The sequence below is a fragment of the Hemibagrus wyckioides genome, linkage group LG07 (assembly GCF_019097595.1).
Source record: "Hemibagrus wyckioides isolate EC202008001 linkage group LG07, SWU_Hwy_1.0, whole genome shotgun sequence".
Taxonomy (NCBI): Eukaryota; Metazoa; Chordata; class Actinopteri; order Siluriformes; family Bagridae; genus Hemibagrus; species Hemibagrus wyckioides.
Window position 1 is genome coordinate 33,992,550 of NC_080716.1, and position 127,925 is coordinate 34,120,474.

Here is a 127,925-nt window from a genome sequence, read left to right on the forward strand (position 1 = left end):
ATACACACCTATACACACACTCACACACCATGTGACTAACATACACACCTATACACACACTCACACACCACGTGACTAACATACACACCTATACACACACTCACACACCACGTTACTAACATACACACCTATACACACACTCACACACCACGTGACTAACATACACACCTATACACACACTCACACACCATGTGACTAACATACACACCTATACACACACTCACACACCACGTTACTAACATACACACCTATACACACACACTCACACACCACGTGACTAACATACACACCTATACACACTCACACACCACGTGACTAACATACACACCTATACACACTCACACACCACGTGACTAACATACACACCTATACACACTCACACACCACGTGACTAACATACACACCTATACACACACTCACACACCATGTGACTAACATACACACCTATACACACACTCACACACCATGTGACTAACATACACACCTATACACACACTCACACACCACGTTACTAACATACACACCTATACACACACACACCATGTGACTAACATACACACCTATACACACTCACACACCACGTGACTAACATACACACCTATACACACACTCACACACCACGTGACTAACATACACACCTATACACACACTCACACACCACGTGACTAACATACACACCTATACACACACTCACACACCACGTGACTAACATACACACCTATGCACACACTCACACACCACGTGACTAACATACACACCTATACACACTCACACACCACGTGACTAACATACACACCTATACACACACTCACACACCACGTGACTAACATACACACCTATACACACACTCACACACCACGTGACTAACATACACACCTATACACACTCACACACCATGTGACTAACATACACACCTATACACACTCACACACCATGTGACTAACATACACACCTATACACACTCACACACCACGTGACTAACATACACACCTATACACACACTCACACACCACGTGACTAACATACACACCTATACACACACTCACACACCACGTGACTAACATACACACCTATACACACACTCACACACCACGTGACTAACATACACACCTATACACACACACACCATGTGACTAACATACACACCTATACACACTCACACACCACGTGACTAACATACACACCTATACACACACTCACACACCACGTGACTAACATACACACCTATACACACACTCACACACCACGTGACTAACATACACACCTATACACACACTCACACACCACGTGACTAACATACACACCTATACACACACACACCACGTGACTAACATACACACCTCTATACACTCACACACCACGTGACTAACATACACACCTATACACACACTCACACACCACGTGACTAACATACACACCTATACACACACTCACACACCACGTGACTAACATACACACCTATACACACTCACACACCACGTGACTAACATACACACCTATACACACTCACACACCACGTGACTAACATACACACCTATACACACACTCACACACCATGTGACTAACATACACACCTATACACACACTCACACACCATGTGACTAACATACACACCTATACACACTCACACACCACGTGACTAACATACACACCTATACACACACTCACACACCACGTGACTAACATACACACCTATACACACACTCACACACCACGTGACTAACATACACACCTATACACACACTCACACACCACGTGACTAACATACACACCTATACACACACTCACACACCACGTGACTAACATACACACCTATACACACACTCACACACCACGTGACTAACATACACACCTATACACACACTCACACACCACGTGACTAACATACACACCTATACACACACTCACACACCACGTGACTAACATACACACCTATACACACACTCACACACCATGTGACTAACATACACACCTATACACACTCACACACCACGTGACTAACATACACACCTATACACACTCGCACACCATGTAACTAACATACACACCTATACACACACTCACACACCACGTGACTAACATACACACCTATACACACACACTCACACAACACGTGACTAACATACACACCTATACACACTCACACACCAAGTGACTAACATACACACCTATACACACACACTCACACACCATGTAACTAACATACACACCTATACACACTCACACACCATGTAACTAACATACACACCTATACACACACTCACACACCACGTGACTAACATACACACCTATACACACACACTCACACACCATGTAACTAACATACACACCTATACACACACTCACACACCACGTGACTAACATACACACCTATACACACACTCACACACCATGTAACTAACATACACACCTATACACACACTCACACACCACGTGACTAACATACACACCTATACACACTCACACACCACGTGACTAACATACACACCTATACACACTCACACACCACGTGACTAACATACACACCTATACACACACTCACACACCACGTGACTAACATACACACCTATACACACACTCACACACCATGTGACTAACATACACACCTATACACACTCACACACCATGTAACTAACATACACACCTATACACACACTCACACACCATGTAACTAACATACACACCTATACACACACTCACACACCATGTGACTAACATACACACCTATACACACTCACACACCATGTGACTAACATACACACCTATACACACACTCACACACCACGTGACTAACATACACACCTATACACACACTCACACACCATGTAACTAACATACACACCTATACACACACTCACACACCAAGTGACTAACCTACACACCTATACACACACACTCACACACCACGTGACTAACATACACACCTATACACACTCACACACCAAGTGACTAACATACACACCTATACACACACTCACACACCATGTGACTAACATACACACCTATACACACACTCACACACCACGTGACTAACATACACACCTATACACACACTCACACACCACGTGACTAACATACACACCTATACACACACTCACACACCATGTGACTAACATACACACCTATACACACACTCACACACCACGTGACTAACATACACACCTATACACACACTCACACACCACGTGACTAACATACACACCTATACACACACTCACACACCACGTGACTAACATACACACCTATACACACACTCACACACCACGTGACTAACATACACACCTATACACACACTCACACACCACGTGACTAACATACACACCTATACACACACTCACACACCACGTGACTAACATACACACCTATACACACTCACACACCACGTGACTAACATACACACCTATACACACTCACACACCACGTGACTAACATACACACCTATACACACACTCACACACCACGTGACTAACATACACACCTATACACACACACTCACACACCACGTGACTAACATACACACCTATACACACACTCACACACCACGTGACTAACATACACACCTATACACACACTCACACACCACGTGACTAACATACACACCTATACACACACTCACACACCACGTGACTAACATACACACCTATACACACACACTCACACACCACGTGACTAACATACACACCTATACACACACTCACACACCACGTGACTAACATACACACCTATACACACACACTCACACACCATGTGACTAACATACACACCTATACACACACTCACACACCACGTGACTAACATACACACCTATACACACACTCACACACCACGTGACTAACATACACACCTATACACACACTCACACACCACGTGACTAACATACACACCTATACACACACTCACACACCACGTGACTAACATACACACCTATACACACACTCACACACCATGTGACTAACATACACACCTATACACACACTCACACACCACGTGACTAACATACACACCTATACACACACTCACACACCACGTGACTAACATACACACCTATACACACACTCACACACCACGTGACTAACATACACACCTATACACACACTCACACACCATGTGACTAACATACACACCTATACACACTCACACACCACGTGACTAACATACACACCTATACACACACTCACACACCACGTGACTAACATACACACCTATACACACTCACACACCACATGACTAACATACACACCTATACACACACACCACGTGACTAACATACACACCTATACACACTCACACACCATGTGACTAACATATACACCTATACACACACACTCACACACCACGTGACTAATACACACCTATACACACTCACACACCATGTGACTAACATACACACCTATACACACTCACACACCACGTGACTAACATACACACCTATACACACACTCACACACCACGTGACTAACATACACACCTATACACACACACTCACACACCACGTGACTAACATACACACCTATACACACACTCACACACCACGTGACTAACATACACACCTATACACACACTCACACACACGTAACTAACATACACACCTATACACACTCACACACCACGTGACTAACATACACACCTATACACACTCACACACCACGTGACTAACATACACACCTATACACACACTCACACACCACGTGACTAACATACACACCTATACACACACTCACACACCACGTGACTAACATACACACCTATACACACACTCACACACCATGTGACTAACATACACACCTATACACACTCACACACCATGTGACTAACATACACACCTATACACACTCACACACCATGTGACTAACATACACACCTATACACACACTCACACACCACGTGACTAACATACACACCTATACACACACTCACACACCACGTGACTAACATACACACCTATACACACTCACACACCATGTAACTAACATACACACCTATACACACACTCACACACCACGTGACTAACATACACACCTATACACACACTCACACACCACGTGACTAACATACACACCTATACACACACTCACACACCACGTGACTAACATACACACCTATACACACACTCACACACCACGTGACTAACATACACACCTATACACACACTCACACACCACGTGACTAACATACACACCTATACACACACTCACACACCACGTGACTAACATACACACCTATACACACGCACACACCATGTAACTAACATACACACCTATACACACACTCACAGACCACGTGACTAACATACACACCTATACACACTCACACACCACGTGACTAACATACACACCTATACACACTCACACACCACGTGACTAACATACACACCTATACACACACACTCACACACCACGTGACTAACATACACACCTATACACACACTCACACACCACGTGACTAACATACACACCTATACACACACTCACACACCACGTGACTAACATACACACCTATACACACACTCACACACCACGTGACTAACATACACACCTATACACACTCACACACCACGTGACTAACATACACACCTATACACACTCACACACCACGTGACTAACATACACACCTATACACACACTCACACACCATGTAACTAACATACACACCTATACACACACACTCACACACCATGTAACTAACATACACACCTATACACACTCACACACCACGTGACTAACATACACACCTATACACACACTCACACACCACGTGACTAACATACACACCTATACACACACTCACACACCACGTGACTAACATACACACCTATACACACTCACACACCATGTGACTAACATACACACCTATACACACTCACACACCACGTGACTAACATACACACCTATACACACACTCACACACCACGTGACTAACATACACACCTATACACACACACTCACACACCACGTGACTAACATACACACCTATACACACACTCACACACCATGTGACTAACATACACACCTATACACACTCACACACCATGTGACTAACATACACACCTATACACACACACTCACACACCACGTGACTAACATACACACCTATACACACACACTCACACACCACGTGACTAACATACACACCTATACACACACTCACACACCACGTGACTAACATACACACCTATACACACACTCACACACCACGTGACTAACATACACACCTATACACACTCACACACCATGTGACTAACATACACACCTATACACACACTCACACACCACGTGACTAACATACACACCTATACACACACACTCACACACCACGTGACTAACATACACACCTATACACACACACTCACACACCACGTGACTAACATACACACCTATACACACACTCACACACCACGTGACTAACATACACACCTATACACACACTCACACACCACGTGACTAACATACACACCTATACACACACTCACACACCACGTGACTAACATACACACCTATACACACACACTCACACACCATGTGACTAACATACACACCTATACACACACTCACACACCACGTGACTAACATACACACCTATACACACACTCACACACCACGTGACTAACATACACACCTATACACACACTCACACACCAAGTGACTAACATACACACCTATACACACACTCACACACCACGTGACTAACATACACACCTATACACACACTCACACACCATGTAACTAACATACACACCTATACACACACTCACACACCACGTGACTAACATACACACCTATACACACTCACACACCATGTAACTAACATACACACCTATACACACACTCACACACCACGTGACTAACATACACACCTATACACACACTCACACACCATGTGACTAACATACACACCTATACACACACTCACACACCATGTGACTAACATACACACCTATACACACTCACACACCACGTGACTAACACACACACCTATACACACACACACACCACGTGACTAACATACACACCTATACACACACTCACACACCATGTAACTAACATACACACCTATACACACACTCACACACCACGTGACTAACATACACACCTATACACACACTCACACACCACGTGACTAACATACACACCTATACACACACTCACACACCATGTGACTAACATACACACCTATACACACACTCACACACCACGTGACTAACATACACACCTATACACACACTCACACACCATGTGACTAACATACACACCTATACACACACTCACACACCACGTGACTAACATACACACCTATACACACACTCACACACCACGTGACTAACATACACACCTATACACACTCACACACCATGTAACTAACATACACACCTATACACACACTCACACACCACGTGACTAACATACACACCTATACACACACTCACACACCACGTGACTAACATACACACCTATACACACTCACACACCACGTGACTAACATACACACCTATACACACACTCACACACCATGTGACTAACATACACACCTATACACACACTCACACACCATGTGACTAACATACACACCTATACACACACTCACACACCACGTGACTAACATACACACCTATACACACACTCACACACCATGTGACTAACATACACACCTATACACACACTCACACACCACGTGACTAACATACACACCTATACACACACTCACACACCACGTGACTAACATACACACCTATACACACACTCACACACCACGTGACTAACATACACACCTATACACACTCACACACCATGTTACTAACATACACACCTATACACACACACTCACACACCACGTGACTAACATACACACCTATACACACTCACACACCATGTGACTAACATACACACCTATACACACACTCACACACCACGTGACTAACATACACACCTATACACACACTCACACACCACGTGACTAACATACACACCTATACACACTCACACACCATGTGACTAACATACACACCTATACACACACACTCACACACCATGTGACTAACATACACACCTATACACACACACTCACACACCATGTGACTAACATACACACCTATACACACACACTCACACACCATGTGACTAACATACACACCTATACACACACACTCACACACCATGTGACTAACATACACACCTATACACACACTCACACACCATGTGACTAACATACACACCTATACACACACACTCACACACCATGTGACTAACATACACACCTATACACACACTCACACACCACGTGACTAACATACACACCTATACACACACACTCACACACCACGTGACTAACATACACACCTATACACACTCACACACCATGTGACTAACATACACACCTATACACACACACTCACACACCACGTGACTAACATACACACCTATACACACACTCACACACCACGTGACTAACATACACACCTATACACACACACTCACACACCACGTGACTAACATACACACCTATACACACACTCACACACCATGTGACTAACATACACACCTATACACACACACTCACACACCATGTGACTAACATACACACCTATACACACACACTCACACACCATGTGACTAACATACACACCTATACACACTCACACACCATGTGACTAACATACACACCTATACACACTCACACACCACGTGACTAACATACACACCTATACACACTCACACACCACGTGACTAACATACACACCTATACACACACTCACACACCATGTGACTAACATACACACCTATACACACACTCACACACCATGTGACTAACATACACACCTATACACACACTCACACACCACGTGACTAACATACACACCTATACACACTCACACACCATGTGACTAACATACACACCTATACACACACACTCACACACCATGTGACTAACATACACACCTATACACACACTCACACACCATGTAACTAACATACACACCTATACACACACTCACACACCACGTGACTAACATACACACCTATACACACACTCACACACCATGTGACTAACATACACACCTATACACACTCACACACCACGTGACTAACATACACACCTATACACACTCACACACCATGTGACTAAAACACGTTACAGCCCTTGAGCACAACAGCAACAAAACAAAATCTGTCAGAAAACACAACAATCTTATTATTCAGATAAAATTCTAACTTTTAATTTTTAATGTTAACACAGTTGATAAAAGTCGGCTAATAAATGTATTTTGTGTTATAAAGGAGGTCCACTGTCTCTGATTCTGAAAACCCCTGACATATAGGACCCTTTAGAATATTATTCCATACCCAATATGTAGAAAAACCTTAAATTAAATCATCCTAAAGATAGATCTAAATAAAATCTAAACTGTTAAAGCACTAAGACATTACAGTCTGAACATCATGACTTTCTATTATTCAACTAATGCAGTATTTAAGTTAAAATACAGACATGACTTAGGGGAACAATGGACCAGAACAGACTCCATCATTCAGCTGTTCTGTCTATTAATAAAGGAATTCTCAGCACTAGAAATACTAGTATGATAACTGACCGTTTTACTCAAGTCCAGTCTCGGAGATACTCTCTGATGATTCCACCCTCAAAGAACTAGGATAGAAAAGTCACCAAGAACATGAAGTAGACAAGATACAAGCAGCAGGAGAGATGAGAGAATGAGAGATGAGAGAACAATAAGAGAAGAGAAGAGAAGAGAAGAGAAGAGAAGAGAAGAGAAGAGAAGAGAAGAGAAGAGAAGAGAAGAGAAGAGAAGAGAAGAGAAGAGAAGAGAAGAGAAGAGAAGAGAAGAGAAGAGAAGAGAGGCTGTAAAAAATAAATAAACAAACAAAGAATAATCCATACAGTAGTGCAGCATAAATGAGGAATGAAATGAGGTGCAGTATAATATAGATTATTGTAAAATAATAATAATAATAAAGGATCTGCATGACACTGCTCCACACACAAGCTGTAACAGAGATAATATTGCATGGTATACCTGTGAGAGAGAAAATGTAATGAATTTAATGAACTCCATTTTTAGTAGAAAGACTCTGAAATGATGGGAGGAGTCAGAAAAAAGATTGAATGAAATTTTCTAAAGTTGCATACTGTTTGTGTTCATTATTAAACAATATTACATAAAAATACTCTTACAAAACGTGTTATTCTTGCTTAGCCCCTCTCCCTAATTAGCCCCTGATGTTTCAGGCTCCGCCCCTGATGTTTTCAAATCCTAGAAACGCCCCTGGGTCCAGCTGTAGCAGTCCAATCAGTAGTCCAACACCTTATCCACTAATGACCACATCCCACATGAAGTGACCACATTAAGAATCATACTTACAAAATGTAAAATAATATGAATAAATAAATAAATAAATAAATAAATAATGTAAAGTTTTAATGGCAAAATTAATTAATTAATGACAAAAACAAAAAGAACACATAGCTAATACCTGGTTAATCTCCTCCACCAGGTTACAAAGAATCAAGGGATTCCTCTTCTGCATTAATTTCAAAGATGAAAAGTATTTACATAATTCCTTTGAAAAACATAGAAGTTTATTTCATTTTCAGAAATCTGTTCTGCACAACGCACCGTACAACCTCTTTCTGCATTAATGTCTCCCTCGTTTTGTTAAACCGTATTTGTATATATGTGTATTTGTTTGTTTCTATGTGTTATTGTTCTAGTCCCCGTACACCACGTTTTTCTTTTTACACTGTGTTACGTGTTTCAACTACAGCACACACACACACACACACACACACACATCAACCAATGTTTTTAAGCCCTTGTTTTCCTTATTCGCTACATTCCTCCTGCTTCTCTCCTTCTTTCCCACTATTCCCTTGGCTTCAGTACATGTATAAAACTCATAAATTTGTGTACAGTTTATGGAGAATCGCAGAATTTTTCGGCAGTCTGAGTAGAAATGTTAAAGCCCCCCTAAAAATGGCCTAGTGATGCCCATGCATCTGTAATCATCTGTTCTGAAAGCATCATCTGTGAGTGTTTGGAACCTCATGCTATATGTTGTGGTATAATTTCAGTAGCCATGTCTCTGGAAAATGGTAAATCAGGCATCAATGTCCAAATCGGTATTCGACCAGACTTTAGGAGCGAATTAAGGTCGAAAACCGAGGTACCACTGTATTATCATTAATGCATCAATTAATAACACAGTGCTTACACCTGTTAACATATATGGCCCAAACAATGAACATCCATCTGTTATTCATAACCTATTTTCTCTATTATGTGACTCAACAAACATCATCAATGCTCGTGACTTCAACACTGTTATAAACCCCAAAATCGACCACTCAGGTTCCTCTGATAACACAAGAAATTGGCACTCTTCTGAAATAATAAAACAATATATGTATCACCATGGACTCAATGACAGTTGGAGAATAAATAACCCCACGTCTAGAGAATACACTTACTGTTCCCCACTCCATCAGACTTTTTCCCAAATTGATCTTTTCCTCATTAGCAACTCATTCACCCAACATGTAACTGAAACCATAATTCATCATTAATCATAATCAGTGACCATGCCCCTATATCCCTCACACTAAACATCCACACTCATATTAAACCCTGCACAATAAATAAACTTTTATAAAATGCAATTTGAGAGTATTATACACAGAAAAACCCAAATGATCATTCAACAACTTAAATATGAACAGTTCCAGTATAGCAACAGAACAGGTAAATACACTATATTGCCAAAAGTATTCGCTCACCCATCCAAATAATCAGAATCAGGTGTTCCAATCACTTCCATGGCCACAGGTGTATAAAATCAAGCACCTAGGCATGCAGACTGTTTTTACAAACATTTGTGAAAGAATGGGTCGCTCTCAGGAGCTCAGTGAATTCCAGCGTGGAACTGTGATAGGATGCCACCTGTGCAACAAATCCAGTCGTGAAATTTCCTCGCTCCTAAATATTCCACAGTCAACTGTCAGCTGTATTATAAGAACGTGGAAGTGTTTGGGAACAACAGCAACTCAGCCACGAAGTGGTAGGCCACGTAAACTGACAGAGCGGGGTCAGCAGATGCTGAGGCGCATAGTGCGAAGAGGTCGCCAACTTTCTGCAGAGTCAATCGCTACAGACCTCCAAACTTCATGTGGCCTTCAGATTAGCTCAAGAACAGTGCGCAGAGAGCTTCATGGAATGGGTTTCCATGGCCGAGCAGCTGCATCCAAGCCATACATCACCAAGTCCAATACAAAGCGTCGGATGCAGTGGTGTAAAGCACGCCGCCACTGGACTCTAGAGCAGTGGAGACGCGTTCTCTGGAGTGACGAATCGCGCTTCTCCATCTGGCAATCTGATGGACGAGTCTGGGTTTGGCGGTTGCCAGGAGAACGGTACTTGTCTGACTGCATTGTGCCAAGTGTAAAGTTTGGTGGAGGGGGGATTATGGTGTGGGGTTGTTTTTCAGGAGCTGGGCTTGGCCCCTTAGTTCCAGTGAAAGGAACTCTGAATGCTTCAGCATACCAAGACATTTTGGACAATTCCATGCTCCCAACTTTGTGGGAACAGTTTGGAGCTGGCCCCTTCCTCTTCCAACATGACTGTGCACCAGTGACCAAAGCAAGGTCCATAAAGACATGGATGACAGAGTCTGGTGTGGAGGAACTTGACTGGCCTGCACAGAGTCCTGACCTCAACCCGATAGAACACCTTTGGGATGAATTAGAGCGGAGACTGAGAGCCAGGCCTTCTCGTCCAACATCAGTGTGTGACCTCACAAATGCGCTTCTGGAAGAATGGTCAAAAATTCCCATAAACACACTCCTAAACCTTGTGGACAGCCTTCCCAGAAGAGTTGAAGCTGTTATAGCTGCAAAGGGTGGACCAACGTCATATTGAACCCTATGGATTAAGAATGGGATGTCACTTAAGTTCATATGCGAGTCAAGGCAGGTGAGCGAATACTTTTGGCAATATAGTGTATATAGCAAATCAACTACAACATAAAAAATAAAGCAATTATTCCATCCATAATAAACTCTACATGTGAAATGTTCCACAATTCACAGGATATTAATGCTGTATTTCAAAACTTCTACAGTGACCTTTACTCCTCTGATCACAGTGTTATTCAGTCAGATATAGACCTCTTTCTAAACAACCTTAAACTGCCAACACTATCCCAAGAACATGAACTCCATAAAGCACTAAATAAAATGCCCAATAACAAATCACCTGGACCCGGTGGTTAATCCACCCAGACCAAACAGGATTCATCAAAAACTGGAACCCCTCAGACAATGTCTGCAGACTAGGGGGCAAGGATCGGGTGGGGCAAGCACACGTGCAAACACAACATAAAGAAAAACACATGGAACATAAAGAAACCCTGTCAGACCGCCCTCTGGTGTTCAGGCAGGGAACTGTCCAGCAGTCCATGACATGCACTTCACCAAGGGTCACAATAATCACAAATGGGGTCACCTCACAGAGTTTCACACTTCATCTGGGAACCAGACAAGGATGCCCATTCTCCCCATCCTTATTTGTCATCTTTATAGAACCACTAGCAGCAGCCATACAGCAAAACATCAAAATTAAAGGAATTCAGGATACAAATTAACAACATAAAATAAATCTTCATGCATACTTTTACAGGACCCCTACAATTCACTAAAGGAAACATTTAACATTATTAACTCATTTTCCAAAATATCAAACTACACTATAAACTGGATTAAATCAACTACACTCCCACTATCTGAGCAGGTTTGGGATTCTGCAGCTCAGGAATCCCCCCTCCCATTTCATATAGGCAACATTAAAATATTTAGGTATTAATATTTCCCAAAGGCTGTCAGAGCTTTTTAATCTCAACTACACTCCTCTGTTAAAAAAGACAGAAGAGGATCTCAGACGTTGGACCAACCTTCCACTTTCACTCATTGGATGAGTCGCCACAGTTAAAATGAAGATTTCAGCACAAATAAACTACCTGTTTTCAATGATTCCCACAACTCCCACGAAAAATTGGTTTAAACCACCTGACTCACTAACATCTCTTTTTTACTGGAAAAACAAGAAACCTAAAATTTCTCCATCTACATTACAACAGAAAAAATCACAAGGTGGCCTTGAAGCACCAAATTTTCAACACTACTTTCTAGCAACACAACTACAATACTTAGTCAGATGGATTCAAAAGGATAATTTCAACAACTCATGGATAGACCTAGAACAAAATCAATGTAAATGTATTTCAGTCGCTGATCTCACTTTCATGCTGTAATAAATAAAAACAATTAACTATGAATATTTCATCAACTCTGACAGCATGGTGGAAAGCTCACAAGATTACCAAATTAACAGTAACACTATGTAGAGACACCCCCGTCTGGCACAATCCTGACTTTCAACTACACAATACCCCAGTCTACTTTCCAACATGGCACCATAAAGGAATCACCCACCTTCACCACCTATCTGAGAATAACCAATTTCTATCATTTAAGACACTAATGGAGAAGTATGGAGTTGGGGGAGAACAGTTCCTCCAATACCAACAACTCAAATCCATAATTAAATAGAAAATTAATATAACTAATATCCCACTACAGCCTTCCAAATTAACTGATGAGATTATGAACATCACAAGCTCATAGAAACTACTATCTAAACTCTATAAAATAACATCCAATAAAGGCACTATGACAACAATCCCAATGGCAAAATGGGAAAAAGATCTTACTTTCTCCCCCAACTCCGACTTTTGGACAGAAATCTCTAACAATATATTCTCTATGACCAGCAACACAAATTAACAACTCATACAATACAAGACTATCCACAGAATCCATGTCACCCAAAGTAAAATGTTTAAAATGGGTTTAACCGACACAGACACCTGTTCACAGTGCACCTCAGGTACCATAGACAATTACTTCCACTCCACTTGGGCATGTAAACCAGTTCACTCCCTCTGGGTAGAGGTAACAGAGAAACTCTCCACCATCCTGAGCTGCAGAATCCCCACATCCCCATCTCTCTGTTTGCTCGGAAACATCTCAGAAGGTGACTATCTCCCAGTTAAATACAGAAACCCACTAAAGAAAATCATTCTTCTTAACTGGAAAACTAAAAACTTATTACATATCAGTCACTAGATTAATCTTCTTACAGAACACTTAACTATAGAAAAAATAACTGCTACATACCATACAAAAGCCACATACATCCCCACACACATCCCTGCAAATTCCTAAAAACAAACTAATATATTTATTTATTAATTTATTTATTTATTTGTACTTATCTACCATTAGTATCACCTGTCACTATCATCTAAACAAAAGGGTTTTTTGTTCGTTTGTTTATTTAATTTATTATTGGAACAGGAGGGGTTTCAGTGTTGGCCACAACTGCATTTCTCGACAGTGTTGCCAAATAAACAAGCTCCCTCCTTAGGGTTGGGGAGTGGTTTAGGAGGGTAACAAGTGATGGGCCAGCCCTCACCTGTAGGGGTTGAGAGCGACTCAGAGTGGGAGAATGTTGGTCAGGCTCAACCAAAGAAATGAAAAAAGGTAACCTATACCTAGCTGGACCACCCTGGAGCCCCCTTGAATAAACACCAAGAAAAAAAAAATTATAAGGTGAGGGCAGGCTAAATTTGAGTTATATATTTACGTCCTTTATTTATTTATTTATTTAATTTTTTTTCTTTTTTTCCCCCTTCTTCCTGTATTCTTTTGTCCCTCTTGCTCTCCTTCCTTTTATTATTATTATTATTATTATTATTATTATTATTATTATTATTATTATTGTTTTTTTCTCTTTCTGTGTCCTCCCTCTTTGCTACCTCCTTTCTCTTTTCCAGAAACAACCCCTCCACTCATTACCACGGTGTGCTTATGCAAACAAACACACACACTGTACACTGGTAACTCAAGTCCTGTCTTCTCATCATTTGTTCTTCTATTTGTTGTTTTGTTTGTCTGCAATGTACTGTATTTTGTTGTGAAATTAAAAAAATCTAAAGAAATCTAAGAAAAAAAAACAAAAAACAACAACCCAAAAAAAATTTAAAAGAAGAATAATTACACTGATTGCTATGTCATCTTTTACAATAATGCCAACAATCACTTTTTTTTTTGCAAAAGCATAGAGATTTCTAACTTTAGGAAATAACCAGTAATGTGAATCTTTTCAAAGTGTACAGGCAAATCTATATCAGAATAAATGTTTCAAAAAGGATATATACATAGGCCTAATTATGGTATTGTGAAAATTTGAGCTAGTGAGATCATGTTCATTCACCAGAAGCTCTGGAATATGAGGAGGAACATTACTATGATGTAAATTGTATGGCATTTGAACTAGATTGTGGGATTGTTTTCATAACACTGTCATACAGATCCCATTAATTAAATTGTGAACAAAAAGATTTATAAGATATTTCCAGTTTTATCTAAAAGGTGCATTTACTTTGGTAAAATAAATATTTGCTCTTATATAACACATATCTACAATTCCATAATTGGGTGTTATGGGGACAGAAAATACTGATATTATCCATGTGTGTTTATTCTTCCACATCCCTGATCTAGTGTTTGTTTTTGCTTTGTTTTTGTGTCACATTTTTTATAGTTTATTTTTCTCTGTGAATAAATGAACTGAAAAAAAAAAAAAAACATGAAATTGTACAAAACCTGCCCTATGCTGTAATCATAATTATAATTTTTCATTTCAGCTGGAAACTCTTGGAAATTTAATTAAAAAATAAATATTTTATTTTCTGTCCAAATAAATTTTCATTTCATACCAACAGCAAAACCCAAACTGACTGTGAGAGTGAATCCTCAGAGCTCCGTCTACACTGGAGACACCGTCACTCTGAGCTGTGAGCTGCAGCAGGGGACTGGATGGGAGTTTCACTGGTACAAAAATAATCAGTTACAGAATCTGAACAGAGAACAAGCAAACACACTTAAAGTGACAGTGGATAATGCAGGAGAAACAGAGTACCGGTGTCGGGCAAACAGGATAAACAACAACTACTACTACTTCACAGAGTTCAGTGATCCTGTCAAGATTACAGTGAGAGGTATGTCATGATTTTCCTCTACTTTGATTACATTGTAATCATAATTTTAATTTTTTATTTCAGCTGGAAACTCCTGGAAATTTGTACAAATTATTTTGATAGATGTTTATTTTCTGTACAAATAATTTTTCATTTGGGATCAACAGCAAAACCCAAACTGACTGTGAGAGTGAATCCTCAGAGCTCCGTCTACACTGGAGACACCGTCACTCTGAGCTGTGAGCTGCAGCAGGAGACTGGATGGGAGTTTCACTGGTACAGAAATAATCAGTTACAGAATCTGAACAGTGAACAAGAGAACACACTTAAAGTGACAGTGGATAATGCAGGAGAAACAGAGTACCGGTGTCGGGCAAACAGGATAAACAACAACAGCTTCTACTTCACAGAGTTCAGTGATCCTGTCAAGATTACAGTGAGAGGTATGTCATGACTTTTTCCTCTCCTTTGATTACGTTTGTTAGAGGTGTTATAATATTGCTTAATTATATTGTAATACTTGTAAATATTGCTTTACAATATATAGTTATTTCCTGTTTTTGTTATGTTCACAATAATCATAAAACACATATATTTCAAAGTATTTATCTTTTGTGGCTGGTGACATCCACTGCAACATTTTAAAAACATTTTATTTAATAAACAAAAACAAACAAACAACAAATATATTGATGATGAAAAATAGGTTGTTGATGATATGACTGTTTAAAGCTGCTATAATGTAAATGAGAACAAGAACTGCTTTGGCAGACATTCCTCAACAATAACCAAGGTTAAGTTGTGATCACATAACCCAGTGATCAAATTATAACTCTTGATTATCCTTTCAGGTTTGTTTGTGAATATTAGGTCTATCTGTGTCCTAGAGGTTTTAGCAATTCTTGTGGGTCCTTTAATTATCTGATTTAAAAAATGCTTCTCTACAATAGTTTTCAGTTTTTTCCTCTTTAGTTTATCCTCCCAGTTAAAATTAAAATCACCCATAAGGATTATTTCTTTGTTATGGATACATTCCTTTAAAATATCTGCAAGTTGTTTATAAAATATATAATTTGCAGCGGGAGGTCTATACACACCTATGATATTAAATGACATTTGAGGAGATAAAATTATTTTTAGCTCTACGAGCTCCAAGTCATTGACGGAGTTAAACACAAGACGTTCACAATTATTATCACTTGTATTACACTTGTATCAGCCTCCAGCCCCATAATGTGACAAGAACAGGAACTAACTTGTTTTGCAGGCATTTCACAACAGTAACTGTTAATATAAATGGTTGAAAATTACACTGTGTCATTCAATAAATAATTAAACTGTAATCATTGGCACATGCTGTTAAAAATAATCGGGAAACAGTAAGTCTATAACAGTGTTAGACAGAGTGTTTTATTACTTAAACTATGTTAAAAGAAGAAAAAAATACACAATATACAGTACATCAAAAACCAGAAGTGAATGTGTGAGACATGTAAGAAAATATTTTCACAAATTGTTATAAAGTGTTAAGGATTAAATACAACTCTACTGTAATGAAAAAAAACCTGCCCTATGCTGTAATTATAATTAGAAACTTTTCATTTCAGCTGGAAACTCTTGGAAATTTGTACAGTTTTTTTGATAGATGTTTATTTTCTGTCCAAATAATTTTTCATTTCATACCAACAGGAAAACCCAAACTGACTGTGAGAGTGAATCCTCAGAGCTCCGTCTACACTGGAGACACCGTCACTCTGAGCTGTGAGCTGCAGCAGGAGACTGGATGGGAGTTTCACTGGTACAAAAATAATCAGTTACAGAATCTGAACAGTGAACAAGAGAACACACTTAAAGTGACAGTGGATAATGCAGGAGAAACAGAGTACCGGTGTCGGGCAAACAGGATAAACAACAACTACTACTACTTCACAGAGTTCAGTGATCCTGTCAAGATTACAGTGAGAGGTATGTCATGACTTTTTCCTCTACTCTGATTACATTGTAATCATAATAATAATTTTTAAATTCAGCTGGAAACTCCTGGAAATTTGTACAAATTATTTTGATAGGTGTTTATTTTCTGTACAAATAATTTTTCATTTGGGATCAACAGCAAAACCCAAACTGACTGTGAGAGTGAATCCTCAGAGCTCCGTCTACACTGGAGACACCGTCACTCTGAGCTGTGAGCTGCAGCAGGAGACTGGATGGGAGTTTCACTGGTACAAAAATAATCAGCTGTTACAGAATCTTAGCAGAAAACAAGCAAACACACTTAAAGTGACAGTCGATAATGCAGGAGAAACAGAGTACCGGTGTCGGGCAAACAGGATAAACAACAACTACTACTACTTCACAGAGTTCAGTGATCCTGTCAAGATTACAGTGAGAGGTATGTTCAGATTTGATTACATTGTAATCATAATTATAATTTTTAATTTCAGCTGGAAACTCCTGGAAATTTGCACAAATTATTTTGATAGGTGTTTATTTTCTGTACAAATAATTTTTCATTTGGGATCAACAGCAAAACCCAAACCGACTGTGAGAGTGAATCCTCAGAGCTCCGTCTACACTGGAGACACCGTCACTCTGAGCTGTGAGCTGCAGCAGGAGACTGGATGGGAGATTCGCTGGTACAAAAATAATCAGCTGTTACAGAATCTGAGCAGTGAACAAGAGAACACACTTAAAGTGACAGAAGATAATGCAGGAGAAACAGAGTACCGGTGTCGGGCAAACAAGATAAACAACAACTACTACTACTTCACAGAGTTCAGTGATCCTGTCAAGATTACAGTGAGAGGTATGTCATGACTTTTTTCTCTCCTTTGATTACGTTTGTTAGAGGTGTTATAATATTGCTTAATTATATTGTAATAATTGTAAATATTGCTTTACAATATATAGTTATTTCCTGTTTTTGTTATGTTCACATTAATCGTAAAACACATATATTTCAAAGTATTTATCTTTTGTGGCTGGTGACATCCACTGCAACATTTTAAAAACATTTTATTTAATAAACAAAAACAAACAAACAACAAATATATTTATGCATTAAAGGAGTGAGAAAAATAGGTTGTTGATGATATGACTGTTTATAGCTGCTATAATGTAAGTGAGAACAAGAACTGATTTTGCAGACATTCCTCAACAATAAATGTAACAATAAATGGATAGAAAGTACAGTAACTCAGCATAATTAGTATTTGTAATTATTACTGAGTTCTTAGTTAGTCTTTGGTAGTGATACAGAACTGTGTAAAATTGTAAAATGTTTCTGTAAGATATCATGACTGCTGACAGATGATAGTTACACTGACTGTATCAGGTGAGTGTGTGAGGATTTCTGGAGACACATGAAAATTAGAGTCAGTTAGACATTAATGAAAAGCTTTATATTGTGAATTAAATAATTCTAGAAAATAAATATTTTGTATTTTCTGTGTAACAGAGAGACCACCGGCAGTACTGAATGTATCTCTACAGAGCTGGCTGACTGAAGGAGACTCAGTGACTCTAAGCTGTGAGGTTACAGACTCCTCTACAGACTGGACATTCAGCTGGTACACAGTTGTTCCCTACAGAGACGGCTTAACTGGAATAAATAATAATGGTGGCTATAGCGTGTATGTGGAGCTCCTCTCAGACAGCAGCAGAGGATCTGGAGGCAACTACACTCTCAGTCCTGCTGCTCTTAATCACACAGGAGTTTATATGTGCAGAGGAGAGAGAGGAGAACCAGCCCTTCACTCACAGTACAGCAATCCACAGCCACTATGGATCACTGGTGAGGAAAATTAACTGTTGTGTTGAAGTGTAGAATAGAAAAGTGTGACTGTAACATAATATTAATGCAGCATTTATTTATCAATGTGTATAAGGGTTGATAAAGAGTCCTTAGTGCTGGTAGAGGATTATTGTCATGATTTTCCTTGTGATCCCCTGTAATTTTGTGATGTCTCCACTCCTTGTCATTGGGTAAGTATCCTGGATAACACAAAGGACTCAGGAGATAGTTGAGGATCTTTGTATAGAGGGATTTTATTTTATAAGTCAGAGCAGGTAAACATTGTGGATGTAACCATGTACATGGAGTGTCTCCAGAAAATGTTTTCTAAAGAGATATGAATAGGAGGTGCACTGTTCTGAGATTTTTTTCTTTTTCTTTTTTCTTTTTTTTTCCATGCTTGCCAACAATGCAAGAATATGGAAACTTCAGGTTTAAAATACAGATACAGCAATAGCTTATAATAACTCTGATATTTACTGTATATTTTACAGGTTTTTTTTTTAAATAAACTCTAGTACTAGAAGCAGATAATTGTAATAGATGAAATGTATTATAAAATATTTGCTCATATTTCCTGCTGACTCAAGGTTGGATCCACACACATGGAGTTTTTAAGAACAAGTCACAGGAAATGAGAACCAAAACAGTCACAAAATAATAGGCACAGGAACAAGTGTACCCCCAGTCACAGAAAAAAAACAGCGATATGTAAAAGATCTGTAACAGTCACAAAATTATGAACACGCACACAGTATTGTAACATGCACACAGACACCGCAGATAACCCAAACAGTACGCAAAAACAGTCACACATGCAAGGGTACTTCAGAAGCAATTCAGGAATATCAGAAGTAAACACAGTCAAAAATCAGAAAAATATTGTTCAATAAGCACAGCTTAGCAGAGCATATACCTCACAACGAGCAACTAACACCAAGGGGCATAAAAAGGATGAGAAACAAACACAACAGGTACACATACTGAGAAATCTGGTGACTGAGGACGTGGGAGTGCTGATGGTTGCTGGAAGTTGGAGTCTGTGGTCCATGTTTGTCATCTCTGATCAATTCAGGGCCATAATGTTACATGCTGTGACACCCTGTTAATTCTGCAAGCAAAATACCTGAACATATATTTATAGTATAAAATAAATCATAATCCAGTACAGTCTCATTTGACTGATCTAACTGACTAATCATTTACAGTACAATCCTGTAAAATACCAGAGATTTTTGCTGCAAAATAAATATCACTTTACAGTTATTTCCTTGTGTTCTGCTCATTATTTTGAATGATTCATTTTTATTAACATGGCTCTTTTCTGTGTTTAAGGTGAATCTCCTCCAGTCTCTCTGATCATCAATCCCAGCAGAACTCAACACTTTACTAATGACTCTCTCTCACTGAGCTGTGAGGACCAGAGTAACTCTACTGGATGGACAGTGAGACGATACACACACAGTGAGAGAGTGTTAGATTGTTCACACTGGGGATCAGTTACAGGATCTACATGTAACATCAGCTTCCTCTCCACATCCTACACTGGAGTTTACTGGTGTGAGTCTGAATCTGGAGAAAACAGTAATCCTGTCCACATCACAGTGCATGGTGAGTCTTCATGTAGTGTGTTTAATGTTAAAGGAAAAGGAAAATGTTCTTAGGATTGAATACATGTACAGTATCTCACAAAAATTAGTACACCCCTCACATTTTTGTAAATATTTTAGTAATCTTTTCAAGTGACAACACTGAAGAAATGACCCTCTGCTCCAATGTAAAGTAGTGAGTGTACAGCCTGTATAACAGTGTAAATTTGCTGTCCCCTCAAAATAACTCAACACACAGCCATTAATGTCTAAACCGTTGGCAACAAAAGTGACTACACCCCTAAGTGGAAATGTCCAAACTGGGTCCAAAGTATCAATATTTTGTGTGGCCACCATTATTTTCCAGCACTGCATTAACCCTCTTAGGCATGGAGTTCACCAGAGCTTCACAGGTTGCCACTGGAGTCCTCTTCCACTCCTGCATGATGACATCACACACTTGTCTTTGTACTCCTCACCTGGTTGCCGTCACACACACTTGACACCATCTGAACCAAATAAGTTTATCTTGGTCTCATCAGACCACAGGACATGGTTCCAGTAATCCGTGTCCTTAGTCTGCTTATCTTCAGCAAACTGTATGCAAGCTTTCTATGCTTTGTTGAGCATCATCTTTAGTAGAGGCTTCCTTCTGGGAGACAGCCATGCAGACCAATTTGATGCAGTGTGCGGTGTATGGTCTGAGCACTGACAGGCTGATCCCCCATCCCTTCAACCTGTGCAGCAATGCTGACAGCACTCATACATCTATTTCCCAAAGACAACCTCTGGAAATGACACTGAGCACGTGCACTCAACTTCTTTGGTGGACCATGGCGAGGCCTGTTCTGAGTGGAACCTGTCCTGTAAAACCACTGTATTGCCCACCATGCTGAAGCTCAGTTTCAGGGTCTTGGCAATCTTCTTATAGCCTAGGCCATCTTTATGTAGAGCAACAATTCTTTTTTTCAGATCCTCAGAGAGTTCTTTGCCATGAGGTGCCATGTTGAACTTCCAGTGACCAGTATGAGAGGGTGTGAGAGCGATAACACCAAATTTAACACACCTGCTCCCCATTCACACCTGAGACCTTGTAACACTAACGAGTCACATGACACCAGGGAGGGTAAATGGCTAATTGGACCCATTTTGGACGTTTCCACTTAGGGGTGTAGTCACTTTAGTTGCCAACAGTTTAGACATTAATGGCTGTGTGTTGAGTTATTTTGAGGGGACAGTAAATTTACACTGTTATACAGGCTGTACACTCACTACTTTACATTGGAGCAGAGTGTCATTTCTTCAGTGTTGTCACATGAAAAGATGTGAGGGGTGTACTCACTTTTGTGAGATACTGTATGTTAGTAGTAGACATTAGTTTTACTAGTACCAGTAAATGAGCATGGAATCTATTCAGTAGTCAATATTCATATATATCTGTACTGATGCATCCATAATTCAGCTGAATATTTTCTCATGAGGTGGCTTAGTGGTTAGCATGTTCGTCTCACACCTCCAGTGTCTGGGGTTCGAGTCTCACTCCCCCTCACTGTGTGTGTGGATTTTGCATGTTCTCCCCGTGCTTGGTGGGTTTCCTCCCACAGTCCAATGGCATGCTTCTAGGCTGATTGGAGTCTCTAAATTGCCCATAGTGTGTGTGTGTGCCCTGTGATGGGTTGGCACTCTGTCCAACAACTCTCAGTCAAATGTGAGAAACCTTTTTAATAAATAATTTTTATTCGATTTTGTTTTTAATAAGAAATATTTTATGTTTAATTGCTGAAATTCTGCTCTTTTTTCTCTTTAATCTCAGGTCCTAGTTCCAGTGGAACATTCAAGGTTGTTATATTAGTACTGGCTGGGAGTTTGGGATTTTTGTTCATCGCTTTACTGATCTTATTGATCCTGCTGTTGTCCAACAAAAGAAAAAAAGGTCAGATAACTGCTTTATGTTATGTAGTATATAATGAGTGACAGGTAGCTTTATTTTGTTTCAGACATTTCCTCTTGCATTAGGAGATTTAACAATAAATTAACTCTATACAGTAAAGTACAGAAGTGTCTTGTAGAGATTAACACACTGCACTGTGTTCAGGTGAAGCTGCAGCTGAGAACAATAAAGCCACTTACACACAGGTGAAAAAGAAAAAGAAGACAAACAGGAACAATGGTAGAGTATTTTTAATGATTCAACATTGAATATATTAATAAATAAAGTCAGCAAATAACACTTGAAGTCTTCAGCACATAATTTCTTATATGAACAAATTGCATCCACGCATCTGAGGTCATAATCTAGAGACTGATAATGACTGAAGTTGATTTATGACTGATGTATAAAAAAGCTAAAGATCATTGACTAGTTTTGTTTTTTAGCTTCTGCAGGAGCTGATGCTGATGTGACTTATGCTGAGATCCAAATAAAACCAAAGAAAAAAGCAAAGAGAATAAAAGGTAGAGCAAAATGATGTTTTGTCATGTTTTATAATGTCCCATTACAGCACATCCCAAAGTGGTTTAAAACAGCAGCTTCCTGTTTAATATTACAGCATGTACAGTATAAACAGTCATTCCCTTACCAGCCTCCTGAAGTGAATAAGACAAAATCTGATATCTGTCCTGTTACCGAGCATAAAGTCCTCTGTCTTGAAGATTGTCCCATGTCAGAAAATGTCCTGAATGTAACACAGTGCTCACACTGGAGACTCATTCTATAAATGTTAAATAAACTTCTTACACAAAAGTCCATATTACATGTTTATTGAATAATATCAACACATCCCCCTAAAGAAATTATAAGCTATTAGAACAAGTGCATTAATATAAACCTGATTTTCAGCTGCATTACTGTCAGAGCTGCTGTTATAGAAAATTAATCAACACCTTCTGACCAATCAGAATCCAGAATTAAACACTGCTCTAGTCTAAAGTATTATAATTGTGTATGATTTAATATCTAGATCATATTCTTTGTAATAATTTAAATGACTGTAATAATTCAGGAGATTAATTCATGATATCTGATTTCCACTAGAAAAAGCCAGTGTGGCTGATGATACTGTCTATTCAGCAGTGAAGCACAACATGGAGGTAAGACTCATGACATTTACAGCATAAATATTAAAAGACAAACCAAACACCAAGAAGTAAGAAAGATTTTAAAAGCTGCATTAGAGAGATATTGTCACAGAATCTGTAAGAATTTGGAAGCTGTCTAGATAACTTTCCATCATTTCAGTCTACAAGAACAAATATGACATAGTTAACTATGAACATATAAATTACTGACATGTATAGTAACAGGAAATATCAGGAGAAATGGATTTATAAATGTATTTATTGTCTCTTTCTTTCTCTCTGCAGTGAGCCATGTGTCTGTTCTGATGAAGCTACAGTTATCAAACAGATAGAAGGGAAACCTATAGATAGATAGATAGATAGATAGATAGATAGATAGATAGATAGATAGATAGATAGATAGATAGATAGATAGATAGATAGATAGATAGCGTTAAAAATCTCAATGGAAAATGCATACATTAAAGCTGCAGCAAAAGAATAGCATATGCTATATGAAATCGTCAAGAGTAATATAATAATGTAATCTGTAATATAATAAACATTAATAAAAATAAAATAAATATAACTGTATACACCAGTGTTAGTTGCAACAACTGATATGCAGCACAGTAGATATGATCATCCACAATAAGCTGCATCAGTGTAATTATATAGTGATTAGCAGCAGTGCAGTAAACAGAATCCCACCAACAGAAGCCCAATGCACTTATTTAAGGAACAGACACAATAACATCCTGGTACAGTGATGAACTATTCTCCTGTACCGGTCCTTGCTGCAGCTGTTTGACCAATATGAACATTAAAGCATCTGAGCTTCCTCAGAAAGTAGAGGCCACTCATAATAACTTTTTTACTATTTTTATACTCATTCTGTATATATACATGTGGCACATCTACATATTTTAAAGCATTTAAAAATATATAATTCATAATATAGTTTTATTAATGCACTTTTAACTGGATACATGCTATACAAATACAAGAAAAATAAGGTCAGAAACGAGAGTCTAAAATACAGATTTTAAATACAGACTCATTCCACTGAAAGTACATTAATTTATGTTTGTGGCTCATTTACATATTTTAATAAAAATGTTTATTTTTATTTTTCTCATATACTTACACTTCAGTGCTTTTGGTTGGTTTTTGGAAACGTGAGTGAAGTCTGTAAGGCCGTCACTGTTTTCTTACACAGTGTACAAAACTTCACTGATGAACGAATTAAGATGAAAGTAAAGTTGTCTGAGATGAAGAATTATTTTCTTTTTTTGTCTTTTTAAATTTTATCTTGCATTTGCAAATTTTCTCTTCATATATTTTTATTGTTCATATTTACATCTCTACAAATGACTTGATGCTTTGTAACTCATCTCACTGTGTTCATAAATGTCCTGATATGACTTTGTTTGTAGCTTAAATAATGTTTGTATAAAAGTTTTATGCATGCACAATACCTATTTTAATAAAGCATTGGAAGTTGAATAGAGATATTTTGCATTCACAAAATCTCTGAAAGTAAATCCGTGTACATGAGCTGGAAGAACATTATTCTTGTAATGCAGATGAATCCATGTGCAGAATTTAATGGAGAACAATAGCAAATAATCCAATAAGTGAGGCACAGGCAAAACCCCGAAACAGGCAGGGTTCAAATAACCAAAAAAACAGTAATAAATGTGGAAGACAAATCCAATACAGAAATCCAAAAAGTGCAAAAACAGAAAAACTAGGTCATAACCATGGAAAGCAAACAAGAATAATAAAACAAGGCTTCACAACATGGCAGAACTTCACACTTAGCATGAGCAGAGCTTAAATGGCTAAAACCCAGGAAGTGAACTGAGTGACCTGAAAGTATCAGTATCCTGGTGAGGGCTCCCTCCGGTGGTGAAGAGGAGAGGTACGACTGAAGATGATTCAATTCCATCAATAAATGGTGAAAGACACGCCCATTTCTTCAACCATATATTGGGATAACATTAATAATTACATAACCTCTCAACTTTATGGTTTGAGGCTTTAACATTTGATTTGTGCTTTAATGAGTGATTTACAGCATTGAAAGTCAACAAGATAAAGTCATCCAGCCTAGAGTCTAGCAGATCCTTTAGAACAGTGTTACATACTTGCAAACTTTCCTCATTTAATAAGGCTCACAAATGTACATGTGTACTTATCCATATTTATCCCACTCTTGTCCTCTCTGCATCAGGACAATATTTTGACTGAAATTAGTTACACTTGGGTTTTCTGTAGAATTGCTAATGAATCATAAACAAACAAGCAGCTCAAACTCTTCCAGAATAAAGAAAAAAATCTTAATAGAGGGTAATTGCAGATTTAATCCTAATCCTTTAATTGCACAGCTGCAGATTTAATCCTATTTACATTCATCTTAATGGCTTTGGAGATGTATATTTAAATAATATAATAAATCATATTTAACGATTTAAATAAATCGCTGCCTGAGAAAAGTCTGCATTAAATGTACATTTGTGCTTAAAGGCTTTTAGCAGAATAATAACCACAATAATGGTAGTAGCCAGTAAGAGAGCAGGAAAGCATGACCATGGGATTACATTAACACTAACGCTCTGACTGATTAAGACTGACTTTATAAAAGTGTCACAGTGCTGTCTCACATTTCCAGTGTCCCTGGTTCAGACCTGAGCTCAGATTACTTTCTGTGTGGATTGTCCCCTGATCACCTCATATTCATGGGATTCCTCCAGTCACATATTGCAATCATTGCAAAGACATGGTTTTACTTTCAAATGTTGTATTCTATTCTTCTTAGCATGTGGGGAAAACACACACATTTAGATTTTCTGGAAAGAGGAAGGAAGAGCAGATACAGAGTCAGCATGGACTAAAATAGGAGATAAACCACACAGCATTAAGACTTTTAACACACACCACACCTCTGCTCTGTCAGTCAGTCAGTCATTAGAGGGACAGGATGGAGCTCAGTCCACTTCCTGTGATGCTCTGTGAGTAAATGTTCTCTTTGATTGATGAGCTTATTGTGTGATTAGGACATTGTGTGTACTTCAGCATGACTGCTATGAGAAGGGTTTAGTTTGATGTGTAACTACTCTCAGTAACTATGATAGTTCAACAGATAAGAGTACAAGTAGAGCGAGTTTAAAACACAGGGTTTAAATCATCACTACTTTCATAACTTTAATGACCTGTGCAGGGAAACATCTCAGTACAGCAAGTACAATCTAATACACATTAATACCAAACTAATGCACATCGCTTTTTTTTTTTTAATAATCCCTAATCATTCTTTACTAAATATCACTAATTATTATTTCCATATTAAAGATAAGAGCAATAAATGTGCAGAAACAAACACATCTCAATAGTACTGTACATACACAGACTAGTGACCATGTTAGAGGCATGAGAACAGAGAGCAGGTCACAGTTCACTGACGCAAATTTAGCTATGAAGAAGAGGATGTGTGAAAAAGGGGAGGGGGTGATATAGCCTTGTACATGGACAAAGTCAGGACAGCGACAGTTTTAGAGAACTGAGAACAGAAACAAGTTGGCATTTGTGTTTTAGCTTCTTTTTTTTAATTCAGTGCTATGTGTTCAGCAGTGTTGATGTTGATGCCAAATTCTAAATCTACCTCCTGCATCACAATGTAAAAATCGAGATTTATTTGACCAGATGTCCAGTTTTCAAATGGTCACATCAGATGAGCCTATGTCCACTATGGGCTTGGATTCCTTTTCTTGCCTGACAGGAGTGAGCAGGCCTGAGGCCATTGTGGCAAAGAAAAAACTCCCTAAGATGATATGTCTTTATTCATTATAGATTCAACACCAACTCCATGCCAGAGCCTTCAAATGCTCAGTGATGGAGATACAGCATATGTAGTATGTTATTAAGAGTTTGTTATCCTCAAAGTCCTCATGGGGTCGGCATCTTCTCTTTGAATGTCCAAAATCTTCATGAAGCAGAACACAACTGGAGGTGGCACAATCTCTAGCTGTCTCGGAATGGGTAGCAAAAGAAAACTGCAGGGAGGAATTAGTTCAGCTGCTGTTCATAATATTAGCAAGCACTACATGTTAATGTGCATTTGATCAGATGTACTGGAGTTCAAGGTTATGGGATGTATTATATGTATGCTTGGTTAAAGAGATACAGTGCTACTTGAAAGTTTGTGAACCCCTTGAGCTGTTCAGACTTTTCTGTTGTTTTACCTTGATTTTCCAATTTTATCATCACCTGCTTTTTATGAATTAAATGTCAGATGTATGTTGATCAATTGCATATATTTGTTTAGAGGGAATAATTGCAAGTAGCCAAAAAAAAACTACCTGTTTGATGTGTGAACTACTCAACAACGCATCAAAGAGGCTCGCTGACGTGTCGATGACACCTCGCAGACAAAATCCAGATATCTGGCATGTTAAATATCTGGGACGGTCGGCCGACTCGACATCAAGTGGTGTCAATTGCAGCTATGACCTCCAGCCAATGAGAGAGCAAGTCAACAGAGTTGAGAGTTGTTGTCAAATCGTGTGGTGTGCGACCCCCTCTTGTGGATCATTTACGAAGCGTTGCGTAGTGTGAACACCACAAGGACAAAAAGACATACAGTGAAGTCATGTAGTCTGAACTGCAAAGCGATCTGCCGATGGTTAAAGTCTTGTAGTGTGAACTAGCCTTAACCAAACCACTGTAATGCCAAGGAGTCTAACAATGCCAAGAGGAAAGGAGATATCCGAGGACATCAGGAAGAAGGTGGTGACAGCCCATCAGTCTGGGGAAGGCTATAAGACCATCTCCAAGAGATTCCAACCCCAACCCTCTACTGTAAGACAAATCTTCTACAAACGGAGGGCATTCAACATGACCACATCTCTGCCTAGAAGTGGACGCCCATCAAAACTATCATCAAGAAGCACCAGAAAAATAATAAATGAGGTGAAGGCCAACCCACACATCACCTCCAGAGAGTTGCAGATCTCTCTGGCAGCATCTGGGGTAAATGTACATGCATCTACAATCAGACGAAAATTGAACAGACATGACATGAAACCTCTGCTTTCAGAAAAGAACAAAGCTGCCCATTTCAACATTGCCAGAAAGAGTTTGGACAAACCAGAAGCCTTTTGGAAGTCCATTCTTTGGACAGATAAGTCCAAAATAGATTTATTTGCTCAATGAAAGCCACCATGTTTGGAGAAAAGCCAACACTGAATTCCAGGAAAAGAACCTCTTCTCAACAGTATATTGCACATACAATAATTCAATCTTTCATTTTTTGGCTACTTGCAAAATTCCTTCTAAACAAACATATGCAATTGATCTACATACATCTGACATTTAATTTATAAAAAGCAGGTGATGATAAAATAAGAAAATCAAGGTAAAACAACAGAAAAGTCTGAACAGCTCAAGGAGTTCACAAACTTTCAAGCAGCACTGTATATCTTTAATCTACATTTAAACTGGGAGAGTGTGTCTGCACCCTGAACACTGTCAGGAAGGCTATTTCAAAGTTTAGGAGCTAAATGCAAAAGCACCTTACCACCTTTACTAGAAGTCCGGAGTTTTGTGATCGCAAAGAGCATGACAGATTGTAGTGTGTTAGAAGACTGATTAGATATGTGGGGGCTAAATCATTTCAAGCCTTGTATGTAAGTAGCAAGTTTGTAATCAATTTTAAACTCAACAGGTAGCCATTGTAGGGATGATGAAATTGGAGTTACATGATCATATTTTCTTGACCTTGTAAGAACTTTGGAGGCTGCATTTTGAACTAACTGTAGCTTTTTGATTCAAGATGCAGGACAACCACCTAGTAATGCATTACAATAGTCCAGTCTGGAGGTCATGAAGGCATGAACTAGCTTTTCTGACTCAGATACAGATAAGATGTTTCTTATCTTGGCAACCTTTCTAAGGTGGAAGAAGAAGTTTTTGTAATATGGGAGATATGATTTTCAAAATTCTAATATTACACCCAGGTTTTTCACTGTTGAGTTAAATACCTCTGCATTCTGATGCTTCAGTCTATTCATTGTGAGATCGACTAGGTGTACTGACTTCAGCTAAACTGCAAGTAAACTTGGGTGGAAGGATGAGACTTGAGACACCTCAACTGAGGCCTGGAACTGACTGGTAAACTTGAAAATGTCCTGCAATGAGTGACTCTCATGCATGAAAGTGCTGTATAACTCCCAAAATGACCCCTGCTTGACTGCCTTAGCAAAAGGGACATGAATCATGGAAATGGGCTAGCAGACAATGCTTGAGATTAAATGAGATCAATGCTAACTTGGCAACCCAGCAGAGTTCACAGGCATCAAGATTCAGTCTTGTCAGCAGATCAGTGAGCGGGTAAAACCTTTCATCCAGTGACTGAACTTCTGTAATGGAAAAATTAATCTTTTGTACTTTTTTTTTACCAATCATGAACACATATGTATTTACACTAAAGAGCTTTGCTGCTTATAAACCAGTATTAATGCTGTTTTGCTACCACAGATGTACCTAATGATACTAATCTTGTTTTGTACAGAATGTTCTAACTGTCACCTTTGTTCTGCAGCTATGCTTTGACCTTGGCCCAAGCCCCTCGACTGAGAAGGAACCAGTTGAGATTAGTTTCATTTTTGTTTTTGCCTCTGTTGCTTTGCAGGGGTGGCACAACTAAAGAAAGTGTATGAGAAACACTGTATAAAAAGAGAGCACAGAAAGGGGAAGTACCTCGCTCATTCCTGAGTGTGCATGTGATAGACGTCTCTGTCAGATGCTTATACATGATTCATGTGATTTTATCTTTTGAATTAAGATTTCCACTTTACTTCTCACACACAATCCACTTCAAAAGCATAAAGTCATAAACTATAAGATGGATATTTGGTTAAGATAGCAGAGCCAGTTGGAGACAAAATGAATATTCAGTGTGAAAAGAATTCCTAACATATTTTATGTAATAAAAATGAAACAAGCTACACCTTCATGAGCAGAATAGTAATCTGTGTATAAATCATTGTAGTTTTTTTTTTTTTGTTATTTACAGAGGTTGAAATGTATATCTTATGGTAGATTATATTTCCTGAATATTATTTATGTTCTGTTTCTGTTCCCTTTTCAGTGCTGATTTCACTTATACCAGTGGCCCAGGCCCAAGGTGATTTAAATACAGTTTATATCCTTTATATTGTCTGCATATTTGATTTGTTTTGGAGCCGAGAAGGTTGTACACAATTTGTTAGTCTGTTCCTTAGATTAGTTTTCATGAATAGTTTCACAAATACAAATTTGTGTTATACAAAGTTATACAAATAGTTGTATGCTGCTTAAAGTTTTTAACATATTAAATATCAAACAGCACAAGTTTAACAGCAGCACAAGAGAGCAACTGACATAACTAGTGCTAAATAAAATGCTCCATGATGCCCCTGATTTCTTAATATTAAGCAGGTTACACACATCAGTATCAACAAGTAACAAAAACATGTACTCATACTCACTCTAAACATGATATTAGTAGTGTAGACATTGGAATGACTTTATGTAAGGTTTATTAACAACAGAATGTTTTATAGGGAGTCCTAAAGCTGTGGTGTCCATAACGCCTGATACACATGTGTTCACTGGAGAGATTGTTGCTCTCAGATGTGACATACAGGGAGGAGGAGAGACTCAGTGGACGTACAGCTGGAAGAAAAATAATTATGAAGCCTATTCATTTGGATGGGATAGATTCTACACAGACAGAACTAAGCAGAAGTTCATAATCCGGTTTGTTAAAGACTCTGACAGTGGTACCTATAACTGCAGAGGACATGGGAGAGACTATCAGAGCTCTCAGATCAGTGATGCTGTTACACTGACTGTATTAGGTGAGTCTGTGTATGTGTTTTATTTCTTATTTAATGTTTAATACTTATATTAACACTTATAATAATACTTCATGTTATGCCGAGTTCACACTGCACGATTTTAACCCTGATTTTCAGTCGCGGAAAGGTTTTGTGAAATTGCCAACAAATGCCCAAATCAAAGGCAAAACAGAGCTCATGCATGCAAGTGACAGGCAGTGTGAATTACCAAAAACGTGATCTGAGCGAAATATTGCTGCCTGTGAAATATTTGGCATGCTAAATATCTGGACCTGACAGGCCATGGAACCTATAACAAAGTCCAAGGCAGTTCACCCCAAAATAACTACTAAGCCCAAGTTATCTGTCCATATTGCAGTGCAGAACATTACCTCAGCCAGTGTACCACATTTACAGAATTAACCAAGGAGCAAATGGTTGGTTGGATCAAAGACACTAAATGCTGCGGGAAATGTGCACAATCTCACATGGCCAAAGTCTGTGACCTAAAGAGGCCTTGCCACCTTTGCCAAGCTAAGCACCTCTCGTTGCTCCATGACATCAACCAAGGGAATGGTGAGGTCACCAATGCAAACAGTAGCTTATACAACTCCACCACAGAAACTCTCTATTTAGACCAATCTCGGTATGGTGGAAAAGTGTTCCTGAAAGTTAAGTTAATGTTAAGGTTACCATTCATTACCAGCACAAAGCTTTGGATACCTTTGCTGTACTCAATGATGGCTCAGAGTGCACCATTCTGCTCACCACAGCTGCACAGCACCTTGGTCTGAAGGGCAAGCCAGAACAACTGAATTTACATACAGTGCATCAAGACATCAGGACATCATGGTACTTGTGTGACCTTTAGCATATCCACTCCAAGTAACCCCGGGGAAAGGTTCAGCATTCAGGGAGCCTTTACCGCAGACCAATTCAGACTAGCAGAATATACCTACTTAGTGAGTTCCCTGCAGGATAGGTACAAACACCTCAGAGGGATACCCATACTATCTCTGGTCAAAGCTTGTCCCCTGCTACTTATTGAATCCATGCAATTGGGTCCACCCTGGGGTCCAGCAGCTGTCAGAACTTGCCTTGGCTGGACCTTGCAAGTCTCCTCCAAACAACTCCAGGATCAATTCCCAGTCTCACCTCCATACCATTGAATGCCAGCTTGCCAAGGACCCATCATTAGCTGACAAGTACCAAGAAGAGATGAAAAATAGAAAAAGCTGGTTATACCACTAAAATAACACTTCAAGAAGCAGCTCTGTATACAGAATTATGGTATCTGCCCCAATATATTGTAACCCACAATTGGAAACACAGTTCATAGGTGTTCAGTTGCTTGTACACCTATAAGGGGGAAAATCTAAACAAGCAGTTGTTACCTGGACCTACATTGGGCCCCTCTCTCCTTGGAGTGCCAATTCAGAAAGCATCAAGTGGCCATCAGTGGAGACTAAAGTGATGTATCACCAGGTCCATCTGCTCCCTACAAACCCCTCCTGTGGTTCTTGTGGTGGGACCTAAAGCCTGAAACCCCACCAGATGTGTAGTAGTGGCAGGTCCTTCCATTTGGCACAACCTGTAGCCCCTGTTGTGCGACATTTGCAATTCAGGGGCACATTTTCACCTATTGCCAGCAGGGTGATAAGATGTGACAGTCAGTTGAACAGTGTGTCTATGTCGACAATTGTTTACAGAGCCCATGAGTTGATCGACGGATTAAGGTCCCTACTGGCATCAGGCGGGTTTGGGAAATGGGCAAGCAACAAGGCCTCAGTGGTTAACCATCTCTCTAAGGAAGCCAGATCAGAAAACACTGAGTTATGGATTTCTCACAGTCAATCAGACCCACAAGAAATGACCCTGGGATTAAGCTGGCATTGGATGCCAGACACTTTCCATTATCACAATCATCTGAGAAATCTGAATAAATGAGAAATATTTACTGAGTCCTTGCCAGCCAGGATGACTCCTGGGCAACATAATCCCTTTCACCACTAGAGCTAAAATCCTAGTATGGCAGTTGGTAAAAGTACAAGAATGTGATGATCCACTTCTTCCTTCTGAACAGCTCAAAGCCTGGCAAAGATGGGAAGCTGAACTGGCGCATGTACCCCTGATCATCTCCATGCCTTGGTGTTATGTATCAGCTGCACCAGATGTCCCAGAGTTAAACGAGAACTCCACGTCTTCTGCAACACCTCTGAGGCAGCCTACGGGTCAGTGGCATACCTCTGTGCGGAATACCAAGGACAGGTTGAGTTGGCATTCATCCATGCCAGATCTAGAGTATCTCCAAAAAGGCAACGATCAATGCCTAGGCTTGAGAGCTGTGCTGCTCTCACTGGAGCACAGTTAGCCAAACTATTTCATAAGGAGCTCTCACTGGAGATCAAGAACACGTTCTTGTGGAGCGACTCAAACAGTAACTCACCCCGGCTGAAATCAAAATTCTGCAGACTCAAAGTTTTTGTGGGAACCAGAGTATCTGAGATACAAGAACTTACTGAATGTCACTACTGGTGCTATGTAGATTCAGAAAACAATGTTGCTGATGGACATTACACATGGCAAACCCTTGACTGAATTATCCCAACCCAGTAGATGGTGTAAAGGACGGACATCCTCGACCTACCACCTGAATCATGGCCAGAAAGCCCTGCCATTGGACTAAATGAGGACCAGGGCCATTGCTAGGGCTAATCATTAGGGCTAGGGCTCAAGCAAAGAATTATTTTAAACTAACCCTGAATGTTTTATCCCGAATTTTGCCACCAGAGTGTGGAGGAATTAAGTAAATGTTGTTTGGTCTAGTTGAACACTGTTGCCGTTTACTGTATGCGATTTTGACTGACATCTCTCTTTTATTCAGATAAAAGTCTAACTTTTAATTTTAATGTTAACACAGATGATAAAAGTCAGCTAACAAATGTGTGTTGTGTCAAAAAGGAGGCCCACTGTCTCTGATTCTGAAAACCCCTGACATATAGGACCCTTTTGAATATAATTCCATACCTAAGATGTACAAAAGCCTTTAGGTAAATAAGCCTAAATATAGGTCTAAATAAAATATAAACTGTTAAATGCTAATACTTTCTATTCTTCAACTAATGCAGTATCTAAGTTAAATTACATACATGGCTTAGGTGAACAATGGGCCAGAACAGACTGTCTATTGAAAAATAATTCTCAGCACTATAAATACTAATATGGCAACTGACCGTTTTGCTCAAGTCATTGTCTCAGAGATACTCTCTGATGATTCCACCCACAGAGAAATAGGATAGGAAAATTCACCAAGAGCATGAAGTAGACAAGATACAAGCAGCAAGACAAGTGAGAGAATAAGAGATGGGAGACCAATAAGAGAAGAAAAGAGAGCCTATAAAAAAATTAACAAAGAATAATACATACAGTAGTGCAGCATAAATGAGGAATGAAATAAGTATAATATAGATTATTGTAAAATAATAATTAAAAAAGGATCTACATGGCACTGCTTCACACACACTCTGTAAAAGAGATAATATTGCATGGCATACCTGTGTGAGAGAGAAAATAATGAATTTAATGAACTCCTTTTTTAGTAGCAGGATTCTGAAATGATGGGAGGAGGCAGAAAAAAGGACTGAATTTAAAGTTGCATACTGTTTGTGTTAATTTGTGTTTATTATTAAACAATATTACATAAAAATGCCCTTACAAAATGTGTTATTCTTGCTTACCCCTCTCTCCCTAATTAGCCCCCTAATGTTTCGGGCCTCAGCTCCTGATGTTTGCAAATTCTAGAAATGCCCCTGATGAGGACCCCACTGAACTCTGTGTTACAAAATTTATTAAGGCAAGCCCAGTTAGACAGTTTCCCCACAGAGTATTGTGCTCTCAAAACTGGTAAGCCAATCCCTTCATCCAGTCGTTTACTCACATTGTCACCACAGTTGGATGAAACGACTGCACTCATCCACATAGGAGGACGACCATGGCAAGCCACCCACTTGATTTACAAGACCATATATCCCATAGTTTTAGACTCAAAGCATCCTATTACCCTCCTTCTGGTAAAGAAGTATGATACCAAACTCTGCCACCCTGGTCCAGAAAGGGTCTTCGCAGAAATGAGAAGACACTACTGGATCCTCAGAGGAAGAGAAGCAATACACCACCATTAGCATACCTGTGTCGAATGTCAAAGATGGAGGGCTACATCAAACATTCCAAAGATGGCAGAGCCCCCCGGCAGACTCCGCTTCATTAAACCACCTTTCTATTCTACAGGTGTGGATTGCTTTGGCCCATTCCTGATAAAACAAGGAAGGAGCAATGAAAAAAGGTGGGGAAGCATTTTCAAGTGCATGACTACCTACTGTGTTCACCTAGACCTGCTGATTAACATGGACACAGATTTGTTTCTGATTATTTCTTTATGGTGCATGGTTCCAGATCTAGTGACCCCAAACTACCTATTGATGGGGCGGCCAGATGCATCACTACTGCACGTGGTCTACCCAGAATCTGAGATTCTTAGTCGGAAAAGATGGCGACACTCACAAGTATTGGCTGATCAGTTTTGGACAAGTTTTATTAAGAACTACCTGCCCACCCTGCAACCATGTCAAAAATGGATGAGTGACTCTAACAATCTCACTGGAACGGTTGTGACGATAATAGACCACCATCTTCCCCAAGGTCTGTGGCCGTTCGGCAAAGTAATAACCACATACCCTGGATCAGATGGTTGTGTTCTTTCAGCAAAGATCAAAGTAAAAAACAAACTCTAGCATCAACCAGTAGCTTGTCTCATCATACTGCCTGCCATTCCAAATGATAACCCTTCAACAGACTTAACAAGGAAGATAGAAAGTACATTTGCACAACAAATGTAGGGGTGGCTGTAGAAGAGGAAGGTCAGCTGCTTATTCATTCAAATCATACAGGATGCAGTATAGCAAGATAATATTAGACTCCCAAAGATCTCACGCAGTGATCCTGTGCCGATCATGTGAGCATACAGCCATTCTGAATGCAGAATTAATCTAGTGACCACGCTAAAGAACTGTTTAGTTTCATTTTCATTCCATTACAGCCAGATGGTTCATACTTTGCTTTCCTCCTAATTCCTACTAAATTTGTGTGCAACAGTGACGACGGACCACAAACATAGCAACATGTATATTAAAGTTGTTTAATTGGGGTTCCTGTCTCTGTGTCCTTACCTCCACTCCATTGAGATGGTCGAGTCTACCTAGCAACCAGTCTACCCTCACTACACATAAAATAACAAGACTAAAATTGACAAATACAGTGTTTCTACGCTTCAATCCAATCATGAATTTTGTTACATAAAAAAATATACTGAATACCAGCCACGTAAGAAAACACACAACTGTAAGATCTGGTATCAAATGTTAAATATAAATGTTTGTTTTAGACACAAAGCATCTGTTAGACACAGTGAATCTACTGCTTATGTTGTAAAGTGAAAAGCAGCTCCTTCATCATTTCATACCAACAGCAAAACACAAACCGACTGTGAGAGTGAATCCTCACAGCTCTGTCTACACTGGAGACACCGTCACTCTGAGCTGTGAGATACAGTCGACTGGATGGAAGTTCCAATGGCTCAAAAGTAATCAGCAGTTACAGAATCTGAACAGTGTACAAGTGAAAACACTTACCATGACAGTCGATAATGCAGGAGAAACAGAGTACCAATGTCGTGCTGGCAGGAGAAACTACTACAGCCACTATTACAATGACTATTACGACGACTACTACACAGATCTTAGTGATTCTGTCAAGATTACAGTGAGAGGTATGTTATAGTTTTGTTCATAATCACAAGTTTGTTAGACAGGATAAGAAAGAATATCATGAAAACGGTCAAACTTTTTTGTCACTCAGTTCAGAAAGTGAAACCCATATATTATATAGATTCATTACACATACAGTGAAATATTTCAAGCCTTTATTTCTTGAAATTGTGATGATTATGGCTTACAGATGAGGAAAACCCAAAATTCTGTGTCTCAGAAAATTAGAATATTACATAAGATCAATAAAAAAGGATATTTCAAACAGAAATGTCAGGCTTCTGAAAAGTATGTTCATTTCTATGCACTCAATACTTGAGTGGACCTCCTTTTGCATGAATTACTGCATCAATGCAGTGTGGCATGGAGGCAATCAGCCTGTGGCACTGCTCAGGTGTAATGGAAGCCCAGGTTGCTTTAATAGCGGCCTTCAGGTCATCTGCATTGTTGGGTCTGGTGTCTCTCATCTTCCTCTTGAAAATACCCCATAGATTCTCTATGGGGTTCAGGTCAGGCAAGTTTGCTGGCCAGTCAAGCACAGTAACACCATGGTCATTGAACCAGCTTTTGGTACCTTTGGCACAGTGGGCAGGTGCCAAGTCCTGCTGGAAAATGAAATCAGCATCTCCATAAAGCTTGTCAGCAGAAGGAAGCATGAAGTGCTCTAAAATTTCCTGGTAGATGGCTGTGTTGACTGTGGACTTCAGAAAACACAGTGGACCAACACCAGCAGATGACATGGCAGCCCAAATCATCACAAATGACTCACAAATGACTGTGGAAACTTCACACTGGACTTCAAGCAACATGGATTATGTGTCTCTTCACTCTTCCTCCAGACTCTGAGACCTTGATCTCAAAATGAAATGCAAAACTTAATTTCATCTGAAAAGAGGACTTTGGACCACTGAGCAACAGTCCAGTTCTTTTCTCCACACCCCAGGTAAGATGCTTCTGACATTGTGTATGGTTTAGGAGTGGCCTGACACGAGGAATGCAACATTTGTAGGAAATTTCTAGGATTTGTCTGAAGCTCCCCCAAATTCTTGAATGGATTTTGCCTGACAATCCTCTCAAGGCTGCGGTTATCCCTTTTGCTGGTGCACTTTTTCCTACCACACTTTTTCCTTCCACTCAACTTTCTATGAATATGCTTGGATACAGCACTCTGTGAACAACCAGCTTCTTTAGCAATGACCTTTTGTGGCTTACCCTCCTTGTGTAGGGTGTCAATGACTGTCTTCTGGACAACTGTCAAGTCAGCAGTCTTCCCCATGATTGTGTAGCCTACTGACCCAGACTGAGAGACCATTTAAAAGCTCAGGAAACCTTTGCAGGTCTTTTGAGGTAATTAGCTGATTAGGGTATGACACCATGAGTTTCCAATATTGAAAATTTTCACAATATTCAAATTTTCTGAGACACAGAATTTCAAGAAATAAAGGCTTGAAATATTTCACTGTATGTGTAATGAATCTATATAATATATGGGTTTCACTTTCTGAACCGAGAGACAAAAAATATTGACCTTTTTCATGATATTCTAATTTTTTAAGATGTACCTGTATGTTTAAAAGTATTTCTCATTTGTCCCATTGTAAGAGTTTAAAAACACAAAAGCCACATAGCTATTACTTTGTTTTCCAACATATAAAAGTCTTCAGGACAGATGAGTTTATGCTTTGCAGTTTTGCCCTAACATGACAAGATGCATTTTTTATATTTATTCTTTAAAATAGTGACAAAAAAGATTGTTGGGAAAAAATGTTAATGGTAAGTGGGAACAGGAACTTTTCAGAGTTTTTAATTTATTAAATAAAAATTGTTTTAGAAGTTTAAAAGGAATAAATGCTGTTATAGAAAAATTATTTATATTTCAGTGTGGAAACATTAATTTGGCATGTGTAATATTTGTAATTTTTACTCAGTTTTTAGTTGGTCATTCATACTGAAACAGGGCTGTGTAAAATTATATGGTGTTTCTGTAAGACATCATGACTGCTGACAGATTCTAGTTACACTGACTGTATCAGGTGAGTGTGTGAGGATTTCTGAGCACTCATGAAAATGTGCAGTTAGACATTCATGTATAATTGTTTTTTTATTTCCTGTGTAATAGAGAGATCACAAGCAGTACTGAGTGTATCTCCACAGAGCTGGCTGACTGAAGGAGACTCAGTGACTCTAAGCTGTGAGGTTACAGACTCCTCTACAGACTGGACATTCAGCTGGTACACAGTTGTTCCCTACAGAGACGGCTTAACTGGAATAAATAATAATGGTGGCTATAGCGTGTATGTGGAGCTCCTCTCAGACAGCAGCAGAGGATCTGGAGGCAACTACACTCTCAGTCCTGCTGCTCTTAAACACACAGGAGTTTATATGTGCAGAGGAGAGAGAGGAGAACCAGCCCTTCACTCACAGTACAGCAATCCACAGCCACTATGGATCACTGGTGAGGAAAATTAACTGTTGTGTTGAAGTGTAGAAAAGTGTTAATGTAAGATTAGATTAATGCAGCACTTATTTATTAATATGCATAAGGTCATTAAATTGTTGTTATTATTTTGTTTGTGATTCCCTGTAATTTTGTTATGTTCTCCACCCTTTATCATTGGGTAATTTTCCTGGTGTGAAAGAATGACACTAATACTCAGGTGACAGTGACATCTGGTGGTACAGAGACAAAATGCTCCTCATTGTGAAATTTACTGTAAATGTTAGTTATTTAAAAAAAATTACAATTACAGCTGTAGTACTAGCAGCAGATAACTGTGAAAAAATAAAATGTACTATAATAACATTCCTGTGTCACAAAGCAGACTCACAGGGGTTGGACGCAAACACAGAATGTTTTTATATAAGAAAAGTCACAGAAAAATGCAGAACTAAACAGTCACAAGAAAAAAGGAAATAGATACAGGTAAAAGTGTTGGATTACAATACACAGGCACTGTCGGAACTCAGACTCCTCTCCGAGTGGACATATCTCAGGGTGGAATTTTAGATTGTGTCTATTTCTATTATTTCCATAATCTTACCCAGTGAATTCAATAAACTATCAAATACTTAGCCAAAATAACGGAGATCTCAGTCAGCCGATGAGAAGAAGCAGGTTTCTTTATTCAGACATGCAGTCAATCACATGCTTTTCTGAAGAGAGCAGGTGGTCTAAAAAAAACCCCAAAAATTCCCCTCTTCTTATACCTCAGGCGCCCCATGGTGCCTCCTTGTCCAAATTGAAATATTTCCAGCAATTTCACATTATTTTCAATGTATGGCTAATTTAATCTCTCCTTCCTTAATTTACATACTTAATATATTTTCTTATTTGTCCTGATACTGCCCCTTAATTAAAACATCCTCCCCTTGATGACATCAATGTTCCTTCTCTCAATGTTCCCCGTAATTTCAGACTTACTTGGAAATTCTACCTAGAAGGGCATGCTTCCTTCATTTGACCGCAACCATTCGGGTACATGATGTTTACAGCGATGTGTACATACCTCGATGTTTACAACGATGTGTACATACCTTGACCTTTTCGCTGTGTCATCTTAGTTAGATGCGCTTCTATCTCTAAGATTAGATGTGCTTCCATTTCTTAGTAAACCATGCTTCTATTTCTAAGTTTAGATGTGCTTCTATATCTTCGTAAACCCTCTATGTCTGAATGTAAATGTGCTTCTATTTTACCTATTAAGCGATGCTGATAAGACGCTGTTATGTCTAGCGTATGTATGTCTTCTCTCACCTGGGTGACTATTCTGGGCCCTGAAAATCCCTTCACTTTCACACTTCTCAGCACCAAAAAATCCCCTCAATTTTATAGTTCTGAGTACCAGTTCTGCATGATTATAATAAAGGTTATACATTTGCATTAATCAAAAGCAAACTACTAATCAGTAGCTAAATATTTTTGATAGATATTTGATAGATAACCACTACTTTTAAGCAGAGTATTGCTATTTAAATTTAGGCATATAATTTTATCAGACAGCACATTGAATAATCCAAATAGCAGTCAAAAACAGGCAAAGGTCAATCAGGAGCAATTCAGGAAAACCAGAGGCAAGCAGAGTCAAAACTGGAAAAACACTACTAAATAAACATGACTTAGTAATGTCACATATCTACAGAACAGAAAGTATACATCGCAGCAAAGAACTGAAACCGAGGCACTTAAAAGGGGATAAACACATAAAATAAGGAACAGGTGCACATAAAAGTCTGTTAACTGAGAATGTGGGATTTATGGTGGTTGGTGGAAGTTGGAGTCTGTGGCAGTCAAAAACTGAAGCCATGACAATACACTCCTGTTAATTCTGTAAAAAAGCAAAATAGCTGTAAATATATTCATATTATGAAATAAATCATAATGCAGTACACCGTCTCATTTCACTGCTTTAACTGCCTAATCATTTACAGTATAATCCTGTAAAAAGAGTTTTTGCTGCAAAATAAACACCACAAGATTAGGTTATATTATAGTAATGTCCTGCTCATTATATTGCATGTTTCCTCTTTAGTTTTCTATTAACATGGCTCTTTTCTGTGTATAAGATGAATCTTCTCCAGTCTCTCTGATCATCAATCCCAGCAGAACTCAACACTTTACTAATGACTCTCTCTCACTGAGCTGTGAGGACCAGAGTAACTCTACTGGATGGACAGTGAGACGATACACACACAGTGAGAGAGTGTTAGATTGTTCACACTGGGGATCAGTTACAGGATCTACATGTAACATCGGCTTCCTCTCCACATCCTACACTGGAGTTTACTGGTGTGAGTCTGAATCTGGAGAAAACAGTAATCCTGTCAACATCACAGTGCATGGTGAGTCTTCATGGAGTGTGTTTAAAAGGGAAATGTTTCATTACAGAATATTGAGAACTCCAAGTTTACAATTGTGGAAAAACACAGCAATCTTTCTCTCAGAACATTACCTGTAATTTCTATAATGCTGAGTATGAATACACGCATGCTTGCTAGTAATAGCACTAGTTTTACTAGTACCAGTAAATGAACGTGGGATCAAATTAATATTCGCTATTCATATACATATATATCTGTACTGATGTATCCATAATTCATTTGAATGTTTTCTCATGAGCTAGTGTAGGCAGTTTTCTGCAGACTTGAATTAAACACCTGCAGACTCTACAGGCTTAGAGAGTTTTAAGTTATATACAGATAAATAAGAGAACTTTTATTTATTATCTACAGACACATCATAGTGTCTGGATTTCCTTCTTTGTGATTTTCTGTGTTCTAGATGGTGATGTGATCCTGGAGAGTCCTGTCCATCCTGTGACTGAGGGACATCCTCTGACTCTACGCTGTTTATATCACAACCCAAACCCCTCAAACCTCCGAGCTGATTTCTATAAAGATGGATCAGTTCTCCAGAACCAGACTACAGGAGAGATGATCATCCAAACTGTCTCAAAGTCAGATGAAGGTTTCTACCACTGTAAACACCCAGAGAGAGGAGAGTCACTGAAAAGCTGGCTCTTATTCAGATGTGAGAAATCATTTGATATTTGATTTTTTATTTGATTTTTCCCTTTGAATATCAGAGTTTCTGTGTTTGATTGCTGCTCCTTTTCTCTCCTCAGTCTCAGGTTCTACATCCAGTGGTTTAACAGTAGGACTGGTTGTGGGTTTGGGATTTTTGTTTATCGCTTTTCTGATCTTAATGATCCTGCTGTGGTTCTGCAAAAGAAAAAAAGGTCTGAGAACTGATTTAGCTATGCTATGTAGAATATAACCAGAAATATTAAAGAGTGTTGCATTTTGATTTTTTTTTATCCATGATGACATTAAAGTCATCTGTTGCTGCTTCTGTCGTTTCATCGCTGACCATGCCGCAACTGCGATACCTGTTCATTATACCTTTCAGTGAGCTAGTTTTAGAGTGTGCACTCTCTACATTTTCAAATGCTGAATGATAAAAGAAGCTAAAATTAAACCCAGAGTTTATAGATCTACTCTAAAAAAGCAGCTAGATGTCAGTGTAGTTTTTTCTGCAGGAGACTGATAATGACTGATGTTTATATTGATGAGTTATGACTGATGTATAAAAAAGCTAAAGATCATTGGATGGTTTTGTTCTCAGCTACTGCAGGTGCTGATGCTGATGTGACTTATGCTGAGATTGAACTAAAACCAACAAAAAAAGCAAAGAGAATAAAAGGTAGACCAATATGATCCCATGCACTCTTGTTTTATGTAATGAATAAAACACTCTGTTGTGCTGTTATAGGAAAATAATCAGTCACAGTGTGGTGTGATGAAGCAGAGTTACAGCTTCAAAGTTCTTACACTGAAGGTGACTATTTTCCCATTACAGCACATCCCAAAGTGTTTAACCACAGCAGCTTCCCTATTTAATTTTACAGCATGTACAGAATAAATATTAATTCTCTTACCAGCCTCTTGAAGTGAATGTTACAAAATCTATCTGTCCTGTTACCGAGAATAAAGTCAGCTGTCTTGATTTCCCAGTCAGAAAACGTCCTAAAATGAATACAGTGCTAATACTGGAGACTCCTTCCATAAATGTGAAATAAACTTCTTATACAAAACTTCATATTATATGTTTTTTGAATAACACATCCCCATAACCCCCCTAGAGAAATTTTAAGGGATTACAATGAGCACATTAATATAAACCTGTGATTTATAGCTGCTCTTCTGTCAGAGCTGCTGTTATAGAAAATTAATCAACACCTTCTGACCAATCAGAATTCAGAATTAAACACTGCTGTGGTCTAATGTATTTTAATTGTGCATGATTAAATATCCAGACAATTTTCTGCTTAATAATTTAGATCACATGATATCTGATTTCCACTAGAAAAGGCCAGTGTGGCTGATGATACTGTCTATTCAGCGGTGAAGCACAACATGGAGGTAAAACTCATGACATTTACAGCATCATTCTTAAAAAACCAAACACCATGAAGTAAGAAAGGTGCATTATGGAGATTTTATCATCAACCAGTTACAGTATCCATGTACACAAAACCCACCTCACAGAATCTGTAAGAGTTCATCCATGTTCATTTGGAAGCTGTCTAGATAACGTTCCATCATCCCAGTCAACATGGACCATTATGACAGAATTAACTATGGACATACAAAATAACTTGAATAACTGATTTGTTTCCTCTGTCACTGATTTAACAAGTTAACTAGTTTATAACATCAATGACAGCAATATCAGGAGAAATGTATTTATACATGTGTTTATTGTCTCTTTCTTTCTCTCTGCAGTGAGCCATGTGTCTGTTCTGATGAAGCTCCAGTTATCCAACAGATGGAAGGAAAACCTATAGATAGATAGATAGATAGATAGATAGATAGATAGATAGATAGATAGATAGATAGATAGATAGATAGATAGATAGATAGATAGATAGATAGATAGATCACTTTAATAATCTCAAGGGAAAATTCACACATTACAGCAGCATCAAAAGAATAGCATATGCAGTAAGAAATTATCAAGAGTAATAAAATAAATATGTGAAATGTATTGTCCAGGATGGACATTAGTTTGTTTAGTGTCTTCTTTCCCACAACCACATCAAAACAGTTGAGGGAGCATCCCAGTACAGAGCCAGTCTTCTTTATCAGTGTGTTGAGCTGGAAAGAAGACAGCACTCGCAACATCAGACGTAGAAGATCTTCAACATCTTACTGCAAACATTAAAGCATCTGAGCTTCCTCAGAAAGTAGTCTACTCATCCCCTACCTGTACACAGCAGTAGAGTCTACTCATCCCCTTCCTGTACACAGCAATAGAGTCTACTCATCCCCTTCCTGTACACAGCAATAGAGTCTACTCATCCCCTTCCTGTACACAGCAATAGAGTCTACTCATCCCCTTCCTGTACACAGCAATAGAGTCTACTCATCCCCTTCCTGTACACAGCAATAGAGTCTACTCATCCCCTTCCTGTACACAGCAGTAGAGTCTACTCATCCCCTTCCTGTACACAGCAGTAGAGTCTACTCATCCCCTTCCTGTACACAGCAGTAGAGTCTACTCATCCCCTTCCTGTACACAGCAGTAGAGTCTACTCATCCCCTTCCTGTACACAGCAGTAGAGTCTACTCATCCCCTTCCTGTACACAGCAGTAGAGTCTAATCTTCCCCTTCCTGTACACAGCAGTAGAGTCTACTCATCCCCTTCTTGTACACAGAAGTAGAGTCTACTCATCCCCTCCCTGAACACAGTTCTCTGAGCGATCCTCTCATGCTGTTGCTCTGAGGCTGAGTGTTTTGGTGGATTTGGGGGAGATTCTGCTCCTTCTTGTATTTCTTTATTGTACATCACTGTATATCGTAATAGTGTTTCTATGTTTTTCAGTAATGACAAACAAAAAACAGCAAGAGGGAACAAATTTATTTGATGAATTTCCTCTGGTGTTCTTAGACCTCAGTTTATCCTGATATCAACACAGAAGAGTTTGCTGTGATTAAACCAGGAATCCAACAATTTGGGAATATTTCAGTTTTAGACTGCTGGGTGGAAGAAGGGAAAAAACAGTGACTGAGGCCTCTGTGGAGTCCCAACTGTATAAGTAGTGGATGAGTGGATACTGGATAGTAATCCCAGCTGCTTTATGGACTGTATAAAGACTGAAAACATGAAATATCCTTAAACAATTACTGAACAAAACACTGTATTCATAAATACGTTGCTTTCATGCACGTGTCACTTCCGGCAGCACTGCACGAGCTCCCGGCGCCATCTAGCGGCTGTGTGCGGGACAACATTAACATCTCAGCTATTTAAATAAGTTTGATAAAATATTCCTTTTCCACCTGCTGGTCTACAGATACAGAAAACCTGAGACATGTCTTTGTAATAGAGAGATCGGTGGATGTCTGGAACTGTGTTTACAGTGTGTTACTATTGATGTTTAAAGTAAAGAAGAGAGAACATTTATTTATTATTCTAAACATCAACATAAATCAGATTTGAACATAAAGTATCATCTGATTTAAATGAAAGTTATGTGATTATTAAAGTTAAATATATCGATCAGAACTGAGTAATTTTAATGGTTGGTATTTTGTGTGGTCAAGCATGAAATATTATTTCAGGAAAGCACAGCTGTATATAGGATTTATCTCCTTCCTGATACTGACTTATGACTGATAACTGATTTAATCTCTGTGGTATTATTAGCATTAGAAACTATTTGCCCTGTTTGCTCTCAGACAAAGGAACCAATTCTACATTGAATTTATTTCTATAATCATTTATTTCCAGCACACTATAAACTCATGGCTTAGAATAAACAATACACAATAACTAGTTTAAAGAAACTTGTTAGGGTGTTCCTTATTTTTTGTCCTGATTGTTGAGAGGTTTATTATAAACACTTGTAGGGTTTGTAGCTGCACACACATTCATCATTAGTAGATCACATGGCCATAAAGTGTTCATTACAGAAATACTTGATAGCAAAGAGTAATTTTTGTTTTATTCACTTTTCCTGATAAATCTCTGAACCACTCAAAGCACACAGCTTACCCACAGCATGTCCCATTAAACCTGCTGTGAGAAACCCTGGATTTCACTCCAATATACCATCATTCAACAGATAGAGGGCGCTGTGCACATTTATGTAGGAACTTTACAGGTACATTTAACATTTTACTTATTTACACACCATTAATAAAAAGAAGTTATAATCTGCTGCAGGGACGAGACACACACTGAGAGCAGGTGAATATAACACATTTCAACACATCAATATGGTGAAGTTAAAACTCTAGCCTTATACAAACATACACATTAAAACTGTCAGAAAGCCTGTCATAGGAACTAATGTTGTTTCCATACGTTCCAGTTTCAGTGTAGTGCAGAGACAGAGACTGTTTAATAAATGGATCTCTGTAAAGAATCTCTTCTCCAGCTGCTGATTCTCTGACAGGAAGCCTGTCCATAATCGACCTCCTCTGTCAGAGGAACTGAATTTGTAGTGAGGATTCATTACAGCAAAAACAAACACCTGACTGTGTAAAACACATATTATTTCTGGGGGGTGAGGGAGGTGAAGTGTGAAGATGTACTTGTGAAAGCAGTGACTAACTTTTAACTTCTGATAATGTGGGTAAATGGGTAAACTCCACTGACATCACTGAAATCTTTTAAAGACACACGGAAAATCACCGTTTATAGTCAGAAACACAGCAGCGTCAGCTGGTCATACCCTCACTGGCCAATTTATTAGGGTTATTTATTATTATTATTATTATTATTACCTATTATCTTGTTACTGGAACACTATACTATTATCATTACTGGTTATATTATATATGGGCATTGATGATATTGTGAAGTTGTTTAATGTTTTTTGTATTCTACTGTATTTCTCCATGTGTTCTCTAAGGACTTTTATTTTGGTATTGTGTCTTCCGTGATGGAGGGTGATGTAATGGGAAGGGAAACATGGGAACAAAGAAAGGGAGAGTGGTCTCCTCCCAGTTCTAGGCCTTTTGCTCAATAAAAGTTACCAGCCGTCCATATTTTCAAGTCCATCGTCTTTATTCAGATCAATCCACAGGCAGCTAAATCCCATGCCTTACAATACTATGATACTATTATAATAGAATACACTATATGAATAATAATTCTTATTTAAAAATTCAGGTTTCGTCATTTTTGCTATTCATCATCCTCAGAAACATTTTCCTGGTCAGAAGCTGCAGTGGTCACCTATATAATGAATTTAAGTTGGGAATGCTGGTGCAGCAGGTTGTGTTATCTCTAACAAGAAAGTGTAAAAAGAATATATTGGGGTGCTCAGGTTTGCTCTGGACCACTAGTGATGTTCCTCATATGAGAAGAAGGTGCTGTGCTGTGATCAACTTCAGGAAACATTTTATACTGGTTAAGGTAACATTTTTGTTATGGTCTGTACTGTGAAGCATCTCAGTGTAATAAGTTCATTCTAATTCACACTAATGTCAAACTATTGTCTAGTCTTATTCACTTATTTGGGTCAAATTTATCAAAGAATTATGCAAAAAAAAACTCATTAGACTTGTACACTGACACACACATGGTAGTGACAGTTTTAGAGGCCTGAGGACAGAGAGAAGTTGGCAGTTGTGGTTTAGCTTCTTTTTTTTGTCTGTTCAGCAGTGAAGAAGGGGAGGAGGTATGAAGCTGGATGTGTTAAAGCAATAACTCTGACTACAGATCACAATGTCATCTGCAAACATTATTGTCCAAGGAGACTCCTGTCTGGCCTCCTCTGACAACTGGTCCATCACCATAGCAAACAGGAAGGGGCTCAGAGCCGATCCCTGATGCAGTCCCACCTCCACTTTGAACTCCACTGTCTGACCTACAGCACACCTCACCACTGTCCTGCTCCTCTCATACGGCAGACATTTTCCACTGTTCATAGGAGCCTGTGTGAGTCAGGCCTTTATGGTCAAATTGTGGCAAAGAAACCATTACTTCAGAAGAGACTTGGTTGGACCAAGAAACACAAGGAATGGACATTCCTGAATGTGTGAAGCATGGAGGAGGAGGTGTGATGGTGTTGGGGTGATTTGCTGGTAACACTGTTGGTGTCAAAATTGAGAGCACAATTAACCAGCATGGCTACCACAGCATTTTGCAGCAACATGCCATCCCATCTAGTTTGTACCTGTTGAGGCCATCATTTGTTTTCCAACAGGACAATAACCACAAACATATAAGAGTTATATGTTCAAGAAAGAGAGTGATGTAGTGCTGCATCAGATGACCTGAGTTCCACACTCACCTGATCTAAATCCCACTGAGGTGGATTGTGATGATTTGGACTGGAAAGTGAGTGAAGAGCAGCTAACAAGTACTCAACATCTCTGAGCAAAAGGTGGCTACTTTAAAGAATCAAAATTATATTCTGGGTTATTTAACATGTTTTTGTGGGCTACATAATTCCATATTTTATACTGTCAATTTCAACATCTTCAGTATTAATATACAAAGTTGAATACAAAGGAGAGCAAAAAACATTGAATAAAAAGGTGTATACAAACTTATGATTACAATGAAAACAATTGCAAAAGCATCAAACAATTTGCCAAAAAAAAACAACAACCCAGCAACACTAGAACATTATGCTATGACAGGGATCCAGACACCACAACTGACATTGACAACTTTTACACTGAACTGAACGTTCATGTGTCAGAATCTACATACAAGACGAGTCATAATCAGACATTGTGGTGGGTATCTCTCTCTCTCTATCTATCTCTTTCTATCTCTCTCTCTCTCTCTCTCCCACTCACTCACTCTGTTACAACACAGGAAGTGGTAAAGCTTTAACACACACCTCTGCTCTGTCAGTCAGTCAGTCATTAGAGGGACAGGATGGAGCTCAGTCCACTCTCTGTGATGCTCTGTGAGTAAATGTTCTCTTTGTGTCTTCATTAGAGTGAGTGGTGGGGTATAAAGTTGTTCATCTGCAGTCTGAATGTCCTGAGTGATGATCTTATTGTGTGATTAGGACATTGTGTGTACTTCAGCATGACTGTTCAGGTGGATCAGTGTCTCCATATCTGTTATGAGAAGGGTTTAGTTTGATGTGTATCTACTCTCAGTAACTATGATAGTTCAACAGGTAAGAGTACAAGTAGAGCGAGTTTAAAACACAGGGTTTAATCTAATGAGAGTAAATGAGTCTTTATTGTTGGAATTTGTATCTGATGGTCTCCTTCTGGTGGTGTTTCCTGTATAGTCTACATTTCTGTTTTTGTTTCTATTATGGACCGTACAGGGAAACATGTGCACTCTAATACACACTAATACCAAACTAATGTACTTCACATTTTTAAAATACACTTCTCACATTCATCATTCTTCAAACACTTCTTCAAACACATTCATCATTCTTCAAACACTTCTCATTAGTCCTGTACACACAGAGCAGTGACAGTGTTAGAGGCCTGAGAACAGAGAGCAGTGTGCAGATGTGGTTTCTTTTTCTATTTTCATGTAGTGGTGGAAATTTAGCTGCGAACAGTAAAAGGGGAGGGGGTGTGAAGATGGATGTGTTATAGCAACAACTAGCTTTTTCTTTTTTAACTGTTGATAATGAGGGTAAATTTAACTCCACTGACACTCATTGAACTCTTTTAAAGCCAAACAGGAGACAAAACAACTATTCAGAGTGATAAGATTTCAGAACATATCCTCACTGGCCATTTTATTAGGAACAACTGGTTTATTAGGAACAACAACCGGTTATACACTGATCAGCCTTATGATCAGTGTATAACCGATCAACATTATGACCATCTGCCTAATTATTGTGTTGCTCTCCCGTTTGCTGCCAAAACAGCCCTGACCCATTAATCACATGGTGGAACCAGAGTCTTCTGGATGTGCTAAAAGTTTTAACAAAAGCATTTTAGCATTAACAAGAACTTCTGAGAAAATACCTAATAACGTTGCCATTTTTGTTACTATTATGGTCTGTTCAGGGATACTTGTTCCCTCTAATACAGATTAATACCAAACTAATGCACAGCCTTTAAAAAGATCACAAATCATTATTTATTAATAATTACTAATTATTATTTCTATTTTAAAAATAATAGCAATGCATGTGCAAAAACAAACACTTTTCCTTAGTCCTGTACACACAGAGCAGTGACAGTGTTACAGACCTGAGAACAGAGAGCAGCTCGCTGGTAAACATTCAGGTGTGAAGAAATGAAGGTGTGAAAAAAATGTGCAGGGGTGAAAATGTGCATGTGAAAGCAATAGCTCTCTTTTATTTCAACTTTTTAATGTTTTAATGTGGATAAATTTAACTCCAATGACACTTATTGAACTATGGTAAAGCCAGGACATCTTCAAAAAGAGAAAATATTGTATAACCTACAGTAACATTTTGTTACTATTATGGTCTGTACTGTTAAGCATCTTAGTGCGATAAGTTCAGTGTAATACACACTAACACCAAACTATTGTCTAGTTATTTTTTTTACTAATTTACTAATTTGTGTCAAATCTATCAAAGAATTATGCAGAAAGAAACACTTCTTGTTAGCCTTGTACAGTGACACACAGAGTGCAGTGACAGTTTCTGAGGTGTGAGAACAGAGAAGTGTCTTCCAGTTGTGGTTTAGCTTCTTTTTTTAATTCAGGGTTGTTCAGCAGTGAAGAAGGGGAGGAGGTGTGAAGCTTGATGTGTCAAAGCAACAACTGACTTAAAACCTTTCAACTGTAAACTCTAGGTGGATAAAGGTCACCAAACTGACACTTATTGTGTTGTTTTAAAGCCAAAAGTTGATCAGACTGAAAATGTTTGCTTGTTGCTTGCATTCAGGGTTTGATTCCAAATTCTGAGCCTCACACCTGAATCATGCACAAAACAATAGAGTCAAAGTCAAAGTCAAAGAAGCTTTATTGTCACTTCAACCATATATAGCTGATGCAGTACACAGTGAAGTGAAAGAACGTTCCTCCTGGACCAGAGGTGCTACACAGAACAAAAACAAAGTACAGGTGATGCAGACAAACATAGAGCTATACTATTCCTACTAGGAGCATTCTCTAGAAACTAAACATACAACATAAGTGCACAAGACAGATGACAAGACAAAACAGTGCAGACAGACAAGACATATAATGCTGACTATTGTGCAAAAAACAATGTTAACAGTGGGTGCACAGACGGATAAAAACAGGTTAGGACAGTGAATATATCAGTAGAAGTAACAGAAGTTATTAAGTTAAAACAGATACATGTAATTAAAGTGACTAAGTGAACAGTTTAAAATATTTAAAGTATTTATAAAATATTCAAAGTGTAAACAAAATCAATGTAAGTGATGTGTGCATGTAAACAGGACAAATTTTGTGCATGTGTGTGTGTCTGTGTGTGTGTGTGTCCAGCTCAGATCAGTTCTTTGGTGAGACCAGCTCTCTGTTGTGTGTGTGTGTGTGTGTGTAAAACAACCATGTTCAGCACAGTTCAGTTCTCTGTTGAGATACCTGATTGCCTGAGGGAAGAAGCTGTTTAACAGTCTGGTTGTGCAGGTCTGAATGCCTCGGTACCTCTTTCCAGATGGCAGAAGGGTGAAGAGTGTGTGTGAGGGGTGTGTGGGATCATCCATAATGCTGTTAGCTTTACAGATGCAGTGTGTGGAGTAAATGTGCATAATAGAGGGAAGAGAGACTCCGATGATCTTTTCAGCTATCCTCACTATCCGCTGCAGGGTCTTGCAATTCCCAAACCAGGCAGTGATGCAGCTGCTCAGGATGCTCTCGATGGTCCCTCTGTAGAAGGTAGCCAGGATGGGACGTGGAAGATGAGCCTTCCTCAGCCTTCGCAGGAAGTAGAGATGCTGCTGGGCTTTCTTGGTGACGGAGCTGGTGTTGAGTGACCCGATGAGGTCCCCTGTCAGATGAACACCAAGAAATTTGGCGCTCTTGACGATTTCCACATTGGACCCGTCGATGTTCAGCGCAGAGTGGTCACTCCGTGTTCTCCTGCAGTCAGAATTAGAAGTGGAGATGCATTAGATTTGAATCAACTTTGTCATTGTGCATAGTACACATACAAAGCCAGTGAAATGCAGTTAGCATCTAACCAGAAGTGCTTATTTACAATAAATTACAAATAAATATATAAAGCTATGAGGAGGTGATGTGTACAGAGGAATGGATATCTTTTGTAAAGGAGATTTAGCAGGTATTATAAATAGTGATATATGTGGTCTAAATATGTATTTACAAATAATGGGCAGTGGTGAAGACATGTTTAGAATATTACATGCTGAAGTGGATATACTTACATATATACACCGATCAGGCATAACATTATGACCACTGAAAAGTGCCGTGAATAACACTGATTATCTCCTCATCATGGCACTTGTTACTGATATGTATCTTGGAGAGGAAAATAAAGCAATAATAAAAATGGTGTTCAAAACTACTCATGATGTCACCTCATGAGTAAATTCAAATAGGCCCGAAAAATGATCCTCAAATCAAATATGTGGAAAAGATGATCTGCTGTGGCGACTCTGAACAGGGAGCTGCCAAAAGAACAAAAACAACATTGGATATAAAATAATACAATTAATTCATTCGGTAATTTCATGTGGAGTTGAGAAGCAAGGGAGTGGAAAAACTTTTAAATGAGAAAATGGACCAGAAACTTTTACTCCAGCAAGTGTGTACAAACCTTTAATAAAATTAAACTTTATATATAAAACAGCCTGGTCTATGACCTATTAAAAAGTAAAGAATAGCAAAAGTAAAGTAAAGTAAAATAAAAATAAAATAACAAAAAATAAAAGCAAAGTATATATTTGGTTACTTTGCACAATAATTTAAATTAAACACTTTCATGAGCAGAAAAGTGACCTTTGTATAAATCATATGAATCAAGTTATTGCATATTTATTATTTAGAGAGGTTAAAATGTATTTCTTATAGATGGTAGTTTAGATTTCCTGAAGAATATTTAATCTTGTGGGTTCTGTGTGTCTAAAATGTTCTGTTTTCATTAGCAGACTGAATATTTTACATATTTATGTCATGTTCTGTTTCTGTTTCCTTTTTAGTGCTGATTTCACTTATACCAGTGGCCCAGGCTCAAGGTGATTTATATGTAGTTTATCCTTTATATTGTCTCTATATTTTGTTTTGTTTTGAAGTTGAAAAGGTTGTGCACAATTTGGTAATTTGTTCCTGATTTATTAATACAGTTTTCATGGAGTATGGCTGCAACATCAGATTTGAATAAATAGTTTTAAATCTCAAATAGTTTTATGCTGCTTAAATGTCTTAACACATTAAATATAAAACAATTTTATATTAAATTTTATTGACAGCAGCATAAAAGAGCAACTGACATAACTAGTGCTAAATGAAATGCTCCATGATGCCCCTGATTTCTTAATATTAAGCATTATGAACAAGCCTCATTATCTTCTCTTCACTTGACTGATGTTTGTTCACACGAACACTGCTGGGAAAATAATCCCTGATTCACTTCTGTTCTGTTGGCTATATTTCTAGTTATTAATGTATTCGGTCATTTAAATATTTAAAACATTTAAAACTTGTTCTGCTGTCATCTGTATAAAATGTGTAAGCTTTGCAGACATGCTGACCGCCACTATCCATTTACAGTTCTTTGAAATCCAGCTGTAGATACTCCTAATACATTTTTCTAGTTTGCCTTACATATATTCATTAATTAGCATATATATAGAATTTTAACTTACATTTTTTCAAAAAGCCAAAAGTCAGATTGAAAAATGAACTTTCAAATATTTTAAATGACGTGTGTAGTGACCCTCAACTGTGTGTCATCTGTGTCTTTAAGGTGAATGAAAACGTTCTCTCTCATGAATTTTGAAAATTTAGTTACATAGGAATTTTACTGAATACCAGCCGTGTAAGAAAACATACAGCTTTAACATCTTGTATCAAATGTTAAATATAAATGTTTGTTTTAGACACAAAGCATCTGTTAGACACAGTGAATCTACTGCTTATGTTGTAAAGGGAAAAGCAGCTCTGACTCCTTCATCATTTCATACCAACAGCAAAACCCAAACCGACTGTGAGAGTGAATCCTCAGAGCTCCGTCTACACTGGAGACACCGTCACTCTGAGCTGTGAGCTGCAGCAGGGGACTGGATGGGAGTTTCTCTGGTACAGAAATAATCAGCTGTTACAGAATCTGAACAGTGAACAAGAGAGCACACTTAAAATGACAGTCGATAATGCAGGAGAAACAGAGTACAAGTGTGGAGCACGCAGGAGAAACCACGGCTATTACTACTACACAAGGCTCAGTAATACTGTCAAGATTACAATGAGAGGTATGTCATGAGTATTTCCTCTTTTCATCACAGGTTTGTTAGAAGGGATAAGAATAATATGATTTTCATTTCTTTTTCATTCCAGAATGTCAAAATAATCTTTAAATACACATCTTTAAAAGTTTTTGTTCTTTGTTGGCTGGGGAGATCCAATGCAACTGTTTAGAAACATTTTACAAATAACAAATAAAAGAACAGAGGTAAAACTGTAACTTTATGTCTTCCAACATGTAAAAGTCTTCAGGACAAAGGAATTTATGTTTTGTAGTTTTATTGTAACATGACAAGCTGCATTTTTTAAAATACATTTATTGATTAAAAGTGTGAGTTAAAGCCCCAAGCCCCAAATGATTTTAATCTAATGTTTTATTTCGAATTTTGCCCCCGGAGTGTAGAGGAATTAAGTAAATGTTGATCGGTTTAGTTTGTGCGCTTGAATATGCTCTAGAACCGCTCTCGCAATACTTTAATGTCTTACACCTATCGGTCTGCACAGTGCCGTTTTAAGTCAAACACACCTAGTGTTTGATTACTCTGTACAAGTTCTTGTGTTACTGGAACAACTACTGCAACTTGCATTTTCCCTCCTTTTTCTTTTTCTCTCTCTTTCTGTTTTGCCCTATTGAGCTCCCCAAGTTGTGTCTTGTATAGTTGAGTCAACAGAGCTACTGAAGCTTCCTTTGTCTTTTTCATCTTTTTCCTGTGTTGATCCACATAATGTATAATGTGTGCCTGGAACTACTGGGTTCATTCCTGCTTCATCTTCATCTTCCTCTCTGTATCTCTGCGGTGCTTTAAGCATTCTCTCATCTGATTTTCCAATCCGGATACTGTTTGGTTTACTCACTCCTCTAAGTCTTGCAACTGTCATGCTAACTCCTGGGTGTTCTCCTGCCCATACGCGTATTCACTGGTACACCTTTGTCTTTTCTCTGCATCTTCTCTTGACTCGATGTAGAGTGTGCCGCTGACACGCCTTTCTAGGCTGTCATGCCTTCTCTTTTCATGCATTCGTCTCGCTGGTGGTTCTGTTGGTTCCACCACTGGTCGCACATTGCTTGTAGCACTTCTCGTTCCTGTTGTCACAGGTTCCTCATACTCACTCGATGCCTCTGATGGTGTCGACTGTGTTGCTGAGGGCTTGGCTGAATATGGTAGTGGTTGTTTTTCACTGATATCCATCGGTGTAGAGTGCATCCAACCCAGACCCATTTATGTCTGCAGATAATCATCGCACTCCCTTTTTGCATTTTGCAGCCTCTCCACCTCGCCTTCATATTCTTCTTCTTCTCTTCTCTCACCATCCCTTAATTGCTCATCACCTGTCTCTCTGCTCTTCCTTAACTTCCCCTTAATCGGATTGCTTACTGATATCTCCACTTCGTCCCAACTTGACCCATCACGTTCGTATGCCGTTAACGATGGGTAAATTCCGGTTCTTTTCCCACTTACACCTTGTTCTTCTTAGTATAGGGGTGGTTCACTTCCAGTCTTCTCTTGTTTTGTATTCACTTCTTTCTCTTCTTTTCTCCGTTCCTCTTTCTTCTTTAATGCCTGTCTCACTTCTCCTTTTATTTCACAGCAGAATCTTTTCTGCACACACACACACATGCACACACACACACTCAATTGCAGTGACAGGATACCTAGAATGTTTCTTTTCTTGGGTATTTCACGTAAACAGCTCTAAACTTTAAAGACAGGGATATAAATGGTCTCACAAATTAATTTTGTACTGATACTTGTGGATCAACTGTCAGGTCACCTGCAGTGAACCTTCTATAAAGCCTGCGATCCCGTCCCAACTGCCAGATGCTGATCCAAGCCTCAGTGTTGAGGACCTCTAGGACCTCTTTGCTATGTTAACCTTTACCTTTAAGTAAGTTTTCCCATTTCCTTATTTAATAATTCTAGGGCTGCTTCAGCAAATTCTCTCTCGAACTTGCAAGTGGTTGGCTGGAAGGGCTGTGGATTACGTAGATGTAGTCTCAACCCACGTTTCTCTGCCTTCCTTGTAATGTTAGAAATCTCCCCACTTAATTTTTCTGAAATGGTAAAATAGGCTCTGACATGGTGTCTCCCCGTGCGTGCAGATACAAGCAGCTCTACCATTCAGAGACAGTGTCGGCCAAACTCAGATTCTATTCGTATGGGCTCAGTTTCACCCCGGGCAGAAAAAGCTGACCTATCCAACTGGTTCTGCACTCAGTGTCAATTATATCTGTGATGTCAGTATGATGGTGTATGAATTCAGTAACCACCTTTCTAGTTCCCCTCAGGTGATCTGTCTGTTAGTTATTATGGATAGTTCAGCTACCAGCATGTATTTCTGGTTCAGGTTTTTGCTATCGCTGTTCCGTCGCCTCCTAACAATGACACTTCTTGCCACTACAATAGGGTCTTTTCCGAAAATATTGTTTTCTTTTACTACGGTCAATGAGCTAAGACAGAGCAGGATTTCTTCTAAGGGTGGGTGTAAATGCGAGGCGGCTTCGTGTCGAAGTTCACTATAAATTTGCTGCCATAGGCTCATGCCTGTTTTATATAGATTTATCAGCCAATTAGTTCTCTAGGTTCTAGCCTAGTACTGGTACCTATTTACCGTCTTTTACCGTCCACCTGTGAGTGATCGTTTCAACACAATATTTATCTTAATTTTAAGTTGGAACCATTTCAATAACACCTTTAGCTTTTCACAAAATGCAAAACTAGCCATGCAGTACCATCACCTAGATTCAAAACCGCACAGTAATCCTCAGGTATACCACAACAGCAACAAAGACAAACACAATTTATTTTTTTTTATTTTCTTCTGTTTTTTTGTCTTTATTTTTTCTCTCTTCACTATCACCTGGATCCAGTAATTTCTACTTAGCACTTTTTCTCTTCGTTTTTTTTCTCTTTCGTCACTATCACTTGGACCCGGGAATTTTACCCGGGCCTGGGCTTGTTTCTCTGTATTTCTCTTTATTCTCTTTATTGCTCTGTAAATTCCTTTCACTGTATCACCCGGGATCCAGGAATTTTTTACTTGATGCACCTGTTACTTAACTCTTGCTTTTCTCCCATTGACAGTGTTCTTGTTCACAGAATTTAATTTCTGCTACTGAACGCTCTGGAACAAGGTCTTTTTCACAGGACTTTCTCTCATACAACCTGGAACTCACCAGGACTTTCGATCATACTGAACCCCGCAGGGATGATTTTTAGTTCATTCACACACCTGACACCATCCAGTCTTTATCATGCATTGGTCATGCAATTTTTATCATATGATTTTATAACTTTAACTTACTAATACTCTATCAAGACGAAACAGGGCTGATCCGTCCTCGGCCTGGGCGCCTCTGCCTCCCCAGACCACACACAACTAATGCAGAATTTTGATTAAGCAGACTTCTGCCTTACCTTTGTCCCAGATGGATCCAAGTGTCTGACCCATGGGTGGCGGCCGTAACCACAGGTCCCAGGTCCGGGGCTCCACTGCGCCTTGTTCCAATCACGTATTTTCCAATCACGTCTGGGTCACCAAAACAATGTGGAAAATATTTTTGTCTGATACTATAATGCACTACTTAACTCTACTCAATTAATACTTCGCTATATATAATCTGACTCCAAACTCCACAGTGACCCGACAGCTCAGTTGAGCAAGACTCTAACTAAAGAAGACGAATCATGCAGACTAGATGAATACAGATACAAGGTTTTATTTGCAATCAGTGCTGGTTACAAGAATTGAGCTGCTCACGAATGAACATCCCAACAACCTCCAAAATAAGCATCACAAAACACAGTCTTTTTATTCTTTTTCTCTTATCGGTTCATAATATTCAAACCATGCCCTCTTTGTTGAGAAAGTCACTCCTATTTTCTTTTTGAAATATCAGGTTCTGTTTCGACACCATTATCTATTACTTTTTAACTTTTTCGAATACCATTATAATCGGACTTCCGAGGTCAGTCATAAAAAATAATAATAGGCTTGTTTGCTCTTGTCAGTGGGACTATGTTTTCATCAACCAGTTCATTCTCACCTCCGAGGACAACATGGGCACGCTTCAGGGCCACTGCTCTGTCTTAGATTGCTTAGTTTTAATTCCTTGCAAACAATGTTTTCTTTCACTTCTACACCTGCTATAGTTTTAATCACAGTTTCCTCCCAATTATTCCTCTACCCTTGGCTTCCTATGACACGCTGCACTTCTGCTCAGGACCTTGGGCACAGCTCCAACCCTGGCTATACTAAGATTGAAACTCCATCCAAGTCTCATCTACTGTCAACAAAGTCTGCCAGACGGACATTACTCCCACTGCTACTGATTCTACACAGGCCGTACAATCTCGCACCCAAACTTCGTAGTGTTAAACCCTTCATTGTTAAAACTGTAAATAGAGGTGACCAATGAATTAAGGTGGTGCCTGACAACCCAACCATGCTGTCCTCTGATTGTTTCATACAAACACAAACAAGAATGCATTCAAATACACTCTAAACACTCTAAAACACTCAAAAACACTTTAAACACTCTAAACCACTTTAAACACTCTAAACCATTCAAAAAATTACTCCCACAAGGCTCACGCTCCTCACACTCCAGTAACGTTGTTACACTGACTATATCACATGAGTCTGTGTTTTTTATTGTCTATGTTTTTATTAGTTATTTAATATGTTAACATTATTTTTTAGGGTTCAGATTTTGAGCTGTCAGTAACTGAGTCCCTGTTTCTTTAATGTTAAATTTCACTTCCCTGTCTAGTAGACACCAATTTCTTTCACAAGAATCATCATGTCTCTTTCAGTAGCATCTGGGTTTTATATTAATTTTCCAGTATAACTGTGTGTGGTGAGACAGTCTGATTAATAGAACACAGTGAACATTAACAAAGAAGAAAGTAACATCACCTAAGGGTTGAAGTCTCTCATGACATTTAAATATGAGCCTCATTATCTTCACCTGATCCTGATTCACTTCTGTTGGCTATATTTCTAGGTATTAATATGTATGGTGATTCAAATACTTTATAATATTTTAGTTTTATAATATTATATATTCTGCCATGGCTTTACTATAGGAAGTAATGTTTTGCTCATTGCAGATATGTTCAGTTGGTGGTGTACGATTTGTGCAGGATCCATAAAATAACAATCTAAAATCAGTAAATACAGTGTTTCTGGACTTCAATCCAATCATGAATTTTGTTCCATAGAAAATATACTGAATACCGGCCGTGTAAGAAAACATGACTGTATAAATTATATATGATTGTTTTAGACACAAAGTATCTGTTAGACACAGTGAATCTACTGCTTATGTTGTAAAGTGAAAAGCAGCTCTGACTCCTTCATCATTTCATACCAACAGCAAAACCCAAACCGACTGTGAGAGTGAATCTTCAGAGCTTTGTCTACACTGGAGACACCGTCACTCTGAGCTGTGAGCTGCAGCAGGGGACTGGATGGGAGTTTCACTGGTACAAAAATAATCAGTTACAGAATCTGAACAGTGAACAAGAGAAAACCCTTAACGTAACAGTCAATAATGCAGAAGAAACAGAGTATAAATGTAGAGCATACAGGAGAAACTACTACACAGAGTTCAGTGATCCTATAAAGATTACAGTAAGAGGTATGTCATGATTTTTTCCTCTTTTTATCACAGCTTTGTTAGAAGGGGTAAGAAAAAATATTGCTTAATTATTATTATTATTTGTTGTTATTCCAGAATGTTTAAAATCTTGAAATACATACGTTTAAAAATATTTCTCATTTGTGTCTGATGAGATTCAGTGTTTTATTTAACAAATAATAAAATAGAGGTTAAGCTATAATTGTGTATTTTTAGACATTTGAAAGTTTTCAGGACAAAAGAGTTATCAGGGATATTTGGGACATGTTGCCATGTGGGTTTTTGTTCAGATTTATGTCTTGTCTCTGCCCCTTTGCTGTCATTGGTTGTTCTTCTAAAATGTCTTGTTTATACTTCAGTTTTTCCTTTAATTTCTCTGTGTGTTTTAGCCCCATACTGTAATCCTAATTATAATTTATCATTTCATTTAATTTTTGAAACTTTGTACAGTTGTATTGTGTGTGTGAGTCATACTGAAATTATTTTAATAATGAAGATAGGGATTTTGTGGGAAAAGTATGGCAATGAAATTATATGTGCAATTATAATCACGTCTCTACAGCTACATCCAGCTTACAGTGTGTTGTTTTAAAACATATTTTAAGAATTAATTTCATCAGATCTCACAGTTTAAAAAGAAAAAAATGTACCTATAAATTAGCTGATAGAGTTAATAAAACCAAACTGTTGCATTTACTATTCCACTATACCTATGTCATCATTTTACACCATGATGACAAATTCATCTTGACACATTATGTATCTAGAAAAAATCTAGAAAAGAAATCATCTTATATTTCCTGTGTGACAGAGAGACCACAGGCAGTACTGAGGGTATCTCCACAGAGCTGGCTCACTGAAGGAGACTCAGTGACTCTAAGCTGTGAGGTTACAGACTCCTCTACAGACTGGACATTCAGCTGGTACACAGTTGCTCCCTACAGAGACGGCTTAACTGGAATAAATAATAATGGTGGCTATAGCGTGTATGTGGAGCTCCTCTCAGACAGCAGCAGAGGATCTGGAGGCAAATACACTCTCAGTCCTGCTGCTCTTAATCACACAGGAGTTTATATGTGCAGAGGAGAGAGAGGAGAACCAGCCCTTCACTCACAGTACAGCAATCCACAGCCACTATGGATCACTGGTGAGGAAAATTAACTGTTTTGAAGTATAAAAGTATGAATGTAAGATCAGATTAATGCAGCATTTATTTATTCATTTATATATATATATATATATATATATATATATATATATATATATATATATATATATATATATATATATATATATATATATAACAATTTAATAATTTAATATTAAGCAATTTCCCCCTGGGATTAATAAAGTAATTAATTCCCCCTGGGACTTTAGTCCTTTGAATCTTGAATCTGAATAGTCCTATGTGCTGGTAGAGGATCATTGTCATGATTTTCCTTGTATTTCTCTGTATTTTGTGATTTCTCCAACCCTTGTCATTGGCTAATTTTTCTTGGTAACATACAGGAAAATAAAAATAATAACTTCCTAGTAAAAAGTCCTTGTGTTCTGCCTCAATATTTTGCACATTTCCATCTTTAATTTTTATTTTTCATGGCTCTTTTCTGTGTTTAAGGTGAATCTCCTCCAGTTTCTCTGATCATCAATCCCAGCAGAACTCAACACTTTACTAATGACTCTCTCTCACTGAGCTGTGAGGACCAGAGTAACTCTACTGGATGGACAGTGAGACGATACACACACAGTGAGAGAGTGTTAGATTGTTCACACTGGGGATCAGTTACAGGATCTACATGTAACATCAGCTTCCTCTCCACATCCTACACTGGAGTTTACTGGTGTGAGTCTGAATCTGGAGAAAACAGTAATCCTGTCCACATCACAGTGCATGGTGAGTCTTCATGTAGTGTGTGTAATGTTAAAGGAAAAGAAAAATATTCTATGAATACATGTATACTAGTAGTAGATACTAGTTTTACTGGTACCAGTAAATGATCATGGAATTGAATCAATATTCAGTATTCATATATATCTGTACTGATGAATCCATAATTCAGTTGAATATTTTCTCATGAGCTAGTGTAGGCAGTTTTCTACAGACTTGAATTAAATACCTGCAGACTCCACAGGTTTAGAGGGGTTTTACGTTATATACAGATAAATTAGAGAACTTTTATTTATTATCTACAGACACATCATAGTGTGTGGATTTCCTTGTTTGTGATTTTCTGTGTTCTAGATGGTGATGTGATCCTGGAGAGTCCTGTCCATCCTGTGACTGAGGGACATCCTCTGACTCTACACTGTTTATATCACAACCCAAATCCCTCAAACCTCCGAGCTGATTTCTATAAAGATGGATCAGTTCTCCAGAACCAGACTACAGGAGAGATGATCATCCAAACTGTCTCAAAGTCAGATGAAGGTTTCTACCACTGTAAACACCCAGAGAGAGGAGAGTCACCCAAAAGCTGGATCTCAGTCAGATGTGAGAAACCTTTTGAGAAATTATTTTATTTGATCTTTTTATTAATACAGTTTCTTTTTTAAATGCCAAAATGCATTTTTCTCTCCCCAGTCTCAGGTCCTCGATCCAGTGGTTTAACATTAGGACTGGTTGTGGTTTTGGGATTTTTGTTCATCACTTTTCTGATCTTAATGATCCTGTTGTGGTCCTGCAAAAGGAAAAAAGGTCTGATAAGTGCTTTAGCTATGTTATGTAAAACATAATTTCTAAAGAATAAAGCACATTTTGATGTATCACATGGTCATAGAAAATAACTAAAGGTTATTTCATGAATGCATAACAAAGTGTTGATGAAAAGATCTTATTTGGAATATTTAATTATTATTATAATTAATTAAAGGAAATTATTTCAAAATTATTTTGCTAAATATCATCCTGATACAGTGCAAGAAACCGTTCAATACAGTGTATATTATTAAAGAAAAAAAAACATATTTGCATATATTAAATCTAGAAATATTAATTGTAATGTTGTAAATACTACATAGTTAGATTACACATTAATATTATTATAAACACACAACAAACTTTAATATAGTCACCAAACAACAGGCTTGGACGGGCTTGAGTCTGGAGATGTGGAACATAGGATGAATGCACAAGACCCTGCGGAGCTTCAGCCATACCGCCACAGGGTTGAGCACCTTGGAAATGGGGAATGGACCAACGAAGCGTGTTGCAAGCTTTCGGCAGATGACCTTCAGGGGCAGGTCTCTGGTCAGCAGCCAGACCCTCTGGACGACCTGGTAAGGATGTGCTGGATGGTGCTTGCAGTTGGCCCACTGAGCAAAGCTTCTGGAAGACTTGAGCAAGGCTGCATAAGCCTTTCTCCAGACGCATCAACATCGCCTGACCAGTCCCTGGGTCGAGAACAGCGGCGGTTGGTAACCGTAGGTGGCTTGGAAGGGTGAGAAGCCAGTGGCAGCCAAAGGTAGGGAATTGTGGGCATATTCAACCCACTCCAAGTTGGATGACCAAGACAAAGGTTCCTCAGCACACAGGGTGCGGAGCCCTACCTCCAGTTCTTCATTCAGCCACTCAGTCTGACCGTTGGACTGTGGGTGGAATTTGGATGACAAGCTGATGGTAATCCCCAGGTGCTCTAAGAATTCATTCCAAAAATTGGAGGCAAACTGTGGTCCCCGGTCCGAGACAATGTTGTGCGGCGGAGGTCATGAAGGTGAAAAACATGCTGGATCATGGGTTGGGCAGTCTCCTTGGCTGACGGTAGTTTGGGTAGGGCGATGAAGTGGGCCATCTTGGAAAATTGGTCGACAACAGAGAATGGCGGTGTGACCGGCGGATGGAGGGAGGCCAGTGACAAAGTCCATAGAGATCATGGGATCCATTTGAACAGGGAGAGGACAGAGGAACCATGGCACCACTGGAGGATTTGGGAATGGAGGTGATCGGTCATTAACAGCCTTCCCCGGACAGCCATCAGGACCTGGAAGTTTGGAGAAAGGTTGCACCCTCCTCTCGAGGTCAAGGTGGAGAGTTCTGAGCATGACGGAGGATGAGATGTTCCTCAACCTGTTCCTCTTTGCAGCCTAGGCAGTAGTGCAGGGTGAAGTTGAACCGCCCGAAAAAGCTCACGCTTGCCGATGCCATAGTTCTGCTAGGAGTGGCAGAAACATCGTGAAAAGAAAGTGCAGGGGTGCTTCCAATAACAAACACCCAACAAACTCCTGCACAAAAAACAGAGACAAGGCGAAGCACAAAGCAGCAAAACATCACAGAACAAGGAGAAGTCTGAACCAGTAGTTACCAGGGACAGAAACCGAGGAGAGCTAGCTAAACAGCAAAAGGTCCTTGCAAAGAAAGAGTCCAAGGCAACAAATCTGAACAGTGTAATCCAAACACAGCATGAGCAAAACTGTCCGAAATCCAGCCAAGAAGTGACAAGAAAAGAAGAACGGCAGAGGCCAAAGCAGAGTTCAAACATTCAGACATTTCCTCTTGCATTAGGAGATTTAACTATAGATTAACTCTATATAGTAAAGTACAGAAGTGTCTTGTGGAGACTAACACACTGCACTGTGTTCAGGTGAAGCTGCAGCTGAAAGCAATGAAGCCACTTGAAGAAAAATAATGCAAATATGATCAATGGTAGAGGATTTTCAATGCTGGGACATTTAATGGATTTATTTAAAAACAAAGTTAGCAGATAACACTTGAAGTCTTCAGCACATTCAGTCATTTGTTATATTAACAAAATGCATCCAGGTGTCTGAGGTCATAATCTAGAGACTGATAATGACTGATGTTATGACTGATGTATAAAAAAGCTAAAGGTCATTGGGATGGTTTTGGTGTTGTTCTCAGATACTGCAGGCGCTGATGCTGGTGTGATTTATGCTGAGATCGAACTAAAACCAGCGAAAAAAGCAAAGAGAAAAAAAGGTAGAGCAAAATGAAGTTTAATGTAATGAACAAAACATTATGTTGTGCTGTTATAGGAAAATAATCAGTGACAGTGTGGTGTGATGAAGCAGAGTTACAGCTTCAGAGTTCTTACACTGAAGGTGATTATTCTTTTATTACAGCACAAACCCGAAGTGTTTAACCACAGCAGCTTCCGCATTTAATTTTACAGCATACAGTATAAACAGTCATTCCCTTATCAGCCTCTTGAAGTGAATAAGACAAAATCTGCTATCTGTCCTGTTACCAAGCATAAAGTCCTCTGTATTGATTTCCTATGACAGAAAATGTCCTAAATTTATCACCATGGTGACACTGGAGACTCCTTTCATAAATGCTAAATAAACTTCTTACACAAAAGTCCATATTAACATGTTTTACATGTTTAAAAGTCCATATTACATGCGTTTGAATAATATCATCACAGAATGACCACATTAATATAAACCTGTGTTTTGCAGCTGCACTTCTGTCAATTAATCAACACCTTCTGACCAATCAGAATCCAGAAGTCAACACTGCTGTGGTCTAATGTATATTAATTGTGTATGATTTAATATTTAGATCATATTCTTTGTAATAATTTAGATGATCTGTAATAGTTCAGGAGATTACTTCATGTTATCTGATTTCCACTAGAAAAGGCCAGTGTGACTGATGATACTGTCTATTCAGCAGTGAAGCACAACATGGAGGTAAGACTCATGACATTTACAGCATGTATCTTAAAAGACAAACCAAACACCATTAAGTAAGAAAGATTTTAAAAGCTGCATTAAAGAGATTTAGCAGTTATAGTATCTATGTACACAAAACCCCACCTCACAGAATCTGTAAGAGTTCATCCATGTTCATTTGGAAGCTGTCTAGATAACTTTCCATTATTTCAGTCTACTTGGACAATTATGAAATAATTAACTATGAACATACATAATACTGACAAAGCAAATAACTTACATGATTTGTTGCCTCTGTCACTGATTCAACAAGTTAACTTTAACAAGTTTGTGATATCAGTGACAGCAATATCAGGAGAAATGTATTTATGAATGTATTTATTGTCTCTTTCTTTCTCTGTGCAGTGAGCCGTGTGTCTGTTCTGATGAAGCTACAGCTATCAGATAGATAGATAGATAGATAGATAGATAGATAGATAGATAGATAGATAGATAGATAGATAGATAGATAGATAACTTAAATAATATCAAAGGAAAATTCACAAATTACAGCAAAAGAATAGCATATGCAGTAAGACATAATCAAGAGTAATAAAATAAATGTAATTTCTAAAATTATAAATATTAATTAAAATAAAATAAATGTAACTGTATACACCGAGTGCAAGTATTAATAACAGATATGCCGCAAAGTAGATATGATCATCCACAATAATCTGCATCAGTGTAATTATATAGTGATTAGCAGCAGTGCAGTAAACAGAATCCCACCAACAGAAGCCCAATGCACTTATTTAAGGAACAGACACAATAACATCCTGGTACAGTGATGAACTATTCTCCTGTACCGGTCCTTGCTGCAGCTGTTTGACCAATAAGTCATGGAGGGGATGTGATGCATTGTCCAGGATGGACATTAGTTTGTTTAGTGTCTTCTTTTCCACGATCACATCGTTGAGGGGAGCATCCCAGTACAGAGCCAGTCTTCTTTATCAGTGTGTTCAGCTTCCTTGCTTCTCCGGCTCTAATGCTGCCTCCCCAGCATAATGCTGCAAAGAAGACAGCACTCACAACATCAGACTGGTAGAAGATCTCCAACATCTTACTGCAAACATTAAAGCATCTGATCTTCCTCAGAAAGTACAGTCTACTCCTCCCCTTCCTGTACACAGCAGTAGAGTCTACTCATCCCCTTCCTGTACACAGCAGTAGAGTCTACTCATCCCCTTCCTGTACACAGCAGTAGAGTCTACTCATCCCCTTCCTGTACACAGCAGTAGTCTACTCATCCCCTTCCTGTACACAGCAGTAGAGTCTACTCATCCCCTTCCTGTACACAGCAGTAGTCTACTCATCCCCTTCCTGTACACAGCAGTAGAGTCTACTCATCCCCTTCCTGTACACAGCAGTAGAGTCTACTCATCCCCTTCCTGTACACAGCAGTAGAGTATACTCATCCCCTTCCTGTACACAGCAGTAGTCTACTCATTCCCTTCCTGTACACAGCAGTAGAGTCTACTCATCCCCTTCCTGTACACAGCAGTAGAGTCTACTCATCCCCTTCCTGTACACAGCAGTAGAGTATACTCCTCCCCTTCCTGTACACAGCAGTAGAGTCTACTCATCCCCTTCCTGTACACAGCAGTAGTCTACTCACCCCCTTCCTGTATGCAGGAACACTTTTTTACTCTTTTTATACTCATTCTGTAAATTTACATGTGGCACATTTGTATACTGTAAAACATGTAAACATGTAGGTTTTTGGAAACGTGAGTGAAGTCTGTAAGGCCGTCACTGTTTTCTAACAGAAAGTAAGTTAATCTTGTTGATGTATAAAACTTCACTGATGAACAAATTATGATGAAAGTAAATAGTGCTTTTTAAATACATGTTACTTTTGAAAACTTTCTCTTTCTATATTTTTATAAACATTTTTATAGTTCATATTTACGTCTTTACAAATGACCTGATGTTAGTAACTCATCTCACTGTGTTCATAAATGTCCTGATATGACTTTGTTTGTAGATTAAATAATGTTTGTATTAAAGTTTTATGCATGCACAATACCTATTTTAATAAAGCATTGGAAATGGAATACAGATATTATGCATTCACAAAATCTCTGAAAGTAAATCTGAGTACATGAGCTGCAAAAACATTATTCGTGCAATGCATATGCTGAGACAGGAGTACAGAGCCGGTGCTAGCCGAGCACTAAAGAGGGGGTGTCTAAAATAATACCGTAAGGGGACGATCTAATGAATGCATAACGGAGCCTATTCCAAGCAAGAAAATACATATTTGGTACGTTCCTGAAATTTTATCGTGCCGTAAACAAACATATTGCTGCTACAACCACACAAATAGCAGCTAGTGAGCAACTTACAGATGACAACAGAGCACTGAATATTCTTACTATATACCAAAAAAAGCCTAGACCTATATATTAGAAAACTCATCATAATAGATACACTATTTCAGAAGTAATACTACGGTCAAATCAACCTGAACCTGACAACACTGACAACTGTGACTAATCATCAAACCTTTTAAAACATGAGCAAAATATTTAATCCTACCTTTAGATAGATATAGGAAGGAATATAACAAAAATACTAAAATACCCAAATTTAGGGTACAAAATATAAAAAAAAAATATCAAATAACAAAATTTTACAAAATTTAACAAAATATAGCAGAAAAATACTAAATACAGAGATTATTAAATACAGAAATTTAGCCTCAGTAGAGCTGCAGTCTTCTCTTCAATGAGTAAAACCTCCTCAGCAGTAACTCTTTCCATTCTTCTCTAAATATTTTACCATGGTCTTTTTCAAATGCCAGCTGGATCAGACTTTCGTTTATGCGACATGCTGTGTCCGTGCTCTGAAAGCACGTTCTTCAACGTCGAGAAAGAGTTCTCGCACATAGCAGTTGAGGCCCCAAATGTCACTGTGTGTTTTAAGGCAGTCAGCACCACTGGCATGGCTTGGAAAACGCTAGAGTAATTTGAAACAAGTTTGACCAAAGTCAGTTTCTCATCCTGGTCTTGCAGAATGTTTGCCAAAACTGACATGCAACAGTGAACTGAAACTCTACCATTTCGGTGTTCATTAAATCCAGTAGTCGTTTCACTTTCCCTACATTCAATAATTTCTCATTTCCAGGGTCCAGTGCACCCAAAGCTGTAATGTACTTGCTATTACGTTCGCTGAAATGCACGTACATTTCTCAGAGAATTCTCTGAATATTTCTTATATTTGAGTATTTGAATATTTCTCTGAATATTCTAGCCATTCCCTCTCATTATACCAATTTGGCAAAAATGACCGCTTACAGTCACTTTTATGTTGTTGTTTCTTTGGAAACTGCTTGAGATGAACCTGGACTGGCTTGTCTTTACCAAGGTCCTCTGGCACACTTGACAGTGTCTGTGAGTCTTTGCTTTAGGCGGGATGAGTGATTGCCAGTGGGGTAAGCTGGCCTGCACTGTCAATGTCCACAACACTTATTTGGAGCTCAGAGTCAGAAGTATTAGCAGGTGCTGTAGTAGTTGGTTCTTTCGCTTTAATTTATTTTCGAATGTCCATGGTGAAATTTCTGTAGCGAAAGAACTTTTATGTAATGCTAGGGTGGGGAAGCATGCTTAATCAAACGACCAATCAAAATTTGACATCACCTAAAAGACTGTCCTTAACTAAAATATTGCTATTTTAGCTTATTATTCACTGTAGGAAGACAATACACATGGCAAAGGTGATTTCTAAATATAATACTTTATGACTAAAATCCCTTTTAATATTCACAGTGATCTGAGGGGGCAGGATAGTGCCAGTGAGGGGGCGCCTTATGAATGTGCAGAATTTAATAGAGAACAACAGCAAATATGCAATATGTCAGGCAGTGGCAAAAAACAGGCAGGCTTCAAATAACCAGAAAACAGCAATAATCTTGGCAGACAAATCCAATACAGAAATCCAAAAATGAAACAGAAACTAAACCAGGAAACAGAAAACCTAGGTCATAACCATGAAAAGCAAACAAGAACAATAAAACAAGGCTTGGTTAATAAGGAGAACTGATGTTTCTTCACACTTAGCTTAGCATGGCTTAAATAATTAAAACACAGGAAGTAAATTGAGTGACGTGGAAGTGTCAGTATTCTGACTTCCCTCTGGTGGTGAAGAGGGGGAGGTGTGACTGAAGATGTTACAATTCTATCAATATATGAAGACAAGCCCACATTTCTTCTTAACTCGTGGTTGTTGTTCTTGACCGCTCCTATAAGGCCATTGCTCTCATAAGCATAGATTTTAGTGGGGCAAGGCAACATTAATAATTATGTAACCTCTGCACTTTGGTTTGATGCTTTAACACTTGATTTGTGCTTTAATCTACTATTTAGTGATTTAATGCATAATGAACAATTGAGGGTCAACAACATAGTCATCCAGCCTAAAGTCTAGCAGATCGTTTAGAACGTTAGTCTTACACCCTCTCCACCTTTTCTCATTTGATAAGAATCAGAAATGTACATGTCTACTCATCCATATACATCACACTCTTGTCCACTCTGCCTCAGGACAATATTTTGACTGAAATTAGTTACAACTGGGTTTTCTGTAGAATTGATAATGCATCATAAACAAACACGCAGGTCAAACTCTTCCAGAATGAAGCAAAAAAATCTGCAGATTTGATCCTATTTACATTCATCTTAGTGGCTTTTGACATGTATATTTATATATGATGATAAATCATATTTAACAATTCAAATAAATCTCTGCTTGAGAAAAAAAAAATTGTCTCCTTTAAATGTACATTTGTGCTTGAAGGCTGTTAGGAGAACAATAACCAGATAATGGTAGTAACCATTAAGAGAGCAGGAAAGAATGACCATGGGATAAAGCTCTGTCTGATTAAAACTGACTTCATAAGAGTGTCATGGTGCTGTCTCACAGTTCCAGTGTCCCTGGTTCAGTCCTGAGCTCAGATTTTCTCCTGATCACACCATATTCACTTGAGTTTCCTCTAGTCACATATTGCAATAAAGTCATGGTCTTACTTTCAAATGTTGTAATCTTTTCTGCTTAGCATGTGGGGAAAACACACAGAAAAGATCCTCACTATTCCTAATGCGGATGACTAGAGGATGTTTTTTATATCTTGAAGATGAGATCAGTGAATCTCCTCTACTGTCACTTTCCTCATTTGTATGTTGGTGTATTTAGATTTTCTGGAAAGAGGAAGGAAAAGCAGATACAGAGTCAACATGTACTAAAATAGAAGTTAAACAACACTATTAAGGCTTGTATTAAGGCTTCAACACAAACCACTGCTCTGTCAGTCAGTCAGTCATTAGAGGGACAGGATGGAGCTCAGTCCACTCTCTGTGATGCTCTGTGAGTAAATGTTCTCTTTGTGTCTTCATTAGAGTGAGTGGTGGGGTATAAAGTTGTTCATCTGCAGTCTGAATGTCCTGAGTGATGATCTTATTGTGTGATTAGGACATTGTGTGTACTTCAGCATGACTGCTCAGGTGGATCAGTGTCTCCATATCTGTTATGAGAAGGGTTTAGTTTGATGTGTAACTACTCTCAGTAACTATGATAGTTCAACAGGTAAGAGTACAAGTAGAGCGAGTTTAAAACAGACGGTTTCAATCATCATCTAATGAGTAGTAAACATATCTGTATTGTTGGAGTCTGTACCTGATCCTATGTGTCCTACTGTTATCTGCTTCTCTGTGACAACTTCTCATGGTCATTTGATCTGCTTAAAGAAAACTGTCATTACTAAAAGTCATGTTGTGACTTTTTAACTATTCATAATGTGTGTAAATTCACCCACATAAACTCTTTTAATATTTTCCATAATTACATCATATTCTGTTTCTGTTCCCTTTTTAGTGCTGATTTCACTTATACCAGTGGCCCAGGCTCAAGGTGATTCATATATAGTTTTTCCTTTATATTGTCTGAATATTTAATTTGTTTTGGTGTTGAGAAGGTTTATGAATGAAATTTATTCATTTTAGTCCTTTATTAATGCAGTTTTTATAGCTCTAATCAAAGGATGGCTGCAACATCATATCTGATTAAATAGTTTTACACTCAAATAGTTTTACACTGCTTAATTGTCTTAATATATTAAATATAAAACAGCACAAGTTTAATGACAGCAGCACAAGAGAGCAACTGACATCACTAGTGCTAAATAAAATGCTCCATGATGCCCCTGATTTCTTAATATTAAGCAGGTTACACATATCAGTATTAACAAGTAACAAAAACATGTACTCATACTCACTCTAAAAATTATATTATATTTTTTGGGAATGACTTTATGTAAGGTTTATTAACAACAGAATGTTTTATAGGGAGTCCTAAAGCTGTGGTGTCCATAACGCCTGATATACATGTGTTCATTGGAGAGAGTGTTACTCTCAGATGTAACATACAGGGAGGAGGAGACACTCAGTGGACTTACAGCTGGAGGAGAAATAATAATGGTGTCTATGCAGATGGAAGAGGGAGAGTCTACACAGACAACACAATGCAGGTGTTCATAATCCGGTCTGTTAAAGACTCTGATAGTGGTAACTACACCTGCAGAGGAGATGGGAAAGACTCTCAGAGCTCAGAGATCAGTGATGCTGTTACACTGACTGTATCAGGTGAGTGTGTGGGTGTTTTTATTTCTTATTGTTCTTTTCTTATTCTTAATTCATATTCTTATATTGCTTTCTTTATTTATTCTTACTATTTGGATTGTGATTCCTGGATTGTTTGCTACATTGCCTGCTTTGCTAGTTTTTGTCCTTCCACATTTTCTGCATAATATTTTGGATTATCTGCCATTTTGACTGCTCTACAGGTCTATTAACTTTTGCCTTTTTCCAAACAGCTTCAGTTTATATGCTCTGTTTATTGTTTAAAAAAAATCATGACTACAATGAATCCAGTGGAGATGTCCCATCTCCAGGCCATTATCACCAATCAGTCGGAGGCACTAGCCACCTATCCGGAACAACTTACTCCAGAACACAAACTTACACCTGCATTAGGCCTTTCTTAGCCTTCCTGCCAGCCAACCTAAGCCAGCAAAAAAATTGTGCTCCCAGAGAAATTTGACAGTGTTATGCCAGTGTAATATTTTCTTCACACACCCGTAGACTCATAGTCATTTGTAAATGAAATCTTTCAGGGTTTGCTATATCAATATGTCATTGTTTACACTGATGACATCCTAATCTAAGTCCATGGAGGCCCTGTAATGGTTGTTTGAACAACAGCTTTATGTGAAAGGTGAGAAATGTGAAATTCACCAAGACACTATCACCTTCTTTTTTAATCAGCCATCAGGGGGTTGAGAGGTACAGGCGGTGACAAAATGGCCCAGTGTTATCAGCATCAAGGAGCCTCAAAGGATACTGGGGTTTGCCAATTTTTATCGCTGTTGTATAAGAAATAATAGCTTCATAGTTGCTCCTGTGGTGCCATGGTGGGGAGGAAGAAGAAAGGCCCAAATGTAAATGAGGTAGCTGTATTACCAACAACCTCGAATTAAGTTCAATGTAGATAAAGATGAAAACGATCCTTGAATTTCCGACAACGCCACTTGGGCACCGCCCAAGATAATGAACTGAGCCCAACAAGGCTTGCACAGATTCGCTTGTCACAGAGGGTCAGAAGCAGTAGGGTTCCATACAAATATATATATATTATTTAAGTTGAGCAAATACAATGTTACAAAATTAAAACTAAGTTGATTCATTCATTTTCACACAAACATCTAAGACTTAATGACAGTTAGACAAGGACAGGCTCTTGTTCTCAAGTAAGATAGAACAATTCACTTATTCACTAGAATTAATACACACACCCACCCAGTGCACTCACAACCACCTCCCAAGGAGCACGACACCCGTGTAGGAAGCACTGCACCAAGGAAGAGCCATGGTTCCTGCCAACACAAGAGATACAAATTAAAATAAAATAAAACAAAGAAAATCAACACAATTGGTGTGGATGACACTTATTTGTCCACCCAAAAATAAACTAACAAAAACTAAATTTCAGTTAATAACTTAACTGAAACCCACCATACAGAAATGTACAATATACTTATAAAAATAAAGAAAGTAACTACAATATGGGATTTGTCAACAGAGAGTCAAAGCACCCCCCCCCCAAAAAAAGAGACACACAGAAACTTAAATACAAACAGAATATAACTAGAAAGAAAAATAATTAACTAACCTTAATATAAATAACCAAAGAAAGGAAAATAAAATAATGTAGAGCAGCAACACTAATGTTGGAAATAGAAGCTCATTAAAAAAAATGTTACAACCCAGCTACTGACTATGAAGGTTTTGCACAAACAGAATGAGTTCGCTTTTTAAAGCCAATGAGCCAATCCATGATTATTTAGCATCACGTTAAATTTGAGGATCAGACTCAATTCACATGTCAATTAAGTAGCAGGACATGTACTAAAGCAGCATGTCAGCTAGACAATAATACCGTCCCATTCGGCACACTTCGGCAATTCGGCAAACACTCGGACGCTGGTATAAAACCCAATGCAGGTGTAGAACGCGGAGCACCCAGGTATGTGGAACTCATAGCCTTTGGACCCCCGTTGTGCACTTTTGGGATACGCACTAAAGGTACAGACAGCAGGCTCCTCTAGCGCGAGACAAAATGGTACAAAATGTCTTCTGGTGGCCTGTACTTGCCGCTGATGCCACTAGTTATGGCAGTGCATGCATTGTTTGTGCTCAGTTCAAGATGCCCTGTCAGCTACCAGCAGGATTACTCAAATCCCTTCCAGTACTTCAGCATTCCTGGTGTCATATCTTAGTAGATTTTGTCACCAAACTGCCATGTTCCCATGTTCACACAATAATCCTGGTGATCATTGACATTTCTTTAAGGCCTGCAGACTGGTGACCCTTAAAGGCCTCCCTAAAGCCATGTAAAGGTGCTATTCCACCACGTCTTCTGGTCTCCCTGAAGACAGGGGTGCACAATTCATGTCAAGGGTGTGGAAATCCTTCTGTGACCAGTTAGGGGTTAACATCAACCTTACTTTGGGCTGTCACCTCCAATCTAATGGTCAAACAAAATGCATGAACCTGAAAGAGCTTAGATGCTACTGATGTTCATACTGGTTTCGAAGGAGCCGAGAAGTGTGTGAGAGCACCCATGTGCATCTGCAAAGAGCCATCAGGCACCCTCATCTGCAGGCCAACTACCAGAGACAGCCCCACATGCCCTGTGAACCCAGCAAATGCATATGGTTATTAACAAAAAACCTCAAGCTCAAGTTACCATGTCAGAAACTAAGCCCCAGTTATATCAGACCATTTAAAGTACTGTATGAACCTAGAAAAGTAAACCCAGTCACATATTGTCTACGTCTGCCGTCAAACTACAGAATCTCTCCATAATTTCATGCTTCCCTCCTCAATACCCACACCTCCCCCACCACCGCGGGAAAATATAATGACCCTTGTCCACTGCTTGAAATCAAGGGACCATCAGCCTACCTGCTCCACGACATCCTAGACATCATTCAGGAGAGGGGGCCAATTTCGATGCCTGATAGTCTGGGACAGCCTAGACAGACCCAGATCATAGACCGTTCTCTTATCTCAGATTTCCACTGAGCTCACCCAGCTTGCCCTGCACTGAGACCTAGAGGATGGCCATTCCACCATCACCACAGAAGAGGGAGCCCTCTCCTGAGTAAAGAGTTATCAGACATTTAAACTGCATGCACACCAGTACAAAGTATTAACAGTTCTCTGTATACCAAGCCGTTTATTGTTTTCCTTGTAAGTATACCTGCATATGACCATTGTTCTGCTTTTTTAGTTTATTCTTGCTACTTGGCTTGTGATTTCTGGATTGTTTGCCACATTACCTGGCTTGACAGTTTTTGCCTGTTTACCAACCTATTTTTTGCTCATTGATTTGGATCATCTTCCATGCTGACTGCCCTACTGGTTTATAAACTTTTGCCTGTCTATTGTGATAATGACTTTTTGCAAATGGCTTTGGATTGTATACGCTGTGTATTGTTTAATAAATGTGTAAATGGACTCTACATCTGGTGCTATGGGAAGTTCATTACATATATAATTTCAAATATCTGAATTGATTTAATTTTACTCATCACTAAAAAGCCAGACTTATCCTGTCATTTTGATGTTTGGACTAAACTGAAAATGCTAATTAATGTTTCTCAGCTATACAATGCCTGAAGATTTTTAAGAAAAGTCCTCTGTCATGGCTCAACTGTATGAAGTCATGATTATGCTTATTTTTTAAATGCAGATATGTTTAGATGATCTGTGCAGGATCCATAAGATAACAATCTAAAAATCAGCAAATACAGTGTTTCTACACTTTAATCCAATCATTAATTTTTTTTACACAGAAAGTATACAGAATAACAAGTAAGAAAATATACAACTCTAACATTTTTTAAACACTACGCATCTGTTAGACACAGTGAACTTATTGCTTATGTTGTAAAGTGAAAAGCAGCTCTGACTCCTCCATCATTTCATACCAACAGCAAAACCCAAAGCGACTGTGAGAGTGAATCCTCAGAGCTCCGTCTACACTGGAGACACCGTCACTCTGAGCTGTGAGCTGCAGCAGGAGACTGGATGGGAGTTTCACTGGCACAAAAATAATCAGTGGTTACAGAATCTGAACAGTGAACAAGAGAACACACTTAAAGTGACAGTCGATAATGCAGGAGAAACAGAGTACCGGTGTCGCGCTGGCAGGAGAAACTACTACAAATATTACAACAACTACTACTATGACTACTACACAGAGCTCAGTGATCCAGTCAAGATTACAGAGAGAGGTATGTCATGACTTTTCCTCTTTTTATGACAGGTTTGTTAGAAGGAATAAGAAAAAATATTGCTTAATTATTGTGATTAATTACAATTAATCACAATAATAACAATAATAACAATCTATTCCTTGTTATTCCAATAAGTTCAATATAATCTTGAAATGCATATGTTTTAAAGTACTTTTCATTTGTGGCAGGTTTCTTTATTCATTAAAAAAGTGAGAAAAGAGTGGCAGTTGAGGAAATGTTTATAGCTGCTAAAAGGACAGGAACTACAAACTGCAAACATCTGTTAATAATTTGTAACTATTATTTAGTTCATAGTTCGGCTTCTTTAGTTAAACAGGGCTGTCTAAAACTGTAAAAAGTGTTTCTGTAAGATATCATGACTTCTTACACTCATACTGACTGTATCAGGTGAGTGTATGAGGATTTCTGGGGACGCAGTTAAACATTCATGAAAATTCGCAGTTAAACATTAATACATGAAACATTCATGTATTAAATAAAACTAAAAATGATTTTTTTTTGTATTTTCTGTGTAACAGAGACCATAGTGTTGGCTCTCAGTCAGATGTGAGAAATTATTTAAATACTCATATAATGTGTATTAACGTGTTGAATTCTGTAGCTTTCCATAATGTACACTGTACTGTCCACCTGATTATTATTTTATTCTACTTCATTTCCATCAGGTGTAGAAGCTCCATTCTCAGTGCTCATGCTGATCTGTAGTGTGGTGACGGTCTCTCCGTATCTGCTGGTGACCATCATTCTGCTGCTCATATGTTACAGAGCCTGAGGTAAGAACTCTTTCAGTACGTCTCTACACTTCACATAACGAGCATCATGACTTTAATTATCGAGAGAAAAACATTTTGACTTGAGGAAATGTAGAAAGAATTTTACTCAAAATCCCACACATGTTCTAAAATTCAAATTAAAAACTGTATTCAGGATAATATTAAATGCAGTTTGGTTTCTTTTCTGCCATAATCACCTGGAATAAACTTTGAAATTAAAGAAATTACTTTTTAAATTTCTTTAACAGCTCACACTGATGAAGACAGAATTGAGAATGCAGTCATAGAGGAGTGAACAAAGTTCATCTATAAAAAGAGGATGCATTTACTGGAAAAATAATTTCAGAATTTTTTGTTCTTTATGGCTTTGTGTGGATTTTAAAATAATTCTGATTTCTCATTTTCATGTCCTGCTGTTATTTTCTCAGCATCTTATAGACACCCTCACTGTTCTGAATGGATTTGTTTAGCTAAAGCCTGTAAACCTCCTCATGAGGTGAAAGTCATCATGTGTGTAGTGTTCAATAAGCCCTACATCCAGCTTTGTATGCAATATAAAAACAAGTTTATTGACTGTTATCTGAAATATGGAGTGAAATATGGTGCTGAACTAATATTGTGTTTTGTGTTTTCTCAGTATTAATTCTACCTCTACTGTATTTCTACTGCTGTGTTTTCTTCTATTTCTTTATGCAATTTTCTCAAGTTAAATAATGAGTAGATTTACAGTCTCATTTAGATGCTGATGTTAGATTTGTGTGACTTTTCAGCTGTGTGAACTTTAATTGTAGTTGTTTGAGGAGATTTATGGATGAAATGTTTTATCAGTTAAATAAATACATCATTATCAGTTCACTGCTGCTATATTGTTGTCTTTTCATTGTCTCATAATGTTTCTTGTCTCCTGCTGTAACACTGGAATTTCCCACATAGGATTAATAAAGTTTTATCTTAAAGGCAGATAACTCGATCCTGCAGTATTATTCAGTGTCTGTAGAGGATCTCAGTGCAGTAAAGGTCAGGAGTAAATGAGGAATCAAACAGAAGTGTTATTACTCTTTCTGCATGTCTACACACTGGTACACTGATGTACAGGACTAACACAACACTGAAAACCAATCAGGAAATCAACTTTACAGCCAATCAAAAGCTACTCATGAAGTGAAGTACATGGTTTCAGTGTAAAACTCTGCTAGACAACATCATCATAAGTGCATTTCTTCCCAGTCCTGGCAGAGGGAGTAAGACAGTCAGGGTTAGAGGTTTGTAAATCAAGCTTAGACCTAAATCAGTGTTGTATATGAGCACTAACACGGTCTACAGAATTGGGGTGAATTGTTGCTAGATGTCTGCAGTGAAGAACATCACACACTTCTTCTATGGAAAACTGTAACATGAAAATAGTTTCTTGTATATTTTACTGTATTAATTAACATTAAATCCTGTTTGTTACTCTGAGACCATGCTACACCGACAGCAGCCAGCAGAGGGCAGCAGTGGTGCACACAGTGATAGCAGGAGAACAAATTACAGACTTCTCCAGGATGATGAACCTGGATTTCCTGAACCTGTCCAGCAGTATACTTAAGACCAGACTTTGACACAGCCCTTTGCTACACCTTTGTAGAGGAGTGACAGATATGTTATGTTGGTGAAGACTCTCTGTACAAGAATGATGAATAAACTGTAATAAAATATCAGAGCAAGGATGTTTATTTACAGTGTCTGTGATGTACAAATAGTCCAAAAGTGCACCACAATATCTTAATATATAATAAAAAAGAGAATAATATACACTTTCCAAACAGAGAAACTACAAGCAGTACAAGCAGGAACAAGCCTGTAACTAGTACTTCCGGACAACTTTCAAAATAAAAGTTCTGCAGTTCTGGGGTTTCACTCTGTAATTAAGTCCACAATGAAACAGTATGTAGTAGTTACAGTATCATTTGTGTACGAGATTTTATAATTCATTTCTCATGGAAAAGAAAAAAAAACAGCTGGCTGTTAGACATCATTAGTGTGTGTTATGAAGGAAAATGTGATATTCAGAGAGAAAACTATTTGTGGGCTCAACTAAAGCTCCTCATGTTTTGTTCCCTATATCAGCTTACATTTAAAACTATTCTACAACAAACCACATGATAGATATCAGGTCTAATAAAATATTACAGGGATTTAAGGAAACTCTCACATGTAGTGATGTTTCATCCATGATCCAATCATTCTCCTTCACTTCCATGTACTGACTCATTATTTTATTCTCTTAAGTCTCGACTGTGTAAAACACATGACTGCTTCAGCAGATTGTTCCTGCTTTTTAAAGACTGCATTATCGTGCAGGATGTGAAGGAGCAAATCATTGGTTGGATGTATTGAAGAATCCACCCCTTACTAGTCAGGATTAAAACCATACAGCAGTTACCACTAGAGACAAAGACATTTTAATATATGATGGATCTGTTATGAGCCAATCAGAAAAGATTTGTGTAGGGAAGAGACTGGTGTGAGAATAATGTGCTCCAGAACTGTGTAGAGTGTTGAAAAGTGCTGAAATGAGTTAAAATAAGGATTTCTTTGAGAATATTTCCATGTATCCAGTTACTAAACCATAAGTAAAGACTTTAGACTCGTTGTTACGAGCGGACGTCATTAACTGGGACTCCAGGTCACTGGTGTTTAGTCAAGTAGCTTTTATTGTCATTTGAAGCACATACAGCTGGTACAGTACACAGTAACATGAAACAACGTTCCTCCAGGACCATGGTGCTACATAAAACACACAACTACAGGAGACAACACAGAACTAAGTTCACTACACAGACCTACACAGTACTACATAAAGTGCATGTGTGTAAACAGTGCAAGACAGTACAGTACAGTACAATAACTGACCAGGGACAGTGCAGCACTGACCACTACACAGTTTTGTAATGAATAAAGTGCAATAGTAAAATGCTGTGGATGTAAACACAATACACAGTTAACAGCAAAACAGATCATTTTGTTTTATTGTTATAGCGCAAATTGTCCAAAAATTATGAGAACAATAAAAATTAACTCACGCTGCAGTGAATAACAATAAACAAATAAACACCAATCCCTCTCTCTCTCACTGCTGCATGATTAAGGAGATCTGAAGCATGTTGTTTGATCGTCTCCTCGGCTGCGTCTTTGCTCCATTTCATTACTGCAGCTGCAAGAGAGGAAAAAGAAACAATTCTATATAGACCATTTCATAAATGTAAACAATAATAAACATTTTGCAATGCTACTGTACATGTCTGGTCCTGAAGCATTTCCAGTGTCGTCATTTTTAAATCACAGATCTTTTTTCCATGTACAGATCACAGAGATATAGCCACAAACTCGTATATACACTGATCAGGTATAACATTGTGAGCAGTGAGAGGTGAAGTGAATAAGACTGATGGCATCATGGCACCTGTTAGTGGGGGGGGCATATATTAGGCAGCAAGTGAACATTTTGTCCTTAGAATCAGGAAAAATGGACAGGATTTGAGCGAGTTTGACCAAAAGGGCCAAACTGTAATGGTTAGACCACTGGATCAGAGCATCTCCAAAACTACAGCTCTTGTGGGGTGTTCCCAGTCTGCAGTGGTCAGTATCCATCAAAAGTAAGGCTGAAACGATTCCTCGAGTAACTCGAGTAATTCAAATACAAAAAAAATCATCAAGGCAAATTAGTTGCTTCGAAGCTTGGTTTAGTCCATTTACTGTAACTACACACAGAGACGATTCAGGCCAAAGAAAACGGCAGAAAGTTTTCAAAGTTTGGGATCATTTCACACTAAAACAGACAGAAAACTCTGTAGAGTGTGATTACTGTAAAACTGAACTGGTGTACCACAGCACTACAAGGTCCATACTTCAACATCTCAACACGGGGAAGTTAGTGTGATATTCGGATATTAGACATTCGGAGCCGTATTTTAGGGACCGTCAACAAATAAAAATCAGTGAAGACATATTTTGGGATAACAAGAGGTGTACCTCGTGGGGGTTTCCAATTAGATTAATTTGGTACTAGTTGAAGGAAAAGTGATTTTTTTTTTAAATTAAAAAATAAATAAATAATTACAAATTAATTCACATGATGCATAATTAATACTATCTATTAATTAAATTATTATTAATAAATTAACAAAAGCAGCATGCAATGATGCATGGCATATGTATATTTAAGAGGAAATTAGAATAACTGGGGCACGTAGCCAGGTAAGTAACAAGTACCACATTTCAGTCGTACAGAAATTTGTCGACGGTCCCCAAAATACTGCTTCCAAATGTCTGTCTAATGTCCGAATATCAAACTAACTTCACCGTGTTAATCTCTCATTCACACACAGTCCCCGTGTATGTGATGTATGATGTATGTAATGTATGTGGATTGTAGGTACATGTAGTGACTATTTAAGATCATAAATCAGTATGGTGGCTAGTTATGATGTCCCTAATTTAGCTACATTTTGTGAAAGCCTAAGCGTCATTCATTTTGATAGCCTCACTCTCTCCGTCACACACACACACACACACACACACACACACACCAGTATGTAGAGAGACATTTAAGAGGGTTTATTCACCAAATAACTCTAATTTCATGTTACAGAAAACTGTGTTAAGTAATTTGATGTGTATGGACTCTTGTTCTTCTTCCAAGTTTCCTTCCTGTCCAGTAATTTTTGCCTCTTACAAAAACCACAAAGTCTTCCAGGAGGACAGTAAAGGCTTATGTCCTGCTTGAGCTGTAGTTAGACTGAAACATCAAAATTAAGTTGGACAACAAAAATGCAATGTTTAGGTATTATTATTATTATTTTGTTTTAGCTTGTTCTATATTTACCTTCTTTTGTAGTAATTACATTTTTTTTAAATTTATATATTTGTATTTGTATTTTGAATGACAATTAGATGTACTAAATAGGTTTAGATTTTATTTTCATTTTTGTAAACAGGAAACAACTTAGTTGTTCATTTTAAGAGACCTGTCTTATTTTCTCTTACATATTTAGTATTCCTCTTTAATAAAGAAAAAGTACTCCTTATCCAATTACTCGATTAATCAATGGAATAATCGGTAGAATACTCGATTACTAAAATAATCGATATCTGCAGCCCTAATCAAAAGTGGTCCAAGGAAGGAACAGTGGTGAACCGGCGACAGGGTCATGGGCGGTCAAGGCTCATTGATGCACGTGGGGAGAGAAGGCTGACCCGTGTGATCCGATCCAACAGACGAGCTGCTGTTCCTCAAACTGCTAAAGAAGTTAATGCTGGTTCTGATAGAAAGGGGTCAGAATACACAGTGCATCACAGTTTGTTGTGTATGGGGATGCATGGCCACAGACCAGTCAGGGTGCCCATGCTGACCCCTGTGCACCACTGAACGCATCCAACAATGAGCACATGAGCATCAGAACTGGACCACGGAGCAATGGAAGAAGGTGTCCTGGTCTGATGAATTACGTTTTCTTTTACATCACATGGATGGGCAGGTGCGTGTGCGTCGCTTACCTGGGGAACACATGGCACCAGGATGCACTAAGGGGAAAAGTAAAGCCAGCGGTGGTCATAATTTTGGCTGATCAGTGCAGATACATTCACACGTGTATATCAGGGCTGGACATTAACGCTTGTCTGGGGCACGTGGTTTAATTTCATACTAATGTCAAAAGTATCATAGCATTTTTTCCAATATTTAACAATAGTAGTATTGCAGTGTAAAAACATTCATGTACTGCTAATTCATCTCCAGACTTCTCACTTCACTGCTGAGGAGTCACCTTGTGGGTTTTTTTTTTTTTTTTTTGAAATCTAAAGACTTTACTTAGTTAGTTCCAGGTTTAAGAGAGAATCCAAACACTGAACAACACAGTCTTAATTTGAATGTTCATACTTTTAAATCACATGATAAATAAATGATATCAATATCAATTAGTACTGGTCCTGACTGACTCACCCGAGTTAAATGATCCGATTCCGCATATTAACTCATCATTCATGAGTCCGAGGTCTAAATTAACACGATTCTTATTTTTTCTTATGAAACAATTCAGAACATTATATATTATACTTTAACATTAATGCAGTTATTAAACATATCAGAGAAAAAAGAAGTTAGAAAGAGAGAGATAGAAAACAGTATAAGAAATTAATGTATTAAGAAGATGGCTGCAACTGTGTTCATAGACTGATTCAGCTGATTCTCAGCGGACTCGTGGAGTCGGGTTATAGACTGATTCAGCTGAGAATCTTACATTTAGTTTCAGCACCTCCAAAGTGCGTGTGCTGACATTATTAAACGCCAATTAATAGGTAATATTAAGTTATAGTTATACTTTTTGCACATTTCGTTCAGTTTGGTTGTTTTATTCCTTATTTAAGATATTTATTTTTATTCCATTTGGATACTTTTACCATATTTAATTTTTGGTTAATATAACTGATTTGCCCATTTTTCATTTTTATATTTCTGTTAAAGTTTGTGTGTGTGTGTGTGTGTGTGTGTGTGTGTGGTTGTGCGGCACTTTAAAATAAACGTTTCTTGCACTGGTATGGTAAGTCTTGATTCTTTGTAACTGACACAGGGACATGTTTATCGTCCCTGTCAGGGGCGGAAAAAGCGCACATTGTGTCCTGGGGCAAACATGGACGTTCAGTTGGTTACCCATCATGCAATAGTCAAAGATTTTCTAAAAACTTTCAATTACTATTACATACACCCCATAACATAACAGTACATAACTATACTCATTAAATTATTATAGTGATTATTATAGTGTATAATCACCTGCATTAATCCCACCATTCAATCACTATATATATTTCCCAGCATGATTAGAGTTTGTACAGGAAACGAGGACTATTAAAGAATCACTGAATCACTGATTCGATTCATTTCAGTGAGTGACTCAACGAGACCCGAGTCTTTAAAAAGAATCGTTTTTACTACCGCTAGTGCGCAACAACTAACCGGAAACCTTCAAGCACCAAGCACGTCACTTCCGTAAACCCAATAATAACCGTTTAAATAGTCTCTATGTGTAAAGACACCTGTATTCATACACCAAGTCCACATATTAGTATAAAATATCAAGGTTTGAATCCCTTGTACACAACTGTACTCTAACCTGCTGCGACACGCTGCTCTGACCAAAAGAGGACAAAATTAAAACATCTATCCAACAGCTAGCTTTGTCCCATCATGGTAACTAGCTACCGTTAGCTAAACGCTGGTTTCAGTCAGAGTTAGCGTTAGGAGCTAACCGGGCATTACTTTAGAAAACTGCCATAGCAGAAGGAAATATTCCCAACTGTAACGGTGCCGTTAGCTCGTTTCTGCTTGATTTAACATGACCGTCATGTAGGACGGCTAACGTGCTAGCTAGCTAACCTGGCACCAACATTTGTAGCTAGCTAACATTAGCCCTAATGCTAGCTCGACGTGTTAGTTGCCTAGCGCTTAGTTATTTAGACAAAGCTTGTTCAGTCTCTTCTGCTAACGTTACAGTTGTGAGGATTTTCTTCTGCTGTGGCAGTTTTCAAAAGTAATGCCGGTGTTGTGTCCAACTCTGTTTGGGGATCTGTTTCCCCCTAGCCCCGCCCCCGGACATACTTTCTTCCAGAAGTCTACAATATAAAGCTAACACTAAGTACATTTATAATCGGAACTTAGTAGATCTTACCTTAAGTGTCTTCAACTATCTGGATGAGTTGTGACTTTTGTCTTGCTGTAACACGGTCCTGACAAGAGCAGAACATCACATGGACTACAAGCAGGAGACTCGAGCATGGAGGGGAACCGCCGTCTGATCTGAACTGCGCATGCGCGACAGTTTCTGGTCAGCTAGGTACGGCAAATCCACTTGGACAAACTCGTTGACTTGCAGAAAAAGTTTTTTTTCCTATTAATCATTATATTTGCTTAGGGGAACAGCTTTATTTGTTTGTTTGTTTAGTTCAGTTTATGAAAGTTTAAAAAACAATTGCCAAACCATCAAACAATTTGTCCAAAAATTTAGACATAGTCAGACATTGTGGTGGGTCTCTCTCTCTCTCTCTCTCTCTCTCTCTCTCTCTCTATTTTTGTATGCTCACTCTATCAGCAAACAGGAAGTGGTAAGACTTTAACTCACACTTCTGCTCTGTCAGTCAGTCAGTCATTAGAGGGACAGGATGGAGCTCAGTCCACTCTCTGTGATGCTCTGTGAGTAAATGTTCTCTTTGTGTCTTCATTAGAGTGAGTGGTGGGGTATAAAGTTGTTCATCTGCAGTCTGAATGTCCTGAGTGATGATCTTATTGTGTGATTAGGACATTGTGTGTACTTCAGCATGACTGCTCAGGTGGATCAGTGTCTCCATATCTGTTATGAGAAGGGTTTAGTTTCATGTGTATCTACTCTCAGTTACTATGATAGTTTAAATAGAACTAAGAAATTGTGTAGAAACAAGCTCTTCTCATTAATCCTGTACACATACAAAGCAGTGATCATGTTAGAGGCCTGATAACAGAGAGCAGGTAGCGGATGTGGTTTATTTTCTATTTTCATATTGTGGCGCAAACTCAGATGCGAAAAGAGGGGAGGAGGTGTGAACATGGATCTTGGAAAGCAATAAATAACTTTTCAGTGTCTTCAGAGTGAAAGGTTTCTGACCATACCCTCAGTGGCCACTTTATTAGGAACACTACACTATTACAATAACTGGGAATATCATACTATTACTCTACTAAATTGTTATTCTATAGCAGTGTTGGGCCGTCAGGGCCAGCAAGGCCTTCTCTGCTGGCCTAAACAGCAGTGATCTGAATCACTGACTTGCATTTTAATATATTTAATATATTTTTCCATGTATGTGTATTCAGTTGTTCCTAATAGTCTATTCTCTACATTTCATAGCTTTTCTCTTGTTTGTGCTGCTTCCAGTAGTGTATATTTATGATAAGACTACTTATCCAATCATATTTCAGCCAGTGGCTGACATCATGTGTTGCTAGGGTGAAAGAAATCTGCCTTCAGAATCAATAGTCAAGGATTCAAGAAGCTTTTATTGTCATTTCAACCACATATAGCTGGCACAGTACATAGTGAAATGAAACAACGTTTCTCCAGGACCTGGTGCTACATAAACATACAACTACTAGTACAATACAAAACAACAAACAACACCACAGAGCTAGGACAGAAGTTTGTCTTAGCCACGTAAAGTGCACAGTGCTAGGTGCAAACAGAGCATAGACAAGACAGTGCAAAAAAGACAATAAATACAATAAAGACAACACAAAAGAACGCAGGACACTTAGCGCTGAAAGGAAATAAAAGAACGTGTACTGGAATGTAAGTGAAATAAAATAGATAAAGTGAAATGATGTAGAAAAAAAAAAAGTATTGTGCAAAAATATTGTGCAAAAATACACAGCAGCAGTTGAGGTAGTGCAAATAGAATAAACATAAATATAACTATAGCAGCGGATGACAGGTAGAGGTAGTGCAGTAAGTAATGAACAGTATAAATTATGTGTGTGTGTGTTTGTGTCCACACAGTCAAGAGAGAGTGTGTGTATCTGTGTGTGAGAGACAGAGAGTTAGTATACAGTTCAGTCCTGAGTGAGTGTGTGTGTGTGTGAGAGAGTGTAGAACAGTTCAGTCCTGAGTGAGAGTGTGTGTGAGAGTGTAGAACAGTTCAGTCCTGAGTGAGAGTGTGTGTGAGAGTGTAGAACAGTTCAGTCCTGAGTGAGAGTGTGTGTGTGTGTGTGAGAGAGTGTAGAACAGTTCAGTCCTGAGTGAGAGTGTGTGTGAGAGTGTAGAACAGTTCAGTCCTGAGTGAGAGTGTGTGTGAGAGTGTAGAACAGTTCAGTCCTGAGTGAGAGTGTGTGTGAGAGTGTAGAACAGTTCAGTCCCGGGTGTTGAGGAGCCTAATGGTTTGAGGAAAGAAACTGTTACACAGTCTGGTTGTGAGGGCCCGAATGCTCCGGTACCTCTTTCCAGATGGCAGGAGGGTGAAGAGTGTGTGTGAGGGGTGTGTGGGGTCAGCCACAATGCTGTTGGCTTTGCGGATGCAGCGTGCGGTGTAAATGTCTGTGATAGAGGGGAGAGAGACTCCGATGATCTTCTCAGCTGTCCTCACTATCCGCTGAAGGGTCTTGCGATCTGAGACGGTGCAGTTCCCAAACCAGGCAGTGATGCAGCTGCTCAGGACGCTCTCGATGGTCCCTCTGTAGAACACAGACAGGATGGGGGGAGGGAGATGGGCTTTACTCAGCCTCCTCAGGAAGTAGAGGCGCTGCTGGGCTTTCTTGTTGATGGAGCTGGTGTTGAGTGACCAGGTGAAGTTCTCCGCCAGATGGACACCAAGGAATTTGATGCTCTTGACGATCTCCACAGAGGAGCCATCGATGGACAGCGGAGAATGGTCACACTGTGCTCTCCTGAAGTCAACAACCATCTCTTTGGTCTTGTCAACGTTCAGGGAGAGGTTGTTGGCTCTGCACCAGGCTGTTAGATGTTGCACCTCCTCTCTGTATGCTGACTCGTCGTTCTTGCTGATGAGACCCACCACGGTCGTGTCATCAGCGAACTTGACGATGTGGTTGGAGCTGTGCATTGCTGCACAGTCGTGAGTCAGCAGAGTGAACAGCAATGGACTGAGCACACAGCCCTGAGGTGCTCCAGTGCTCAGTGTGGTGGTGCTGGAGATACTGCTCCCGATCCAGACTGACTGAGGTCTCCCAGTCAGGAAATCCAGGATCCAGTTGCAGAGAGAGGTGTTCAGGCCCAGGAGACTCAGCTTCTTAATCAGCTGGTGAGGGATGATTGTGTTGAATGCTGAACTGAAATCTATGAACAGCATTCGAACGTAGGAGTCTTTGCAGTCCAGGTGTGTGAGGGCCAGATGGAGGGTTGTGGTGATGGCGTCTTCCGTGGAACGGTTAGGACGATACACAAACTGCAAGGGGTCCAGCAAGGGTGGTAGCTGTGACTTGATGTGCCTCATGACGAGCCTCTCGAAGCATTTCATCACGATTGGTGTGAGTGCAAGGGGACGGTAGTCATTGAGGCAGGAAACCGTGGACTTCTTTGGCACAGGGACGATGGTTGTTGTCTTGAGGCACGTAGGGATGATGGAGCTGCTCAGCGAGATGTTGAAGATGTCAGTGAAGACATCTGCTAGCTGCTCTGCACACTCCCTGAGAACTCTGCCAGGAATGTTGTCTGGTCCAGCGGACTTCCGTGGGTTAACTCTGTATAGAGTTCTCTTCACGTCAGCCGTGGTGAGACAGAGCACTGGGTCATTAGGAGGAGGGATGGTCTTCCTCGCTGTTGTGTTGTTCTGTGCCTCAAACCGAGCGTAGAAGTCGTTCAGCGCATCTGGAAGGGAGGCGTCACTGTCACAGGAAGGTGAAGTTGTGCTGTAGTTGGTGATCGCCTGAATGCCCTGCCACATGCGCCGGGAGTCTCTGCTGTTCTGGAAGTGGCCGTGGATTCTCTGGGCGTGTGCACGCTTCGCCTCTCTAATGGCTCGGGACAGTTTGGCCCTTGCTGTTTTTAAGGCCGCCCTGTCCCCCGATCTGAAGGCAGAGTCTCTCGATTTCAGGAGAGCACGCACTTTCGCAGTCATCCACGGCTTCTGGTTGGAGCGTGTTGTGATGGTCTTGGAGACAGTCACGTCATCGATGCATTTCCCGATGTAGCTGGTCACTGATGCCGTGTATTCCTCCAAGTCAATAGAGTCGCCGTTGGTTGCAGCCTCCCTAAACATGTCCCAGTCAGTGCACTCAAAACAGTCCTGAAGAGCAGAGATGGCTCCTGCTGGCCAGGTCTTAACCTGTTTCAGAACCGGTTTAGAGCGTCTGACGAGAGGTCTGTATGCTGGAATCAACATAACAGAGATGTGGTCTGAGTAGCCGAGGTGGGGGCGGGGCTCCGCACGATACGCGCCGGGAATGTTTGAATAAACAACATCCAGCGTGTTCGCCCCTCTCGTAGCAAAGTCCACATGCTGATGGAATTTAGGGAGCACTGTTCTGAGATTTGCATGATTGAAATCTCCGGCGATGATAAACAGTCCGTCGGGGTGAGCATTTTGCAGCTCGCTAACAGCTCTGTACAGCTCACACAGAGCCTCCTTAGCATTAGCGCTGGGTGGAATGTACACTCCGATAATGAGAGTAGTGGTGAATTCCCGGGGTAAATAAAAAGGTCTGCATCTAACAGTTACAAACTCCACTACAGTAGTTAGACACAAGCACAGAGTCCTTACACCATTCCGTGTTGATATAAACACACACGCCACCACCGCGAGTCTTACCGCACAGAGCTGCATTCCTGTCGGCACGAAACACGGTTAGTCCGGTTAGCTGAATGGCGGCGTCCGGAACTCTGTCGCTGAGCCACGTCTCCGTGAAAACAAAGACGCAGCAGTCTCTGAACTCATGCCGTGTAGTTTGCTGGAGTCGGATGTAGTCCAGTTTATTATCCAGTGAGCAGACGTTGGACAAGATGATGGAAGGGAGTGCCGGCCGGGTAGGGTTGGTTGTTAGCCTAGCACGGACACCCGCTCTTTTACCGCGCTTCCGCTTCCTCGAACAACGCTTGCGACGTCCTCTCTCCCGGCCACCGGCATCAGGCGACGCCAAGGATTGAAGGCCTGGACTTCGCAGCAAGCCGAGTTCGCGAAGTTTGCAGAGTAGTTCATCATGCAAGTTAGTAACTGCATGATTTCTGTACCGTAATATCGTCTGGCGGTCATATACATGAACACCACTGACTTTGGCGTCCATGCACTTTAAGTTTAGCGCTAAAACAAAAAGAAAGCACCATTTTGGTTCCGGAGTGGCCGCTGCGTGCTACTGCCGCGCCGCCATCTCTAGTGCAGGCGTCCGTAGCTTAAAATAAGTGGCAATGAAATTGTTACCTTAACCAATCAGATTTCGAGTCGGTGTCACTGGGGCCATCTAGCATTTAGGAGGGCTGAGTAGAAAATGGCCTAGCCACGCCCATGGTGGCATCATAATGATGGTATAGAGGTGGATTAATTCAGGAAGGACACCAGTGAAGGCCTAGGTGTGAAATGCACGTGCAAAATACTCACGCACGTGTCGCTTCCAGCAGCATTGCACAAGCTCACAGCGCCATCTAGTGGCTGTGTGTGTGCAAGACAAGTTTAGCATCTCTATTTAAAGAAGTTTGGCAAAAAAAATCCCTTTCCACCTGATACCTTGAGATAAAGAGAACCTGAGACACATCTTTGTAAAACACAGATCGCTGGATGTCTGAAACTGTCGTGTTTACAGTGCATTACTATTGATGTTTAAAGTAAATAAGAGAACATTACAGAGGGTCCTTGACTTATGTCGGCATTCCGTCGCTACGACGCGACGTAACGCGATTTTTGCCGTAAGTCGGAACTCACATACTGTAATCGTGACCGGTGTTTCTCCCTTTTCTGAACGTTTTATTACATCTAATTTCACTTCCATGGAGATGGCTTTCCTTTTCTTCAAAGCACTGTCATCAGAAGAGTCTGACTTACACTTGGGGGCCATAATAAAGGGCAAAAACTTTCCAAAAAAACAACACAAACGAAAGAAAGCGAATTTAGCACAATCCAATATGGCGTACAACCGGCGAATGTAAACAAAGCCGTCTTCCTCGTATAGCGCCGCGTGGCGACGTATTCATCCGCTCCGCTCGCCAACTAGTTCCTGCGTGAAAATTGTTTTAACCACGAAATGCCGTAGGTCGAGGACGTCGTAAACCGAGGACCTGCTGTATAAAGTCATCTAATTTAAATGAATGTTGTTTAAGTGATTATTAAACTGAAGGTTGTTCCTTCTTTTTTGTCCTTGGCTGAACACAAGCCTGACCATGAACAGTGATAATGTATAATTTAATAATTTATGTTTAAATCTATTAAAGTGTGGATGAAATCAGGGTTAAAACCATACAGCAGTTACCACTAGAGGGAGTGAAAGGCATTTTAGTTTCACTTTTCAATCACTAACCACCACATACTGAGTTACACAGAGAAACAGCTTTTACAGAGCAAGTCTTAACAGTCTTGATGTGAAAAATAAGAGTGTCCAGTGTTGACGTCCACAGGACCTCATTCATCCATGCTCATTGTGGACATCTTTCCAATGGCTTAGAACAACAACTGCAGACTCATTTTAGACATCAGTTATACTGCTTCTGGACCAAATAAACAGTCTCACAGAAGACTGGCATTTGGACAGACATTCTCCTTCAGAGTTTTTTCTTTATTTTATTTTATTATTATTTTCAACATTGTACCTTGATACTGAAGACATTCAAACTATGAAAGAACACATAGGGAATTGCGTAGCAAACAAAAAAAAGTGATAAACAACCCAGAATATATATTTTATATTTTAGATTGTCCAAAGTAGCTACATTTAGCTTGGATAACAGCTTGATACACTCATGCCATTCTCTCATCAGATTCACAAGGTAGTCATCTGGCAGGGTTTTTAATTCACATGTGTGTCTTCTTGAATACGTTTGTGGCATTTCTTGCCTTCTTACTGTGTTTAGAGCATCAGTTATCTTGTGCAGAGGAAGGATGGGTACAGAGTCAATAGCCCTATTAGTGCTACTACAACTACTGTACAAAACAATGTTATGGCAAGAAACATTCAGTTAGGTAAAGAGAAAAGACGGTCCATCATTATGAAGAAATGAAGTTCAGTGAATCTGAAAAATCTCAAGAACTTTGAATGTGTCTCCAAATGCAGTCACCTAAACCATCAAACACTATGATGAAACTGGCTCTCATGAGGACAGTCCAAGGAAAGAAAGACCAAGAGATACACTATATTGCCAAAAGTATTCGCTCACCCATCCAAATAATCAGAATCAGGTGTGTTCCAATCACTTCCATGGCCACAGGTGTATAAAATCAAGCACCTAGGCATGCAGACTGTTTTTACAAACATTTGTGAAAGAATGGGTCGCTCTCAGGAGCTCAGTGAATTCCAGCGTGGAACTGTGATAGGATGCCACCTGTGCAACAAATCCAGTCGTGAAATTTCCTCGCTCCTAAATATTCCACAGTCAACTGTCAGCTGTATTATAAGAATGTGGAAGTGTTTGGGAACGACAGCAACTCAGCCACGAAGTGGTAGGCCACGTAAACTGACGGAGCGGGGTCAGCGGATGCTGAGGTGCATAGTGCGAAGAGGTCGCCAACTTTCTGCAGTCAATCGCTACAGACCTCCAAACTTCATGTGGCCTTCAGATTAGCTCAAGAACAGTGCGCAGAGAGCTTCATGGAATGGGTTTCCATGGCCGAGCAGCTGCATCCAAGCCATACATCACCAAGTGCAATGCAAAGCGTCGGATGCAGTGGTGTAAAGCACGCCGCCACTGGACTCTAGAGCAGTGGAGACACGTTCTCTGGAGTGACGAATCGCGCTTCTCCATCTGGCAATCTGATGGACGAGTCTGGGTTTGGCGGTTGCCAGGAGAACAGTACTTGTCTGACTGCATTGTGCCAAGTGTAAAGTTTGGTGGAGGGGGGATTATGGTGTGGGGTTGTTTTTCAGGAGCTGGGCTTGGCCCCTTAGTTCCAGTGAAAGGAACTCTGAATGCTTCAGCATACCAAGACATTTTGGACCATTCTATGCTCCCAACTTTGTGGGAACAGTTTGGAGCTGGCCCCTTCCTCTTCCAACATGACTGTGCACCAGTGCACAAAGCAAGGTCCATAAAGACATGGATGACTGAGTCTGGTGTGGATGAACTTGACTGGCCTGCACAGAGTCCTGACCTCAACCCGATAGAACACCTTTGGGATGAATTAGAGCGGAGACTGAGAGCCAGGCAGGCTATAATGAAACTGGCTCTCATGAGGACAGTCCAAGGAAAGAAAGACCAAGAGATACCTCTGCTGCAGAGAATAAGAGATTAGATTACAGCCCACATAAATGCTGTTCAGTGTTCAAGTGGCAGACATATTTAAACATCCACTGTTCAGCTGAGACTGTGTGAGTCAGGCCTTCATGGTCAAATTGCGGTGAATAAATCATTATTTCAGAACAAAGACAAGCAGAAGAGACTTGCTTGGGCCAAGAAACACAAGGTATGGTCATTTGATCAGTGGAGAACTCTGTTAGTCTGATGAGTCCAGATTTGAGATTTTTGTTAGACATAGAGAGCGTGAACAGACGATCCTGAATATGTGAAGAATATGTGAAGCATTAAGGAGGAGGTGTGATGGTGTGGTGGTGATTTGCTGGTGACACTGTTGGTGGCAGCATTTTGCAGCAACATCTGGTTTGCACAAAAATTTTACTCATTTGTTTTCCAACAAAGAATGACCATATACATACCACTAGATTATGTAAGAGCTATTTGTCCAAGAATGAGAGTGATGAACTGCTGCATCAGATGACCTGAACTCCCACATTCACCTGATCTAAACCCAACTGAGGTGGTTTGTGATGAGTTGGACCAGAGAGTGAAGGAAGAGCAGCAACAAGTCCTCAACACCTCTGAGAATTCCTTCAAGATTGTTGGAAAACCAATCCAGGAGACTACCTGAGTCTGGCTGAGAGAATGCCAAGAGAGTGCAAAGCTGCAATCAAAGCAAAAGGTGGCTACTTTAAAGAATCAAAAATATTAAAACATATTCTGGGTTATTTAACACATTTTTGTTGACTACATAATTCCATATTTGTACTGTCAATTTCAGTATCTTCAGTATTAATATACAATGCTGAATACAATGAAGAGGAAAATAAACTTTTGACTAGTAGTGTATAAATATTTACACAAAATCTGTGTTTTGTCAGAGGGGCACATTCAACTCAGAACAAAAGGGATAAAAACTGTGTTCAAAAACTGTTACATTTTTATTTAACTACAAAGTTGAGAGAATGATGCGTGTGTGTGTGTGTGTGTGTGTGTGTGATTTCATAACTGAATAGTCCAGTATTCTTAAATACTCAAGCCAAAGGGTGAATGTCGTTCCAGACTGCTGTAAAGATTCTTCTCCTGTCCTTCATCAAGGTCCTTGAAAACCTCAGATTCTGAATTGATGAGTCTCTACACTCGCTGATATCTGTGGATAAAGACAAACCAATATAGAGCACATGTAGTGATCAAGAAACACTAAAGGAATATTTATCTTGCTAGAGCAATGGGTTTATGAGTAATGTAAATGAGACATGAGTTCATGAGTAATGTAAATCATAAGACTACACACTCCCACCATATGAACAGTAATTACACTGCTTTACACACAGACAAACATGTTTCCAACATCACACACCTGATGGTCTACTGCTTGTGGATGTCCTCCTCCTCACCTGTGTCCTCTTCAGCCTCACTGTCTGGTGCTTCTGACTTTACTTCCTGTTCTGTGTCCTTACTTTAATAACCTTCCACTAACAAATTCTCTGGCTTTCCGTCCACTTTCTCTTGCTGTTTCTCTTCCTTTTCTGATGCTTCTTTCTTGACATTTGGATCATTAAGCACTGCCTCATCGTTGTTCTTATTATACATAATGTCCCCTTACTGTTCATTTTGAGCAAAAATGCACATCATTTCACTCTGAACATTAAATTAATACTGTTGTGAGCTTACTTGAGAGCTAATTTGTGTTTGTGGTAGCCTTTACGTTTACATTTGATAATTATAAAGTGAAACCGAAACTAAATTTATAGCATAACATCAGCTCACCTGCTTCAAACATGCGAGCTAGCTAACCTGTTAGCTTGATGTGTTAGCTCAGTAGCGCTTAGTTATTTAGACAAAGCTTGTTCAGTCTCTTCTGCTAACGTTACAGTTGTGAGGATTTTCTTATGCTGTGGCAGTTTTAAAAAGTAATGCCGGTGTTGTGTCCAGCTCTGTTTGGGGATCTGTTTCCCCCTAGCCCCGCCCCCAGACATACTTTCTTCCAGAAGTCTACAATATAAAGCTAACACTAAGTACATTTATAATCGGAACTTAGTTGATCTTATCTTAAGTGTCTTCAACTATCTGGATGAGTTGTGACTTTTGTCTTGCTGTAACACGGTCCTGACAAGAGCAGAACATCACATGGACTACAAGCAGGAGACTCGAGCATGGAGGGGAACCGCCGTCTGATCTGAACTGCGCATACATGAGGAATTTTTTGTTCAGTTAGTTACAGCAACACCACAACATCTGAACTAAATTGAAACTTTATATATAAATAATAATTCCTGCCCATCGTACACATCCCCACACATTCCCATACATCCAAAAACTCCTATCCAGATGTTTGAATATTGAACTGCATATCTACATACAAGAGGGGTTATAGTCAGACACTGTGGTGGGTCTCTTTATTAGAACACAGGAAGTGGTAAAGCGGCACAGCTTTAACACACACCTCTGCTCTGTCAGTCAGTCATCAAATGAAATGAAACAGCCTTTATTTGTCACATATACATTACAGCACAATGAAATTCTTTCTTCGCATATCCCATCCTTGGAGGTGAGCAGAGAGCAGGGTCAGCCATGATACGGCGCCCCTGGAGCAGAGAGGGTTAAAGGCCTTGCTCAAGGGCCCAACAGTGGCAACTTGGCGGTGCTGGGGCTTGAACCCCTGATCCTCCGGTCAACGACTCAGAGCCTTAACCACTTGAGCCACCACTGCCCCTCAGTGTATCAGAGGGACAGGATGGAGCTCAGTCCACTCTCTGTGATGCTCTGTGAGTAAATGTTCTCTTTGTGTCTTCATTAGAGTGAGTGGTGGGGTATAAAGTTGTTCATCTGCAGTCTGAATGTCCTGAGTGATGATCTTATTGTGTGATTAGGACATTGTGTGTACTTCAGCATGACTGCTCAGGTGGATCAGTGTCTCCATATCTGTTATGAGAAGGGTTTAGTTTGATGTGTATTTACTCTCAGTAACTATGATAGTTCAACAGGTGAGAGTACAAGTAGAGCAAGATTAAAACACGAGTCTGGATTGTTGGAATCTGTCTGATGATCATTTTCCGGTGTTGTTTCCTGTTTAAAAAAAGGTTTTTGCAAAACATTTAGTATTCACTAGACTAACTGAGAAATTATAACTGTATAACATATATTTCCATTTTTGTTACTATTATGGTCTGTACAGGGAAACATGTTCACTGTAATACACACTAATTCCAAACTAATGCACAGCACTTAAAAAAAAAAAATCAAAAATTATTCTGTACTAATTACCACAAACTATTATTTCCATGTTAAAAATTAGAGCAATAATTATGTAAGAACAAACACTTCTCATTAGTCCTGTACAAACACAGAGCAGTTACAGTGTTAGAGGCCTGAGAACAGAGAGCAGTTTGAGGATGTGGTTTATTTTCTATTTTAATGCAGTGGTGTAAATTTATTGGAGGAGGTGTGAAGATGGAAGTGTGAAAACAATAAATAACTTTTTAACTGTTGATACTGTGGGTACATTTATGACATCAGAGGACTCTTTTAAAGCCAAAAAGTGTATACACAGTAATACTAAAAATGTACTATTAGTTTAATTGGGTATACAATTCTGTTACTATACTATTTCTGCACTGTCCCCTAACCCACCCACATTCACTTGTGATATGTGATTTGTTGTATTTTGCTTTATAATACCATTTTAAGTTGGTAAATTTGATTCATGAAGGGATGTAACATCAAATAATGCTGGGATGGTATTGAGGGATGACACATGTGCCAAGAAAACATTGATAGGCCACCATAAGCAGCCTGAACCGTTCACATAAGGAAGTTAGTGTCATGGATTCATGCTGTAGAAACTAAATTCTGATCATCTACTTCATGGAACAGACTTTCTCCTATCTTTAAATAGTTCTGTTTAAATCTATTACAAAGTGGATAATGTCAGGATTTAAAAAAATGTCATGCAGCTACCAGTAAAGTGTTAAAGTCACTTTAGATTCACTTTTCAACCGCAGGCCTCCACCAGTCTGGCCACACTTCTCTGTCCTCACTTTCCACACTGTAGAGAATGTAATGCGAGATATTTCCATCATTTCTCTATATTTTGTTTATTTATTATTTAGATAGGTTAAAATGCATTTCTTGCTGATGGTAGTTTAGATTTCTTGCATTTGATTTAATCTTGTGGGTTCTGTGTGTCTAAAATGTGCTTTTTTTAATAGTCTGAATATTTTCCATATTTTCATCATGTTCTGTTTCTGTTCCCTTTTTAGTGCTGATTTCACTTATACCAGTGGCTCAGGCTCAAGGTGATTTATATATAGTTCATCCTTTATCTTGCTTCCATATTTAAAAATTGAAGGTTGTGCATGATTTGTTAATTTGTTCCTTGTTTATTAATGCAGTTTTTATAACCCTAATCAAAGGATGGCTGCAACATCAGATTTAAATAAAGTTTTACACTCAAATAGGTTTATGCTGCTTAAATGTCTTAATATATTAAATATAAAACAGCACAAGTTTAATGACAGCAGCACAAGAGAGCAACTGACATAACTAGTGCTAAATAAAATGCTCCATGATGCCCCTGATTTCTTAATATTAAGTACGTTACACATATCAGTATCAACAAGTAACAAAAACATGTACTCATACTCACTCTAAACATGATATTAGTAGTGTAGACTTGGGAATGACTTTATGTAAGGTTTATTAACAACAGAATGTTTTATAGGGAGTCCTAAAGCTGTGGTGTCCATAATGCCTGATTTACATGTCTTCATTGGAGAGATTATTACTCTCAGATGTGACATACAGGGAGGAGGAGACACTCAGTGGACTTACAGCTGGAAGAAAATTAATAACAAAGTCTACACAGATGGAAGTAAGAGATTCTACACAGACAACACAATGCAGGAGTTCAGAATCCAGTATGTTAAAGTCTCTGACAGTGGTACCTACACCTGCAGAGGACATGGGAGAGACTCTCAGAGCTCAGAGATCAGTGATGCTCTTACACTGACTGTATCAGGTGAGTCTGTGGGTGTTTTTATTTCTTATTTAATATGTTAACATTATTTTTTAGGGTTCAGATTTTGAGCCATCAGTAACTGAGTCCTTGTTTCTTTAATGTTGACTTTCACTTCCCTGTCTAGTAGACACCAATTTCTTTGACAAGAATCATCATGCATTATTTAGTAGGATCTGGGTTTTATATTAAGTTTGCTATTCAGTAAATCTTGTATTTTTGGTGTCACTCTTTCTCAGAGCACCTTTCTCTGTGGGCAGCTTCTTCATAGCCACCTTTAAATCTTTCTTGAAAACATTAAAATTTAGTTTCCGAATAGGTCCATTAATAATAATAATAATAATAATAATAATACTTCTTATTATTATTATTATTATTATATAACTCTCTTAACTGTCTTTGTTTATTTGTTCAATTGTCTATAAAGCAGTTTGGGTCAATTCTGTAGTTTAAAAATGTCCTTGTATAAATGTATAAATAAATGTGTAAATAAAGGTTGACTGGATGTGACGTCAACGTATAGTACTAGAGGAAAAAACTTATATTTTTAACAATTTTGGACTACCTCACAAATATTCAATAAATCAGCAAAGCTTTTTTATTGGTTTATAATAAATGAAGACTGATCCTGCTTTCCTTGTTGGACTGAATGGAAAATGATCATTACTGTTTCTCAGTTAGATGATTATGTTCAGCTTCACAATGTCTGTAGATTTTTTTTGTCTGTCTGTCATGGCTTTACTGTACAATGTGATGTTTTTGCTCATTTTTAAGAAAATGCAGATATGTTCAGATGTTGGTGCAGGATTTGTGCAGGATCCATAAAATAACAATCTAAAATCAGCAATGTTTCTACACTTCAATCCAATCATGAATTTTGTAAAACAGAAAATATACTGACTACCTGCCGTGTAAGAAAACATACAACTGTAAAATCTTGTATCAAATGTTAAATAAAAATGTTTGTTTTAGACACAAAGCATCTGTTAGACACAGTGAATCTACTGCTTATGTTGTAAAGTGAAAAGCAGCTCTGACTCCTTCATCATTTCATACCAACAGCAAAACCCAAACCGACTGTGAGAGTGAATCCTCAGAGCTCCGTCTACACTGGAGACACCGTCACTCTGAGCTGTGAGCTGCAGCAGGGGACTGGATGGGAGTTTCACTGGCACAAAAATAATCAGTGGTTACAGAATCTGAACAGTGAACAAGAGAACACACTTAAAGTGACAGTCGATAATGCAGGAGAAACAGAGTACTGGTGTCGAGCACGCAGGAGAAACTACTACAGCTACTATAACAACAACTATTACCGTGACTACTCCACAGAGTTTAGTGATCCTGTCAAGATTAGACTGAGAGGTATGTCATGATGTTTTTACTGTTTTCATCACAGGTTTATTAAAGCAAAAAGATTTGGTAAGCAAAAATATTGCTTATTTACACTGATCAGGCATAATATTATGACCACTGACAAGTGACGTGAATAACACTGATTATCTCCTCATCATGGCACCTGTTAGAGGGTGGCATATATTAGGCAGCAAGTTAACATTTTATCCTCAAAGTTGATGTGAAGAAGGTGGCCTGGTCTGATGAATCACGTTTTCTTTTACATCACGTGGATGGCCAGGTGCATGTGCGTCAGAGGAACACGTGCGTCTGGGGAACACATGGCACCAGGATGCACTATGGGAAGAAGACAAGCCATCGGCGGCAGTGTCATGATTTGGGCAATGTTCTGCTGGGAAACCTTGGGTCCTGCCATCCATGTGGATGTTACTTTGACACGTACCACCCACCTAAGCATTGTTGCCATGTACACCCTTTCATGGAAACGCTATTTGCTGATGGCTGTGGTCTCTTTCTGCAGGGTATTGCGACATGACACAAAACAAAAATGGTTCAGAAATGGTTTGAAGAGCACAACAACCAGTTTGAGGTGTTGACCTGGCCTCAAAATTCCCCAGATCTCAATCCAATCCAGCATCTGTTAGATGTGCGGGACAAACAAGTCTGATCCATACATAAGTTAAAGGATCTGCTGCTAACATCTTGGTGCCAGATACGACAACACACCTTCAGGGATCTAGTGGACTCCATGACTTGACAGGTCAGGGCTGTTTTGGACCAACACAATTTTAGGCAGTTGGTCATAATGTAATGCCTGATTGGTGTTTATTGTTATTCCTTGTTGTTCCTTGTTATTGTTATGTTCAAAATAATTTTAAAATACATATGTGGCTGTTGAGATCCTTCAGGACAGAGGAGTTTATGTTTCGCAGTTTTTCTGTAACATGACAAGTTGCATTGTTATATGTATTCATTAAAGATTGAGTAAAATAGAGGCTGGTGAGAAAACGACAGATATTTGGGACACATCCCCACCAGACCATCAGACGGCAACCACGCACATATATTTTGAACAGTTTCTGTTTTGTTACTGTTTTCTTTGCCATGTGGGTTTTTGTTCAGATTCATGTCTTGTCTCTGCCCCGTCCTGTCATTGGTTGTTGCTCTAATGTGTCTGGATTATACTCATCTGTTTTCAGTTTCACCCTTGATTTGTCTGTGTATTTAACCCCTTTGTTTAACCACATCTTTGTCTTGCAACTGATGGCACGGTGTGTTTATTCTGCCACAGCCCTGATCCAGTGTTTGTTTTTGCTTCATTTCTGTGTCGCAGTTTGTAGCTTCTCTGTAAATAAATGACCTTCTACACTTGTATCTGCCTCCAGCCCCATAATTCCACAACGTTAAATTTAACAATAAATGGATCAAAAGTACAATTCATTTGTTAATAAATTAAACTGTAATCATTGGCACATGCTGTTATAGGAAAATAATCTGTTCTTCAGGATGGAAACAGTAACTCGGCTTCATAACACCAGCACACCACTCTTACTATTACTATAGACTGTTTTATTACTTAAACTTTGTTAATAAAAGGGAAACAGACAGTTTACAGTACAGCTAAAAACCAGAAGTCTTCAACTTGTGTGAAAAATAAAAAAAATAATTTACTTTATTACAGCCCTCAGACAGCATAGAATAATAACTCCTTTATCTTCAAAAACTGCTGTAAAGTCTTAAGGGTTAAACACAAATTTACAGTAATTAAAAAGATAAAATAATGCACAAAATCTGCCCCATGCTATAATCTTAATTATCATTTTGATTTCATTTAACTGTTGAATCTTTGTACAAATTATTTTGAGAGTTAATTTTTTGTGCAAATAATATTTATTTGTCATTTGTGGCTGATGAGATCCAGTGAAAATGTTTAAAAATGTTACTGTCACAACATTGCTCACTGTTTCCCCTAACAGCCTGCAGAGGAACCCCGACTTCCTTTACTCTACTTCTGGTATTATGGACATAAAACATGTGGACATGTGACACGAAGTATCATTTGTGTGTTTTCACATAAGCGCCATAAGAGTAGGCTTTCCTGTGCTGGTTCCCAGCTCTGTGCTGGACCTGGAATGAGAAGTCTTGCAACAAGAGAAACCATCTAGTCACCCTGGTGTTGGTATCCTCTGCCTGCTCTGGTTGGCTCTTTCTTGTGAGGGGGAAGCTACAGAGGAGATGTCTGAAACAAAGCAATGGTAGTAACTTGCTAGACCCAAGAAGGCATGTACTTGTTTTTTGGTGGAATCGACCACTGGTTGATGCAGTACCCCAGTTACTGTGGCTCTGTCAGCCCTGGATGCCATTTGCAGGGGTTTGTCTGGAGAGTTTCCAGAACCTCCCCCAGATGGAATAAGTGGTTGGACCACATGGAGGAGTGGATGACAACATCATCCAGGTATGCTGTGGTGAAGGTTGCTGGTAGGTAAAAGGAAGGACCCATTACTGTCAGTGGTCATTGGCAGTGCTGAAGGCCAGTTTTTGTTTGACATCTGGGGCTAGGGCCACCTGTCATTATCCTTTAGTGAGGTCCAGAGTGGAGATGAAAAAGGAAGGACCCGGTACTGCGGTACTGCCAGTGGTCATTGGCAGTGCTGAAGGCCATTTTTTGTTTGACATCTGGGGCTAGGACCACCTGTCATTATCCTTTAGTGAGGTCCAGAGTGGAGATGAACCAGGCCTTCTCCAGGGGCTCCACAAGATCATCCACTCAGGGGAGGGGATAGATGTTGATCTCTGAGATCCGGTAGACCCCCCGTAAGTCATTGCAGAGGCGGATGGTTCCATCTGAGGCATCACCACAATGGGGCTGGACCACTGGCAGATGGATTTCTTGATGATTCAACATTCATTCCACCACTGTTGAATCACCATCCCAAGAGGGGTTTTGATCTCATGTTGCACCAGCTCGGTGAGTCCCGGTACCAATTAAAAGACATTGTAAAACTAGTCTATCAGCTCTGTAAGGTCTTGTTGCTGGACTGGTGTGAGATCATCTCCACTCTTCAAACCAGGACATAGACAGATCAAGGCAATCCATTTATTTAAGATTTTAAAATGGTAGATTTGTATGTCTGGCCATTTACCTGCTTGTCACAATCTCTAATTTACAGGTCTAACTGTCTTGAGGACTGTATATGGGCCCTTGGCAACATTGGAGACCAGCAGCATCAACTGGTCGCAGGGTGAAACTCCCGTGGCTGGGCTGGCCAGATGTAGACCCTTTTCTGGGCTTGCTGGGTTGCTTATGTGTATTTTTTCACAATGGGTCCCATGCAATCAATCCAGGCCTGCATGTCCTGGAGTTGATGACTGACCGGAACAGGAGCTCTAAAGGGGTAAAGCTGGTGGACACCTGGGGTTTCTCCCAAACAGCAAAGAGGACATAGGGAAGGAGGCAATCCTTCCTCATCTACCACCTTATACAGCATCCTCTTGAGGGTCTAATTGAAAAACTCCATGAGTCCATCTGTCTAAAGGTGGTAGACTCACAGGGCTCACCCCTACTTTCTGTGTGAGGGTATAGTCCATTTCTTACTAGAAAGTAGGAGGAGGGCATGGGCCGAGTAGGGTCAGTATTGACATCCTCAACTTGCAGCACCTGACCCCAGCAGTGCTTCAGCTGGTCATTCTCCTTTTGCTCCTTCCCAAAACTCCCCTCTCAGGTGGCCTGTTGTAAGATAGACCAGACAGGGTTAGTTGAATGGGGTGACTCACCTGAAGTGGAAGCATTGGCATCCAGTTCCTCTAGCGCCATGCATGCCAGCCACCCTAGGAACTTGGGTTTCTGGGTCACTTACCTTTTTGTGGCAGTGGTGTCTGAGTAGCAAGGGGACACGGAGGTCGGGGATAAGGCCAATGAGGAGAGCCCATTCACCAGCTGGGCTATAGATCTTGACTTTTAGGCACATCGTTGAGTCCCAAGATGCGGCGGCTCTCTGGCATCCATCTCTCCCTGGCCAGCTCTGAGATCAGCCGATCTCCAGGGTGGCCATGGTGTACTCCAAGGCATTTAGGAACTCCTTGGGGTTGGTGGGCCCTTTAATCCTTATGGCCTTCCGCTCCTCCGCAGATAGAGCCCACAGAAACCGGGTACTGAGTGGATCAAGCTGCAACCAGCACCAGCCAATTCTCAGTAGCTTGTCCATTTGCAACTGGAGATTTAACGTTCATTTGTAGTAGTCACTGGTGGCATTAACAGGCGAGTGGCCACAGCATATGAGGATTTCCTCCATCATTTTAATCCATCATAATATTGGGTTTCCTCTGGGTCTATGGCAAAATACGCCAGCTGAGCCTCCCCGCTGAGTAGAGGAGCCAGGATGTCTGCCCAGTCCTGTTTTGGCAAGTCCACAGTATGCTAAAAGGTGTCTAGAAGAGCCTCCATGTCGTCTTAGTAAGTGCTGGTAGATCTATTCCATATTTCTATGTTTGATGCCCGCATTCTCCACCAGTGTAGGGCACTCTAGGAGGGGGAACACACAATGTTGTGTAATGTAAGCGTAGTTGGGGTAGAAGTTGTGATTTCTTCCACTTCAACTCTGCTGGTTGTAGTTCCTTCTGATTACTGCGCAACACATCTTACAGCCAAAGAGCAGGACAAGAAGTCTCCCTGGGTTTAGTGGACAGAGGGCAGAGAAGATCTATGGTTGAGGAAAGAGAGGAGAGAAAAGTGTCTGTAGCCCAGGAGTCCAAGGATAGGGAGGAAATGGAGTCAGGGTCAGGAAGAGATGAAACGTGTGACGTGTGAAATCCAGATCCAGGACATGTCCTTGTGTGTAGAAGGACAGCTGTTGAATGACAGGGAGAATGAATTTAGAGTCATAAGGCAAGAAGACTGAAACTTCTCAGATGAGATGCTAAAATCACCAAGGAGGTTGTCAGAAGAGTGTTGTCAGACAGCAAGGCACTGAGGAGTGTGTACATTTCTTCCATGAAGTCTCCTATGGGACCAGAGGGGCAGAAGACAATGATGAAGTTTGATTGGAAAGACAACAGCAAACCTGTAAAATGACCCCTGCCTATGGGGATAACCAGGTCTTGATTAGCACCAGAAAATCAAAGATGTAGTTTAACAAAGAAAATGAAATCAAGAGGTAAAGCTGTAACTTTAAAAGGTTTTTTGACATGTAAAAGTCTTCAGAACAAAAGAGTTTAGATTTTGGATAAAATGCAAACTCATTCATTCACTAATCAAATAAAAAAATTAATCTTTGGCATATTGTTTTGGTATATTTAATATCTATATTAAGCTGGGTCTTTTGTAGTTAAACAGGGCTGTGTAAAATTGTAAAGTGTTGCTATAAGATATCATGACTGCTGACAGATTATAGTTACACTGACTGTATCAGGTGAGTGTGTGAGGATTTCTGGGGCCACATGAAAATGTATAAAAGACATTCATAAAAAACTTTGTACTGTATATCAAATAAATCCAGAAAAAATATATATTTCCTGTGTAACAGAGAGACCACGGGCAGTACTGAGTGTATCTCCACAGAGCTGGCTGACTGAAGGAGACTCAGTGACTCTAAGCTGTGAGGTTACAGACTCCTCTACAGACTGGACATTCAGCTGGTACACAGTTGTTCCCTACAGAGACGGCTTAACTGGAATAAATAATAATGGTGGCTATAGCGTGTATGTGGAGCTCCTCTCAGACAGCAGCAGAGGATCTGGAGGCAAATACACTCTCAGTCCTGCTGCTCTTAAACACACAGGAGTTTATATGTGCAGAGGAGAGAGAGGAGAACCAGCCCTTCACTCACAGTACAGCAATCCACAGCCACTATGGATCACTGGTGAGGAAAATTAACTGTTGTGTTGGTGTAGAATAAAAAAATGCAAACGTAAGATCAGATTAATGCAGTTTTTAGATCCTAATATGTATACAGCAGTGAAAGAGTCCAAAGAGCTGGTGGAGGATTATTGTCATGATTTTCCTTGTGTTCTCCTGTATGTTGTGATGTCTCCACCCCTTGCTATTGGGTCATTTTTCTGGGTAACATACAGGACTCAGGAGATGATTGAGGATCTTTGTGCAGGAGGATTCTACGTTCTATGTTTTTCAGAGTGAAAAGAAAATGTCTTCCCAACAGATACAGAAGATTTTTTTTAGTGTTTTTTTTCTTAATTTACATGACTCTTTTCTGTGTTTAAGGTGAATCTCCTTCAGTCTCTCTGATCATCAATCCCAGTAGAACTCAACACTTTACTAATGACTCTCTCTCACTGAGCTGTGAGGACCAGAGTAACTCTACTGGATGGACAGTGAGACGATACACACACAGTGAGAGAGTGTTAGATTGTTCACACTGGGGATCAGTTACAGGATCTACATGTAACATCAGCTTCCTCTCCACATCCTACACTGGAGTTTACTGGTGTGAGTCTGAATCTGGAGAAAACAGTAATCCTGTCCACATCACAGTGCATGGTGAGTCTTCATGTAGTGTGTTTAATGTTTCATTACAGATTATTTAGAATTCCAAGTGGGAAGAATTGTTCAATCTGACAAAGACAGTAGTTTTTCCCCTTTAATACATTTCCTACGATTTCTATAATTCTGAGTAAGGATATCTGTGTTTCTTTCCAGACTGAATACAAATTCACAGTTACCAATAACTAATCAAAAAGAGATGTGACTGAACATTATGAATAGCTCTGATTATGTTGATTACTGCTGTGTTTTAATCAGGCTCATATACACTATATTGCCAAAAGTATTCGCTCACCCATCCAAATAATCAGAATCAGGTGTTCCAATCACTTCCATGGCCACAGGTGTATAAAATCAAGCACCTAGGCATGCAGACTGTTTTTACAAACATTTGTGAAAGAATGGGTCGCTCTCAGGAGCTCAGTGAATTCCAGCGTGGAACTGTGATAGGATGCCACCTGTGCAACAAATCCAGTCGTGAAATTTCCTCGCTCCTAAATATTCCACAGTCAACTGTCAGCTGTATTATAAGAACGTGGAAGTGTTTGGGAACGACAGCAACTCAGCCACGAAGTGGTAGGCCACGTAAACTGACAGAGCGGGGTCAGCGGGTGCTGAGGCGCATAGTGCGAAGAGGTCGCCAACTTTCTGCAGAGTCAATCGCTACAGACCTCCAAACTTCATGTGGCCTTCAGATTAGCTCAAGAACAGTGCGCAGAGAGCTTCATGGAATGGGTTTCCATGGCCGAGCAGCTGCATCCAAGCCATACATCACCAAGTGCAATGCAAAGCGTCGGATGCAGTGGTGTAAAGCACGCCGCCACTGGACTCTAGAGCAGTGGAGACGCGTTCTCTGGAGTGACGAATCGCGCTTCTCCATCTGGCAATCTGATGGACGAGTCTGGGTTTGGCGGTTGCCAGGAGAACGGTACTTGTCTGACTGCATTGTGCCAAGTGTAAAGTTTGGTGGAGGGGGGATTATGGTGTGGGGTTGTTTTTCAGGAGCTGGGCTTGGCCCCTTAGTTCCAGTGAAAGGAACTCTGAATGCTTCAGCATGCCAAGACATTTTGGACAATTCCATGCTCCCAACTTTGTGGGAACAGTTTGGAGCTGGCCCCTTCCTCTTCCAACATGACTGTGCACCAGTGACCAAAGCAAGGTCCATAAAGACATGGATGACAGAGTCTGGTGTGGATGAACTTGACTGGCCTGCACAGAGTCCTGACCTCAACCTGATAGAACACCTTTGGGATGAATTAGAGCGGAGACTGAGAGCCAGGCCTTCTCATCCAACATCAGTGTGTGACCTCACAAACGCACTTCTGGAAGAATGGTCAAAAATTCCCATAAACACACTCCTAAACCTTGTGGACAGCCTTCCCAGAAGAGTTGAAGCTGTTATAGCTGCAAAGGGTGGACCAACGTCATATTGAACCCTATGGATTAGGAATGGGATGTTACTTAAGTTCATATGCGAGTCAAGGCAGGTGAGCGAATACTTTTGGCAATATAGTGTATATAAACATACAAACAGTTCAGCATGAAAAAAAAACATTATAATAATTATTTTATTCTGCTTCAGGTCCATCAGGTGTAGAAGCTCCATTCTCAGTGCTCATGCTGATCTGTAGTGTGGTGACGGTCTCTCCGTATCTGCTGGTGACCATCATTCTGCTGCTCATATGTTACAGAGCTCGAGGTAAGAACTCTTTCAGTACGTCTCTACACTTCACATAACGAGCATCATGACTTTAATTATTGTGAGAAAAACATCTTCACCTGAGGAAAAGTAGAAAGCTTTTGTCTCACTCTTCTTATTTTAAAAGCAAAAATCTACACTTCAAATACAATTCAAATTACAATCACCCTTTGTAATAAACTAACAAAACTGCCAGTGAACACGTCAACCACCACATGTGTTTCTGCTGACGCCTGCTGATGTCTTAAACTGTGTTTAGGACAATATTAAATGCAGTTTGGTTTCTTTTCTGTCATAATCACCTGGAATAAACTTTGAAATGAAAGAAATAACTTTTTTTAAATTTCTTTAATAGCTCACACTGATGAAGACAGAATTGAGAATGCAGTCATAGAGGAGTGAACAAAGTTCATCTATAAAAAAGAGGATATATTTACTGGAAAAACAATTTCAGAATTTCTTCTCCTTTATGGTTTTGTGTGGATTTTAAAATAATACTGATTTCTAATTTTAATATCCTGCTATTATTTTCTCAGCATCTTATAGACACCCTCACTCTTCTGAATGGATTTGTTTAGCTAAAGCCTGTAAACCTCCTCATGAGGTGAAAGTGATCATGTGTGTAGTGTTCAATAAGCCCTACATCCAGCTTTGTATGCAATATAAAAACAAGTTTATTGACTGTTATCTAAAATATGGTGCTGAACTAATATTGTGTTTTGAGTTTTCTCAGTACTGCTGTTTTATTTTATTTCTCTATCTGGTTAAATAACGAGTAGACTTAAAATCCCAGTTAGATTTTGATGTTAGATTTGTTTGACTTTTCAGCTGTGTGAACTTTAATTGTAGTTGTTTGAGGAGATTTATGGATGAAATGTTTTATCAGTTAAATAAATACATCATTATCAGTTCACTGCTGCTATATTGTTGTCTTTTCATTGTCTCATAATGTTTCTTGTCTCCTGCTGTAACATTGGAATTTCCTCCGTGGGATTAATAAAGTTTTATCTTAAAGACAGCTAACTCGATCCTGCAGTATTATTCAGTGTCAGTAGAGGATCTCAGTGCAGTAAAGGTCAGGAGTAAATGAGGAATCAAACAGAAGTGTTGTTACTCTTTCTGCATGTCTACACACTGGTACACTGATGTACAGGACTAACACAACACTGAAAACCAATCAGGAAATCAACATTACAGCCAATCAAAAGCTACTCATGAAGTGAAGTACATGGTTTCAGTGTAAAACTCTGCTAGACAACATCATCATAAGTGCATTTCTTCCCAGTCCTGGCAGAGGGAGTAAGACAGTCAGGGTTAGAGGTTTGTAAATCAAGCTTAGACCTAAATCAGTGTTGTATATGAGCACTAACACGGTCTACAGAATTGGGGTGAATTGTTGCTAGATGTCTGTAGTGAAGAACATCACACACTTCCTCTAAGGAAAAACTAACATGAAAATAATTCTTGTATATTTTACTGTATTAATTAACATTAAATCCTGTTTGTTACTCTGAGACCATGCTACACCGACAGCAGCCAGCAGAGGGCAGCAGTGGTGCACACAGTGATAGCAGGAGAACAAATTACAGACTTCTCCAGCATGATGAACCTGGATTTCCTGAACCTGTCCAGCAGTATACTTAAGACCAGACTTTGACACAGCCCTTTGCTACACCTTTGTAGAGGAGTGACAGATGTTATGTTGGTGAAGACTCTCTGTACAAGAATGATGACTCCGCTGTAATAAAATATCAGAGCAAGGATGTTTATTTACAGTGTCTGTGATGTACAAATAATCCAAAAGTGAACCACAATATCTTAATATATAATAAAAAAGAGAATAATATACACCTTCCAAACAGAGATCTGTTATGAGCCAATCAGAAAAGATTTGTGTAGGGAAGAGACTGGTGTGAGAATAATGTGCTCCAGAACTGTGTAGAGTGTTGAAAAGTGCTGAAATGAGTTAAAATAAGGATTTCTTTGAGAATATTTCCATGTATCCAGTTACTAAACCATAAGTAAAGACTTTAGACTCGTTGTTACGAGCGGACGTCATTAACTGGGACTCCAGGTCACTGGTGTTTAGTCAAGTAGCTTTTATTGTCATTTGAAGCACATACAGCTGGTACAGTACACAGTAACATGAAACAACGTTCCTCCAGGACCATGGTGCTACATACAACACACAACTACAGGAGACAACACAGAACTAAGTTCACTACACAGACCTACACAGTACTACATAAAGTGCATGTGTGTAAACAGTGCAAGACAGTACAGTACAGTACAATAACTGACCAGGGACAGTGCAGCACTGACCACTACACAGTTTTGTAATGAATAAAGTGCAATAGTAAAATGCTGTGGATGTAAACACAATACACAGTTAACAGAAAAACAGATCATTGCGTTTTGTTATAGTGCAAATTGTCCAAAAATTATGAAAACAATCAAAATTAACTCACGCTGCAGTCGATAACAAACAAATAAATACCAATCCCTCTCTCTCTCACTGCTGCATGATTAAGGAGATCTGAAGCATGTTGTTTGATCATTTCCTCGGCTGTGTCTTTGCTCCATTTCATTACTGCAGCTGCAAAAGAGGATATTTCATAAATGTAAACAATAATAAACATTTTGCAATGCTACTGTACATGTCTGGTCCTGAAACACTTCCAGTGTCGTCATTTTTAAATCACAGATCTTTTTTCCATGTACAGATCACAGAGATATAGCCACAAACTCGTATATACACTGATCAGGTATAACATTGTGAGCAGTGAGAGGTGAAGTGAATAAGACTGATGATCTCCTCATCATGGCACCTGTTAGTGGGGGGGATATATTAGGCAGCAAGTGAACATTTTGTCCTCAAAGTGGATGTTAGAAGCAGGAGAAATGGACAGGATTTAAGCGAATTTGACCAAAAGGGCCAAATTGTGATGGCTAGACCGCTGGATCAGAGCATCTCCAAAACTACAGCTCTTGGGGTGTTCCTGGTCTGCAGTGGTCAGTATCTATCAAAAGTAAGGCTGAAACGATTCCTCCAGTAACTTGAGTAATTCGAATACAAAAAAAACCACTGAGGCAAATTAGTTGCCTCGAAACTTTGTTTAGTCCATTTATTGTAGCTACACTACAATTCATTTCACACTAAAACAGACAGAAAACTCTGTAGAGTGTGATTACTGTAAGACTGAACTGGTGTACCACAGCACTACAAGTTCCATACTTCAACATCTCAACACGGTGAAGTTAGTGTGATATTCGGATATTAGACATCCGGAAGCGGTATTTTAGGGACCGTCGACAAATAAAAATCAGTGAAGACATATTTTGGGATAACAAGAGGTGTACCTCGTGGAGGTTTCCGGTTAGATTATTTTGGTACTAGTTTTGGGTCACATGACCTAGAAGGTATTGAAGTGATAGTGATTTTTTTTTAATTAAAAAACAAATAATTCCAAATTACTATCTATTAAGTTATTATTAATAAATTAACAAAATCAGCATGCAGTGACACATGGCATATGTAAATTTAAGAAGAAATTAGAATAACTGGGGCACGTAGCCAGGTAAGTAACAAGTACCACATTTCAGTCGTACAGAAATTTGTAGACGGTCCCTAAAATACTGCTTCTGAATGTCTGTCTAATGTCCGAATATCAAACTAACTTCACCGTGTTAATCTCTCATTCACACACAGTCCCCGCTTTAAGCCCACGGAGTAGACACAAGCTTCACACTTCACTTAGATCAATATGAACGTTCACAAATTAAGGCCGGTATAAATGTATGTGGATTGTAGGTACATGTAGTGACTATTTAAGATCATAAATCAGTATGGTGGCTAGTTATGATGTCCCTAATTTAGCTACATTTTGTGAAAGCCTAAGCGTCATTCATTTTGATAGCCTCACTCTCTCTCTCTGTCACACACACACACACAGACACACACAGAGGGTTTATTCAACAAATAACTAATTTCATGTTACAGAAAAATGTGTTAAGTAATTTGATGTGTATGGACTCTTGTTCTTCTTCCAAGTTTCCTTCCTGTCCACTAATTTTTGCCTCTTACAAAAACCACAAAGTCTTCCAGGAGGACAGTAAAGGCTTATGTCCTGCTTGAGCTGTAGTTAGACTGAAACGTCAAAATTAGGCTGGACAACATAAATGCAATGTTTAGGTATTATTATTATTATTAGTATTTTGTTTTAGATTGTACTAATTTACCTTCTTTTGTAGTAATTAGGTTTTTTTTTAATTTATATATTTGTATTTGCATTTTGAATGACAATTAGATGCACTAAATAGGTTTAGATTTTATTTTCATTTTTGTAAACAGGAAACAACTTAGTTGTTCATTTTAAGAGACCTGTCTTATTTTCTCTTACATATTTAGTATTCCTCTTTAATAAAGAAAAAGTACTTTTTATCCGATTACTTGATTAATCGATGGAATAATCGGTAGAATACTCGATTACTAAAATAATCGATATCTGTAGCCCTAATCAAAAGTGGAACAGGGAAAAGGAAGGAACAGTGGTGAACCGGCGACAGGGTCATGGGCGGTCAAGGCTCATTGATGCACGTGGGGAGAGAAGGCTGACCCGTGTGATCCGATCCAACAGACGAGCTACTGTTCCTCAAACTGCTGAAGAAGTTAATGCTGGTTCTGATAGAAAGGGGTCAGAATACACAGTGCATCACAGTTTGTTGTGTATGGGGATGCATGGCCACAGACCAGTCAGGGTGCCCATGCTGACCCCTGTGCACCACTGAACGCATCCAACAATGAGCATCAGATCTCGACCACGGAGCAATGGAAGAAGGTGTCCTGGTCAGATGAATCACATTTTCTTTTACATCACATGGATGGGAAGGTGTGTGTGCGTTGCTTACCTGGGGAACACATAGCACCAGGATGCACTATGGGAAAAGTAAAGCCAGCGGTGGTCAGTGCAGATACATCCACACGTGTATATCAGGGCTGGACATTAACGCTTGTCTGGGGCACGTGGTTTAATTTCATACTAATGTCATAAGTACCATGGAATATTTTACAATATTTAACAAGAGTAGTTTTGCAGTGTAAATACATTCATGTACTGCTAATTCATCTCCAGATTTCTCACTTCACTGCTGAAATCCAGGAATCACCTTGTGGGTTTTTTTTTTGGAATCTAAAGACTTTTCTTAGTTAGTTCCAGGTTTAAGAGAGAATCCAAACACTGAACAACACAGTCTTAATTTGAATGTTGATATTTTTAATCACATGATAAATAAATGATATCAGTATCAATTAGTACTGGTCCTGACTGACTCACCCGAGTTAAATGATCCGATTCCGCATATTAACTCATGATTCATGAGTCCGAGGTCTAAATTAACCCCATTCTTATTTTTTTGTGAAACAATTCAGAACATTATATATTATACTTTAACATTAATGCAGTTATTAAACATATCAGAGAAAAAAGAAGTTAGAAAGAAACAAATGAACAAATGTGCTTCCAGGGGAACGAGAGAGACAGAGAGAGAGAAAAATTCAGCTGATTCTCAGTGGACTCGCGGAGCCGGGTTATAGACCGATTCAGCTGATTCTCAGTGGACTCGTGGAGTCGGGTTATAGACCGATTCAGCTGATTCTCAGTGGACTCGTGGAGTCGGGTTATAGACCGATTCAGCTGATTCTCAGTGGACTCGTGGAGTCGGGTTATAGACCGATTCAGCTGATTCTCAGTGGACTCGCGGAGCCGGGTTATAGACTGATTCAGCTGATTCTCAGTGGACTTGTGGAGTCGGGTTATAGACCGATTCAGCTGATTCTCAGTGGACTTGTGGAGTCGGGTTATAGACCGATTCAGCTGATTCTCAGTGGACTCGTGGAGTCGGGTTATAGACCGATTCAGCTGATTCTCAGTGGACTCGCGGAGCCGGGTTATAGACTGATTCAGCTGATTCTCAGTGGACTCGTGGAGTCGGGTTATAGACCGATTCAGCTGAGAATCTTACGTTTAGTCTCAGCACCTCCAAAGTGCATGATTCTTAAATGCTGATTAATAGATAATATTAAGTTATAGTTATACTTTTTGCAAATTTAGCATTTTTGTTCAGTATTTAAGATATTTATTTTTATTCCATTTGGATACTTTTACTTTTAACATATTTCATTTTTGGTTAATATAACTGATTTGCACATTTTTATATTTGTGATAAAGTTTTCTGTGTGTGTGTGTGTGTGTGTGTGTGTGTGGCACTGGTATGGTAAGTCTTGATTCTGTACTAATTAAATTATTATAGTGTATAATCACCTGCATTAATCCCACCATTCAATCACTATATATATTTCCCAGCATGATTAGAGTTTGTACAGGAAACGAGGGCTATTAAAGAATCACTGAATCACTGATTCGATTCATTTCAGTGAGTGACTCAACGAGACCCGAGTCTTTAAAAAGAATCGTTTTTACTACCGCTAGTCCGCAACAACTAACCGGAAACCTCCAAGCACCAAACACGTCACTTCCGTAAACCCAATAATAACCGTTTAAATAGTCTCTATGTGTAAAAACACCTGTATTCATACACCAAGTCCACATATTAGTATAAAATATCAAGGTTTGAATCCCTTGTACACAACTGTACTCTAACCTGCTGCGACACGCTGCTCTGACCAAAAGAGGACAAAATTAAAACATCTATCCAACAGCTAGCTTTGTCCCATCATGGTAACTAGCTACCGTTAGCTAAACGCTGGTTTCAGTCAGAGTTAGCGTTAGGAGCTAACCGGGCATTACTTTAGAAAACTGCCATAGCAGAAGAAAATATTCCCAACTGTAACGGTGCCGTTAGCTCGTTTCTGCTTGATTTAACATGACCGTCATGTAGGACGGCTAACGTGCTAGCTAGCTAACCTAGCACCAACATTTGTAGCTAGCTAACATTAGCCCTAATGCTAGCTCGACGTGTTAGTTGCCTAGCGCTTAGTTATTTAGACAAAGCTTGTTCAGTCTCTTCTGCTAACGTTACAGTTGTGAGGATTTTCTTCTGCTGTGGCAGTTTTCAAAAGTAATGCCGGTGTTGTGTCCAACTCTGTTTGGGGATCTGTTTCCCCCTAGCCCCGCCCCCGGACATACTTTCTTCCAGAAGTCTACAATATAAAGCTAACACTAAGTACATTTATAATCGGAACTTAGTTGATCTTACCTTAAGTGTCTTCAACTATCTGGATGAGTTGTGACTTTTGTCTTGCTGTAACACGGTCCTGACAAGAGCAGAACATCACATGGACTACAAGCAGGAGACTCGAGCATGGAGGGGAACCGCCGTCTGATCTGAACTGCGCATGCGCGAGGGACCGCTATATACGGCAATTCTACTTTCACGAACTCGATAGTTATGATTACATTTTCATAGGAGGATGGCATTGACTAGGTTTTTATTTTAATTTAGTTTTTGAAAGATTCAAGAACAATTGTCAAAGAATCAAACAACTTGGACAGTACACTATAACAGCAATATGAACATTATGCTATGACAGACAACCACACACCACAACTGACAATAACAATATTTGAAATGAATTGATTGTTCATATTTCTAATTCATGCACCTGTTGTACACGTCCCTAGACATAAAAACAAATAAAAAAACTCCTATCCAGACAGTCAAATACCAAACCAATTATCTACACTCAAGAGGGGACATAGTCAGACATTGTGGTGGGTGTGTCTCTCTCTCTCTCTCTCTCTCTCTCTCTCTCTCTATTAGAAAACAGGAAGTGGTAAAGTGCTAAAGCTTTAACTCACACCTCTGCTCTGTCAGTCAGTCAGTCATTAGAGGGACAGGATGGAGCTCAGTCCACTCTCTGTGATGCTCTGTGAGTAAATGTTCTCTTTGTGTCTTCATTAGAGTGAGTGGTGGGGTATAAAGTTGTTCATCTGCAGTCTGAATGTCCTGAGTGATGATCTTATTGTGTGATTAGGACATTGTGTGTACTTCAGCATGACTGCTCAGGTGTATTGTGTATTGTTGGAATCTGTACCTGATGGTCATCTTCTGCTGGTGTTTGCTGTATACAGAAAGGTTTTAACAAAACCATGTTAGCTTTAACTAGACTAGAGAAAATGCGTTATAACCTACATTTCCATTTTTATTACTATTATAGTCTGTGCAGGAAAACATGTTCACTCTAATACACACTAATTCCAAACTAATGACCAGACCATTTTTAAAAAATAATCACAAATCTTTATTATTTTTATGTTAAAAATAAGGGCAATAATTGTGCAGAAACAAACACTTCTCATTAGTCCTGTACACACAGAGCAGTGACCATGTTAGAGGCCTGAGAAAAGACAGCAGGGAGCGGATGTGGTTTATTTTCTATTTTCTTTTAGTAATGCGATTTCAGCTGTGAAACAGAGGAGGAGGTGTGAAGATGGACGTGTGAAAGCAACAACTAACTTTTAAATGTTGATAACAGATAGATTTAACTCCACTGACATCATCAAACTCTTTTAAAGTCAGAAGCAGTCAGTTGGAGACAAAACAACTATTCAGAGTGATAAGATGTAAGAAGATGCCATCACTGGCCATTTTATTAGGAACGCTATACTATCACTGTTACTGGGATATAAATAAATATTCTTATTTAAAAGGTTAGGAGATTTCATACTTTTTGCTATTCATCATCATGTGAAGCAATTTTTCAGATAGGAAGCTACAGTGGTCGTCTATGCCAGGAATATTGTTTATACAATTAATGATAATGAATTTATAAGTTATCTTTAGAAAAATTGTAAAAAGAACATATTGCGGTGCTCAGGTTTGCTCAGGACTACTAGTGATGCTCCCCAAAATGAGAAGAACCTAAAAACATGCAAGCTGTGCTGTGATCAACTCATATAATCATTAAACAATCTTCAGGGTTCATTTCATTTTATTTATGGTTAATGAATCTGAAGTCTGTCCTGGGGACATTAACATGTGAAACTTTGAAGCATCTCAGTGACCTTTTAAGATGAAAATATTTGCACATTGCATGCATTTAAGTTGTTGATGTGATGCTTATTTCTGAGCCTATAACCTGCATCATGCAGTAAAAATTAAGATGCATTAGACCCATTGTCCAGTTTTCAAATTGTCAATTTGTGTGAGGCTGTGTCCAGTCTGGGCTTTGCTTCCTTTTCTTGTCTGACAGCAGTGATCTTCTGCGGTTGTGGTCTATCCAAAGTTCCATATTTTCTGCATTCTGAGATTCTTTTATTCAGTGCTCTTTTGAGGAGCAGAGGTACTAGCATGTGGTAGTGAAGCGGAAGGTTCCAGAAGGACAAAGACAGAACTTAACTTACTGCCCTGAACATGCCCCATGATACTCAACCTGAGCTCCACGAGGGTGAGGAGCGCTTGCTGCCACCTGATTGATTGATAGTGTTAGAGGCCTGCGGTGGGCCGTCAGGGCCAGCAAGGCCTTCTCTACTGGCCTAAACAGCAGTGATCTGAATCACTGACTTGCATTTTAATATATTTAATATATTTTTCCATGAATGTGTATTAAATTATTCCCGATATTCTATTCTCTACATTTCATAGCTTTTCTCTCGTTGTGCTGCTCCCAGTAGTGTATATTTATGATAAGAGTATTTATCCGATCATATTTCAGCCAGTGGCTGACATCATGTGTTGCCAGAGTGAAAGAAATCTGCCTTAAGGCCTTCAGAATCAATAGTGCAGGCGCCCGGAGCTTAAAATAAGTGGCAATGAAATTGTTACATTAACCAATAAGATTTCGAGTTGGCGTCACTGGGGCCATCTAGCAGGCATACGATTACGTCAGCAATTTCCCGTCCTTTGATTGGATAACTGGAGTAGTCAGAGGCAGTGAACCGCACAAACTAAATAAAGTATATATATTTTAACTCACAATGGCTGACAGAGGAGAAGAAATCGATTTGGTCTCAGACATCCTTACAAATGCATTTTCAAGGTAGACTGTAATAAAATGGACTATTCCTTGTGAGGTGTGAAATACTGTAGCCTAATTTCTTTTTTACTTTGCTATTTAATGATTGAATAGTATCTATTGTCGTAGCGTCATAATGATGGTATAGAGGTGGATTAATTCAGGAAGGACACCAGTGAAGGCCTAGGTGTGAAATGCACGGCCCACCACTGGAGGCCTGAGAGGGCAGAGAGCAGGTCACTGGTGCAAATTCAGCTGTGAAGAAGGGTGTCTGGGGGGTGAGGGAGGTGAAGTGTGAAGATGTACGTGTGAAAGCAGTTGTTAACTTTTAACTTCTGATAATGTGCTTAAATTTAACTCCACTGACATCACTGAAATCTTTAAAGACACACTGAAAATCACCATTTACAGTCAGAGACACAGCAGAGTCAGCTGGAGACAAACCAGTTATTCAGTGTGATGATATTTCTGATCATACCCTCACTGGCCACTTTATTAGGGTTATTATTATCTATTATCCTATTACTGGAACACTATACTATTATCATTACTGGTTATATTATATATGGGCAATAAGGATACTATGATACTATTACAAAAGAATACACAATATGAATAATAATTCTTATTTAAAAATTCAGGTTTCGTCATTTTTGCTATTCATCATCCTCAGAAACTTTTTCCTGGTCAGAAGCTGCAGTGCTCGCCTATAGAATGAATTTAAGTTGGGAATGCTGGTGCAGCAGGTTGTGTTATCTCTAAAAAGAAAGTGTAAAAAGAATATATTGTGGTGCTCAGGTTTGCTCTGGACCACTAGTGATGTTCCTCACATGAGAAGAAGGTGCTGTGCTGTGATCAACTTCAGGAAACATTTTATACTGGTTAAGGTAACATTTTTGTTATGGTCTGTACTGTGAAGCATCTCAGTGTAATAAGTTCATTCTAATACACACTAACGTCAAACTATTGTCTAGTCTTATTCACTTATTTGGGTCAAATTTATCAAAGAATTATTCAAAAATTAACACTTCTCATTAGCCTTTTACACTGACACACACAGGGCAGTGACAGTTGTGGTTTAGCTTCTTTTTCTCTGTTCAGCAGTGAAGAAGGGGAGGAGGTGTGAAGCTGGATGTGTTAAAGCAATAACTGACTTCTCAAGATGAAAATATTTGCATGTTGCATGCATTCAATATGTTTATGACATCTTGTCCAGTTCTTCTTCTTTCGGCTTTTCCCTTCAGGGGTCGCCACAGCGAATCATCTCTCTCCACCTATCCCTATCTTCTGCATCCTCAACACTTGCACCCACTAGCTTTATATCCTCGTTTATTACATCCATATACCTCCTCTTTGAATTCCTCTTTGCCTCCTGCTTGGCACTAGCAATTCCACTGCTGCCTCTCCTAGACACTTCCAGACCTCCACCTGGATGTCGTCAGGACCAACTGCCTTTCCACTTTTTATCCTCTTCAAAGCCTTCCTGACTTCATCCTTTCTAATCTTATCTACTTTCTGTTCCACAGAGTTCACCCCTTCTACTCTTTTTTCAATCTCATTGTACTCGTTCATCAGCTCTTAATGTACTCCTTCCATCTCCTCTGTACACTCTCCTCACTTATGAGCACCTTTCCATCTCTATCCTTAATAACTCTAACTTGCTGCACATCCTTCCCATCTCGATCCCTCTGCCTAGCTAACCTGTACAAGTCCTTCTCTCCTTCTCTAGTGTCTAACCTAATGTACAACTCATCATACGCCTTCTGCTTGGCCTTAGACACCTCCCTCTTCACTCTGCGCTGTAACTTGTATACCTGTCTATTCTCTTCCTCTGAATACTATCCTGAACTTCCTCATTCCACCACCAAGTCTCCTTATCTTCTTTCCTCCCTCCAGATGACACACCCAGCATCTTTCTTCCTGTCTCCCTGATCACTTCTGTAGTTTCCCAGTCATCTGGCAGCACTACCTGACCACCCAGAGCCTGCCTCAACTTCTGTCTAAATTCCTCACAACATTCCTCCTTTTTCAGCTTCCACCACTTGGTTTTCTTCTCTATCTCTATCTTTGACCTCTTCTTCTTACAGACCATCAAAGTCATCCTACACACCACCATCCTATGCTGTCTGGCTACACTCTCTCCCACTACCACTTTACAGTCACTAATCTCTTTCAGATTGCCTCTTCTACACAGTTGTTTATGACAAATTCTGAGGCTGCCACCTGCATCATGCAGTAAAAATCAAGATGCATTAGACCAGATGTCCAGTATTCAAATGGTCAGTTTGGGTGAGCCTGTGTCCACTTTGGGCTTGGATTCCTTTTCCTGTCTGACAGGAGTGATCTTCTGCTGTTGTAGTCAAATCGCCTCAAAGTTCCATGTTTGTGCATTCTGAGATTCTTCTTAAAGAGGCTGTATGACATATGCTGCATTCAGGAGGCTGGGTGGAAGGCAAAAAAAGTGGTCTTTTATTCAGTGCACTTTTGGGTAAAGGGCAGTGGAGGGATAGAAGGCACATTGAGGAGCAGAGGTGCTAGCATGCAGGCAAAAATAGAACTTGACCGCCCGAGCATGATAAGCCCCATGATATTCTCACTGTAGCTCCAACAGGAGAAGAAGCTCTTGCTGCCTGACTGGCTGCCTGTTTGGCTCTCTTCTGCCACCCTGTCCTGCAGCCTCGCTAACTCCTGCTTTCCTCAGTGAGGCTGTTGAAATTGTTCTGTTCTTTCAGCACTCATGCAGTAGAGAGGAGCATTTTTCTGCTGCTTGTGGGCAGCGGTGTGGGCACGGCCTTCACTATATAGAAAGGTTTAAACAAAACCATGTGAACATTAACTAAAAATTCAGAGAAAATGTCTTATAACCTACATTTCCATTTTTGTTACTATTATGGTCTGTACAGAGATGTTCACTATAATACACCTTAATACTAAACTAATGCACAGAACATTTTTTAAAAAAATGAATCACAAGCCATGAATTACAAATGATCAGTAATTATTATTTCCATGTGAAAAATAAGAACAATATTTTTATGCAGAAACAAGCACTTCTCATTAGTCCTGTACACACAGTACACACAGTGATAGTGTTAGAGGTTGTGTTAAAAAGAAATTGTAAAAAGAATATATTGGGGTGATCAGGTTTGCTCTGGAACACTAGTGATGTTCCTCACATGAGAAGATAGCACTGTTCTGTGATCCACTTCAGGAAACTTTTAATGCTGGTTATGGTTGCAGGAACTCTAGAGCTTATACTGGAGAATATACTTTATAACCTACAGTAATATGTTTGTCACTATTATGGTCTGTACTGTGAAGCACCTCAGTGTGATAATGTCATTCTAATACACACTGTTGTTTAGTTTTATTCACTTATTTGGGTCAAATTTATCAAAGAATTCTGCAGAATAAACACTTCTAATTAGCCTTTTATACTGACACACACAGGGCAGTGACAGCTTTAGAGGCCAGAGATTGGCGGTTGTGGTTTAGCTTCTTTTTTGATCTGTTCAACAGTAAAGAAGGGAGGAGGTGTGAAGCTGGATGTGTTAAAACAATAACTGACTTCTCAAGCTGAAAATATTTGCTTGTTGCATGCATAAATATTGTTGATGACAAATTCTGAGTCTATCACCTGCATCATGCAGTAAAATTCAAGATGCATTAGACCAGATGTCCAGGTTTTAAAAGGACGGTTTGGGCAAGTCTTCTTTAGGCTTGTATTCCTTTTCTTGTCTGACAGGAGTGATCTTCTGCTGTTGTGGTCTATCTGCCTCAAAGTTCCAAGTTTTGAGCAATCTGAGATTCTGCTTAAAGACTGGCTGTTTGAGATATGCTGCATTCAGGAGGCTGGGTGGAGTGAAAAAAAGTCTTCTTTTATTCAGTGCAGGGTAAAGGACAGTGGAGGGATGGAAGGTTAATGGAGGCGCAGAGGTGCTAGCATGCAGTGGTGAAACATGCTAAACGTGCAGAAGTTCCAAACATGCTGAGCCCCATGATATTCACCCGGAAGCTCAAGGAGGGTGAGGAGCTCTTGCCACTGCCTGATTGGCTCTCTCCTTACGCCCTGTCCTGCAGCCTCACTAACTAATTCACACTAATTCACACTAATACCAAACCATTGTCTAGTTTTATTTACTAATTTGAGACAAATTTATCAAAGAATTATGCAGAAATAAACACTTCTCATTAACCTTATACTCTGACACACACAGGGCAGTGACAGTTTTAGAGGCCTGAGGACAGAAACAAGTTGGCAGTTGTGGTCTAGCTTCTTTTTTCTCTGTTCAGCAGTGAGGAAGGGGAGGAGGTGTGAAGCTGCATGTGTTAAAGCACTAACTGACTTTTCAAGATGAAAATATTTGCATGTTGCATGCATTCAAGATTTTTATGATAAATTCAGAGCCTACCACCTGCATCATGCAGTAAAAATCCAGATGCATTAGACCAGATGTCGAGTTTTCAAATTGTCAGTTTGGGTGAGTCTGTGTCCACTCTGGGCTTGGATTCCTTTCCTTGTCTGACAGGATCCTTGGTGGAGATCATCAAGAGCACCAATTTGAGAGCGTCCTGAGCAGCTGCATCACTGCCTGGTTTGGGAACTGCATCGTCTTGGATCGCAAGACCCTTCAGCAGATAGTGAGGACAGCTGAAAAGATAATAAGAGTTTCTCTTCCCTCTATCACAGACATTTACACTGCACGCTGCATCTGCAAAGCTAACAGCATTGTGGCTGACCCCACACACCCCTCACACACACTCTTACACACCCCACACACCCCTCACACACACTCTTACACACCCCACACACCCCTCACACACACTCTTACACACCCCTCACACACACTCTTCACCCTCCTGCCATCTGGAAAGAGGTACCGGACCATTCGGACCCTCACAACCAGACTGTGTAACAGTTTCTTTCCTCAAGCCATCAGGGTCCTCAACACCCAGGACTGAACTGTTCTACACTCTCACACACACACACCCAGGACTGAACTGTTCTACACTCTCTCTCACACACACACACCCAGGACTGAACTGTTCTACACTCTCACACACACACACCCAGGACTGAACTGTTCTACACTCTCACACACACACACCCAGGACTGAACTGTTCTACACTCTCACACACACAAACCCAGGACTGAACTGTTCTACACTCTCTCACACACACAAACCCAGGACTGAACTGTTCTACACTCTCTCACACACACACACTCAGGACTGAACTGTTCTACACTCTCACACACACACACACTTAGGACTGAACTGTTCTACACTCTCTCACACACACACACTCAGGACTGAACTGTTCTACACTCTCTCACACACACACTCAGGACTGAACTGTTCTACACTCTCTCACACACACACACTTAGGACTGAACTGTTCTACACTCTCTCACACACACACTCAGGACTGAACTGTTCTACACTCTCTCACACACACACACTCAGGACTGAACTGTTCTACACTCTCTCACACACACACACTCAGGACTGAACTGTTCTACACTCTCTCACACACACACACTCAGGACTGAACTGTTCTACACTCTCTCACACACACACCCAGGACTGAACTGTTCTACACTCTCTCTCACACACACACTCAGGACTGAACTGTTCTACACTCTCTCACACACACACACACACTCAGGACTGAACTGTTCTACACTCTCTCACACACACACCCAGGACTGAACTGTTCTACACTCTCACACACACACACACACACACACACACTCAGGACTGAACTGTTCTACACTCTCTCACACACACACACTTAGGACTGAACTGTTCTACACTCTCACACACACACACACACACTCAGGACTGAACTGTTCTACACTCTCTCACACACACACACTTAGGACTGAACTGTTCTACACTCTCACACACACACACACACACACACTCAGGACTGAACTGTTCTACACTCTCACACACACACACACACACTCAGGACTGAACTGTTCTATACTCTCTCTCTCACACACACACACACACACACACACACACACTCAGGACTGAACTGTTCTACACTCTCACACACACACACACACACACTTAGGACTGAACTGTTCTACACTCTCTCACACACACACACTTAGGACTGAACTGTTCTACACTCTCTCACACACACACACCCAGGACTGAACTGTTCTACACTCTCTCACACACACACACACACACACACACACACACACACACACACACACTCAGGACTGAACTGTTCTATACTCTCACACACACACACACACACACACTCAGGACTGAACTGTTCTACACTCTCTCACACACACACACACACACACTCAGGACTGAACTGTATACAACTCTCTGTCTCTCACACACATCACTCTCTTTCTTGACTGTGTGGATGCACACACACACACACACACACACTCAGGACTGAACTGTTCTACACACACACACACACACACACACACACACACACACATAATTTATATTGTTCATTACTTATTGCACTACCTCCACCTGTCATCTGCTGCTATAGTTGTATTTATGTTTATTTCTATTTGCTGTTGTATTTTTGCACAATATTTTTTTTTACATCATTTCATTTTATCTTATTTTATTTCACTTACATTCCATTACACATGTTCTTTTCTTTCTTTTCGGCACGAAGTGTCCTGTGTTCTTTTGTGTTGTCTTTCTTGTATTTATTGTCTTTTGCACTGTCTTGTCTATGCTCTGTTTGCACCTAGCTGCACACTGTGCACTTTACGTGGCTAAGACAAACTTCTGTCCTAGCTCTGTGGTGTTTGTTGTTTTGTGTTGAACTCTTTGTTGTTGTATGTTTATGTAGCACCAGGTCCTGGAGAAATGTTGTTTCATTTCACTATGTACTGCGTCAGCTATATGTGCTTGAAATAACAATAAAGCTTCTTGAATCTTGAATCTTGAGGGGTGATCTTCTGCTGTTGTGGTCTATCTGACTCAAAGTTCCATGTTTTGTACATTCTGAGATTCTGCTTAAAGAGTGGCTGTTTGAGATATGCTGCATGCAGGAGGCTGGGTGGAGTGCAAAAACAATGTTTTTTTATTCAGTGCACTTTTGGCCTAAGGGTAGTGGAGTGAACTTTCTGCCCTGCACCTGCTCCATGATACTCTCACTGAATCTCCAGGAGGCAGAGGAGCTCTTGCCCCTGCCTGTTTGTCTCTCTTCTGCTGCCCCGCCATGCAGCCTCACTAACTCTTTAATACCAAACTAATGCACAGCACATTTTCAAAAAAATAATCACAAATCCTGATTTACTAAACATGACTAATTATTATCTCCATGTTAAAAATAAGGGCAATAATTGTGCAGAAACAAACAC

General features: G+C 39.4%; 2 protein-coding genes and 2 long non-coding RNA genes across 4 annotated transcripts; 3 read left to right on the plus strand and 1 right to left on the minus strand.

Moving 5' to 3' along the window:
- The first annotated feature begins 22,345 nt into the window (after positions 1–22,345).
- LOC131355688 (uncharacterized) lies at positions 22,346–26,956 on the plus strand. The gene is made up of 6 exons (XR_009204895.1): positions 22,346–22,509; positions 24,301–24,420; positions 24,583–24,657; positions 24,864–24,941; positions 25,522–25,577; positions 25,851–26,956. It is a non-coding gene; the product is annotated as an uncharacterized LOC131355688 (long non-coding RNA).
- Positions 26,957–28,527: 1,571 nt separating this feature from the next.
- Positions 28,528–110,759, plus strand: LOC131356322 (Fc receptor-like protein 5). The gene is made up of 14 exons (XM_058395226.1): positions 28,528–28,558; positions 32,695–32,730; positions 33,149–33,445; positions 41,366–41,701; positions 43,810–44,085; positions 44,525–44,773; positions 55,856–55,891; positions 56,846–57,124; positions 62,494–62,757; positions 63,569–63,904; positions 64,376–64,651; positions 65,000–65,248; positions 81,561–81,575; positions 110,499–110,759. Exons 1-14 carry the CDS (start codon positions 28,528–28,530, stop codon positions 110,633–110,635), a joined length of 2,817 nt encoding a protein of 938 aa, XP_058251209.1. The 3' UTR covers positions 110,636–110,759.
- On the minus strand, positions 69,348–79,027 carry LOC131355691 (uncharacterized). Its single transcript, XR_009204899.1, has 3 exons — positions 77,946–79,027; positions 76,278–76,354; positions 69,348–69,437 (listed from the first exon to the last, which is right to left on the minus strand). It is a non-coding gene; the product is annotated as an uncharacterized LOC131355691 (long non-coding RNA).
- On the plus strand, positions 100,757–104,055 carry LOC131355683 (carcinoembryonic antigen-related cell adhesion molecule 5-like). The gene is made up of 2 exons (XM_058394107.1): positions 100,757–101,049; positions 102,109–104,055. The coding sequence occupies exons 1-2, from the start codon at positions 100,779–100,781 to the stop codon at positions 102,420–102,422; spliced, it is 585 nt and encodes a 194-aa protein (XP_058250090.1). The 5' UTR covers positions 100,757–100,778; the 3' UTR covers positions 102,423–104,055.
- Positions 110,760–127,925: the final 17,166 nt, after the last annotated feature.

Coding starts and splice junctions, on each gene's coding strand:
- LOC131355683 (XM_058394107.1), top strand. CDS start 100,779: ATGCCTGATTTACATGTCTTCATTGGAGAGATTATTACTCTCAGATGT. Junction 101,050..102,108: donor TCTTACACTGACTGTATCAG/GTGAGTCTGTGG, acceptor TCATACCAACAG/CAAAACCCAAACCGACTGTG.
- LOC131356322 (XM_058395226.1), top strand. CDS start 28,528: ATGGAGCTCAGTCCACTTCCTGTGATGCTCT. Junction 41,702..43,809: donor ACAGCCACTATGGATCACTG/GTGAGGAAAATT, acceptor TCTGTGTATAAG/ATGAATCTTCTCCAGTCTCT. Junction 57,125..62,493: donor TGTCAAGATTACAATGAGAG/GTATGTCATGAG, acceptor TCATACCAACAG/CAAAACCCAAACCGACTGTG.